This window comes from Nuphar pumila, chromosome 6, assembly GCF_984573655.1.
Source record: "Nuphar pumila chromosome 6, dmNupPumi1.hap1.1, whole genome shotgun sequence".
NCBI lineage: Eukaryota > Viridiplantae > Streptophyta > Magnoliopsida > Nymphaeales > Nymphaeaceae > Nuphar > Nuphar pumila.
In genome coordinates this window covers 30,565,534-30,694,794 of record NC_143254.1, presented here as the reverse complement: position 1 = coordinate 30,694,794, position 129,261 = coordinate 30,565,534, and the positions used below count along the sequence as shown (strand labels likewise).

At 37.3% G+C, this 129,261-nt stretch overlaps 1 protein-coding gene across 1 annotated transcript; it reads right to left on the bottom strand.

Annotated features, from left to right (window-relative positions):
• Positions 1-10,140: 10,140 nt before the first annotated feature.
• On the bottom strand, positions 10,141-111,363 carry LOC149834541 (putative gamma-aminobutyrate transaminase 3, mitochondrial). Its single transcript, XM_090011471.1, has 19 exons — positions 111,130-111,363; positions 109,485-109,612; positions 109,289-109,373; positions 108,896-108,968; positions 107,139-107,236; positions 98,833-98,925; positions 79,218-79,291; positions 79,053-79,091; positions 78,697-78,785; positions 78,509-78,585; positions 78,342-78,416; positions 53,077-53,124; positions 52,868-52,951; positions 52,702-52,789; positions 52,527-52,605; positions 52,258-52,348; positions 52,056-52,134; positions 10,426-10,541; positions 10,141-10,342 (listed from the first exon to the last, which is right to left on the bottom strand). The coding sequence occupies exons 1-19, from the start codon at positions 111,169-111,171 to the stop codon at positions 10,265-10,267; spliced, it is 1,536 nt and encodes a 511-aa protein (XP_089867597.1). The 5' UTR covers positions 111,172-111,363; the 3' UTR covers positions 10,141-10,264.
• Positions 111,364-129,261: the final 17,898 nt, after the last annotated feature.

Sequence of the window (129,261 nt, the reverse complement as noted above, 5' to 3'; positions counted from 1 at the left end):
TTATGTGTTTTGTGTTTGACACACAAAAACTCTGTTCACATAGCGATTTTCCTTGTTTTGTGTGGTCTGAGTACTTTATAAAGTGACCAGCCCGGCCACCTCATCTTTTCGGGTTATATCCTCCCCACACCCCCAAAAACACCAAAATCTATGGAATCGAGGATCTGCGGCACAAGATTCCGGAGTTCTGAGATCTGAGAGATTCAAATGCACCCTTATGGTGTGTTTGAATGTGCCTAGAGATCCATAGACGCGCCAATCAAGGTCAGATTTGGTATGGAGCTCTCGGACCAAAAACTAAGGATCTCGGACCAAAAAATGAGGATTTGAGATCCTAAGTTCTCAATATCCAGATTTTGCCTTTTTGATAAGGAAGATAGCCTGAAACACAAGTACATCAAATTAAAAACTTTAATGGCAATATGGAATCCAATAAAAGGTAATTAAGTAGCTGTGCCTTTTCTGTTTAATTTAAATTATGAGCTATATTATCTTCTTGTAGGTTGTGGTTACATTAACTTACGCTCTTTCAGTTATGAGATATTGTTAGATCAAAACAGCCATTGATTAACTCTTCCACTTGAGCTCATGAAGTTTTGTGCCATCAAAATAGGACTGTAGGTACGGCAGGCTAAGTCCAGTGCAACCAAGTTTTAAATCCTGGATACGGTTTCTCAATGTAGCAAACCAAAAAGAAAAAGAAAAAATCTTTCTCTTGAGAACTTTCATCATCAAATCCTCACTTCAATTAGTAGTTTGGCTCTTTTAATTTAATTAAAAGATCATGCCACTTATAGAAGCATGCATAACACAAAATTCTTATAAAATTATTTGTAGGGGTGTCAATGGGTCAGGTTTACTCGGACCCAACCCAAACCAAACCCTATAGGGTCAGGGTATGGTGATAAATAATAAGACCCGAGTATACCTGGGTCCGGACCCAAAGGTATACATGGACTTGGGTATAGTTTGTGAAATTTTATACCAGCCCAGACCCAACCTGAGTTCCGATTAAGACCCACAAATTTTCAATGTAAAAATGATAAACAAATATGGTTTACAGGGTATGGTCCAGGTCTGGTTTATGTAGTTCTTATCGGGTCCCGGGTATGGGTTTCTTATAGTTGATCCAATTAGGCTCAGATCCAGACCTAATACCATACCTGAAAACCGGGTCTAAGTTTGGTTCCACCTGGGTCCGAACCAAACCCGGCCCGTTGACACCCCCTACTTATTAGTCACCATTGTAAAATTTGATGAAAAGGGATGTTTATTGTTATGAGAATGAATACTTAATACCCAACACGGCAAGTTACAAGTTGAGGTCATAACCTTGCAACTTATGGTTTTTGTTCACATAGCTAAGCTTATCCATTGATTTTGGCAAAGTTAATTGTTTAAAGAAGTTCAAGGAACAGAGCAATAATAACACATGAATATCTTGAACAGTGCTACAGCGCCACCAATAAAAAGGGTTGACATTAACAAGCGATAGAATGAGATGAACCCCATTTGTCCACTTAAGACAATGACAAAAAGGAAGAAAACAGAGAGTATCTTAAGGAAATTCTTTTGAGATTACACCACAAATTAAGAAAGTGACTTTTTTTTTTATACTTATGCAGAGAAACCACTCACAGGATCAGAGGCCTAGTCGCGTTGGCCCTGCTTCTAATACTTACTATCACTGTCCTGTCCTGTCCTGTCCTGACAGTGTAAAACTCTGTAGGCTTACCCTTTACCCCAAGAAAATCACCATGCTTTGGCTTGCACAAGGAATGACACCCATGGGATTTGAACTTAGAGCGCCTGCCTAGCGGCCTAAGCTCCATCTCACTGCACCAAAACCCCTTTGGGGCAGCCCGTGATACTATTTGAAAAGTTTCAATTGCACATCATGTCAGGGTAGGGATGGGCATCGGGCTGGCCCGAGCCCGTTTAGAGCTTGGCCGACCGGACTTTAAGTGCGGTCCAGCCTGAAGATGGCTCGGCACGTTTACTAACGGCTCGGGCTTTGGCCCGGTTTTTAAGGGGCTGATCAGTTTTGAAGAGCAGCCCATGACCTGGGTCATTGGCTCAATAGGACAATGTGAAGCATGCTCGGCCTGCCCCAAACCCAACTAATTATTATAAATAATAAATAATTAACAGGTTCTCATGTACCTAACTAATTATCTTTCTAGTTTTCACAAAATTAATGTAATTAATTATATAAATAATGATAGTTACCAAGTTATTATGTAATTACTTAATTTTTTAATTTTATATTATTAATAATTAATAAATAACTCAGGCCCATCAGACCCTAACCCGGCCCATGTATATAAAGGGCCGGGTTTTGGTCAGGTAGCTAATGGGCCTGGGCTTAAAACCTTGACTCAAACCCGGCCCAGCCGGGCCCATTGCCCACCCCTATGTCTGTGAAATTGGGTAATTTATATAAAAGTCCCTAAGATATGAGAAATTTACATTTAGCTGCCTAAATTTTCATGTGGCTGCCTCAGTTTTTCAAATATTTAAGCTAAACACTTGTATTTTTAAGGGGATCTACAAAAGTAGCATTCAATAATTTAAAGCATTAAAAGGGGCATTTTAAAAAGTTAATCAAAGTTGGGTGATATAAAAAGTAACTAGGTAGTCATCTCAGCAATTTCTTCAAAAGCTAAGTGTTTACCTTAAACATTTAAATATTTGAAAACTAACGTGGCTAAACGTAAATTTAATATACATTAGGCTCTTATACATGGTACCCAACGATTTAAAAAGTTTCAAGTATACTTTTACTAGAAATATATATTCAATTATTGATACAGCTTTAACAAATTTTGATATGAGTTTCTTAAATATTTGATACTTCTATTTGTTACTTTCAAATTAAATGAGTTTCCAAACCAGACACATGCATAAAAAGATAAAAATGGGTCATTAATAAGTAGAAATTTTGGTTAATCTCGTATTATCAAACAACTATACCTTGGGCTAAATCAGATTTTTTTTTTTTTTTATTCTTTTAGATCTAAAGGTTTTTTTTTAAGGCAAGGGATTAGGCAGACCCCTACCAGTTATACAAGGATATGATTGGAATTTGAACTTGCAACGTCCCAACACTCCTACCAGAAAGTGGAACGCCGGTTGGTTTTTAGATCTCGGCTGGAAAGAGTGATTTGGTCAACACAAAAGATTTAAACTTACATCAACATCAGATGATTATCAAATTTAAATTAAGAGTTTAATACTCTCTCCATATATATATATATATATATATATATATATTTATATAAAATCATTTTTTAGTGGAAAACAAGTTTTGGATCATGTGATTATGACATACATGCAGGAATTTTATGATCTTCAAAATTCAATGGCTCACAATGTACCAAAATTTTATGACTTAAAAAAACTTATTTTTATGTGTAAAAATTATGATACAAAAAATGATTCCTATCAAATAAACTATGTTAAGTACCTCTACAAGGTTTGATTGAGAAGATACTAAGAATATACAAATACCTATGATTTTTAGGTGGGAATAGGAGCTCTCTAAGCACCGATACTGTGCTCTCTGAGCACCTACTCCCTTTTATTAGCAGTTGGATATATGTGTGGGTTACAGTTTAAATATGATAGCTGCATGCTTTTCAAATTTCTATTAAAAGGAAAAGCCAACATTTTAGATAGGGTTTACTTTTTTAAATGGCACTTTCACACACATACATGGATGCATACGTGGATCTCTCTCTCTCTCTCTCGTGAGATGGATGATAGCATGTGAGCACATGCATCAATGTCCAAGGACTTCTTTTGGTTTTCTAAAAAAGCTTTCTTTTATAAAGCCTCCCTCTTTCCAAAATAATTCCAGCTTGGCCAACGGCTACACCAATTTTTCTTTTGGTTAATGCCTACAACATTTAAAGCAGCTGCATGCATATTTAAAGTGCAACCCAACCATATTTTTGCATGCATCACATCCAACAGCTAATAAAAGAACTAATATATATATATATATATATATATATATATATATATATATATATATATATATATATATATATATATATATATATATATATATAGAAACCTACAAAATAAGCACGGCGTAAGATGAAACATGATATTGTATTTTCAATGTTATTTTGAAATTTCAACATTGCATGATTGATTTACTAGAAATTGACACTTAAATCATGCATGTTGGATGGAAAAAATGATAATTAGAGCCTCAAAAATTTATAAAAACTATAGGTCGTTGATTTTTGAAACCTTATAAAATTCTATCCATTTATCGGAATCAAATGCTCCATGTAATACCCGATAATTTTTTGGTAATTCTAATCAATATTGAATATCTAAAATGATGGGTATTTTGGTGAGTTATTTTATATGCACAGTTGCGTCTGCATCGAAATTTCAAAAAGAATGCAAGTGATTTCTTCGAAATCCAAGTTCGTAGGGTCCTCGAACATGTTCGATAGTTTTGAGGGCATAAAAGTAATTTCAGTAGTTGTCTGGGATCGCTACCTGAGGGTTGATTTCATCCATAACCCTATTGTCTAAGCTTGTCAACTTCATAAAATTATTTTTGGCAATATCTACTTTTGAAAAACATTAATTCTTAATTAAAAACTCTTATATGTATATGACAATTTTAGAAAAGAGTGTAGAGTTAGTTAGGATATAATTAGAACCTAACCAAACTAAATGACGGTAGACCATTTTTATTGAATCTGGATACCCTCCAGATCCATATCTACCTTTTCAAACACCCCCAGCCCCCATCCTCACGCCCTTGATTTCAGCCAATAGTTTTGAATAAATTCACAATTTAACACTTGTGATAAACTAGATGCCAAGTGTTTTAGGTGTCCTTAGGACACTTTTGCCCTTGTTTCACCCTATAAATAGGAACCCTCTCCCCTCTCTAAGCCATTTGACCCATCCATCTCTCCTTCCTCCCTCTTAGCTACCACTTGAACCATCAAAGGTGGTGGTCCTCCACCACTTTAGTCTAAACCTGTTCCGCCTCTCTATCGGCCCACTTCTGTCCTATAGCACCCGGTTCACACCTCTCCTTGACTCAGTTCTGTCCTATAGCATTTGGTTCACACCACTTGACCTGATTCTACCCTATAGTGGCTTGGTTCTGCCCTTTTGTAACTGGTTCCCTAGTTGACTTATTGATCCCACATTGGTTCGTGACTCCATCTCGTGCATTACTCTACGTATCGGTATAACAGCTTGTGGCTCGACTCCATTCGGCTATACTCATCAAAGTTTCATTTTGGAGGAAAATTTTCCTGGGTATATTTGGAAACTTTCTATATTATTTTTTTAACATGTTTTACGAGGTAGATCCCTATACGAAATACTTGTAATTTTTTATGTTAAAGATATATTATTGTTACACATAGGCTCGTGTACAATTAGTTATATTTCGATAATCTCACATGTGTTTTCATTATGCATAAATCAATATTATACTCAACCTGCATTATGGGCTTTCAACTGTATTATGAGGTATCAATATGTATTATGAGTTTTCAACTGTATTATAAGCTATCAACATGTATTATGAACTTTCAACCTATATTATGGTTTTTCAAACTGTATTACAAGCTTTCAACTCATATTATGAGCTTTTGACTTGTATTACATGCTCTTAATCTATATTACAAACTCTTATCATATATTACAAGCTTTCAACCTGTATTAAAGCTTTCAATGCAGATTATGATTTTTTGGCATATATTATTATCTCTCAACATATATTATAGGTTTTTAACCTATATTATGAGCTTTGAACCTGTATTATGTCCTCTTAATCTATATTACAAACTTTCAACTTATATTATGAGCTTTTAACATGTATTATGAGCTTTCAACATATAGTACAAGCTATTGACATGTATAATGAGCTTTCAATATACATTATGAGTTTTTTTACATGTATTACGAGCTTTTATTCGTGTGTACAAGTTTTTACGTATGCTTATGAGCTTTTTGATAATACATATATGAATTACTTCAAATGCATAGAAATTATGTATGCTCAAGGTTTAGATGCTTCACATTATGGAATACATATGTTTTGAATTGTGTGATAATTCTATTTTTTTGTTAAAAATATTGCATCATATAATTGATATATGCAATAAATGATTTTGGTCAATAGAGTGATGGGTCATGACACCCTATTGACTGAGTTAGCATGTTGAAATGCCATAACATGCATGCATGGAATGATATAGCTCATGTAGGAGCTTGAGGATTTAAGGAACCTCGATGGTGCCATTGGGCCCATTTGTGTGTATGACATAAGAATGTGATATTATACTGTAAGTCATCAAGACATATTATACAATGAGTGAGGGTTCAATGAAAACCCATGAGGTGTGAATGTACACCAAGCTATGAAAAGCACATCCACACATAATAAATGAGTGCTTGTCAACCTTTACATGCAAGTTGTTCAAATGGGCTAAAGGTATCAGAGCAATACCGAATGGGTTGGGTACATATGAGTAGAACAAAATGTAGTGTTACCCTGAACAGGTACTTAGGTTACTAAAGCCTAATATCTGCCTATTATTTTGAGGCATATGAAATGATTAATTCCATTAAAAATATAATCCTTATACCCATTCAAAGTGAGTCTACCTTATAGAGAGTAGGTGATACAAGCCTCGAGTGCTTTTGATATATTTTTTTTAGCAAGGCATCCTAATGGTCTCCACTCACTCTTAGGTTATGGAGGTTGAGGCTATCCATGTATCCTAGGTGATATATCTTCAACTAATGTAGTAGTCTGAGAAGTATGTATATTGAGTGAAAGTGACATTTGAAGAATTCTCACTTAGTTACAAATTGTCTCCTTAGGATCCATCCAGCTAGTCATTCGAGATAATTCAAAATGCATAGTATAATAAACCCCCGAATGGTCTCGATTGATACGACAATGAGTGGCTCTGCGAGTACCCGTAGAGAGAATAAATATCAAAACAAAGACCTTTTGAATCACACATTTTGAGATGAAAATGTGCTATGATAATACAATGCTTGAGTGGACATTTGCATTATATTAAATGCATAAGTGGTCATATGTATTATATGTTTAAGTGGACATTTGTATTATAAATACATGAGTGGTCATTAAATGTTCAAGTGGGCATTCGTATTATGCTGAATATATGAGTAGAAACTTGCAATAACAGTTGCACAACTCAATAGTATAGCTTAGGGTTGTGAAACACTGCAGGCGACAGTTAGCCAAAGAATAATGTTATATATAAGATGAAAATATGCTTGATAATGCAATTAGTTGAATATGTTCTTTTCTGTATTTATCAACATGATTATTGTGAAGCATGCACTTTTCTGTAGAATAAATCTTTGCAAAATTGTGAATAAACTGTGACATCTGAGTTGTACAGATAAACATAAATTGTGGCACTTAAATATATTTTTAACATCCTGAGTTACTTGAAATTGGTATATACCTACTAGATTGTTACAAGCCTGACTCTTTTATGAGCAAATTATTGCAAGTAAAGACTACAACGTTGAGCGGATGCGAGATATCGCAGCACTGTCAATAGATCCAATCATTTTCCGTTTTTGGATATTGAATTCAGACACATGACATTATATTGCTTTTGTAATATTTTAAATGATACACTATTCTTTTGAATAAAAGTATTTTGTTTGTATCATGTTATCCTCTTTTGGATTCAGTATAATCATTTTTGTGTACAACGCAACCTACTGAGGTTTTGAACTCCTATTTAAAAATGTTTTTGTTGATGATTTCATTAAAAAAAAAGTTTTAATTTTTCACATAAAATTCATAAGAGTTAAAAATCCTAGGGCATTACACTACAAAAAGTGATTCCTAAAACAAAGCATATAGATCACACATGTACGACAAGAATTTCAAAAGAAAACACTAGACATCCACTAGCAGTTTGATTTTAGCATTGTGCCAATTTTGTAGGTGTGTGTGTGTGTGTAACTGAATATATTAAGCCTCATTTCTCATTCTGCCTCATTTTGCCCCATAATTTTGAAGTGTATTATGATAGATCTGAACCGTTAGATGTGTTTATCATGCTCTATTTAGTGGGAATCAACTCTTGGATCATGTTTTTTAATGAAAAACATGTTTTTTATGAGTAAAAAAAAAAGATACCTTCATAGCCATTGATTTTGGATCACCAGAAAAACTTCTATACACGTCATATTCTGGCGATCCAAAAGTCGATTCCCACTAAACAAAACCTATAGATCACATCTATGGTATTGGATGTCAGAAAAACACCAAAAGACTACGATTTTGAGGTGATAGAAAGGGGCAAAATGAGAAAGTCGGCAAAACCAATGCATTACTCTCTCTCTCTCTCTCTCTCTCTCTCTCTCTCTCTATATATATATATATATATATATATATATATATATATAGAGAGAGAGAGAGAGAGAGAGAGAGAGTGGTAATTGCGCAACCCTTAGGTGTGCATCTACTTACGGGATGCTACTGAGTGTCCATCACGGGCATGATGGACACTCAACATTTAAAAGCGACAAAAACTAGCTTTAGCGACACTTTTTGAGCACCACTATAGGTCCCAATTCCACCAGAATCTTTAGTGATGCCCACAACGGCTACTAAAATTCTTTTTAAAAAGGGATGAGTGCATCCTTCATAGGCTTTAGGGGCGGTTTGCACTAGCCATCCATCATGCCCTACAATGGATGGCCAGCATGATCACATAGGTAGTTGCGCACCTAAGGGTGGCACAACTACCACTTTTTCTATATATAAGGGGGGCCATCCAACCAAAATAAGGTTGAAAATCTACAAACCGATGATCATCAACGATGTTCCTTCTCTTATGATCGAGTTTTTTATCAATTACACTTTACGTACCATATCGTCATCATTCATTTGACAATCAACAATTTTGGATTACAAAATTTTTATATTCAGATGCACTTTTGAAGGCACTAAAAATCAACGGCCCACAATGCTTTGTGCGAGCCATCAATTTTTCATGCTTCGAAAACATATCCAGAGGTCGTAAGCCTTCGTGCAAAGCATATTTCTCACTAAATAGATTATAAAGAATAAATATATGATGACAAATCGATGAAACACTCAAACATTGGAGAAGGGGAGCCATAGAGTTGTAGATTTTGGATCGTCCTTTGGTTGGACGGTCCCATTAATACATGTTTTCTTCTAAATAAAGTATATAGATCATTTTTATAGGTTTAGATTAAATAAAAAAACACATGCAAGTATGTTTTCTAAAAGGGTTTAGAATTATCTTAAAGATAAATAGTCTGGAAGATAAGTGTGTGTGAGTGGGAGTATTTGATACCCTTGTGGGTAAGGAACCCCTTAATAGTGGGAGGTTATTTTGACAAAAACTTTACCCGGCAAATGTATTAAATATTATAAATCAACTCTTGAATCATATTTTTTCAATGTAAAAATACAAATTTATGAGGTTGAAACTTTGGTATATTATAGGTGGTTGATTTTTCAATCCCTGCAAAATCGTTCGTATACGTTATAACATGATCCAAGTATTGACTTCTAACCCAAACAAGTAGATCACATATGGTGGGTATGTGCAAAAAAACATTAAAAAACTAAAAACATAGCAGTTTTTTTTTTTACAAAGGAGTACCCACAACGACAACCATTGCCCACAAACGCCACTTCTCTTTTCTTTTCTTTTTTCATTTTCAATGAACCTGATAGATGTGAACTACAGGTCTCACTTGGTGTGGGAATCGGCTCTTGAATCCTCCGATTATGACACATAGGCAGGATTTTATAAGGCTTAAAAAATTGATGGCCTACAGTGTGTGATACTTTCACAGGTCACAAAATCGTGCTTTTTCATAAAAAAAAACATGATCCAAAATCCAGTTCCCACTATTTTGAACATGCTGAATTCATCCATGAGTTCAAATTGGATCAAAATAGCCTGTGTATGGGAGGTCTAGAGGCATTTGTAGATAAGGTCTAATTCACGAAAAATGCATCGGAAATACCTAGTTCACACTCCACTGAACCTACTCTCTCTCTCTCTCTCTATATATATATATATATATAGCATTGTAGAACAGTACAGACAAATGTATACCAATAAACGCTTATTGCGCAAGATTTTGTTAAAGTTTTTACAATGAGATGAAACAGAAACCGGCATTATTAACACAGCAATGGAAACATGGGAATCATAGGAGAATTCCTTCAATGACTTCAGGTTTTTTTTTGAGATCTGAGTTCTTTAACCCTCTCCTCTGTACATTTAAGTGCTTCTCCATATATGCTGAATAACTGACAAAGCAACAGAACAAAACATTAAGCAACTAAAACTTCAAGAAAATACTTGGTCCCAAAAGATAACGACCATAGCTTACTTCATCCAGTTCCGCAGGAGTTATAATAAATGGTGGAGACATCATTATGTTATCCCCAGAAACACGGACCAGCATGCCTCGTTTTTCACATTCTGCCCCAAAATATGCTCCAACTCCTAAAATCAACATGAAACAATCACAAAAAAATTATTATCATATCCTTTATTATGTCATCAAGCAAGCCAATTAACCAATCCGTTGAAGAAGTTACATGAAAAGGGCACTTAAACTGAGTAACAGTATATGAAGATGCAAGTTCTTATGCACAATGACTAAGATGCAATCAATCAGCATTTCCATGTGCAGTAATAGACAGATGAAGTGTTCAGTACAAAATGAAATGGCAGAAGATGTGTTGATAACTTTGTGTTGGGTAAAGAATTGAATAAATCAATGTTGTAAATATCGAACTCATAACTATGGCCTAGCTCGATACGATACACACTTGTATCATGATACAAGTATGTATCGTAACCGTATCGATTGTATTGTATGATACAATCTTGTATCGTACCATATCGGATGATATAGGGTGTATCATACAATACGTGTGGGACGCACTTTAAAATGGCCGAAACTCACCTTTTTTAATTTTGGGTTTTAAAGACTTCCCTATGGTCAATTCTCTCAATTGTGTAGAGGCCTTTAGAGGAGAACTCATGCACCCTAAGAGGCGTGAGAGCGATTTAGGGACCGATTCGTGTGAAAGGGAGAGGGCTTTTGTGGATTTCTCATGTAAGTGCATTTTTATCTTTTTTCACTCAAGGGAGTGGGCTAAGATAACAAATCTGTATTTTTTGCTTTCCATTGATTTTTTTTGGGGGAAGATGGCATCAAATTATCTGACATGGCCATGGGACACTCAAGTAGTGAGTGAAATTGATTAAAAATCGATTGCACCTATTGTCATCGTATTGTTTTGTGTGGTATCACTCGATTGAAACATCATTTAGCCTAATCACATCACAATGTTGCCTCCTGCATGTCAATGGATTTGTCAGATGCCTTTAAATGACAATGTCAATAATTACTCACAGGTTTGAGAGAAAAAAGACGAGAAAAAGAGATGAGTGATGCAAAAATAAGATATGCACAACCCTAGGAGGATGTGTATCACGAAGATGAGCTCACTACCTCTGATCCTACAACCCTAGCATAACATCAGGAGAAGAAGAAAATAATGATGATGCCATGATGATTGAAATTATATTTTCAAAAAACTTGGTTATTTAACACTTTAAGTGTTCATAAAATTGGTTATTTTGTTTTTGTTTTTGTAATAAGAAAGTATGATATGTTCTTAATTGCAAGATATTTAATATTTTGCATTGTTCTTGTGAGATATGCATATAATATTATCTATATTAGTTGATGTTTGATGATGTCTTATGCAGCTGGTAGAGACATAAATGCTTCATATGTGATTTTATGGTTGTATTTTGTGTAATTCATCATTGTGTCATGTTTTTTTCGATTTTTTTCTGATTTTTTTTGAAATTTTTGAAAACAAATATTAAAAATTTATTTAAAAAATTGGGATTTTTTTACGATAAGTATCTAATTTTAAGCCCGACCGATACAGGTGATGATACGCTACTTAGTACTTACAACCTTGGAATAAATGATAAGGAAAGTTATGCAATATAAATGGACATAAGTTTCTGCGCTACACAGAAAATTGAATGATAATTTCTACCCGGAGGGTGTACCACGCTTCTCACTTGGCCCTTCCATAATCTTCTTCACCTCTTTAACTATCTATGACCACATAAGGTGCTGTACAATCCTAACACACACGTAAGACTGTATCTACACCAACCACCAATACCTTGCATTCATGGCTGCCACCCTTCTTTGATGTAGTAAAAATCCACCCAATACCCCCAATCCAGTGCATAGGCCATATCTGAGCTTAGAACTCACTTTCTAGGGCTAGAACATACCTCCAACAAAGAGACAGCACCCAACTAGCTGGAGTCAGACCAAGCCTTCATTTGATAGAGATGAGGGAGGGCAGCAGAAACAATATTGGAAAATCTGAAACCTTTGGAAAATAGCTTCTAAAATTTCTCAAAAAGCACCATAATGTTTCTAAAATCACACTCTGCAAACCCCCATGGCACCTGACCTGAACCATGCCCAGGCTGGTCAGGCGTGATGTCAGCACGGTGGCAGATTGGGAACGTGATAACAATTTAGTTATGGCATCGTTGCTCCATAAAACCCTCAGTTGGAAGAACTTTCATGAACTAGGAGACCAGAAAGGAAATATGGATGGAGTGTCTGAGGCTTACTCAAAGAAGACCAATGTAGCACAAAAATGCGATGTCATGAAGAGAATTCAAAGATGCAAAACAAAGGCTGATCTCTCAGTTAATATTATAATGAGCTTGCTAGTTGTGAGAAGAGTTGAGCCTCTATTCCAAGTCAACATGCCCCAACTGTAGTAAGTGTACTAGTTGCTCTAAGGGCAGACTATAAGAATTGAATGAAAGGAAACTATTCAGTTTCTTTGTAGGTGCTCATTATGAATTGTGAAGAGTTTCCTCTGGGTACAATGTATGTGATGTAATGAAATATGCGGAAAAGAAATGTATGTCCCACAATGGACATTCACACATAGAAATCAAAGAACAAGTCCAAAAGAGGACATACACAAAAGCCAATAATGGCTAGAAAGCATAAAATCTTATAAATGCACTAAAGGGCTTGAAGAAGCCACACCTTACAAAGGGGGAGACCCCACTTATTTATAGGCAAGAGAGGAGTGAGGGAGAGTTAGAGAAAAGCAAGAGAGAGGGACCATTGGGAGTCCCAACAAGGAGTCGTTGGGCTCCCAGCGGGCGGTCACAATTGTGACCGTTGGGGAACCAACGACTCTTTGTTGGGGCCCCCCAATGGTTGTGCATTAAATGCACAAAAGAAACAAAAAGACAAAAAAAAGAAATAGGAAAAAATAGAAAAAGAAAAAGGAAAAAGGAAGAAAATGAAAAAGTCTAAAATGCCCCTATTGGGCGAGATTACAAAACTACCCCTTATCGGGTAGTGACTGTTAAATATATATATATATATATATATATATATATATATATATATATATGTATTACATATATTTTAACACCCTCCCTCAAGCTTTACAGGGATACAACGGAAAGCTTGTTGAGAAGAAACATGAAACGAGGAGCAGCAAGAGCTTTGGTGAAGAAGTCCACCAACTGGTATTCGGATGTGACGTAGGGCAGTGCAATGGTTCCTTTTAGGTATTCATCTCGAACATAGTGGCAATCCATCTCAATGTGTTTAGTACGCTTATGGAAGGTGTGGTTGCTTGCAATATAGATAGCACTCTTGTTATCGCAACACATCTTCGAAGGAATTGAGATGACGATGCCCATATCACAGAGGAGACTTCTAAGCCACACAAGCTCCATGGTTGTAGTGGCCATTGCACGATATTCCGCTTCAGTTGAGGACAATGATACTTTATGCTGCTTCTTGCATCTCCAAGAAATCATAGAGTCACCTAAGAAAACACAAAAACCAGTGGTTGAGACTCTATCATTGGGATTTCCTCCCCAATCAGCATCTGTATAAGCAATTAAATCAAGGGATGATGAGGAGGAAAGAAAAACTCCCTTAGTTATGGTGTTTTTAATGTATCTGACAATCCTTAAGACTGCACTCATGTGCACAGTTGTAGGTGCATGTTGAAACTGACTGACGGAGTGAACTGCATGAGCTATGTCTGGCCGAGTGATGAATAAGTATGTCAAAGACCCAACGAGTTGACGGTAGGGAGTAGGATTCTCAAGAAGTGTCCCATCTTCCAGTCTTAGCTTTGCATTGATAACCTCAGGGGTTTCTGTCTTCTTATCATCCGAAATTCCAGACTTGGAACAAATGTCAGCAGCAAGTTTCATCTGAGAGAGAATATACCCTCGGGGTGAATATGCAACTTCAATACCTAAAAAATATCTTAAGAAACCAAGGTCAGACATGTCAAAATTTTCTTAATATCATGGATTCCTTACTCATCACTTCTAGTGATGATCATATCATCAACATATAATAGTAGAATAACTACAGAGGACCCTGCACTTTTCACAAATAACGCAGTGTCAGTATAACATGAACGAAAATTTAGGCTAGTCATTACATTGCTAAATCTATCATGCCAAGCCTTTGGAGCTTGTTTTAACCCATAAAGTGCCTTTTTTAGTTTAAGAAATTTGTTTTCACCAATAGATACTCCTGGTGGAGGATCCATATAGACCTCCTCACTTAGTTCACCATTAAGAAATGCGTTCTTAACATCCAATTGATAGATAGGCCATTTTTTAATGGATGCAACCACAATAAGAGTCCTAACACTAGTCATTCTAGCTACGGGAGCGAAGGTTTCTTCATAGTCTATTCCGTACTCTTGAGCATATCCTTTGGCTACCAAGCTAGCTTTATAACGTTCTAATGACCCATCACTTTTAGTTTTAATTTTGAAGACCCATCTACATCCAGTAGACTTCTTTCCCGTGGGTAATGAAGTTATTTCCCAAGTTTTAGCCTTTTCAAGGGCACTAAGTTCTAGTTTCATGGCTTCAACCCATTGAGGAATGTTTTTGGCTTCATTATAGTGTGATGGTTCATGATAAGAGTGTAATGCAATTAGGCATGCCCTATATTTAGGTGTTAGGGACTCATAGGAAACAAACCTATTAGGAGGATTGGAGATTCGGCTAGATCTCCTTAAAGAGGTTTCTTCTATGTTGGAACTTTGAGAATATTTTTCTAAAGCGCTTATGGGAGTTTCTTGACCACGCCTAGCATAGGTTTGAATTGACCTATTTTCAAAATCATTACTTCCATTTTCAACATTACTAAGAGGAGTATCCTCTAAATCATTAGGAACATCTTCTACGTGAGGAGTCAAATCTTCTTGAGAAAGAAGATCAAATAAGAAAGCATATTCGCTTTCATCAATATCTTTATTTTTCTCAAAGCCGTTCTCATTTTCTAAAAAGGTAACATCTTTCGATACATATAGTTTGTTACTTTTGGAATCGAAGCACCTAAAACCTTTTTTATTTTCTCCATATCCTAAAAACACACATTCGATAGCTTTGGGAGATAACTTATCTCTTTTATGTGTAAGGACAAAACACTTACACCCAAAAATTCTTAATCTATTAAAATCGGGTGTTCTTTCAAAAAGTTTTTCATATGGAGATATACTTTGTCGGGATGAGGATATCATTATATTTATCAAATAAGTGGAGGTTAAGGCGGCTTCGGCCCAATAACATTTTGGAATTTCTTTGGAAATGAGAAGAGTCCTAGTGGTTTCCAAGATGTGTCTATGCTTTCTCTCGGCTAGACCGTTTTGTTGGGGAGTCCTAGGACATGACCTTTGATGACAAATTCCATTGGTTTTCAAATATTCTTGAAATTCATTTGACATATATTCTCCACCGGAATCGGATCGAAGAATGGAGATATTAGTTGAAAATTGATTTTTGACAATCATATGAAATTTTTTAAAGAAATTAAAAACTTCGGATTTTAGATTGAGAAAATAGATCCACACATATCGAGTGAAATCATCAATGAAAGTAACATAATATGAGTATCCTCCTTTTGATATGACCGAAGAAGGACCCCAAACATCCGAATGAACTAATTCAAAGGGTCTTTTGGACACAAATGTTCTCTTTGGAAAGGGGGTGGATTTCATTTTTCCAAAAATACAACTCTTGCAAACAAAATGTTTCTCATTACAAAATTTCTTTCCAAAAGGAAAGGAGTACATTTTTGAGAAGCTTGGATGTCCAAGTCTTTGATGCCAAGTTTCTATATTTTTATCTTGGACATGATTACAAAATGATTTAGTGAGAAGTTTCAAATTGTTCATGTAGTATAGATCTCCCCTCCTATGGCCTTGCCCAATCCGCTTCCCGGACTGGAGATCCTGTATAGAGCAATCCTTGGTTGAGAAGGAGATTTCACATCCATGATCACATATTTGAGAGACAGATAAAAAATTTAAATTAAGTTGAGGTACTACTCTTACATTTGGCACAAAAAAATATTTTGAAAAGTCTAAGGTTCCAAAACTTTTAACTTGTAAAGAGGTACCATCGGCGGTGGAAACAAAAGAATTTTTGGAGTTGCTACATACATTGGATACTCCATTTTCAATAGGGGTCATATGAAAAGATGCTCCAGAATCAAGAATCCAAGAAGGCGTACCTGGAGGAGAAGAAGAGGCAATGGCGGCTCCCGAAGTTGACGGCGATTTGAGTAGAATTTGAAGAGCTTCGGATAATTGAGCAAGGGAAAATGACTCTTTCCCTTTCATTGGCTCCTCCTTTTGTGGGATTTCTTCAATAATAGCAACTTTACCTTTTGGAGGTTCATTTATCTTTGGACAATTAGGTCTTATATGACCCGGTTCTTGACAATGATGGCAAATGGCTTTCCTATAATTGCCATTATAGTTATTTTGCCTCCCAAAGTGTGGAGGCTTATATGCTTTCATATGATTGCTAGGTTTAGACACAGCAAGAACTTCATCTCCTCCTTTAATCATGCCAAGACGCGTTTCTTCTTGGCATATTTCGGCTATGACATCTTTCAATGGAAGCGATTTTGATCTATGAAGAAGGGAGGACCTAACTTGTTCATATTCGGGCCTAAGCCCATGTAAAAATTGGAAAAAGTGTTCTTTCTCCATTTGTTCTCTTCTCATTTCCACATCTTCGCTTGATACCCATTTGGGTTCAAGAAGGGATAGCTCATCCCATAAAGGTCCAAGAGTGCTATAGCAATCTCTTACAATCATTTCACCTTGCTTAATGGTACGGATTTTTTCTTGGATAAAAAATTGACGAGCAAGGTCTTTTTGGTATACATACCTTTCATAAAGAACCATGTTTCATTTGCTAGGCGGAATTTAGCAATGTTGGCGCAAATCTTTAGCTCCACGTTGTTCATAAACCATGCAAGAATTTTTGCATGCTTACTTTCCCAATCTTCTACCTTGGATTGGTGATCTTCAATAGCCTTCATACGAGCATTTCCTTCTAGAGCTTTTTCTTGATCACCATCAATTTTTGTAAGTTGAAGTTGAGGTTCCCTAATGGTGCCCATAACATATCCCCAAAGTTTTTTACCTTTGAGGTTGTTCTCCATGGCGGCGGCCCACGTCATGTAGTTAGTACCATTAAGCTTGAATGAGAGATCAATCTTTTATTTTCCTTCCATTATATAATCAAGAATGGAGGACAAACAAAGAGAGATAAAACAAGACAACTAGATATATGAATCAAGAGCACAACCAAGGTTCTGATACCATGTAATGAAATATGCGGAAAAGAAATGTATGTCCTACAATGGACATTCACACATAGAAATCAAAGAACAAGTCCAAAAGAGGACATACACAAAAGCCAATAATGGCTAGAAAAGCATAAAATATTATAAATGCACTATAGGGCTTGAAGAAGCCACACCTTACAAAGGGGGAGACCCTGTTAGAAAGTGACTTGGAATACATTGGGTTCAATAATGAACCCATACTTATGCACGTGAAGTGCAAATATACCCATTAAAGGGAAACAACATAAGCACATAATGTGCTAACACATAAAACCCATAAAAAGGGAAAAATATGACATAAAGTCATAAGTTGCATATCATTGAAGAATAATGGAGAAGGGGTAAAAACCCCATTACAATGGAGCATAAGCTCCCTCAAGAATACCAAAATACAAAGGGGAAATCCCCTATTTATAAGCATGAAAAGGGACCACCTTGGGGGCTCCCAAAGGGGACGTTGGAGAGCCCCCAACAGTCACATTTGTGACCGTTAGGGGCTCCCAACGTCACTTTTGGGAGGCCCCCAATGTGGTACGAAATCCAAAAATATAAAAAACAAAAAATAAAAATAAAAATAAAACAAAAATTACAATGCATATTCCAATTGGAATATGCGTAAAATGCTAATTTACAAGAATACCCTTGAGGGTATTTTAGGAAGATAATATATATATATTTATACGTATCTTTATATATATATATATAAATATATATATGTACATTTAAGGATCAACATATTTTAACACCCCCCCTCAATCTTTGCGGGGAAACAAAAAGATTGAACAAAGGGCAAGACTCCAAGAGGCTCCGGCAAGGATGCAATGGAACTTGAAAAGGCCTTTCTCTTATTGTCTTCAAATTTCCCGAACTATCCAGGGTACTTCTCTTTGTCCTATCTCCAAGATCCTGTGAAATAACAACAAAGAAACAAGTAAAACAAATCTTTGTACTTTTATTCAAATGGAACATTTCTAACTAGCACAGGTTAGAAGAGATGCAAATTATGCAAAAATGACACCAGAGTTTCAAAATCATATATCATGTTTAAAACAAAATGAGCGAAAGCAAATTATGCAGAAATAAATTGCAAGAATGCATAATGCATTCATAAGGTCCAACGTTGGACAAATATAACCCCATAATGGGGAATAACAAGATGGTCCACTAAGGGACACCACAATAAGCCTACGAAGAGGCTTGATATACATAAACATTATTGAATGAGGGCCCAAAAAGGCCATAAAGAGCATATGCATATACTTATCATTAAATGAATTAATACTCAAAGAACTCATTAATAAACATGCTTCAAACATGTAATGAAGTGTCAAACAAGAGAAACAAAGTCTCTAAGCATACTTTAGGCAAAATAAACCCAAGAGTTCACAAGGTTTTAAAATCATTTATGAAAGACATACTTAATACACATTTTGCATATAAGGGTGGCAAAAACCATAAGCACTTAATATATAGATTAAATGCTAAGAAATCAACTTGATATGCATATCAAAAATATGATTTGCTTAAAAAACACAAGTCATGAATGAAATTTTGCAAATTTCAACAATAGTTTATCCATTACAAACATCTTTCTCATTAGTCCTCAAAAACCCATAAATCAAGTGTATAAGCTACTAGATCAAGAACATAAAGCCATTAAAGGCCAAAGACACACACAAAGGTGTGTAAAAGAACCTCTTGTCTACATATAATAATACTTGAAATAAGTGCATCTACGACAAGAACAAGAGAATACATGCCAACATGGACTAAAAAGTATCTCTTGTCTACGTAAAAAATACACTTAAAACCAAGTATGTTCAGCTACTAGAACAAGAGTAATAAGCCAACCATGAGCTAAAACATAATACATCTCTTGTCTACATATGATAGTACTTGAAATGAGTGAAATAAGCCAACCATGGGCATACATCTTAAGCGACTAGAACAAGGACACAAACGCCAACATAGGCTCAAAATCACACACCATGGTGTGAATCAATGTGCCTTTTCTACATATAAAAACACTCAAGACAAGTGTGTTCAGCTACTAGACCAAGAGAGCAAAAGCCAACAAAGGGCTAAAAACACACGAAGGTGTAATAAAAATCTTGTCTACATATGATGACACTTAGATAATGGGCATAAAAGAAAAAAACTTTTGAGGCAATAAACTTGTAATGAAAATAAACCTTGAATAAAACAATACTCCTTTTAAAATGAATTCTCATAACAATAGCATGCATGTAAAAAATATCTTCAACAAGATACTATAATCGATAAAATAAAATTCTTGAGAACAAATGTGTGAACATACACACACCAAGAACACTTAGAATACTTGTGCAAAATCACAAGAACACAAAATCATAAATGTGCAAATGCACTCATAAGATTCATAAACAAGAAAAGGTTGGGCAATAATCCCAAAACCCTTGATTTTTAATATACCTTAAAACATTTAAGGTTTTAAAACACCATATGTCCATCACATTTACATAGAAGCATCCATAATATCAATGGCCACAAGAGAAAAAATGAGTGACACACTCATAATTAGAGATCATACAACAAATCATTTTAGAGTCCCAAGGTGCCGATAACTCACCTCAACAACCATCTATAATATGGAAGGTGGACAAACTAAAATGATATAACACGAGGTGCCCATAACTCACCTCAACAAACATCTCTAATATAACAATAATAAGGCCAAATAAAAGATGCATTAAATAACATGTGATGGACAAATATAAATGCCACAAAAAGGCAATAAACACTTAAGGAATCATTTTTCAAAGAAAAGAGGACCGATTAAAAAATTGAATCAAAAGGTCCAATAATCAATAATGTGCTTTATAACAACAATTTTGCATAAACACAAATTATGCTTAATCTTCAAACAAGTCATTTATACCAAAAAGGACTTATTAAGCAATAAACACAACATCATAAAGAATTCATCAAGACAATCAAGCTTTTAATCAAAAAAATCATAAGAATCGTAATGGTTCACAAAGAAGGCTTTAACACAATACTCAAGGAATGAATATTTAAAACACTTGAAAATATATAAATTTGGGATTAAATCCCATACAACAATTTTAAAAAAACCTTTGATTGTGATGAGATATGCGGAAACATTCAAAGTGCTAAAAGCACTTACAATGATTTAAAAAGGACTCAATATCTAAATTCATTATATTTTTCACAAAAATAAATGTGCATAAAGGCTCCATAATGCAAAAATGTCTACGAAGAGACAATACACATGTGAGCACAAAAGGCTTTATAAAAGATGTGCACGAAGGCACTCATACAATACTTGAACAAATACATACCAAGGTGTAAACAAACATGCACTAAGACATGTATTTCATAAAAAAGATGGAATGCATACAAGCGCAAATATTTGAGAAACAAATGTGCACAAAACACAAAAATACACAAAAGTGAGCAAGTATGCACTTTATAAAAAGAGCAATGCTTGAAATTCTCAAACTTTAACAATTGCAATAAAGGACAAAGAAAACCATATTATGGTCAATGTAGGCATTTAAAAGATATTACTAAGAGGTTTCAAAACCTTATGAAAAATACAAACCAACAAGTTTATAAAGATGAAAAATGAAATCATTTATACCAAAAGGATGCAAAAGATGAACTATGCACTCTATGTAGTGTGAGAAATTCCTTTTAAAAAATCTTTCCTAATGGTTTATCATAAACACTTTTTCAAAAAAGAAACATTGAAAAACTTTTAGGAGTTCTTATAAGTTATCACTAACAAGAACTACTTTAGGATTCAACAAAGATTTTTAGATGTGAGAGATTTTCATATAAGGATTATATCAAATTTTTCAAAAAATGCACTAAAATTCATAATCAAAAGAGGAACTCAAATCAAATTTGGGTTCATTATGAGAGTTAAGAAATTTTAAGCAAAGATCATTATTTTAGCAAGAAATCATATATATAATTTTAAAAATTAACTTATAGGTCAATCATGAGATAGTTATGTAAGAATTATAAATCTCACATAATTGAAGGTAATTTTAAAAACAAAACATAAATTGCTATTATATGCGATGAGTAGTTCGATAAACACAAATTATATATTTGAACAACAAACGAGTTTACCAAATTTGAGGGAGATAATTTTAAAATATACGAGCACACGAAATGTGAAAAGACATAATTCAACTATCATAACCATTAAACGAACAAACTATATGCAAGAAACATATTTTCAAATGCATAATATTTTAAGAAAAGGGATACATACCGAATAACTTCAAAGCAAAAAGGAAGAGCAATGAATACTTCACCATTTCTTGAGCGACACGCTTTCCGTTGCACCAAAGGACAACCCCATCGTAACCTTGCTCTGATACCATGTTAGAAAGTGATTTGGAATACATTGGGTTCAATAATGAACCCATACTTATGCACGTGAAGTGCAAATATACCCATTAAAGAGAAACAACATAAGCACATAATATGCTAACACATAAAACCCATAAAAAGGGAAAAATATGACATAAAGTCATAAGTTGCATATCATTGAAGAATAATGGAGAAGGGGTAAAAACCCCATTACAATGGAGCATAAGCTCCCTCAAGAATACCAAAATACAAAGGGGAAATCCCCTATTTATAAGCATGAAAAGGGACCACCTTGGGGGCTCCCAAAGGGGACATTGGAGAGCCCCCAACGGTCACATTTGTGACCGTTGGGGGCTCCCAACGTCACTTTTGGGAGGCCCCCAATGTGGTACGAAATCCAAAAATATAAAAAACAAAAAATAAAAATAAAACAAAAATTATAATGCATATTCCAATTGGAATATGCGTAAAATGCTAATTTACAAGAATACCCTTGAGGGTATTTTAGGAAGATAAAATATATATATTTATATATATATATAAATAGAGATATGTATACATATATATATATATATATGTATACGTATCTTTATATATATATATATATATAAATATATATATGTACATTTAAGGATCAACATATTTTAACAGACCCCACTTATTTATAGGCAAGAGAGGAGTGAGGGAGAGCTAGAGAAAAGCAAGAGAGAGGGACCATTGGGAGTCCCAACAAGGAGTCGTTGGGCTCCCAACGGTCACAATTGTGACCGTTGGGGGCCCAACGACTCTTTGTTGGGGGGCCCCAATGGTTGTGCATTAAATGCACAAAAGAAACAAAAAGACAAAAAAAGAAATAGGAAAAAATAGAAAAAGAAAAAGGAAAAAGGAAGAAAATGGAAAAGTCTAAAATGCCCCTGTTGGGCGAGATTACAAAACTACCCCTTATCGGGTAGTGACTGTTATATATATATATATATATATATATATATATATATATATTTTAACATGTGATCCTTCAAAGAGAGGAAGATGGGAGACGATTGACCACCTCTCAATAGTCAAATATTGAGATGTCGGACCTTATGAGCAAAGGGCACATATCAAAAGAGTGGTGAAAGAAGCAAAGCTAGAAAGGAAGCTTCTATGCGTGTCCGAGGTAGGGATTCCCACGTCATTCATGAGAAAGATAAACTTAAATGTAGCTATTGTGGTAAACCAAGGCATACATGGAACCAGTATTGGACTTGATTGTAAACCCAACTCTCAGAGCAACCGTGCATACAATGCAACACTAGAAAAAAATGAAGAGTCTCATGTAGAGGGGGACTTGAGGCTTTGAAGAAGAAAATGGAAGATTTAGAATTGCGGTTGAAAGGTCGGGATATGGTGCTTCCTTCTTCGTCCTATCATACACACCAAGGTACTGAGGTTTTTGCTCATCGTGCTTCCAGTGGATGGGTCATAGACTACCACTGATCACATGACTGCTACTCTATTCACAAATTATTATGCTTCTTATCCAAATATAGCCGATGGATCTCCATCTCTAGTTCTTGGAAAAGGAGCTTATTTATACTTTTGATTTTCCTCTAGAGTCAATTTTGCATACTTCTAAGTTTCATATGAACTTACTTTCAAATAGCTCAATTGCTAAAGATCTTGATTGCTCAGTGGCATTTTTTATTTTTATTGTTATCTTTTAGGACCTAAAACGGGGGAGGATCTTTGGTCATAGGTACTAAAACAAAGGACTAAACATATTGGAAGCCTTTAGAAAGTTAAACATGAGTAGTCATCATGTGTCACATAGGATAGAGTCTATTTTGTTGTGGCACTTGAGATTAGGCATGTCAAAGGGTTGGGTTTGGTTCAGACCCAGGTGGAACCAGACTTGAACCCGATTTTTGGGTAATGTAAAACCGGATCTTTGCTTGGAAGAAGAAAATGATGGAGAGGAAAAGAAGCTGCTGCAATACCCCAAAACGTCAACAACAGGGACATCTAGGCCCTTTTCCTTATATTAAAGAAACATTCTAGTTTACATGAACATTTACAGTATTGCCCTATATTAACAACAATCTAATATACAAGGGGCAAAACTGAAAAATACAATACAACACTCATAATAAAACATGATAAACAGAAAACAACTTCAACATAGACCAAATTTGGATACAGATCTGGAAAAAGTATGAATCTGGATCCAGATCGTGAATCCAGGCAAGGATGTCACATCTCAATAGCCTCCGTCAAGTTGTGCATGGTGAGAACCATGGACAACTTATTCTTAAAAAAGGAGAACCATTGTTTACTCAAGCCTTTTGTAAACAAATCAGCCACTTGCTCTTACGTTCCAATGAACTTGGCCTCAATCACTACATTCTCATTTTTGCTTCGAATGAAATGCTGATCTATTTCAATATGCTTAGTTCTTTCATGCTGAATGGGATTAAGAGATATCTTAATAGCACTCTGATTATCACAGAATAATATGGAACATAGCATGTTTTGACCTGATTCCCCAAGCAAGTACCTAACTCACGTTATCTCTGAAGCTGCTGCAGCCATTGCCACGTACTCAACCTCTGTACTATCGTGCAACTGCCTTCTGTTTCTTACTGCTCCATGAAACAAGATTAGTTCCAAGAAATACGCTATATCCTGAAACTGATTTTCGTTCATCTGGATCACCTGCCCATTCTGCATCTGAATAAGCCATTATGGTCACAACATTATTAGTTCCACTTCCTCTCTTATAACACAAACCGTCACCCAAAGTACCTTTGAGGTACCGAAGTATCCTCTTGACATCTTTCACATGGCTGGTTTTTAGAGCATGCATGTATTATGACACTTGGTTCACAGAATAAACAATATCAGGCCTTGTGAATGTAAGGTATTGTAGCATACCCATGATACTCATGTACTTGGTAGGATCATCATATAAATCTCCTTCATCACGACTAAGTTTGTTATTCAATGGACAGGGAGTTAAGAGAGGCTTACAGTCTTTCATGCAGACTTTGTTCAGTAAATCAATAGTATATTTATGTTGCGTTAACACCAATTTGTCCTCTTCTCCATCAACTTCAACTCCCAAGAAATATTTTAGTTTACTTAGATCCTTCATCTTAAACCTACGACTCAAGATTTCTTTGATTTCCGCTATATGCTCCTCAAAATTTCCTGCAAGTATTATATCATCTATGTAGATGAGTAGAACTTATAGTCAGCCTTTAGCTTTGTAGAGTGATCAAGTTGTGATCTGACAAATTCATGCCTTTGAATCTCAAGGGAGAAGCTCTCAAACTAGGATTTGGATGCTTACTTAAGACCATATATAGCCCTATTTAATTTGCATACATATAGATAGGAATCTTTTTCACTATATCCTTGAGGTTGCTCCATATAGACTTCCTCCTTCAAGTCCTCATGTAAAAATGCATTCTTAACATAAAGTTGGCTTAACGTCCAGTTATATACAACAACAAGAGATAAAATAATGTGTATGGTCCCCATTTTCACCACTGGACAACCTGTATTACTATGTGAAGCCTTTTGCCACCAACCTGACTTTGTACCTTTCTATACTTCTATCAGGTTTATATTTAATCTTATAAACCCACTTTGATCCCACAACATTTTTATCAACAGGTCTTGGAACGATGTCCCATGTTTGGCACTCATATAGCGCCCTTACCTCCTCATTCATAGCTTCTATCCACCTATTAGATTTTAATGCAATTAGATATGTTCTGGGCTCTTCATGCTTTGAGACAGTAGTCAAGAATAATTTATGATCTATACTGAAATTTTCATAATTGATTCATCTCTCTAATGGATGTCTGGTTGGGTTGGATCTCCTCACATCTGATTGCATATGGCTGCCTTCAATGCTGGTTATATTATGCTGCAATGGATGTATTTCTGATTCAACCTCTACTTGCACAGGTTCAGAGGTATCATTGCACAAATTTCAGCGGCTGTACACTTTTCCTTTGAATCTTCCCTTCAGCTGGTTGTTTTGATCATCATTCTGTTGAATGTCAGCTTGCTGCTCATATAACACAGTTCCACATAAATTACTATCAATGCTTTCTTAGGCTAATTCATCACTTTCTGCTAGAAAGAGTTCAGCACTCAGCCAAGGCCAATAATATTCCGCTGCTTGCACTTTTCCGTAATCATCCTCTTTGCTTTCATAAAAAACTACATGCCCCGATATGCAATCGGTTGGGTTCCAACCGAGTCTGGCTCAATTCTGGCCTGCTCGGCTGGGTAAGCCCGATCGAGTTGAGCTTGGTCAATATCGAGCCCAACTCGGTCCCTGCCTTCAGACCGAGCCCGGCTCAGTCTGGTTAGCTCAAACTGGGTTTGGGTTCGACCTCTGTGATACAAACGTCACTTATTCTGTTAAATTAAGTTTGTTGCATCATTCTTTTTGCAGCACAATAAAATATCTTTTAACGCACTACATCGACGCAACGGATGTGCCACGCTTACCAAGGCATGAGCCCTTAAAAACCTACGCTCGAAATCGTCAACGAGTTCGACCATCTCCGAGGTAGGAAAAAGTTGCATAAGAGAACAAATGACAGAATACTTCTAACCTATGTCACATGGGTGCGGGTGCGACACGGGTGCGGCGCAATTTTAAAAATTTTGGACACGGGGACTCGGCTATATATATATATATATTTAAAAAAAAAATATATATATATATATATATATATATATATATATATATCCAGTGTGTGCATATACAACAACAACAAACAACAACAACAACTACGCCTTCATCCCAAAACAATTGGGGTCAGCGATATGAACCAAAAAAGAAATTCATTTTGGGTCTTCCACATGAATCCTTTTCCTCCAATCATTTCTATCCAACGCCATGTCTGTGCATATGTCTATATAAATTTTGGACTCGGCTCGTGACTCTTCCAAGTTGTCTCAGATCCTGAACTAACTGAGTTAAAATAGTAGTATAACTGGGTTAGAACCAAACTAGGCTGAGTTTATCATTGACTCAGCCGAGTCTTAGCTACCATGGGAATAAAACATCATCAAGGTATTAATTAAAAGCATTAACTAAAAGCATGTTCTGGTAAATGCATTAAATATCTTTTGCTAAAATTCATAACATTAATTAAAAGCATTAAAAGCTTTTAATTTTTCAAAGCTAGATTTGAAAAAGAGAGAGAGAGAGAGAGAGATCTCGGTGGATGAGAAAGTGTTGCTACTCGTGGATGAGAATTTATTAGCTTTTATAAGAGAGAGAACTTGGTGGATGAAAAGTGTTGGTACTCGTGGATGAGAATTTATTAGCTTTTAAGATTGAGAGAGAGAATTAAATGATAATATTTAAGAATAATTTTTTTTTCTGGGCCTAATGTTTAAGACTCATGCTATATATATATATTTTTAAAAAATATATAAAAAGATTTTTTTTTTGTACTAAAAATGGACATTTTTGGACTCGGTCAACGTTGACCGAGTCCAAAATTAAGATGGACTCGGCCTGGACTCGTTGACCGAGTCCGACTCGGCGTTGACCGAGTCCAGGCCATGTCCGAGGCCGCACCCGTGTCCGCACCCGTGTCGGGGCGTGTCGACTCGGGTGCGGCACCTCCCTAGCCGAGTCCGTGTGACATAGCTTCTAACTTATATATATATATATATTTATATATATATATATGCTTTTAACTTAAGGACGCAGTTTTGCGTATTCTTGTCCATTTAAATTATGTCATTTACTTTGCCACCACGTTGTAACGTGTGCAGACTACTTCTTACACAATTTATTTAGTCGATGTACAATTTCATACATCGTGGTTTCGCACATCGGGTCTTGCTTTATGTCATTTACTTTGCCGACATGCTGTAATGTGCACAGGCTTATGCTTTAATATGTATTCTATATACATATATAGCTTTATAAAGTATACAGTTTTGCATACTCCTGCCTACTTTATATTATGCCAGCATGTATTTAAAGACAGATTTGTGCATCCTCGCCAAGTCTTTCTTTTAAACAAAAGGATTTCACATGCGAGATTTCAAGCTCGTATTATTCGTTATCTCGAAAAGCAAAACAAGTATTTAGCGTTTGCGTTTTCGCAATTGAGTTTGTCCCTCAAACCCGCATAACGAAAAGGCTCCGACAACGTAGCCCTAGGTGGTACGTACGTCCAGTCCTTCTCTTTGGTATCTAAAATGACTCGAATATTTTCCGGTCTAAAGCACAGAACATTGAAATTTCTAAATAAATGTTTGGGTTTCTGTCTGAGAAATTGATATCCCTGTCATCATAGTGGTATTATCAGACATGCAAGGCATGCTAGTATTACGATGATTAGATGAGAGGTTTATAGCAACCTCGTAGCATGAAAATACACTATGATTAAAAGAAAATCACAAATTGTGAGGATTTGCCTTCACAAGCAAGATGCTCGATTTGGTTTGAAAGACCAAAGCGTGTAGAATGAGTCGTTAGTTAAAAATAGAACCTGACATACTCATTCGTCTCTTTGGTTTCGTCAAGAGAGAGGATGGGATGGTACAAAAACTCTGATGGACAGGTTGTTAACAAGTACGTTCATCGAGTAGCAATTGACTGTGTCCCCGGTCATCGAAGTTAGGAGACGAGGCTACCAAAATTATCCTAGGTGGTAGATCTCATGGGCTTCTACAGAAGTTTGGATGCATCCCTTGCCATGTATGCCTTTGAGAAATTCTTTCTCAATCACTGGTCGACCCCTTAGGAGGGGACTCAACTAGTTGTCCGGGGTATCAAAATGCATAGAATAACAAACCCCCGGGCAGTCTTAATTGTTTCTACGTTTCTCTTGTGCGTACCCTCAGGACAGTTAATATCGAAACAAGATTATCATGCTCATTTTACTTATTTTGAACTGCACATCACGAAAGAAACAACGCATATGTTAGTCTTGTTCTGAATTTTGATATCTATGTACCTACCTGATTTTTATAAGTTTGACCCATTTTATGGGTACTGGTGATGACTAGGTCGGTACGACAGGCGATGGCGTGATGACGTGATGATATCAAGATCCCACTCTTTCTCTAATGTTTCGTTCTTGAGCATATTTTGTAATTTTGCATAAGGATTTCTTTTGAAATTCCCCTTTTGTATATAAACTTTAATTATCAAAAACCTTGTTTTGAATCTATGTGGTTTCAATGCTTATATGCAGATACAAATCTATTGTGTAAAGGAAAGTGCACCCAAGGTCCGTTGACTTGTTATTTCAAACACTATTTTTCAATTGAACTGCCATTTTAAAACTCTGAAAAAGGATTGACTGCAAGCTATTTATATTTTTCCTAAAAACATTACAAGTTTTGGATTTTTGGGCATTACAAATGGTATCAGAGCGACAAAAAATACAGTGATTCTTGATAATCTGGCATCTGCATCATACTTTAAGTATTTATTGATTAAATTATTTTTGTATCTATCCTAATTAAAGAAATATGTTTTGATTTAGATGTCATATAATGAGTTGGTCGAGGCAATAGATTCCTTGACCAGAGCAATTGAACAACTACAATCAATAGTCCAGAACTTGAATCATAGGGTTAATAGGTTGACTTACGAAAGCACCATCCTAGGACGACGTAATAACTGGATAGAATGCCATCGAGCTCACCCGGGTCAAATGTGCCCTCGGGATCCTCTTAATTGTATCTTCTGTGGTAAGGTGGGTCATTCTGTGGAAGAATGCCACCTTAAACAAAAACACGACAAGAGGCAGTTGACCGCTCAAGGCCTTAAGGAATATGAGCGAGTTAAGGGTATACAAGACAAAAAGTCTGTTGGAAATAGTGAAGGCAATAAATGACAACCTGCTAATGACAAAATGCAGAGACCCCCATTCAAGAAGCAAAATAAAGATAGAGGAATCAAGCCACAACAATAACCAAATCAATCATGCTCGAAGTGCAACTATGCTCATCTTGGACAACTATGCCCTCGAGACATTAAAGGCTGTCTATATTGCGAAAAGATGGGGCATTACGCCCGAGAATGTTGCAAGAAGGCAACAGATTGGCATAGACGAACCGCAGTTGAAGGTCAGCAGCAACGATAACAACAACCTCAGCAGCAACCACAAAAAGTAGTATATGGTCGTGTTTATGCCACCGTAACTGAACAAGTAGAAAATAGTGAATAGGCACTCTGATAGTCGCAGGTTAAGGCTTTTTGTGATTCGGTAAATTTGCAAATTTTGCCAGACAAAAGTTAATCAATGAAATCACATATAAATCTTGTTCAACCGAATGATTATCCCAAAACTTTTCCCAGAAACTCATTGTGAGTTGTCTTGATCATTTTAAGAGCTTATATGTTTGGATATACACACACGGGTTGTGCATCCTCATTAATCCCAATTAATTTAAACTATGATCATTGCAGATAACCTTTGAAGAAAATTTCAATGACGAAATTCTTTTAAGAGGGGTAGATTGTAAGACTCGTGCAAAAAAAAAAAGGTTTTGGATCGAGGTAGGATCCAACCCGAATCCGGGTCTCAGACCCCCACCCCCCAAGGGGGAGGTTTCTTTTTACGAAACGAGAACCCACTCCCAGCTCTTCCCTGAGCACCCTGAAGGCCGACCCCAAGCCCCACCCTCCTGTTCTTTCTCTCCAGTCGCACCGGCACATCAGACCAGTGCTACTTCTCCCCCCCCCCCTCAGGTACGCCTGCTCTCTCTCTCTCTCTCTCTCTCTCTCTCTCTCTCTCTCTCTCTCTCTCTCTCAGGCTCTACCCTTCTTGTTGATCTCCTTCACGGCAGCACCAGTCGGGTGCTCCACTGTCACCATCGCCCCTCTCTTCTTTTGGTAACCTCGTCAGAATACCCCCACCACTGCCACCACCATACCCAGCCATCATCACCCCACCACCAGCGTGCCTCACCACTGCCTGAGGCTTGCCGAAAAGCCTTACTGCCTCCCTATACCGAAGCCCTTTGGTGCTGTTAGATGCCTGTGACAGAGCCACCGACCTCCTCTCTGTTCCAGTGAGCAGACCCACAACCGTGGGCCCCCATTTCTGTCGAACTGGATCAACTCACCAGCCCAGTCGGAGGCCACCCAGTCTCTCCTCCTCGGCGTCCCCATCCTCTGCATCCGACCTCCCTCAAATCCTCTTGTATCTCCTCTCTGCTCCAGTGAGCAGACCCACAACCGCGGGCCCCCATTTTTGTCGAACTAGATCAGCTCACCAGCCCAGCCGAAGGCCACCCTACCTCTCCTCCTCGACGTCCCCTTCATGTGCAACCGACTCCCTTCGCTTCCTCTCTTGTACAAGAACCGAGCTTGGCTCAACTATGGCTTGCTCAGTTGTGGGTTGGCCAGACACGCTGGATAGGCCCGACCGAGTTGAGCTTGGTCAATATCGAGCCCAGCTCGGTCCCCGCCTTCATACTGAGCTTGGCTCGGTCCGGTCAGCTCGAACTGGGTTCGGCTTCAACCCCTGCGACACAAACGTCACTTATTCTGTTAAATTAAGTTTGTTGCATCATTTTTTTGTAGCACAATAAAATATCTTTTAGCACACCATATCGACGCAACAGATGCGACATGCTTAGCAAGGCACGAGCCCTTAAAAACCTATGCTTGGAATCGTCAGCGAGTTCGTCCATCTCCGAGGTAGGAGAAAGTTGCATAAGAGAACAAATAAAAGAATACTTCTAACTTATACGTAATATATATATATATATATGTATATATATATATATGCTTTTAACTCAAGAGGCAGTTTTGCGTATTCTTGTTCATTTAAATTATGTCATTTACTTTGCAACCACGTTGTAATATGTACAGGCGTGGTTTCACAATTTATTTAGCCAAAGTATAGTTTCATATATTGTGCACTGCTTATGCAATTTATTTAGCCGATGTATGGTTTTATACATCGTACATTGCTTACACAATTTATTTAGCCGATGTACAATTTCGTACATCGTGCATCACTTACGCAGTTTATTTAGCTCGATGTGTGGTTTCGCACATCGGGTCTTGCTTTATGTCATTTACTTTGCCACCGCGCTGTAATGTGCCTAGGCTTATGCTTTAATATGTATTCTATATACATATATAACTTTATAAAGCATGCAATTTTGCGTACTCCTACCTACTTTATATTACTGGACGATGATTAAAAGAAAATCACATAAATGGTGATGATTCGCCTTCACAGGCAAGATGCTTGATTTGGTTTAAAAGACCAGAGCGTGTAGAATGGGTCATCAGTTAAAAATAGAATCTAACATATCCATTCATCTCTTTGGTTTTGTCAAGGGAGATGATGGGATGGTACAAAAACTCCGATGGACAAGTTGTTAACAACTACGCTCCTCGAGTAGCAATTAACTCGGTGTCCCTAGTCCTCGAAGTTACGGGACGGGGCTACAAAAAATTATCCTACGTGGTAGATCTCATGGGCTTCTGCAGAAGTTTGGATGCATCCCTTGCCATGTATGCCATTGGGGAATTCTCTCTCGGTCACTGGTTGTCCCCTTATGAGCGGACTCAGCTAGTTGTTCGAGGTATCAAAATACATAGAATAACAAAACCTCGGACAATCATAGTTATTTCTACGTTTCTCCTATGCGTACCCTCAGGATAGTTAATATCAAAACAAGATTATTATGCTCATTTTACTTATTCTGAACTGCATATCACGAAAGAAACAACGCAAATGTTAGTCTTGCTCTGAATTTTGATATCTATGCACCTACTAGATTTTTATAAGTCTTACTCATTTTATAGGGTACACGTGATGATTAGGTCGGTACGGCAGACGATGGCGCGATGACGTGATGATATCAAGATCCCACAATTTCTCTGATGTTTCATTCCTGAGCACATTTTGTAATTTTGCATAAGGATTTCTTTTGAAATTTCTCTTTTGTATAAACTTTAATTATCAAAAACCTTGTTTTGAATATGTGGTTTCAATGCTTATATGAAGATATAAATCTATTGTGTAAAGAAAGGTTCGCCTGTAATGCGCCCAAGGTCCGTTGACTTGTTATTTCAAACACTATTTTTTCGTTGAACTGCCATTTTAAAATTCTGAAAAAGGATTGACTATAAGCGATTTAAATTTTTCCTAAAAACATTACAAGTTCTAGATTTTGGGGCGTTACACCTTGTGCATGGTTTGATAGGTTTAGCAGGGCTATTATAGAGTTCGACTACAAGAAAAAACATTGTTCATGATGATATAATAGTTTCAAGAGACAATGAGGAGGAAATTTCCAAACTCAAACAATGTCTAAAGCAAATCTAATATTAAGGACCTAGGGTTGTTGAGGTATTTCCTTGAAATTGAGATGTTGAGATCTTCCAAGGGGCTGGTTCTTTCTCCAAGGAAGTATGTGATGGATCTTTTAAAGGAAACCGGAATGCTAGGATGCAAGCCTACTGATACTCTTATGGAAGTAAACCATAAACTATGCAAGAGTAAAGAAGAGCCCTACGACGACAAAGTTTGATATCAAAAGCTAGTGGGAAACTAATTTGCTGCACCATAACAAGGTCAGATATGTTAAAATATATATACCATATATATATATATATATATATAATTTCCCTGTTATCTTTTGTAATGCCCAATAGGGGCAATTTAGTCTTTTTCTTGTTATGTAAATAGACATGTCCACTAGGGACATCTTTTGCCTTTTTTTATTTTTCTTTCTTTTGTACTTTTTCATTTGTGAAGGGGCAAGAGGGTCCAACCCATAGAGTCGTTGAGACCTTCCCCAACAGTCACGGAGCCCCCCTTGGTCCTATAAAGTGTATAAAAGGGGCTTTTGCCCCTACCTCTCTCTAATGCTTTTCATAGCATTTCAATATATTGTTTTTTATATTTCAAGCTCTCTCTCTCTCTCTCATACATTGCGTGTGTTTGGCGCCCAGCCCTTTGTGGCTTCTTGTTTATGTGCTTGTGCATTCATTGTAGTCACTCTGTGACATTGTTATTTGCACTAGTGTTTTATAACATGGTACCAGAGCACCTAGGTGAATGAGCACTCTTGGGACTCTTTTATTTTATTTTTTGTGTGCTATTTTGCACACTTGTTATCTTCTTTTCTTCTTTTTTTCCATAATGGCCGACAAGTATGCAAAGATTGATCTCTCATTCAAGTTGAATGGGACTATCTATAGAATGTGGGTGGCTGCTATGAAAAACAACCTCAAAGGTAAGAAACTTTGGGATTTGTATGTGGTACGATTCAGGAACCTCAACTAAAGCTCACCAAAAAGGAAGGAAATGAGGAAAAAACCTTGAATGAAGAAGAAAAAGCAAAGGTCATTGAAGAATATAAATCCAAAGTTGAAAATTGGGAAAGTAACCATGCCAAAAATATTGGCATGGCTCATGAACAATATGGAGCTCAAAATTTGTGCTAATCTAGCCAAATTCAAGAAGGCAAATGAAGCATGATTCTTTATGAAAGATATGTCCACTCAAAGAGATCTTGATAGACATTTCTTTTTGCAAGAAAAAGTAAGAGCAACCAAGCAAAAAGATATGAGTATTAGAGATTACTATAGCACTTTATTTCCTCTATGGGATGAACTTGCTCTCCTTGAACCCTAATGGGAAGGAAGTGTTATTGCTATGAGGCAAGAACAAATAGAGAGAGAGATTCTTTCAATTTATTCATGGACTAAGGCCCGAATTTGAACTACGAGGATCTCTACTTCATAGGGCTTCAACTCCTCTTAGTGAAATTCTTGTTGATCTATACCAAGAAGAAACACGCTTGGCTCTAAAAAGGGATATTGATGAAGTACATGTGGTATCTAACCGGGTAATAATATGAGAACATATAAGCCTTCTCATTTTTGAAAAAATAACTATAACAACAATGGTGGTGGTGGAAGAAAAATTATGTGTCATCATTGTAATGAATCGAGGCATCTTAGACTCGATTGTCTTAAGAGAAAAGTGACTTCCGTTGGAGAGAACTCAAGCAACTCAAATGGCGATAAAAAAAGTGATGGAGATATCAAAGACTCCATTGCCCAACTTATGGAAATATTTCAACAATTTGTGAGGAGCAACTCTTCCACACCTACTTCCGGTGTCGCGCTTTCATCAACTCCCGGTATGTCTTTTTGGATCCTTGATTCGAATGCTTCATTTCATATGACTATAAATGCATTGCCTTTATTTGAACCAAGCAGTAATTCTTTCAAATATTTTGTTTTTACAGCCGATGGTACATCTTTGAATATTAAGAAAATAGGAACTCTTGAAACTACTTTAAGTAGTGACAAAAAATTCTTTGTTTCAAAAATTAGAATTACTTTAAAACTTAAACTTTTTTCGGTTTCTCAAATATCCGATCTTTATTGTAGTCTCTTTTTCATCTTCAAATTGCTATGTGCAGGATCTCCGATCCGGGAAGCGGATTGGGCAAGGCCATAGAAAAAGAGACCTATACTATATGGATTTTTTGTCATTACCATCTAAGTCTTTTCGTAATTATGTTCAAACAAAAGATGTTGCCACTTGGCACAAAAGACTTGGCCATCCTAGTCTCTCTAAGATGTAATTTTTCTCTCTTTTGAGAAATTTTGTAATGAAAAAGAATTTACATGCAATGATTGTATCCTTGGAAAAATGCATTCTCTTCCTTTTCAACATAGCAACTTCATTTCGAAAAGACCTTTTGAGTTAGTGTATTTGGATGTATGGGGACCAACACCCATCATGTCTAAAAGGAGATATTCACATTAAGTTGTCTTTATTGATGATTTCACTAGATATATTTGGGTTTACTTTCACAAAAACAAATCTGGTGTTTTTTTTTACTTTCAATTTTTTTTTTATCCTTATTCAAAATCAATTTCAACATAATATAGCTATCTTTAGATCCGACTCCAGAGGGAAATACATGTCAAAAGAATTTCAAAATTATCTTAAACAAAATGTCATTATTCATCAAAGATTTTGTCCCAAAACTCCACAACAAAATGGTCTTGCCGAAAGAAAGCATAGACATCTTATTGAAACCACAAGAACTCTTTTCATCTCTAAAAATGTTTCAAAAAAATTTTGGGCTGAAGTCGCTCTTTCCGCAACATATCTTATAAATAAAATGCCATCCTCATCTTTAAAAAATGTTTCTCCCTTTGAAAAATTGTTTAAAATATCTCTGGATTTCAAAAGATTAAGAATCTTTGGTTGCAAATGTTTTGTTTTTTTTTAAGGACAAGACAAACTCTCACCAAAGGCTCTTGAATGTGCTTTGATTTGTTATGGTGAAAATAAAAAAGGATATAGGCATTATGATGTTAAAAACAACAAACTTTATGTTTCAAGAAATGTAACTTTTCTTGAAGATCAAAATGGATTTGAACATAAAAAACCCAAGGAAGATGTTGATTGTTATTTTTTATTTGATTTATACTCAACGTGAGGGAAATGAGCATCAAAATACTTTTAAAATATATTCACAAAATCTCCCTTTACATGATCAAGTTGAGGAATCCTTCCATCGACGATCCTCTAGGAGCATTAGACCTCCTCAAAAATTTGTATCATATGACTCATTTTCCCCAAATTATAGATTTTGTTTAATGATGATCTATTCCTATCATGAGCCTTCTAACTTTAAATAAGCTAAACAATACTCTCATTGGATAAATGCCATGCACCAAGAATTAGAAGCACTCAACAATGCCAACACTTGAAAAATTGTAACTATTCCTTTAGGTAAAAAGGTTATTGGTTGTAGGTGGGTCTATAAAGTAATGACTAAAAGTGATGGGTCATTAGAAATATATAAAGCTAGGTTAGTTGCTAAGGGATATGCACAAGAATATGAAATTGATTATGAAGAAATGTTTGCTCCAGTTGCAAGGATGATAAGTGTTAGAACTCTAATAGCCTTAGCATCGATCAAACAATGGCCTATCTGTTAAAATATATATATATATATATATATATATATATATATATATATATATATATATATATATTATGTGCATTTATACCAAAATACCTGATAGGGGTATTTTGGTCATTTCACCATGTACTTTTTTTTTAGGTTTTATGTTTTCTTATTTTTTACTTTTATTCTTTTTATTTTTTTCCTTTTTATTGTTCATATAAGAGACCATTGGGTGTAAGACCCATGTTTTTACAAAAAAAAAAGATATTGGATCCTGGTTGGATCCAGATCCAACCCGAAACCGAGTTATCGCCCCCCACCCCCCACCCCCGTGCCTATTTAAAGCACGAAGAGGGGAGGGTTTCTCTTACAAAGAGAAACCCCTCCCCCCCTTTTGTGTCGTTTCTCCCTCGCTCTCCCCTCTTTTCCCCTACCGCCGGCAGGAACGACGCCAGTGACATCTGTCCGGCGATCCTTGCCTGATGCCCCTTCCCTCTGTTATCAGGCCAATAGGGAAGGGCACAAACCCGACCCCCTCCCTCTTCTGACAGATCTGCGGGCAAGGGCCGCAACCTTGCCCCTTCTTTCTATGTTGATCAGCAGGCAGGGGTTGTGCTCCTACCCCTTTCTCGCTTCCTCTGTTAATCGACGGGCAAGGGCGCAGCCCTGCCCTATTTGGGGTCTCGACCCCCTTTTTATTTCCAAGCATTTTTATATGGGGTTAAGTTCTCACATTTTACTTTTCGCAGCTCACGCAACGGATCTCACTCGCGTCCCGAAGCCCGAGTCTTTTGTCACTTACACTCGAAGACGTCAGCAACGCCGAAACTCTCCAAGGTAGGGGAAAGTTGCACAAAGGTCAATGGGCAAACTAAATTAAGCAACTAACACTAAAATGGAAAAAATGACAAAAATATATATGTATACGTGTGTGTGTGTATATATATATATATATATATATATATATATATATATATATATATATATATATATATATACATGTATGCTTTTAACTCAAGGACGCAGTTTCGTGATCCTTGTCCTTTCTGTCATTTACTGCTTTATGTCTTTACTTTGCCGTTGCGTTTTAGTGCACAAGCTTTTGTTTTCGCATTTACTGTCATTACTTTGTCGTTGCGCTTTAGTGCACAGGCTTCTGCTTTCGCATTTACTGCTTTTGTTTTTACTTTGCCGTCGCGCTTTAGTGCACAGGCTTTTGCTTCCGCATTTACTGCTTCTGTCTTTACTTTGTCGTCACGCTTTAGTGCACAGGCTTTTGCTTTCACATTTACTGCTTTTGTCTTTACTTTGCCGTCGTGCTTTAGTGCACAGGCTTTTGCTTTCGCATTTACTGTTTTTGTCTTTACTTTGTCGCTGCGCTTTAGTGCAGAGCCTTTTGCTTTCGCATTTAGTGCTTTTATCTTTACTTTGCCGCTGCGCTTTAGTGCACAGGCTTTTGCTTTCGCATTTACTGCTTTCTGTCTTTACCTTGTCGCCGCGCTAAGTGCACATGTTTGCATTTTGATACATGTGATTACATAAATGCAACATCGAAGGGCGTGCAAGAGAGTATGCCATTTTTGCTCTTTTTAAAAAGACGTGAATTTGCGTATGCACGTGTAAACACCCCAAATTTTCCTCCTCATTCAGTGTACATCCATTTCATGTGTCATTGCATATCATTGCATGAATTCGACATACCATTTCATTGCATTGCATAGCATTGCATATCATTACATCTCATTTTCGAGATCCAACACTCCTGTTTTCAAAACATTCAATCTAGATTTGAGTTTCATAGCTTTTCTTTCAAAAATCATTTTCAAAACTTGGGTTTTTATTCAACATTTTGTCATTTGCAAACCCCAGGATCTTATACTTCGAAATATTTTCTCAGAAAACAATCTGGATTCATTTTAAATTCAAATTTCAACTGTTTTCAATTCTCAGATAAGACTCATTTAGGTGGTGTCGCTTCTGGATTCCTCTATTCATCAAATTTTTTCAAAATTCTGAAAGTTTCAGTCCGATCAGGACTCTGTCCCAGAGTCCTAGTCCAATCAGGAGTCTGTTCTAAAGTCTGTTTTACTTCCATTTTCAATCTTTTCGGTTTGTTTTCGAAATTTAGGTCATTTTACAGAGTCCAGTTAGTTTAGGACTCTATTTTAGAGTTCGGTCGAGTTAGGAGTCTAACCCTGACAGTATTTTCTGACTTATTTCATCATTTTTTATAAAGTCTTTACAAAAATTCCTTCATTTGGCTTTTAAAAACCAAAATCACAGAGTCCTAAAAATCCAGGACTCTAACCCGGAGTTCCAGTTCGCTTGAGACTCTACTTTCAAAACTTTGAATTTCAACTATTGATTTTAACCCCTTTTCAAAGCCATTTTCAATATTTATTTCAAATTTTCAAAACTCTGATGTGGGGTCCACTCAGTTGGAGCCATATCCAGAGGAGTTCTGACCCAGTTGGAACTCTATGTCATTTCAAAAACTTTTAATTCCATGTCTACTTTTGAATCTCTTCTGAAAAACCTCTCATTCTCAAGTTTTAAAATCGTTTTTGAAAATTCAAGTGGAGCCCACTCAGGGTGGCGCCACATTTGAAGAAGTCAAGGTTAGACTAGGGTTAGTCAATGTCCTAGTTAGGTTAGGGGTTTAGAGGAGTCAAAAACAATTTTGAAAATCCATTTTATTTAAGTTTTAAACCATTGGTTTTTAAAGGTTTTAAATACGGGTTTTAAAAACCAAATATGGGTCCATACTAGGTGGTGCCACATTTGGACTTTTTAGGGTTTAATTAGGTGTTAATCAAGGTTTAGTTAGAGTTCATTTAGGGTTAGGAAACCACAAAAAAACGTCCTCCCTTGGTGGTTTTAGATAGAGTTTGAAAAAGTCAAAGTTAGGTATTAATTAGTCCTAATTACATGGGTTTTGAAAAACTATAAAAAGGGGTCTTTAGAGGGGCAAAAGGGGCTCTTTTTCTCTCAAATTTTCGTGGCCTCTCTCTCCTCTCCAGCACCTCCACCTTCCTCCATTGCAGCTGCAGCCCCAAGGTGACTTATTTAATATTATTTTTTTATTAGTTTTTTATGATTTTTCAATAGATTTCACCATGGAAACTCTTGTGTTCATAGATTTAACCATGGATTTCATCCAAGAACCCCAAAATCAATTCAAGAAGATGATCTAACTCTATTCCATGCTGTTTTTCATGATTCTAATCCATTAGAATCGTTTATTGCATTATTTTTTATATTATTAACCGATAAAACATGTGATTTACCCTTTTAATGGGTTAAATCCATGCTTTTAAAGGTAACATCAAATTCCAGCCATTGATTCCCTGTATTTTATTTATTTATTTGTTTATCCATGTTTATTACACGTTTTCCAGCATAGAAATAATTTTATTTTACTGTTTTAGTGTTTGTTTTATTTTTTTTCATTAGTTAATGCATGTTTTCTCAAGTTTATTAGATTTCTGTGTGTTTTTAGTTTAGAACAGAAAAGAGCATGTTGTTTCGAATTGAAATATTCACTGTTAATTGCTGATTTTTTTATATGTGATACATGCATATGTAAATGAACTACTTTAAAAAAATCAGAGTTTTTGGGATTCGGGAACCCTGTCAGAAAAATCAGACAGCAAATCGGGTTTTTAAAGCTTTAAAATCGTTGTTAAAATCAGGAAGGTAACTTGCTGTGATGATATTTTTCTCAACTTATATCCGATTTGAGATCTGTAAAGTGTCATGGATTCATATTGATTAGATCTATTTACTGTGAAATTTTGAGATTTTTTAATATCTGTTTAGTATTTTTCCTCTGACAGAAAGTGTGATTTTAAATTTAAAACAAGGGTTTACCAAAACCCTAATCAGACTTGTGTTGTTCATAAATCCCAAACCACAGATATGATTCATGATCTGTAAAAAGTGAGTATTATTATTTTTCTGTCTACTGTTTACTGTTAAAATTTAAGAAATTTTTGATTAAGTTTGCTATTTATGTCTGTATTTTCAATCTGAAGTGTCTGTTTTAATCCCTGTTAGGTTTGTTAGATTTTAGTTCAGATTGCTGGAAGAGTTTCTCCCTAACCGAAGATGCTTTTTCCGATCTGTAAATTGGAAAATCTCTGTTTTTCTTCCTAGTTTTACTTTGTAAAAATTCAGAAGTTTTCATGGAGAATTGACCCCTGATTCGGGTCTAACTCTGAAACTGGTTTGTGACCTAGGTTAAAAATAGATTATTTTAGGTTGTTAATGCAATTTTTGGATTAAAATAATGTCAAAAAATTATTTTTGCAATTCCAATATGATTTAGGGTTATAATAAGCGTCTGTGCCAATTTTTATGAAATTTAGAATTCATTTGATGTCTGAATTAATCAAATTGCAAAACAGGGTCCTTGAAAGATCCAAAAACACTGCCAAAATCACAATTTTTGTGATATTTCTTGATTTTCGTGCATAAGTGTATGTTTTTAGGGTTTGTTCATGTTTATAATCATATTAGGGTGTTTCATGTTTGATTTTGTGTTTATTTCAATCATAAATCCCAAGTTTTTACCAAAATCTATTTTAAAAAACCCTGATTTCAAGGCCATAGTCTTGCTATCGGGGGCAATTTGGTCATTTGACCTCAATTTCGAAATTCTAAACCCTAATTTCCATATTTTTAATCATGTCACATCATATTTAGTTTGATTTATCTTCATTTGAATTTCAAGGCCATAGTCTTGCTATCAGAGGTATTTTGGTCATTTTGACCCCAATTTCGAAATTTCAAATTCTATTTCCTTATTTATTCAATTTTATTTCATATTTCATCATTTTGATTTAAGGGAATCATGGCAAAAAGGCTTATATCTAGTAAAATCCAGTAATTTCTAGATATTACTGGATAAACCTAAAAAAGCCAAGATATCATCACTAACAAAGTTTCTAGTTTTGCAGAGACATTGAAGACTTTACTTTCCTTTAATTTCTTGTATTTAAATTCAATAGTGATGTAAATTAAATTAAATTTGGAATAAGAATTTAAATTTCAGCTTAGAATAGGATGCATTGCATATAGTTTTAAGCTTTGATATATAACTGCTATGTATGCCAATTCATGCATATTTTTACCAATTCACTGTGGTCTACACGAATGACACATGCACTAGCTCTTATAGAGTTGACAAACTTTGTGGAATTCGTATTTATGGCCATAGTCAGAATACGAAAGATACCCAGATTTGTAATCTTCGTATTAGCCACATTCAGCCTACACTCTTAGGCTAACTTCAAAATGCACTGCATTTCTCAAAAATAAAAAATTCTCAATTCCTCAAAATCAAGTGTTTCAAATCCATATTCATTCAATTCATGCATTTACAAATTTTAATTTCAATTCAGAGAAATCAATTTTCTCAAAAATTTCCTAAGTCTTATTCAAAAATCGATTTTCTCAAAATATGGATTTGCCAATGATATTTCAAGTATTTCCCAAGTTCCAAATTCGATTTTTCTAAGTTATATTTTCAATTTCAAAGTTCTAATTCAAAGAAATCAAGTTTTCCAAAGTTATTTCACATTTCTCAAAATCGATTTTCACAAAACCTCTAGATTCTTCAGAAATTGATTTTCACTTTCTCAAATACAGTATCTCAATCATGATGCACGATTTTCAAAGAGTTTATTTTCCAAGAATTTTCCAATTATTTCAAATCTCAAATCAAACATCATGTTTTCAAATATGCATTTTCAGAAATTCATAGCACATGCCTGATTCTTTGTGCATTTAGGAAATAGAATATGATTTAGACAAGTTGAGCAAAGTTAAGCATACAATTGATCCTTGGTTCAATTACCCCTGGTAAAGGCGCCAGGAACGGTTGAACCTCGTACCGACAGGCGAGTCCCATTCCTCGGAATTTTTCCGCATTTTAAAATGGAGGCGAGTTATTTTCAAAAACTTTTTCAAAGGTCAATTTGACTCACAAAAGTAAATTTTTTGCGATGATAACAGGACGCTAAAGGCCTTGAGAAGAGGATTCCTTGCACAGATTCCAGCTTCTCGAATACACAGTCTTGCAAAGCAAAGCTTGAAAGTATTGTGAGTTGCGAAATTTGCAACTAGATTTTCCCAAGTCGAAGTGTTTCAGATCCATGGTGATCTTATATCATGCAAGTGTATTTTTGTTTCAAAAGACTAAACATGTCAAAATGAGTTATTTACATCATGTTTTTATGAAATTTTGTGTTGTTTTTTTTTTTAGAAACTCAAACCCCTCTCAGCGTAACTGTACTTTTAGACAAATACGATATGTTTGTACTACGATAAGTAGGATGAGAGGTTCGTGTAACCTCGAAGCGTACGAATGGCACTTTGTGAAAATCAGTTACATAGTGATATTTCGCCTTCACAGACAAGATGCTCGTGTTGGTTTAAAGGACCAGAGCATGTCAAATGTAAACTAAAATGATTACATTGTTTCTTTCACAACACATTAAAGTTGGGATTTCTTTCTGAGAAACATGTACCCCTCTCATCGTAGCCGTACTTTTAGACAAGCACGACATATTAACACTACGATGATTGGATGAGAGGATTATGGTAACCTCGCAACGTGCAAAGGCACAATGATCATATAAATGATGATGATTCGCCTTCACATGCAAGATGCTCGAGTGGGTTTAAAAGACCAGAGCATGCAGAATGGGTATTCAGTCAAGACGCACCCATTCGCCCCGTTGTTTTCCGTCAAGGGAGAGGATGGGATGGTACAAAAACTCTGATGGACGGGTTGTTAACAACCACCCCTCGGGTAAATGACTCGATGTCCCCAGTCATCGAAGTTAGGGAACGGGACTATCGAAAATTATCCTAAGTTGTAGATCTTATAGACTTCTGCAGAACGAGGTCCCCAGTCTCCATCCCCTTGCGAACGCCGACGACCTCGTCGACGCCCGCGCCGTTCACCCCCTCTGTCACCCTCTTCCTCTTTGTGTCCGGCAGACGTCGCTGGCGACCCCACCCCGTGTCTGGCCACCTTTCCCCCTGCGAGCGACCCCCGACTCCTCTCTTCTCCGGTTGCTCCCCCCCCATCGGTGACCCGTAGCCAAGCACCACCGTCGCCCGACGTCCCCCTCTCCGACAACATTGTCGGGGCACTCATCGGAGCCTCCACCACGGCCACCCCAATCTCCTCTCCCCCCCCCTCTCGTCGTCGTTCCTGACCCTCTGCCACCGTCCCTCGACCCTCTGTCACCCTTTTTCCTTGCTTGTCGTCTGCACCCGACGTCGACAGCCCTGACACCTCCGCTCTCTCTCGCTCATCGTGTCCCAGCAGGCGACGCCTCCGGCCCTCTCAGGTGATCTCTTCCCCCTTCTCTGTTGTCTTCTTCTTCTACGTCTTCTCCTTTTTCGTAAGGGAGGGGTCAAGCCCCCTCCCTGTTATCTTGGGTTACGAGGGAGGGGTTCGGCCCCTCCCCCGTTCCTTCTTTCGTCAAGGAGGGGCGGAGCCCCCTCCCTGCCTCTTTGTTCCCTTTGTACGCAGAGGAGGGGCCGGGCCCCCTCCCTGCATCCTCTGTTTGCAGGGTAGGGGTTGAGCCCCTCCCTGCCTCCGTTTGTCCGGCAGGGGCTTCACCCCTCTCAAAATGTATGAGTTCTCTCACTTTTTCTCTCTTGAATAATTTTTTTTGTCTTTTGGCATTCACCCCATAGTGGGTTTGTGTAAATTGCACATTAAGCGCTTGTGTTATTTGGTTCATTGTTGAACCTTTTGTATTTCCAACACACAGGCAGGGCCGGGCTCAGCCTGGCAGCAGGATCCCCCATGCCTCCCTGTTGCATGCGGACAGGGCCGGCCTCGCTCTGATAGCCGACCCTCGTATCACCCCTGCCTTTGTTACTCTTTCGGCAAGTAGGGGGGGGTGTTAAAATATGTGTATTATCGTCATTTGTAATCTCGTATATATTTATATTCATATATATATAGATGTATATATATCTATACATCTTTTAACCCCCCCCCCCCTACTTGCCGAAAGATTACAAATGTATATATATCTATATATATATGAATATAAATATATATTCTTTATTCACCCAAAAGGGTATTTCTGTAAATTCCTGTTTTGCGCATATTCCACTTTGGAATATTGCTTGTAATTTACCATTTTTATTTTTTATTTTTCTTATTTTTCCCTTTTTTATTTTCGGCTTTAGTGCCACATGGGGAGGCTCCCCAAAGAGTCGTTGGGGGCTCCCAACGACTCTCTTGGGAGCCCCCTTTGTGGCTCCTTTTCTTGCTTATAAATAGGGGCTCTCCCCTTTGTATTTTCTCACTTCTAGAGGGAACTTATGCTCCATTGTAATGGGGTTTTTACCCCTTGTCCATTATTTCTTCAATGATATGCAACTTATGACTTTATGACATATTTTTCCTTTTTATGGGTTTTATGGGTTAGCACATTATGTGCTTGTGTTGTTTCCCTTTAATGGGTATATTTGCACTTCACGTGCATAAGTATGGGTTCATTATTGAACCCAATGTATTCCAACTCACTTTCTAACGGGGGGGGGGGCTGCTACCTTTAAGTTTCTGGCAGGTCGTTGTGCTCCTGCCCCGTCTTTCTCTTGTCTTTTTAATATCATATTAACTCGTTGTATTTTTGCAGTTTGCGCAACGGAGCCCACTCATGCCCCGTGGCCCGAGACCGTCACCAACTATGCTCGTAGGAGCGAGCAGTCTCACAACCTCCAAAGGTAGGATCAAGTTGCGCGAAAAGACTATAAACAAACAAAATGAATAAATATTGAAAAGCAAAGGATAACTACTTCCCTGCATTTACTTTCCTAGGCGTACTTCTGTATTTACTTTCCAACACTTATTTTTCTGTTTTTACATTCCACATTTAGTTTCCTCGTTATGTTTCTGCATGTCCTGTTTATCTTTACTTTTCTTCAGCATATACTTTATGCCTTTACTTTCCGTACTTATTGTTGCATCTCTGTTTTTCCTTGTTTCTTTTTGAGTTGCCGCGCCCTGTGCGAGGCCTTGCCCCTGGAGACTCTGCTTAGGCAAGCCTCGTAGGGTATGCGATTGCGCGTACCAATTTTTGCTCTTTTAAAAAAGATGCGAAATCGTGTATCGGCGCTTCAATCTCGAGGAGTTTTTCCTTTGTACGGATTTCCAGTCTTCTCGAGTGCACAATTGCATAGCTAAGCTAGTCTTTTCCCTGTATTCTGTTGGACGCAGCTAGCTTCACCCTAGTCGAGTTGCTTGGAAAAAATGTATGGATTCGTAGCGATCCTAAGTTTGTACGTTAGCTTTTTTGTAAAGACTGAGCATGGATTTACTTATGCAGATTATGTGTTGGGTTATCTTTTGGAAAACCCATGCTTACCATCGTAGCCGTGCCCATTTGACAGGGATATTATTTTGTACTACGATGAGTAGCTCTTGAGGTCGTTGAAACCTCGAAGCCTGCACTGAGCACATTTGTTGAAACACACAAAAAGTTGATGTTGCGCCTTCACAAGCAAGATGCTCGAGTGGGTCTAATAGACCAGAGCAAGTAGAATGGGGCGGCGGTTAAGAAACCCCTGTCGTGCCCATTCGCCTCCTATGGTTCATCAAGAGAGAGGATGGATGGTACAAAAACTCTGATGGACACGTCGTTAACGACCACCCCACGGGCAAATAACTCGGTTTCCTCAGTCATCAGAGTTAGGGGAAATAGACTACCGTAATTATCCTAGGTGGTAGCTCCCAGGCACTTCTGCAGAAGTTGGATGCATCTATGGCCACGAATGCCTTTGGGGAATTCTCTCTTGGCCACCGACCGTTCCCTTAGGAGCAGACTCAATCAGCTATCCGGGGTATAATAAAACACATAGCATAATAAAGCCCCAGACCGGTCTTAGTTGTTTCTACGCTTCACGTCTGTGCGTACCCATAGGCCAGATAATATTGAAACTAAGAATATCTTGTTCACACTATTGTTTGGTTATACACTTTGAAATGCATAAACTGCTTACTGTGCTTGATATCATCTGTGATAGTTACTCTGCTTTGCTTAGTTACTCTTTGCTTGTAGAATTAATTATTCACAGACCATTACATGAGTAGCTAAACTGCCATTAATTTCTACACTTGCTTATCCTGTGAGCATGCTTTGCTTTAGCTTTTGTTCTTTATTGTCTTACTTTGCGCACCTACCAGTTTTTCGTGAAATTGACCCATTTTATGGGCAGGTGATGAATAGATGCTTCTAACGGCAGATGACGCGATGCAGCATGGCTCAAGATCTCACACACTTTCTACCTGCATCCTAGCTACCTGCTCCCTTTTGGGTTTTTTTGCACTTTTGCTCAATGGGGTAAACCCCCAAATTTGTACAAACTGGGAATTTTAACAAATACATATATATACACATACTTTAGTTTTGGCCCACCATCTGTTTTGCTAATGTGCTTTTGCTGGGTTTTTTCGCTAACGTGCCCAGAATTTGTCAACTTGTTCTTCTATCAAAAGAAAATTTGCTTCCGCTGACTTTTAAAATCGAAAACTCTGAGTTTTGAAAGATTTCCTCTAAATATTTTCATAGGTTTACAAGTTGAAAATTTTGGGGCGTTACAGTAATTATAGTTAACTTCGCCTATGTATAACTATTTACACTGCCGATCTCAAGTCCGGATAAAGGAGGAGGGTTGCAGTAGGCAAGTGACAGCCAGCATAAAAACTTAGTCACACCCTATGAATATGAACCAATATGAGAATTTCGTTGGGGCGTTCCCTACTGAGCGACGTGTTGTACTCTATTGGCCCGGAGGCAGTGATAAATGGGCAAGGGTTGTTAGGTCGTCGCCCAAAAGCGACGCGTCACACCGGCGCCCGGGTGTGGTGTCAAATAGGCAAGGGTTCCCTCACTTTGTTGGATGGGTGGGGGTAAAGAAGATAGTTCAAGACCATAAAATTAGGTTAGCCACTTGGAACATAGGGTCTTTAACTGGTAAGTTGGTAGAGTTAGTAGATGTTATGTGTAAGAGAAAAATGAATATTTTATGTCTACAAGAGACCAAATGGGTAGGTGAGAAAGCCAAAGTGATAGAACCTTGGGGATATAAGATTTGGTATACAGGAATAAATAGGAATAGGAATGGAGTAGGGATTGTTATTAGTCGTGAGTTTATAGATAATGTAGTTGAGGTCCGTAGGAAGGGTGATAGGATTTTACTTATTAAATTAGTATTAAGTACGGATATTATTAATATTATTAGTGTTTATGCACCTCAAGTAGGTTTAGATGATTCCATTAAGCGTCAATTTTGAGAAGATTTAGATAGAGTAGTACAAGGGATATCTTATGGAGAAAAGTTTTTAATCGACAGTGACCTTAATGGACATGTAGGCATTAGTAGGGATGGATTTGAGAGTATCCATGGAGGCTATGGTATAGGAGAAAGAAACGAAAGTGGAGAAAGGATTTTAGATTTTGGTTTGTCCCATGATATGATCTTAGCAAACACTTGGTTTAGGAAGAGGGAGTCTCACCTAGTAACATTTAAAAGTGGGGTTAATACGAGTCAGATAGATTTTGTCCTTAGAAAGAGAGATAGGGGTTGTTGCATCGATTGTAAGGTTATACCGGGAGAAAGTGTAGCTACACAACATAGAGTCTTAATTTTAGATCTTAGAATTAGAAAATGCCGTAAAAGGGATAGACATAGGATAGATCCTAAAATTAAGTGGTGGGCACTGAAAAGAGCTAAACAAGAAATGTTTGTATAGCAGGTAGTTGAGGAAGTTGATTGGTGTCTCGAGGAGGATTCAGAATCAATGTGGAATAAGATAGCGGGTGGCATGAGAAAGGTAGCTAAGGAGGCATTGGGTGAGTCTAAAGTCGGTGCACCGCTAGGTAAGGATACATCATGGTGGAACGAGGATGTCAAATTAGCTACTAAGGTTAAAAGAGAGTGTTATAGAAATCTAAGTAAGAGTCGTGATAATGAGAATTTGGAGAAGTATATGATAACAAAGAAGGAAGCTAAAAAGTAGTTCAAAACACGAGGGATAAGGTATATAAGGAGGTTTATGACAAGTTGGATACCAAAGAGGGCGAGAAGGATATTTATAGGCTTGCAAAGATGAGAGATAGGAAATCGAGGGATGTGGGTATGGTTAGATGTATCAAAGATGAAACGCAAAGGGTTTTAGTCAAAGATGAGGAGATTAAGGAGAGATGGAAAGATTATTTTGATAAGCTATTTAATGGAAGTCATGCTCAGGATCTTGGAGACTTCTCCATTATTTTGACAACCAATCATGACTTCGTGCACAAGATTCAAAAGAAAGAAATTGCAGAGGCTTTGAAGAAAATAAAATCAAGAAGAGCAGTTGGCCCAGATGGTATACCTATCGAGGCTTGGAAATGCTTGGGTGAGAAAGGTTTAGAATGGTTGACAAATCTTTTTAACAAGATTTGGTGGACAAATAAGATGCCTAATGAGAGGAGAAAAAGTACTTTGGCGCCTCTATATAAGAATAAGGGTGATATACAAGATTGCACAAACTATCGTGGTATAAAACTCATGAGTCATACTATGAAACTTTGGGAGAGGGTGATTGAGTACAGGTTGAGAAAGGTTGTCATGATATCGGAGAATCAATTTAGTTTTATGCCTGGAAGATCAACTATGGAAGCTATACATCTTCTTAGACAACTTATTGAGAGATATAGAGAGAGGAACAAATATTTGCATATGGTTTTTATTGATTTGGAGAAGGCATACGATAGAGTACCTAGGGATGTTCTCTGGTGGACAATGATGAAGAAAGGTGTTTCTCTTAAGTACATTAGTATAATTAAAGATATGTACGAAGGAGTAGTAACCAATGTTCGCACTTGTGGAGGGGTGACAACCAATTTTCCTATAACGATTGGGTTACATCAAGGATCTGTATTAAGCCCTTTCCTATTTGCTATAGTGATGGATGAGCTTACGAGATCAATTCAAGAAAATGTGTTGTGGTGTATGTTGTTTGCTGATGATATTGTTTTGATTGATGAGTCTAGAGCTGGGGTTAATGCTAAGTTAGAATTATGGAGACGGACATTGGAAGCAAGAGGTTTTAAGTTGAGTAAGAGTAAGACAGAATATATGAAATGTCGGTTTAGTAAGCAACGAAGTAGTGATGGGAGTGTAGTGAAGCTTGGTGAGCAAGAAATACCGGTGGATGACTGTTTCAAATATTTGGGATCTATCATTCAAAAGTATGGAGAAATTGATGGAGATGTAAATCATAGGATAAAGGTTGGGTGGATGAAATGAAAAAGTGCAACTGGACTGTTGTGCAATCGTAGAATGCCATTGCGGTTGAAGGGAAAGTTTTATAGGACGACTATTAGGCCCGCTTTACTATATGGTACGGAATGTTGGGCTGCCAAGAGACATCATATTCAAAAAATGAGTGTAGCTGAGATGCGTATGCTTAGATGGATGTGTGGAAATACAATAAAATATAAGATTCGAAACGAGGAGATACGTAAGAAGGTAGGCGTTGCATCCATTGAAAATAAGATGAGAGAGAATCGTTTACGGTGGTTTGAACATATTCGACGAAGGCCTAATGATGCTCCAGTTAGAAGAATAGAGAAATGGGAAAATATATGAGTTAAAAGAGGTCGGGGTAGGCCTAAGAAGACTTGGATGGAGATGATAGGAAAGGATATGATTGCTTTGAACCTCACTAAGGACATGACATTGGATAGAAATGATTGGAGGAGAAGGATTCATGTGGAAGACCCAGAATGATTTTCTTTTTTGGTTCATATCGCCGTTTGGGATGAAGGCATAGTTGTTGTTGTTGTTGTACAATAATTATAGTTGTTTTCTATAAACAACTATATTCTAGCTTTTTCCACTTTTTTCCTAGTTTTTTTTATTTCTTTTTTATGTTGCCATTAGGGGCCTCACTCATAGAGTCGTTGGGGCCCCAACGATCATAAATATGACCGTTGGGAGCTCCCCATCGACTCTATGAGGGGAGCTACCAATGGTCTCCCCTTTCTTTTGATGTATATAAATAGGGGTGTGTTCCCCTTATTTGTCTCATTGTTCTCCCCGCACCTCTTCAATAATATTTGTATTTTTTTACTTATTGGTGTTGCCCTTTGAAGGCTTTTTGTATTGTCCCATCATGGACTTCTTGCTTATGCACTTTTGTGCCTATTGTGCCTTTGTAATTGTCCTTTATTGGACTCGTTTAGTGCTTTTTCACCTTATCCTTGTAATTCTGCATACTTCATTACAGTTATATCGGGTTAAAGTGCAAAATTGTGCAAAATTGGAGTATCGAGCCATAGCCCTTAGAGCTTGCAAAGGAATGTGGATTAGCTGGTTGATAAAAGAGAAATGCATAAGCATTGAGCACCCAATGAAAATACATTGTGATAAAAATCTGCCATCCATATAGCCACCAACCCAGTCCATCATGAGAGGTCAAAACATGTAAATGTGGATTGTCATTTCATTTGAGAAAAATTTGAAGACAATATTTGAAGTGACCCACATGAAAACTCCGAGCCAATTGGCTGATGTACTACTTCATAAGGCGGTTTGCAAAGCCAAACATGTTGAAATGACCAGCAAGTTAGAAATGATAGATATATTCACCCCCAACGTTAGGGAGAGTGTTGAAGAGGAGGTCAATATTGTCTATGATAGTTGACTGGATCAAGTTACTTCTTTTTTGGCCGTGTATTTTTGTAAAGGGCATTCATGTTGTACCCCTTTATTAGAATATATAATAAAAAGGAGTTAGAGGGGTTGAGCAAAGAAACAAATAAACATTAGTATAAAAGTAATAGTCAATCAGCAGGCAAAATGTTCTCAGACTGCATGCAAGTGACAGCTGCCTTTCAGAATGAAGGGCTTACCCCATTCGGATGGGAAAGGATCATTAGGTGACTTGTTGTCAACAAACTCAGTCCCAAGAACTAACCCAGTTCCTCTGATCTGCATGACCATCAACATATTATCAGCAAAATCATAGAGAACTATATATAACTGCAAAGCAACTCAGTCTGACCTTATTGGTATGGTACTTCAAGATGTCAAAAACTGGCAATTTTCACATACCTCCCCAATAATTGGGCTGTCAGCAAAGGCTCGTATACCATCTTGGAACCTTGGAGATATGCTTTTGACATAATCAATGATATTCCTTTCCCTAGACATCAATCACAAATGACGCAAAATGGATGAATATGGAAGTAGCTATATTAACATGTGTCTGTACTATGTGAAGTTACAAGTCCAATTGTCATCATCAAGAAAATATTGGTAGATAATTATAATATTCGAAATGACCAAAAGATTGTCATAAAAATTGGGCATCTTAGACATACTTGTAAATCTTGAGTGCTTCTAAAGCAACTGCACAAGCAACTGGATGGCCAGAATAAGTAAATCCATGACTAAATGTACCTGAAATTCAATTCACAAGAGAAAGATGGTGAGAATATATCGTTTCAGGAAATTAGTTTAAGGCATTACCAATTACTCATAGGAAGAGAACATTACCAAGTTTGTTGCTTTGAGAATATATGACCTCTGAAATTTCTGGACTCACAAGAACAGCACCAATGGGCATGTAGGCAGATGAAAGAGCCTGCATGTACATCACAAGTTAAAAATAAATGCTTCAGGTGCTATAAGGATGGCATTTGACAGTTCCTTGAAAGCATACCTTGGCTATGGATACAAGGTCTGGCTTAATATTGTATTTGTCACATCCAAACATTGTTCCCAACCTTCCAAAGGCACAGATAACCTGACAAAAGTTTACAGAAAGGTAAAACAGCATTACCAAGACATGCAAAAGAAGAACACTTCATGCAATTGAAGTAATAATTTTGAGGTGAAAAAAGTTTCAGAAAAAAGGAAACATCACAGTACCTCATCAGCAATGAAAAGAATATCATATTTCTTCACAACAACTTGAATCTAGAAAATCAACAAACATGAAGCCTCATTATCCACCAAGTGTAAAAAAAGCAAGACAGAACCCAATCATTAATTAACTGGAAATAAGCTAAAAAAGCTAAGAAAGATATTATGAAATAAACAATATTATGTCCAGAAATGTGAAATGCAGAAGCCTTCATGTGTGGAATCACACATGCACATGGGTTTCCTTGAACCTTCAGAGAATTAGATCAAGATGCATGGATAGAAATTATGCATCATATTCCAACCCTTACCTTGTGAATGATGTTTCATGATGAAACTTATCTACAGCCTCTAAAGCTATGTCACATGGATATGGCTGTGAATATAGGGATATGGACATTTTTATGAAGTTTCCAATGTGACTAATAATGGGATATAGAATGGGCGACAAAATGGAGTATCCGTGTGACATAGCTCTAAAGCCAGGTAGACCCATGAGGCATGAAAGTTGTAAGCCTCTAAAGTCTCAACTATGGCCGCTTAATGTAATATTGTGTATTTTCACACAGTTAAATTTGAGATTTTCGAAAATTTGGCTAAGTATAGAAGAAAAATCGGTAGGTTCCCGATTTGAGGCCGATGCTTTGGAGTCTGGGCTTGGCCCACGTCTCATTGTCAAGGCCTAAACAGGCCACTCAAAATGTGAGGAAAAGTTTTATTTTCGGCCTTCAAATTCAAGCGAAATTCAGGTTATTTTCAGGCGAATTTTGGAAGCGAAATTCAGGTTATTTTCAGGCGAATTTTGGAAGCGAAATTCGAGTTATATATCGTTGAATGCGTCTCGAAATTTTGAGCATAACGATATTTTATTTTCCTTGATTCGGGCTATAGTTGGTCCGAAAAACATATTTTTTTAAAAAATGAGCAGTTTGTCGGTTCGGATTCGGGTTCAGATCGGACCGGATCTGATGGATTTTATCCAAATTAATATGGATCTGGACTCTATCTAAGACCCATATTAATCTAGTATTGATCCAGCTCAAGACCCATTTGGATTTTTGGAGATGGATTTGGATCTTGAATCCAGATCCATATCTATGCCCAATGATTTTTTTCAACTTTAAATTCATTAGAAACCTTTAAATTGGAGTTAATTAATGTTAAGAAGCCTCCCAAGTTAATTTGGTAATTTTTGGAAGCTTCTGAAAATTTATTTACTATTTAATATTAAATAAATAAATAAAATTTATTTAATGTAATTCCAAAAATTTAATTTGACATTTGTTTAGGACTCTTAGTAGAGCCCTTAAACATACCTAGAAGCATCTAACAAGGTTTGAGAAACATAGAGTCCAAATGAATTAAAACTTTGAAAAGTCAACTTGGATAGTTTCAAAATCTCCGAAAACTCCAAGAGAGAAGAGAGTCATAATGGGTTGCACTCACTTCTCCAGCCCATCTAGAAGGGACTGGAGAAAGGGGGTGTCCCCCCTCTGGGCTTACTTATAGATCAAAAAAATAATAAGAAAAAGAGAGAGAGAAGGAAAAAGGGAGAAAGAAAGAGAAAAAAGAGAGGAAGAGGAAGGAGGCTCCTTCGATCGTCTGGCGTTTTTCACCATCGTTCTTGTTTTCTTTTCGATTCACGGTCAAGGTACGAGTCTTTCTCTTGAATCGAATGAGAAAAAGAGCATGAATTTGTTTTCCATGCAATATTTTAGTGAAACCCATGAGAAAAGAGTAAATCTGAAAATCTACTCTAAGTTTCATGGTGGAAATCAATGTATTTCCTTCTTTTCGAAATTTATTTTGGAACAACAATATACGTGGAAACATACACACACACACACACACACACATATATATATATATATATATATATATATATATATATATATATATATATATATATATATATATATATATATATATATATATATAATGTGACACAGATCTAGGGTGTTGATGTTTTGAAAAGCAAAGTGTATTGCCCTTTGCATGAAGATGTATTCATTTTATGCATATTTATTGTTTATGATTGTTCTTATATTAAGACAGAGTTTTTAACATAATAGGCTGGTAGGTTTAATGGCATATTTCATGAAAAAGGGGATATGTCATGGGGTTTTGTAGAAGTGGATTTTAAAATCAATATGCACATGCATATTTGTAAGTTTACTAGTTTATACTTGATTGCCAAAATGAAAAGCGATATATGTAGGACTGTGTGGCTATTCATAAGTTCATATGAATACAAAAATCTGATGTACATGAATACTGGCCATATTAATGTATTATGCATGCATATCTGAAGCTGAACATGACTGTTTTTCTGTACATTGGAAGCTTTATATTCTTATGCCATTACGGGGCTGACTAGCATACCTGCACAAGTTCAGCCTGTGCAAGGTATTGGCAGGGTTTCGAAAAAAAAAAAAACCCAGCCGACTGCCAGTCAGCTGGGTACTTGTTCGCTACCTTGGGGCCGGCTGGCAGCCCAGCCGAACTGAGTTCGGCTGGCCTGTCGGGCCTTGACCGCTTGTGTTAGCTCAGCCATGTGTTGGCTGGGCATAAGACAAAAAAGAAGAGAAAACAGGAAACCAAAGGAAAAAAAATTGTTTTTCTTGGTTTGGGCTGGCTGGCAGCCAGCCGAGTGGCACTCGACTGACTGCCAGGCCTTGGCGAGTGGTGCACAGGCCCAGCTTGGGCTGTGTGGTACCCTGCCAGGCCGACTGGGCTGGAGCCGAGCCCAATCGGCAGGGTGCTGATGGTTTTAAAAAAAAAACTTTTAAAATGTCCAAATTTGTTTATGATAAAAGATATAGTTCATGCTTTGAGTCCTGTTGTTGTGTCCAGATTATATACAGTTGATGTTCACGTGTGAGCATGACAAATGTTCAACATTTTGCACATTAAATGCATTGCTTAAAGAAAATCCAGTCTGATTCACTAGATTTCCAGATTTGCCTATTATAAATGTTTATGCTATATGCATACACAAATGGAATGGAATCATGTTTACTCAAGGGATGAACGTTGTTTAAACATGCAGCCTGAATTTGTATATGCACATGCATGCATCATCGAACCTAAATATAGGTGTCTGCACGTAAAAGAACGAAATCTCCGTATTGCTTGCACGATAGTATATCATGCTTAATCGAAGTATTAATGCATCATTGTTCTTATGTGCACGTGCATGCAATGAAATCAATATGTTTTGCATGTAAGTGATTGCATGAATGCTCACATGTTTAATTGAAAGCATGCATTTGACATGAGCATATGAATTAAATGAAAGCATGCAATTAACATGATTATGTGAACTCATGCGCATGCATATGAATATTATTGTTTCATGCAATCTTTGAAATTTGCATATATGAATATGCATTGAGAAGCATTTGAAAGTAATGCATAGTGGCATGTTATTTATGATTTTTGCATAAAATGCATCGATGATAAAAAATGGATAGTCAGGGGCTGTGTGAGCCATGAGCATGTGTTGCTCTTTATTTTAGTTGTTTATGCATTACAAAGATCAAATGTGATATTATTGTTCTTATTGAACTGTTTTATGTTTCCACGGGCTATGGTCCAGTGAAAAGCTTCGCATGTTGACTTGCGAGCTTGTGTTATTATTTCTGCATGTTGAATTGCAAATTAAAGAAGATGAATTAATGACAAGATAAAAGAAATTAAAGAACAGTGTAATCTACGTTTCCTTGATGTCCTTTCTATACTATGAAAATCTTAGACATTGCGTTTTTGAGAAACCGTGAGGATACTAAAACTCCGTATACGTTGTTGTTGCCCCTGAACCCGATATTGAGGTTCTTCTCCTGACCAAGATTTTAGGAAGAGTTTACCACTTTGCCTAGGTGTGGTGTGTAGACACAGTTGTTGTTTTGGTATACCAAGAAAGTAGCACTTATGGATTTGGATGTCCCTGGTGTCCCGACATTAAATATGGATGTCTAATGTTTGAGAGCTAAGTTTATAACCCAGTAATAAAACACAAATTGTGTGTTAAGCTACAACTGAGAACCTAACTTGACCTCAGAAACTTTTACCCATTTGGAGTATCCGCGAGCAACGGTAATAAAAAAGAGAAACTTAAATTGTGTGCATTTGATAGGGACATGCATATGAAAACAAAACTCTAATAAAAGATAATAATGTATTCATGCATTGCACTGAAATCATGCATATTTCTGCTATGCATTAGATCATGCATATTTACTTGCTCCCTTAATTGTGATATATTGTTTATTAAATTGTTCTCTCATGCTTAATAATTGTTTCCTATTGCATGAATAGTTAATTGAGTTATGAATTTGTCTTAATTGCATTCCTCTAAAATATTGTATGAATCTTATTTTTGTTCTTTTTACTTATTTGTTTTATTAGAGGGATTCGTACACAGAATTTTTTGGATTCTGTCACCCCTACTTTTGTGTTTTTCGCAACCTTAGATACCCAGTGAAGCGACTTGCTTTTGATAGGAGCTACGATAGGACTACAGAACTACTTGGCAGATACCTTTGGACAATGTGGCTCTTCTTTTTACTTTATTTATATTTTATTTTATTATGTTTCAAATTCTATGCATTTTAATAAATAAAGTTTGGGTTTGGTATGATTAGAAAGATGAGTATAAGATCCGTTGTGATGGTAGTTGTGTGTAACTGTAAGGGCCCCGGGTTTCCGAGAATGTTTCCGCACTTGTTTAAAAAAAAATGTCACTTTTTGATGAGTACGAGTTGGGGTCATTACAGGTTTGGTATCAGAGCACACCACAAAATCTTATATTATATCAACTTTCTGTAGCAAAATTTTTATTTTTAGTAATTAAGCCCTGTCCAAGAATGTCAGCAAGTCGTGCCTCGTGCTCCATAGTAATCTCCTTCTGTAACGCCCCGAAATCTTAACCCAAATTTTTGAGGAATTTTTTTTTATACAGCGAAAACCAATCATACCATAGGGCTAAGCATTCCAGAACATTACAGGTGGAGCAAGATCAAAACATTTTTTTCATTTCAATATCAATGAAAATTAAAATCAGAGTTCTCACACTATCCTTGGAACAGTAAATCCAAAATCTCGATCGAAGCCTCATCCCGCAACCGCTCCTAACTCAAATTCTTTAGCTGAAATTTATAGGAATTAGACTACAATTGTCTAAGTACGAAATCTGTAACTTTTAATGTGGTACATCATGAATCCAGTATTGAATCCAGTATGTTATATGATTTTCAGCACATACAAGAATAAGTAAAGGTCTATGCTACGACAGTCAACAATTTACCATAAGCTAACTGGCAGGTAACCTTAATAGCAGCATTTATATATCTCACAACCACAATACGAATCCACACAATTATTCAGAGAAATGCAATTATGACAATTCATAATTCAAGTACAACAGGGCATTTAACATGCATTAGAAGTTAAACATGTATCCATCAAACATATAACAATTAAAGGAACAGATACATATGCAAGTTCTAATGCATAGCATGAATATGCATGATTTATGAGCAATGCATGATTCCTTTATTATCTTTCTTTAAGGTTTTTCTTTTCCATATGCATGCCCTATTAAATGCATACAATTTAAGTTCCTCTTTTTTATTACCGTTGCCCGCGGATACACCAAATGGGTACAATCTCGAAGGTCAAGTAAGTTCCCAGGGTAGCTTAACACAATTTGTATTTTATTACTGGGTTCCAACTTAGCCCTCGACCGAATCACCGTCGGAACATTAGACCTTCACATCTAATGTCGGGGACACAAGGGACACCACACGCCCACAAGTGTCACTTCCTTAGTACCAAACAAACTCACAGTTGTGACCAACACACCACTCCCGGGTAAAGTAGCGGATTCTCCCTAAAACCGTGGCGAGGAGAAAGAACCTCAATATCGGGTTCAGGAGACCAAATTTATGCACACGGAGTTTTTGTATCCTCACAGTCTCCCCAAGACCGGAACTCTAAGATCTCCATTCTTCAGATGGATGATCTCAAAATGTATATTACACTGTTCTTATTCATCATCTTTTTATTAAGAACCAATTATTGAGTTTTGCAATTCCACATGCAAAAACAAGGCAAAAGATCGCATCTACCCCTGCGAGAACCATCACGAGACTCCAGCCCGTGGAAACACATCGAACAGTGCAATATAGAGCAATAAAATCACGTTTACAAATCAACATGCAAAGTTAATCATAGGCTTGCAAATCAACATGCAACCTTAAGCTCGCAAATCAGCATGTGCAGCTATTCACGGTCGTGGCAACAATAGAACAACACAATTAAAACCATCAATGTAAATATGATTATTGTGATGCATTTAAACAATTAAAGAAAGAGCAAACCAAAGTTCAAGGCTCTCCAGGCCTGTGATGATTCGTTTAGACCATCGATACATCATATGCAAAAATCATAACTTGCAATTTATGCAATGAGGTCAACATGCCTCCAAATGCACATCCATCCAAACCAATTTAACAATGTGCATAAGCTACCACAAATCATATGCATGTGTTCATCATCCATGTGAAATTGTTTTCATGTAATCACTTAACACACATGCATTCATTCATGATTCATAAGTACATGAGAACATTTATGCATGATTGTACATGCCAAATACCCATCGATTTCATGTATGTACATGCACTGGAAACCAATCCATAAATGCACGATAAATAAACATGTCCCATCAATGCAGGCACATGAAACTTTTCATGTGTTAACAACCACACACATGAACATAACCCGAATCTAGAAATTGAAATTTCAGGGTTGCACACATTCATATCATGCATACACCTGTACCAAAACAACTTTGCAATAACATATTAATAGGCCTCAAATACCTCACATGTTACCGACTATAAAGCATGCTAACACGTGCCATTAAATATTCAAAAACTCAACTCTATGTATATAATAACAGATAGAGTTATCAACATATATTTGTTAACATTGAATTAACCTATGTATGTGACCTATGCCAAAAACCCAAAGTTTCTCAATAGCTTTATTTCCATTGCACCCAAGTTAACAGTCTGAGTACTCGCATCGAGTAATCCATTCATATTGCCCATTAGGCAAAGCACATATCCATATGTCGCTAAGTGCACCATCATATGTTAAGAACCAATATAACTGTCTCATTCCTCAACACAGATAACATGCTGCATACAAGTAATTCCAATCACACGGTTTCTGACAAAAAGCAATTAAAACACTTGATAAAAGGGAATATCCAACAACCACTACAATCTTGCCAGATCTAGACCAGATCTGTCATGTTTAAAAAAAAAAATAGTTACCATTTGCTAGCCGGAATTAACCTATCCTGTTTATATTCAATATGAGTAAACACCAGCCTCGGTTAACAGGATTTAATATAAATGAACTATACTTTTCAGAATGAAACATACACATTCGGCTAATCGGGAATTCATATCATGATGTTCGGTTTGTCCAAATGAACACATTCAGCTAATCAATAATTAACATAAGGATGCTCGGTTTGTCAGAATGAAACAGAAACATTCAGATGTCAAGAACTAACATAAGAATGCTATTATTTTTTTTCCCACAAGTGTACCACCAAGTGTTCAGGTTTATATAGCACCTAATAGGTTTTAATCTAGTGATGGAAATTCTATTTCGTATAATCAGATTATATAAGTATTCATACTATAACTCATTCCACCTCAATTCATCAAATTACACATTTGTAGGCCAGAACTCACGTCAAATGTTAAATTTCAAAACACGGACTGATATAGTCGACGTATATGCAACAAGTCATTGCCCAGTTACACAGTGATAACCTTGGACCATTGTTTGATAGCCAACCCCTGAATGTAACGGCTATTACATCCGATGACACAACACTCAGATAACAAAATAAATATACACCCTAAATGATCCAAATCTGAAATAACCCTCCCTTGGTGACCGAACTAGACCTTCACCGCTTTTCAACAACAATTGAAATCAAGATTTAAAGAAAAATATTTACAAAAGCTGAAAAGAACATGCTCAACGATTGTTCAACCAAAAGAATCGGAATCCAAATATGAACTTACCCGATACTCCCATCAGAAACCCACAATTTCTGGGGTCAAGAATCGAAAATCCCCAAATCGGAGATTATCAGACACCAAGAATCGGAAACCTCCAATTTTCTTGGATGACTCTATACTCAGAATCGAAAGTCCCAAAACCTGGGGTCATCCGATACGTCAAACAGAAACCCCCACCCCAAGATTGGGTTTCTTGTTTTTTTTTTCTTTTCAGAAAATAAAATAAGACATGAATCAAAATTTACGTTTGACAAAGCCATAGGGGTTTTCCCCAAATCTTGAATTACCCAATACTAAGATCGTAAACCCCCAATCTAGGGTCATCCAACACTACCATCCGAAAACCCCAAATTATGGGGTTATCCGTTACCACAATCGTAACATTTCCCCAGATTCTGTTTATATTGGATTTTTTTTCTGCAGTCGGTTCCACAGGGTTTCAAAGAAACCGAAACCCCCATTCAATTAAAATGGGATTTCCGATAGCCGATGACCCTGCCGGTCTATAACAGGGCAGTCGAAATGCTCGATTACTCACATGAATCTTTCAGCAACCATGAACCCCATCTGGAAAACCCCGATCGTGTGATAACAGGGTTTTCTCACTACCCTGTCCCAATCACAACCAGATGCAATCAATACCAACAGAAAAGGAAATACAAAAACCTACCTTTTTCCGGCAACTGGAGGAGCACAGGAGGTGGCCGGCGTTGTTGCTCATGATCTCAGTAGCGTCGTGCGTCCCTGGTCGTGCGATGACTGTGATGGAGCCGGTTTCGGTGGCCTTGCAGTCACGCACGAAAACGAGAGAGAGAAAGAGGGCGAGAGGAAGATGAGAGCAGGGGGAAAAAAGTGTGAAAATGTCTATGAAGAGACAATATGCATACAAGCATAAATACTTTATAAAAGAAGTGCACGAAGACACTCTCACAACACTTAAACAAAATACGCAAAAAGCGTAAAAATAGCAAACATAAAATAGTGCATGTATTTCATAAAAAGAGCAAATGCTTGAGACTCTCAAGCTTAGGAAAAACAAGGGGGAACACCCCTATTTATACAAGAATAAAGAGGTGCAAAGAGGGGCTCCCAAAGGAGTCGTTGGGGAGCCCCCAACGGTCACATTTGTGATCGTTGGGGGGTCCCAACGACTCTATTGGGGGACCCCCAATGCACCTTTTATGAAAAGAAAGAAAAAAATAAAAAAAGAATTACAAAAAAAACAAAGATGAAAATTACAACATATTCCAAACGGAATATGCGCAAGATAGGAAATTACAATAATACCCTTTTCGGGTAAGAAAAGAAAAGAAAATAAAATATGTATATATATATAGAGAGAGAGATACATATACATATAATATATTATATGTATATTTATCTCTATGTGTAACAACCCCAACTCCTACCTTTGAAAAATGCGGAATAAATTTTTTTTTTAAAAGAGTCGCAGAAAACTTCTCAGAGACCTGGGGTCCCTACAGTTCCAATTTCAGTTGGATAACCACACACCACAAAACAACTTACATTTATCAATCATAACCAATCCACTGAATTCTTTTATTAATGAATTAATAAGAGTAATATGTTCCATGTCAAAAATGAAATATCAAACTGCAGGAAATCAGAAGAACTAAAAGAAAATAAAAGTAGAGCCACTCTGTCCGTAAGTGAAGTCGTCTGAAACAAATGTGACCCTCGTATCTCTCAGAAGCTAGTCGACTTCACTGATCACCTGTGCCTGGGAAAAACCAATAAAATAAGAGGGTCAGAAATCCGAAGAATTCTGCGTACAAGTTTCCCTAATGAATCAAATAAGAAAAAGAGCACAAATAAGATCCATGTAATATTTTGAGTAATACAATTATACTCAATTCTTAAGTCAATTAACCATTCATGCATAATTAAACAGTTAACAGGAGGGAACACGAAATATGCAACATTGATCATAACTTAATCAATAAGGCAATTAAATGTAAAATAGATCAACATCATACAATGATCAACATAAACAACTAAGTGAACAGGTAAATATGCATGAACTGATGCATAGCAGGAATATGCATGATTTGTGTGCAATGCATGAACCATTTATTATCTTCCATTTAAGTTTTCCTCTTTCCATATGCATGTCCTATTAAATGCACACATCCTTAAGTTCCTCTTTTTAATTACAGTGGCCCGCGGATACACCAAACGGGTACAATCCCCGAGGTTAAGTAGGGTTCCCGGGGTAGCTTCACACACAATTTGTATTTTGTTACCGGGTTCCAAACTTAGCCCTCGACCGATATCAAGAAACAGCACCATCCATCGGAACCTTGGAAAACAGCATCCAAAGTCGGGGACACTAGGGAAAACAGCATCCACTGGCGCCACTTTCTTGGTATACCAAAACAAACTCACAGCTGTGACTAACACACCACTCCCGGGTAAAGTGGCGGATTCTCCCTAAAACCGTGGCCAGGAGAAGAACCTCAATATCGGGTTCAGGGGCAACAAAACGCACACGGAGTTTTTGTATCCTCACGGTTTCTCCTAAACCGCAATATCCAAGATTCCCACGCTAAAGCAGGGACATCAAGGAGAAAGTGAATTATACTGTTCTTTACTTTCTTTTATCTGGTTATTAATTCATTTCTTTTACATTTGCAAATTTACATGCAGAATTAATAACATAAGCTTGCACATCAACATGCTAAGCTTTTCACGAGACCACCGCCCATGACAACATAGAACAGTGTGGTAAAACAACAAATCTCACATTTAATTTGTTGCAATGCATCAAAATAACTAAATCAGAGAACAACTAGTTCTCGAGGCTCACCCAGCCCCTGATGATCCAATTGACCATCAATGCATTCATAAGCAAAAATCATCAATTACATGCCTCTGCATAATTTTACACATGTTTTCGATGCATATTTATGACAAATTTTAAAGATGTGCATGAAACAATAATATATTTATGCATGTGCATGAGTTCACTATTCATGTGCATGTGCTTTTATGAAATCATTTCATACACATGCATTCATTTATGATTCATAAGTACATGTGGACAATCAAGCAGTATTGTACATGTTACACACACATCGATTTCATGTATGTATATGCACTTAAACAAATTTTTCGATAGCATAATACTTAGGCATGTCAAATCAAATCAAAGCAAATGAACAATCTCATTCATAACATGTATTAAAATTTCCATACATGCATAACTAAATCTGGAAATTTAACTTGCAAATTTAAAGATCTAGCTCTAGAATCAAAATAACACTAAGTGTTAAAGTATACACTTAATATATATATATATATATATATTTTTTGTAACATTTTACTCATGCACCCATACCAATCCCTTAATGACATGTCATGCAAAGACTCTCAAATACCTGTAGAAGAATTTGTGCTTGGCTTGTAGTGGATAATACCTATAAGTGAGGTTTTCCTTTGTAAATATGACGTATGGGCATAGAAAATCATTGGTAAATATACATGAACACCTTTATTTTTCTAGTAATATTCCCTATAATGAGTGAAGCACTGAAACTCCTCATGAAAACCACTTCAATCAAAGCATTCATTAGGCATTTGGAAAATTGAATGTGTCAGAGGCAGCTGCTGTTAGCCATTAGAGACAGACTTCAACAGTTTATGAAAAGAAAATCTGTTAATAGGGCAAACAAGCCCATGAAAAAAAAAATTTACAAGACACTTCTTTTAAGGTCTTCTGGTCTGGTCTTACTAGAAGAGGTGTTACATGATGTATTTGTTGTGCATCTCAAATGGATAGTTAAGGGGATTTTCCACTGACTCATGAAGAAAAAGTGTCACGGACTGCTTTGTTCTCCAACACCTAGTGAATATTACAGATCATGCTGCATCATCTTATGTCTGGGAACACCAAGACTAATTCAATCATGCTGATATGTGGCCAGATGATGGCACGCAATATGCACAAACATAAACTGATTATTGGGTCAATGCTCATTATCTTTTTGAGTGTTATCATAGATATATATTTATATTTTTTTTTTCAACATCTCAAATACATAGTGGAGTCATGAACTTTTAGTTACTATTCGACTGAGGTATATGTTCTCTGTACTTATCAAGGTATTATTGTGTACAATGGACTAAAGCACTCCAGATAGCAACCTACGATGCTGAGGGCAAGTTACCAATTCTCATAAGCAAACGATAGACACCTCAACTCCTCTGCCCCAGCAAAAACCAAAATCTGGGAAGGTTTCTCCATCACACATCATGAAAGGCCTCCCAACATAATAGAAAACATATAACAAATTATGCACACAACAGAGAACCTTTTTGTAGAACAGGTATAAACAGTCGATATCAAGAAGCATACATGAAACGAAAGATGCCTCAACCAAGTGTTGCACATAGATACAAAACACAGTAATAGCACCACTTATGCTAAACAATGCCAAAACCAGTCACACAATCTCAACATATGCAACTCGATAGCACAAAAAAACTGAAAATCAGATTACTAGACTATCGGTCCTGGAGAAAACCTTTGCTAGACAAGCCTATCAGCCACAAAACTGATTTCAATAGCATCCTCAACCCACCCAATAAGGTACCAATAAAACCCATAGCATCAAATTTCACAAATCTGACGATTTGGGGTTCCGGCGCCTCAAACCCCCAAATCTGCCCCTCTAACGATTTTCCTAAAATATTCCATGGAAAACAAATTTGCACCCTCTTTCCCACTCGAAATCAAGAGGAAAGACCCGTACCTTTACAATCCGATGTTTTGGGGGTTGCGGCTGACGTGAGGAGACGAGCTATTCCACCGGCCTCAACTGCTCCGGTGTCGTGATGGTCGCACGCAAGGGAAGAGACAACAAAAGGGGCTGCCGTGGCCTGCGGTGGCTGCAGCCTTCCGGCGATCTTCCACCTCCCCAATGCTCGCCCACACGAGAGAGAGAGAGAGAGAGAGACGAGGGAGACGAGAGAAGAGGGTGAGACCCCCCTCTTCCACTTCCCATTTATCGCCGAACCCCCCCCCCCCTCTTTTCTTGCCGAGATGGGTGGGGGTTTCGGTTACGCCTGCGTAACCCCCCCCCCCCCCTCTTTCCCCTTTTCTGCTCTGCTACAACCCTATCGGGCAACCCTATCGGGTTGCCCCTTTCTTTAAAAGGGTTACACAGGGGGTGCGGCTCGGGTCCGGACCCGAGGCCCGTAACCCGACCCCCAACCATATGGATCCATCAGTTGGATCCGAATGGATCCAACTGTGGATCCTCGGATAAATAAAAAAAAAATAAAAATTTAAATTTTATTTATATATTATATTATTAGTTTTATTATGAATATGGATATAAAGGCCATTTCATGGATCTTAGATCCATATGTTGGATCCATTTGGATCCAAACACGGATCCAACCTTAAATACTCGGTTTTTCTTTTCTTTTATACTATTAATTAATTATTTAACTATTATAAGTATAGTTTTAATACCCCATTGTGGGTTATTTACACGTTCTATTATGGATCCGGTAACGGATCCGAGGCCCAAATTTAGAAAAATACTCGTTGTTTTCAAATAAATTTAAATAAATAAATTACAAAATTTGAGGTTATTACACTATGTATATAAGTATATATATTTATACTTACAACAAAGGATTTTAGAGATACATTTTAACACCCCCCCTCAAACTTACGGTGCGATAACCGCAAGTTTGTCAAGAAGGAAATGAAATTTGGGCGAACATAGTGCTTTTGTGAAGAAGTCTGCAAGTTGATACTCAGACGTCACGTATGGTAGATTAATGACCTTCTTCAAGTATTCTTCTCTGACATAATGGCAGTCCATCTCTATATGCTTTGTTCGCTTGTGAAAGGTGTGGTTCTTGGCAATATAAATTGCACTTTTATTGTCATAGCACAGCTTTATTGGTTCTCTGATAAACACTCTCATATCTTCCAAAAGGCGTCGAATCCATACAATTTTCATGGTGGTAAATGCCATAGCTCTATATTCGGCTTCAGTGGATGACAGAGAGACCTTATGTTGCTTCTTACATCGCCATGAGATCAAAGACTCACCTAAGAAAACACAAAAGTCAGTGGTGGAGTGACGATTACTAGGGTCACCTTCCCAATCAGAGTCAGTATAAGCAAGTAATTTTAATTCAAAAGAAGAGGATAGGAATACTCCCTTATTCATTATTCCCTTCAAATATCTGATGATGCGAAGGACAACACTCACATGAACGGTTGTAGAAGCGTGCTGAAACTGACTGGCGATGTGTATAGCATGTGACAAATCAGGTTGAGTAATGCTAAGGTACATTAAAGAACCTACCAACTGCCTGTAAGGAGTAGGATCGGTTAGAGGAACATCGTCGTCAATCTTCATTTTTTATCCCACGACTTCAGGAGTTTCGCATACTTTGCCATCAGAAATTCTTGATCTGTTAATAATCTCACAAGCAAGTTTAGACTGAGATAGGAAATAACCACGTTGCGAATAAGCAACCTCAATTCCAAGAAAATATGTCAGAAAACCCAAGTCTGACATCTCAAATTTTGAAGTCAAGACGGACTTAATACCCTTGACTCCTTGAACATCATCACTTGTAATTAGCATGTCATCAACATAGAGTAAAAGTATCACAATCCCTGCATTAGATTTTCTAGTAAATAAAGCAGTGTCAGTATAACATGAGGAAAAACCATTTTTCAGCATTACACTGGTAAACCTGTCATACCAGGCTTTGGGGCCTGTTTCAAACCATAGAGGGCCTTTCGAAGACGAAGAACTTTATCTTTAGGAATCTTCATGCCTGGTGGGGCATCCATATACACTTCTTCGTTAAGATCACCATTTAAAAAAGTATTTTTCACATCCATTTGAAAAATATTCCATTTTTTAATAAATGCAATGGTAATAAGACATCTAACTGTAACCATTCGGGCTACAGGAGTAAAGGTTTCTTCATAATCAATTTCATACTCTTGCCCATACCCTTTTGCAACTAAGCGAGCTTTATACCTCTCCAGAGATCCGTCGCTCTTAGTTTTAACCTTAAAAACCCATCGACAACCTATAGTTTTCTTTCCTATGGGTAGATTTTGGAAATCCCAAGTTTCATCTGTTTTAAGGGCATTAAGTTCATTTTGCATTAGCTTCTTGCCATTCTATACATTTTTTAGCTTCTTCAAAATTCCTTGGCTCAAAATAAGAGTGGATGGCACTGAGACAAGCTCTATATCAGGGTGAGAAAGAATCAAAAGAAACAAAACGAGTTGGAGGTCTCCTATTCCTTTCAGATCTTCGGTGATCGAGAGTAGAAACAAGCTCACTATATTGGTCAATTTCTTCCTTTGCTTTTCCCTCTCTTTGTCATCCTTCTTTTTCTTCTTCTTCTTCATCTTTAGTGCGTCCTTATCCTTATTCCTTTGTGTTTCATCTTCACTATCTGATGGATCAGGCTTCGCATTATAAAATTCCAACGCTTTGTTTCTGTCTTTATCATTCTCAATCTTTATTATATTTTGGTACGTTTCATAACGCTCATATATATCGGACTGGCGGATCACTTCTCCAGTAGTCATCCCCTCGAACGACGGGGCCTTTCTTGTCTTACGAATTTTAGTCATTGTTAAGCTGCACAATACATAAATTTAATCAGATCATTATATGTTACAACCGCCTCCCCAAGTATATATTATTACAAATTATCACATTCGTTACACAATCACCAACATTACAAATTGTCATAATATTTGACTTCATAAGTAAACATCATTGTAAGATTTAGTGAACTTAAGTACAAATTGAGGTAACTTCATAAATACACATTGTTACTGCATCAAACGTATAAATCGTTGTTGCTTCAAACGTGCAAATTGCTACTGATTTAAATGTATAAATCATTCATGCTTCAAACATGCAAATCATTGTAGAAATCACACCCTTCATAAGTACATATCGTTGTAACATTTAAGCTTCATAAGTAAACATCATTATACGATTTAGCAAACTTAAGTACAAATCGTGGTAATTTTATAAATCATAAATCATAAATCATAAATATACATTGCTACTGCTTCAAATGTATAAATCATTACTGCATTCAAACGTACAAATAATTGTAAAAATTTAGCCTTCATAAGAACAATTTGTGCTAACTGTTTTTCAATGCCCAGAAGGTGGATAAATACAAATCAATTTGTTTCAGTATGAAAATAGGTGTTATTTAGCATGAATAGTATAACTAATTGTAAGATTTAGCATTTAGATTTACAAATCGATTTGTTTATATAACAAAACCTTACACGAAACTTACCGAAACGACAAGAGTTTTGGTAATCCAATAGTGAAGGAGAAACACCCAGGAGGTAGTTGTAGCCAATGGTGGCAACGGTGCTCCCACTGTGCAAATGACGGCAAAGGGTGCTCCGCCGACGACAGCAGACGGCGACAAAGGTTGTTCTGGCGGCAACAGACGACGATAAAGGGTGCTTTGGAGACAACAGATGATGACAAAGGGTGCATCGTCATCAAGAGAAAGGATGGATGGTACAAAACTCCGATGGACAGTCATATATGGCAATCTCAGGCAAAGATCCGACTTTCCCCAGCCATCGGAGGTTAGGGGAAATCCTTTGGGCCACTTCTGCAGAAGTACGGATGCGCATCCATTGGGCCTTTGTTTGTCTTTGGGGATTTACTCTCTTGGTCACAGACCGTCCCCTTAGGAAGCGGACTCAGTCAGTCATTCGGGGTATAATAAAATACATATAATGGACCCCCGAATCGATCTCGGTTGTTTCTACGTTTTGCCTTGTGCGTATCCACAACGGCCTGCTCAGTAATGAGACAAGATATAACTTATACACATGATCGTGAGATACGCATGTTGTGACGTGCTTTGTTTGCTTGCTTGTTAGCTCGGTAGTTCGGTATGCTATTCGTTGAGCTAGGTACGCCTGTCGACGCGTTACCCTTGTTGGTTAAACTGCTTACGCAGTTCTTTGCTTAGTAATAACTAGTTTCTCATACTAGTTGATTGTTTATTCTGTGTAGCTTATGAATTGCTTGTGATACAATAGCTTGTGCCTCACGATTAATGTAACTACTTGTCGATGGACTGAGCCATCCTATGGTACTTGTATATGTATTACGAGTGTTGTTATGAATACCTGTCTTATGAAATTGCTTTGCTTGACTGATGGATAGAGTTAGTTACTCTTCACCTATTATATCTGTGGGATTGTTATAATTGTTTGTTTAGCACTTTAATCCTCCTTGCTCTTGTACGTAACTGTTTGCCTTACTAGAGCTTTGCTTACTTCACAACACTTTTGGTTAGATCTGCTAGTCTTGCTTGTTCCTGCTTGAGCTAGCGTTTATCTTGCTTATTGCAGCCTTTGCTCTTTCTTGTCTTTTACACCTCTACTAGTTTGTTGTGAGACTGACCCATTTCATGGGCAGGTGGTGAACAGGTTGAGACAGCTTGCGATGGCACGATGACGCGATGCATTCAAGACAATGCCCTTTCCTGACGTTGCGCTCCTGGGGACTCTTTTGATAGATCTGGTACAAGGTTTCTTTGAAAGCATCTCTTTTGATTAGAACTCTGAATTTCTAAAACTGTATTACCAAAATGTGGTTCTTCTTTTCATTTCAATAAATTTGAACTGCAAATCGGTTTGTAAGGGGGAATTTGCTTTTGGTTGTAATGTGCCCAAGGTCTAGGGACTTGTTGTTTTGAACTTGATCTTCCGCTGAACTTCTGTTTTAAACTCTGATAAATGATTGATTTCAAAGCTTTTCAACCTTTTTCATAAAAGGTTTCAAGTCCACGATTTTGGGGCGTTACACCAATACCCCCTCAGCATTTATGGACCTCATAAATCGGATCTTTAGTTTGTGGTTGGATTCTTTTGTCATCGTGTTCATCGATGATATCCTTATCTACTCGAAGAGCGTGGAGGAGCACTGAGAGCATCTTCGGATCGTATTGCAGACACTGAGAGAACATCAGCTTTATGTTAAGTTCTCAAAGTGCAAGTTCTGGCTCGATAGAGTGATGTTTCTCGGTCATGTGATCTCTCCGAAGGGGCGTTGAGGTCAATCCAGCAAAGGTGGAGGCCATTTTGTCAGGGGAGCAGCCGAAGGCGGTGTCTGACATCAAGAGTTTCTTGGGATTGGCGGGCTACTACCGTCGATTCATCCAGGACTTCTCGCGTATAGCTGCCCCGATGACTTGACTATTGCAGAAGGCGATGAAGTTCGATTGGTCACCTAGGTGTGAGGAAAGCTTTCAAAAGCTGAAGAGGAGGTTGACTACGGCTCCAGTTTTGACATTGCCTTCTGGGACGGGTGGATTCGTAGTGTACAACGATGCTTCAGGGACCGGACTGGGTTGTGTTCCTATGCAGCATGAAAAGGTCATCGCGTACGCTTCTCGTCAGTTAAAGGTGCACAAGAAGAATTACCCCACGCATGACTTGGAGTTAGCGGCAGTGGTCTTCGAGTTGAAGATTTGGCGCCACTACCTTTATGGGGAGCAGTTTCAGGTCCTGTCCGATCACAAGAGCCTCAAGTACATATTCACTCAGCGTGACTTGAATTTGAGGCAACATAAGTGGTTGGAGTTCCTGAAGGACTACGACTTCTCCATCACTTACCATCCTGGTAAGGCGAATATGGTGACGGATGTGCTTAGCAGGAAGGCATCGGTCACGGCGGCCAGTTTGATAGGGCGTAGTTGGGATCTGGTCGAGGAGTTCGTCAGATGGCAGCTTTTGCTAATGACTTAGGGCGCATCCTTTGTGCTAGGCTACAGGCACGGCCAGAGATTTTAGATCGGATCAAGGAGCTTCAGTCAGTCGATCCAAATTTCAAGAGGTTGTGCGTGAGTGCCCAAAAGCCAGAGGCACAGTTTCACTGAGTGGAGGACGGGACCATCATGTTCGGAGACAGATGGTGGGTCCTGAGGGCATTGCAAGAGAAGCTGATAAGTGAAGCCCACAGGTCTAGATATTTCGTTCACCCTGATTACACCAAGATGTTCAAAGATCTTCAGAGGACTTATTGGTGGAATGGGATGAAGCGGGACATCGCAGAGTTTGTGTCTCGGTGCCTCACCTGCCAGTAGGTGAAGATTGAGCACCAGAGACCTGGTAGACTTCTGCAGTTGCTTGATATTTCAGAGTGGAAGTAGGACGATATATCGATGGATTTCATCGTAGGGTTGCCGAGGACCCAACGACAGTACGATGCTATATGGGTGATAGTGGACAGACTGACGAAGAGTGCCCACTTTCTTCCTATCAGGATCAGTCAGAGCTTGGAGAGTTTGGTCGATCTCTACGTGGATGAGATCGTTAGGCTTCATGGGGTGCCACGTTCGATAGTGCCAGATTGAGATCCTTGTTTCATGTCTCGATTCTGGCGCCAGCTTCAGAAGGCCCTTGGCACTAGGGTGGCAATTTCTGACATGACCCGCCAACCCGCTTCTTAGGCGAGTTCGGGTTCGGCTTAAACGGGTTCGTGTCGTAAACGAGTCGACCCGCCTAACCCGTTTATTAAATGGGTCGGGTTCGTGTTAGGGGTATGCCAACCCGTCTAACCCGTTTAATAAACGGGTTAGGCGGGCGGGTCAATCCGTTTACCCGAACCCGACCCACCAACCCATTTACCTTTGGGTCCTTTTTTCTTTTGAATACTTGATTAGGGATTTAGGGTTTCTCTCAGAGAACGTAGGCTAATCCAGCGACGATCTTGCCTTCCTTGTGGGCACTCTTCAGCTTGATCGTCGACGGCGTCCACTCCGTCACCACCACCCTCATCTGACCACCACCACCCGTGGTGTCCTTTCCTTGACCGAGATTGTCGCTAAAGCGCAACTCGAACTCGTCGAAAAATCTGGTGGTAGAGAGGCCGAAGGGTTTCACGGCGATGGTGGTGGTGACCTTCTTCTCCTCTTCGCCATGGCTCGGCTTCGTCCGCTCGTAGGGGGGAGAGCCATTTGGCGCGCATGTACTCGGGCTTCCGCCAGGGTGGGAAGTGGAGCCCCTTCCTCTTCAGCAGCTGCTTTGCGACCTCGGAGACGATGGTGACGATCTGATGGAGTCGGTCGACTTTCCCGACGAAGATGGACGGCAGGGACTGGAGCACTGCCCGGTAGTGGGTCGTCGACCCGTGTACCCATTTACCCGAACCCGACCTGACAACCCACCTGCCAACCCGTTTACCCGACCCCGACCCACCCGCCAACCTGTTTACCCGCTTACCCGAAACCGACCTGACAACCCGCCAACCTGTTTACCCGACCCGTTTATTAACGGGTTAACCGTGTCGTGTCGGGTTAACCGTGTCGTGTCGGGTTACCCGTTTAATAAATGGGGCAGGTTCGTGTTTGCCACAGCCGACCCGTTTAATAAACGGGTCGGGTTCGTGTTGAGGTATGCTGACCCGCCAACCCGTCGTGTCGACCCGCCAACCCGACCCGATTGCCACCCCTACTTGGCACTACCTTGAAGTTCAACACAGCTTTCCATCCACAAATGGACGAACAGTCAGAGTGTACAATCCAGACGCTCAACGACATGTTGAGAGCGTGTGCTTTGGATTGGGCAGGTAATTGGGACAAGCATGTGAAGCTTGCAGAGTTCTCATACAACAACTTTCATGTCAGTATTGGTATGGCTCCGTACGAAACTCTGTATGGCCGACCATGTAGATCCCCCGTGTGCTGGGATGAGGTTGAAGTGAGAGCAGTAGATCGAAAAGAAACGTAGATTTGACGGTAGAAACGACGAATGATCGGAGAATAAACTTTCTTCCTCTCTTTTCCTCTCATTTTCTCTTTTTCTTCTTTTCTTTCTCTCTCTCTCTTTTTCCTTCTCTTTCTCTTTCATTTTTTTTTGATCTATTTATAGAGCTCTAGATGGGCTGAAGAAGAGAGTGTGGCCCCAGCTGGAACTCTCTTCTCTCTTAGAGTTCCAAAAATTTTGAAACTCTCAAAGTGTTGACTTTTCAAATTTAAGTATTTTTTTTATCTTTTTTAAAGCTTATAAGGCATGAACAAGGGCTCTATAAAGAGTCCTAAACTCCCTAAAAATAAATTTCAGAATTAATTAAAATTATTTATTTATTTATTATTTATTAATAAATAAATACCTAGAAGCTTCCAAAAATCATATTATTGAACTAGAACACTTCTAAAGTGATTTTATATGGGTTTAAGGGCTCTACTGATAGTCTAAAACAATTATCAAATTAAATTCTTGGAATTACATTAAATTAATTAATTATTTAATATTAAATAATGAATACATTTTCAGAAGCTTCCAAAAATTATCAAATTAACTTGGGAGGCTTCTTAACATTAATTAACTTAAATTTAAAAGTTTCTAATGAATTTAAAGTTGGAAAAATCGTTGGGCATGGATTTGGATCTAGATCTGGATCCAAGATCCAAATGGATCTTGAGCTGGATCAAATCTAGATTAATATGGGTCTTGGATAGAGTCCAAATCCATATTAATTTGGATCAAATCCATCAGATCCGGTCCGATCCAAGTCCGGATCCGAACCGACAAACTGCTCAATTTTTGAAAAAATGCAATTTTTGGGCCGACCGTAGCCCGAATCAAGAAAAATAAAATATAGTTACGCTCAAAATTTCGAGACGCATCCAACAATATATAACTCGAATTTCGCTTCTGAAATTCGTCCGAAAATAACCTGAATTTTGCTCAAATTTCGCTTGAATTTAAAGGTCAAAATAAAACTTTTTCTCACGTTTCGATTTTCTCATTTACGCCTTGACAATAAGACCTGAGCCCAGCCCAGATTTTAAAGCATTGGCCTAAAATCGAGAATCAAACGAATTTTCTTCTATACTTAGCCAAATCTTTCAAAAAAATTCAAAATGACTGTGAAAATACGTGATATTACATGTGAACTTCCATATTACCGGCTCAAACATGATAGTTTGACCCATTAAGTTTGAAGCCAAGAGAAAAGTGGGAATCGTTTTCCGCCATATGAGAAGCTTATATGAGAGACTTCAAGAGTAGAAGCACTTACCACAACTAGTCTTTAATGCTTACTTAATGTGGTGTGCTTCACTAGGAATGAGTTGCAGAAGCTCTCCATGCCAAAATGTAAGAGTGAAGAACGAGCATGTTATTCGAGGTGGCCACCGAGATGAGGCAACATACATAAGAACTATGCTTTTAGAGACCTTGCGCTGATACCATGTGAAAATGTCTTCAAAGAGACAACATACATAAGAACACTAAGTTCTCAATGAGAAACACATGCACAAAGGCACAATAAGAACACTTGGAACAAATGTGCACAAAGGCACAATACATTCAAGAGATCACAAATGCACGTAGGCATAAAAAATATGAATCTTTATTGTAGTAGTAAGAGAGCTTTTACTAAAAAGCTTAGGAAATAAAAGGAGGTGTACCCCTATTTATAATACAAGAAGGAGACCTTGGAGGGGCTCCATATAGACGTTGAAGCCCCTCCAACGGTCACAATTGTGACCGTTGGAGGGGCCCAACGTCTATATGGTGGGGGCCCCAATGGTTCAAAAAAGAAAAAAAGAAAAAAAAAGAATAAGAAAAAGAAAAAAAGGAAAAAAATACAAGAACAAAAATTACATACATATTCCAAGGGGAATATGCGTAAAATGGAAAATGACAGATTTACCTTTATAGGGTATTACAAGAAATATATATATATATAGGATACATTTTAATACAAATTTCTTGACCCTAGTTCACAAACTTGGTTTGCACCAGAGTTACCAGTCGAGGAAGCGGAAGCGGAAGCGGAAAGCGATACGGGAAGCGGGAGCGGGAAGCGAGGCACTTTCAAAAATTTAGGAAGCGGGGAAACGTGAGACCACTTAGAAGAAAATTCTGAACCGTCTCGAAAGCGACCTAGGAAGCGAACCGGAAGCGAGGGGGAAGCGAAAAAAATGAAAAAATGGGGAAGCGAGGGGGAAGCGTGGGGGAAGCGCGCTTCCCATTTATGGGAAGCGCGTTTCCCATAAAAGGGAAGCGTGCTTCCCAAAAAAGGGGGACGCTTCCCCTCACGCTTCAGAAGCGCGACATTTCGCGCTTCCCCTTTTGCCTAGGCGCTTCCGGTAACTCTGGTTTGCACATTCCAGTTCACAAATTGGCCATGGGTTAGGTCACTATTTTTTGAAACCTAATGTCAGTCACAAAGCCTTTTTTAATATCACAGGAAAAGATTCATATAGGCAACCTTATGCTGAAGGGCTCCTTCTCACCTTTCTCATGATGTGCACATTTGACAATTTTTTTCCTGGCCAAGGAGTTGGTCAAAAAGTTGTTAAGCATTTTAATTTATTAAGACTAATAAAAGCATCTCCATCCACTCTTGAAGACCATGTACTAGTTAAGTCTCATTCACATGAAAGGCATGAACAGCCCCTCACTTTATATAAGAAGGGGTTGTATTTATCTTCTTTGCATCTGAAACTAAACTCACCATGCACAACCTTGTTCATATAATAAACCATTAATTAAGCTATCCAAGTATAGATTTAATACCATAACTGTGGATAATGGAAAAAAAAGTTATACAATACATACATATATGTGTCTGTGCACGTGTGTGTGTGTGTGTGTGTGTGTGAATGTAAGGAAACTGAACCATGCAAACCAAAAACATGGGAGATTTTGTGTGGATGGAGCATTTTCATTTTTTTTATTTTTTTGTATATCTGACCCTGCAGATTTGTTCCATGTGGCCCATTTGTTAGAAAACAATAATTGGATCATGTTTCTTCAATGAAAAAAAAGAACATTTTTTTATGCTTGAATATTTATAGAAGTTCTAAACTATTGGTTCTCAAGCCCTAAAAAAACTTGCTTATATATTGTAACCGGTTCCTACAAAACCAAGCATGTAGATCACATCCATGTAATTAGATTCTTCAAAAAAACAAAAAAAAAACACCAAAAGCCTCGGTGCGCACAAAAGTTCACATATTTCTGGTCCACACAGTTGACTTTATATATATGTATATACTATATATACACACACACACACTAGAATATGAGAACTAGAGTTTGAACTAGGCATTTTTGATGTTTTTTTTTCAAATCTGACCTTGCAGATACGTTCGGCATGGTCCATTTGCTAGGGATCAACTGTTGGATCATGCTTTCTCGGAAAAAAAAACATGATTTTTAGAAGCATGAATATTTACAAAAATTCTGAGCCATCAATTTCATGCCTTAAAAAATCTTGCTAATGCATTGCAATCAGATGATTCAAGAGCCGGTCCCTTCAAAACCAAGCATGTAGATCACATCCGTACGGTCAGATTTAAGGAAAAAAACCATGAAAAGCCCCATTCACACTCTAGTGTGTGTGTGTATGTATGTGTGTATGTATCAGTGTCACCAATATTGCCGATATTTTAAAAATCTCGTGATATTATCTGCAAATCTAGGTTAGCCGATGATATCAACAAAATATCGCTAGGAACAAAAATATCATGATGATATTGCAACATTATGGTGGTATTTTTGAAAAAAAAAAATATTTTATATATTTTAAGCCTAATTTTTTTATTTTTTTGGTTTTTTTTTAAAAGCTTTCAAAGTTATTTCCTTATATTTTTTCAAGAATACCTATTATTTTCTAATATTTCTTATTATTTTTTATATATTTTGTATTATTAAAACTCCAAAGGTTTTTCAACTTTTGAAAATCTGTCCGAGAAATACACTCGCCGAGAAAGTACCTTGAACAATATAGGTGATATATATATATATATATATAAAATATGTGAGTGAGAACAATGTTATACATTATTACTAGTCACCACCATCACATTTATAATATGAATTATTATAGAAATACCATAATGATATCCAAAAAAGATAAAGAAGTTTACATGGACTGGTCTGAGACTAGGTAACCGACTAATGAAACTCGAATCAAAATCTCAAATTGAACTGGGGCAAGGTCACTAAATATTTCTACCCAGGTATACATAACAACTTGGAGAAAGAGACAATCACGTCAAAAGCTTGAAATAAATTGAACAACTCTACCAACCTCTAGCCTTTTACTTGATTACCTTCCAAGAAAGAAAAATGCAGCATACCTTATCAAAATATGTAGCAGGGGGGGGAATGACACCCCCAGCACCCATCACTGGCTCTGCAATGAATGCTGCAATCTGGGTAATGATGAAGCAAATTAGCAAGAGATCAAACTTTGAGGATCTTGGCCAATGTCTCTATTTAAAAAAAAGGGATGAAATGCAATTACTGTCTCTGGTCCCTCCTTCAAGATAAGATTCTCCAAGTTATTTGCTAATCTGGTAGAGAACTCCTCCTCGGATTCACCTATAATATTCAGCTAATCTTATGACATGTTTACACACATAGACAAGTGTCATTGGAAAAATAGTGAAACAAAAAGAGGACAACAATTGTAAAAATGAATACGTCAAGAACCTGGTAAATGGTAGCGCCAGTAATGTGGACAGTCAGTGTGCAAGACAAATGGTGCTGGCAGATCAAACTTTTGATGCAATGCTGGAAGACTATATAAACATTCATAAGTTCATGAATTAGAGCCAGAAGAAAAGGTTGAAAATTAAAGGAAAAGGAGCTACTAATGAAAAGTAGAATTAGTCTACTGTAAATTGCTGATGAAAGAGACAGCACTATGCATAGCTGGAGACTTCCACTGTCTTGTTTGTAGAAGTGGCAGACTTAAAGAGAAAGGAAAGCTTGAGATTGATAAAACTGAAGCTCATTTACATTTTGTAAGATATCAGGAAGAAGAGGAGGTTAAATCAAAAGATTACCCTGAAAGGCTGGCTGATATTAAAGTTGATCCATGGTATCTGAAAGAATCACAAAAAAGCAAAGGAAAAAACCAAAAAATAATCAGATTTTACCTTCACAAATATGAAATTTTGAGAGATGAAAAATCTTAGAAAGTCATGAAATAAAGATTGGAAAGAAAATACGATTTTTGTCGTGCTATGAACTTCTTCTTCTTTGGCCTTCCCAATGCATTGTTGTAGTACCATACCAGCTTTACCTAGAAGTATGTAAAACAGGCTGGTTCAGGCCGAAGTATGAACTTAAAGGTTGAAAAGGAAATCAAACTATAAGCCAAAAGAGCAAAACTGTTTGAAATACTCTGTTAGTGAAAATAGAGGGAAACGCATGTCTGCAAGCAGAATAGTATATGCAAAAATATGCAAAAGAAAACAATCAGATCCTACTACATAATGAATTATAAAACTTAAGATAAATTTGTGTATCAATTGACATGCTTAATTTATGGCAACTAATGCAACTAGCTCTTAGTGGACTTATCCACGAATATTCAGCTTTTTGGACAGAGAAATGATGTTTGTTTAGGCTCTAAACAATGTTTGGTTATTCCCTATAATTGGACACATTTATATTTCATTTATACATACTTGAGTTTATGCTTAACAAAGCAAAGTTTCTTTGTATAAATGATTTATTCTTTCTCTTGAAGAAGGATAAATAACAAGTAAGCCCCAAAGTGGTTTGGCATAGTGGGATGTAATATCTCCTAAATTTTCCCGATATTTTCAAGTTCAAAAATACAAATTTTTAATTAAATAATTATATTTAATATGTCAAAAATTAAAAATAATAAATATGGGCTGACATCAATATGAATATGGACATGGTCCAGGGCCCATTGACGAGATCCATATATGAAATGTAACACCTACAAATTTTATTCATTTTAACTTTTAAAATGAAGTGAAACTCAAGTTAAATTCAAGTTAAAATCAGGTTAAATTCAGGCAAAATTTAAGAGTTAAGCAGAACTAGGACTCTAATTAGATCTGTTATGAGCCGTAGATCTCGTAGGAGATCCGATTTAGCAATTTTGGATATGAGTTGGTTTAGAAAAGGCATTTTTCAAATTAGACCGAGCTATATTTTGGGTCGTTTTTCATTTGGATTGGAGTCGATATATAGATGTTGACATCAATATGGATCTGGACCTGGTCCATGATCCATATTGACTAGTAACCATGTATGGGCTGAAATCCAAATGGATTTGAATTTGAGTCGTGGTTCCAACCCAGACCCATAATCTGTCCATAACTTTTTAAAATAAAATGAATTTAAAACTTCAAGAAACATATATATATATATATATAAGTAGTTATGATGGGGTAGAGTTCTACCTTTGGTAGAACTCCACCTCATATTTATCTAGGGGGGGCATCACCTCCTAAGAGGGAAATCTCTCTCATTATAAAGAGAGAGGTTAAACCGTAATGAAAAGGGGCGGAAGCACCAATAGAGCAAAAAGCACTCCTTAAGAGTGACCACTAGAGCCAAGAGCACAAACACTAAAAGTGCACACACAAAACTCTCAAAAGTAGAAAATGACTTAAAGTCATAAGTTGGATATTATTGAAGAAAGGAAGAGAAGGGTGAAAACCCAATACATTTACAAGGGGGAGCCTCCTCTATATATAGACGAAAGCTAAAGGAGGACCATAAAGGGGGCTCCCTTCTAGTCGTTGGGAGCCCCAACGGTCATAAATATGACTGTTGGGGCCCCAACGACTAGATAGGTGGGGCCCCTTATGGTCCTTAAAAGTAAAACTGAAAAAGTAAAAAAGAAAAAAGAAAAAGGGAAAAAGAAAGAAAAAAGAAAAAAGGCAAAAAAAAAAAGTACAAGTGGATTTACCAAAACACCCCTATCGGGTTTTTGGTTTGTACAGAAAAAGAAAAAGAGATATATTATGTATATATACATATATATATATATACTTATATATATACGAATGTATATATATAAATATATGTATATATATAAATATATGTATATATATATTTATATATACATAATTTAACATGCCCCCTCAAACTTTATGGGGAGAAGACCAAAAGTTTGCCAAGAAGAAACATGAATCGTGGAGTTGGGAGCGCCTTGGTGAAGAAGTCAGCTAGTTGATATTTTAAAGTGACATATGGTAATGTGATGGTACCTTTGAGATATTTGTCTCGAACATAATGGCAATCAATTTCTATATGCTTGGTCCGCTCATGAAAGGTGTGATTGCTGGCAATGTATATCGCACTTTTGTTATCACAACAGAGCTTGGTGGGAGTGGAAATGGGAACGCCCATGTCACCAAGGAGACTTCTGAGCCATACGATTTCCATAGTTGTCATTGTCATAGCCCGATATTCAGCTTCAGTAGATGATAGTGAGACCTTCTGTTGTTTCTTGCATCTCCACGAAATGAGAGATTCACCTAAAAAAATACAAAGACCCGTAATTGAGATACGATCATTGGGATTTCCTCCCCAGTCAGCATCAGTAAAAGCAGTCAATTCAAGAGATGAGGAAGAGGATAAGAAGAGTCCCTTGGAGATGGTATTTTTGATATATCGCACAATTCTCATTACGGCCGCCATATGAACCGAAGTAGGTGCATGCTGAAACTGGCTTGTTGCATGAACCGCATGAGCTATATCTGGACGTGTGATGGATAGATAGGTGAGGGATCCGATTAATTGATGGTAGGGGGTTGGTTGGATCCTCAAGAAGAACATCATCTTCAAGTCTCAGCTTTGCATTGATAAATTCGGGAGTCTCAACTTTCTTTTCATCAGATATTCCTGATTTGGTACAAATTTCTGCAGCTAATTTCATTTGAGATAAGATGTATCCTCGCGCGGAATAAGCCACTTCAATTCCTAAAAAATATCTCAAATAACCAAGATCAGACATATCAAAAGTTTCTTTTAACATAGACTTAACATCATTTACTCCCTTTTTGTCATTCCCAGTGATGATCATATCATCAACATACAGCAGAAGCATAATAATAGAGTCACATGTCCTTTTAACAAAAAGAGCAGTGTCAGTATAGCAAGAAAAATCTAAATTGATTAATACATTACTAAACCTGTCATACCAAGCTTTAGGAGCTTGCTTAAGTCCATATAAGGCCTTTTTTAATTTCAAAACTTTTCCATTTAAATTCATACCTGGAGGTGGTTCCATATAAACTTCTTCATTCAAATTACCATTCAAAAAGGCATTTTTGACATCAAGTTGAAAGATTGGCCATTTTTTAACCGAGGTTATAGCAATAAGAGCTCGAACACTAGTCATTCGAGCAACTGGGGCAAAAGTTTCATCATAATCTACCCCATACTCTTGGGCATATCCTTTGGCTACCAACCTAGTCTTATATCTTTCTAATGAACCATCACTCTTAGTTTTTACTTTAAAAACCCATCTACATCCAATAGGTTTCTTGCCATTGGGAAGATCAATGATTTCCCAAGTTTACGCCCTTTTAAGAGCATTAAGTTCTAGTTCCATAGCTTCATTCCAATGAGCATATTGTTTAGCATCATTGTAATGAGATGGTTCATGAAAGGAGTGAAGAACAAGTAGGCATGCTCGGAAGTTAGGAGAAAAAGAATCATAAGAAACAAATCTATTTGGTATTTTGAAAATACGATTTGATTTTCTTTAAGAGGTCTCTTCGATCGACTCACTTTGAGAGAATTTTTCAAGGGCACAAGGAGGATTCCTTTCATTTCTTCTAGAGTAGACTTGTATTTGTCTTGAAACATTTTCTTCTAAGTTTTGATCAGCATTTGGATGTTCAAAATGATCTTCACTAAGAGGTTCACTAGGATCAATATGATCATCTATGATATTTTCTTGAGGCAACAAGTAAAATAGAAATGAATAATCAATATTTTCATTTGGTTGGTGCGAAAAACCATTCTCTTCTTCAAGGAATGTGACATCTTTTGAGATATAAAGTTTGTTCTTAAGCATGTCAAAACATCGATAACCTTTTTGTTTTTCGCCATATCCCAAGAAAATACATTCAATAGCCCTAGGAGAAAGTTTATCATTTTTGTGAGTTAGAACAAAGCATTTACATCCAAAAATTCTTAGTCTTTTATAATCGGGAGACATATTGTAAAGTTTTTCAAATGGAGAAAGATTTTTCAAAGAGAATGAAGGAGTTCTATTGATAAGATATGTTGAGGTTAGAACCGCTTCGGCCCAAAAGGATTTTGGGATATTTTTTGAAATTAATAATGTTCTCGTAGTTTCTATTATGTGTCTATGCTTTCTTTCCGCAAGACCATTTTGTTGCGGAGTGTTGAGACAAGAGCATTGGTGACAAATTCAATTTTCTTTTAAATAGCTTTGAAAATCATTGGACATATATTCGCCTCCCGAATCGGACCTAAGAATAGATAGATTTCCCAAAAATTGATTTTTAACCATTGTATGAAATTCTTTAAAAAAGGAGAAAACTTCGGATTTGCGACTTAGGAAGTAAATCCACGTAAATCGAGTGAAGTCATCAATAAAGACCACATAATATGAAAATCCTTCTTTAGACAAAACAGGGGAAGGTCCCCACACATCGGAATGAACAAGTGCAAATGGCCGAGTGGTAAAGTAACTTCTATGAGAAAATGGAGTAGCTTTAGATTTCCCAAAAATGCAATCTTTACAAGTCATGTGATTGTCTTTACAAGTATTGTTCAAAAACGAAAAAAGAGACATTTTTACAAAATTTGGATGGCCAAGTCTCTCATGCCAAATTTCAATACTTTTGTCTTTTACAAGATTGCAAGATGACTTAGATGGAAGAATCAAAAAGTCCATAAAATAGAGATCACCCCTTCTATGGCCTTGCCCAATCAGCTTCCCTGACTAGAGATCCTGCACGGTGCAATCTTTAGGTGAGAAAGAGACTTGGCATCCATGATCAGTGATTTGAGAAACGGAAAAAAGGTTTAAATTAATTTTTGGAACAATTCTTACTTTAGGAATGAAAAAGTTTTGAGAATTTTTAAAATCAAGTGTTCCAATACTTTCAGTTTTCAATGATGTTCCATCGGTCGTTGAAACATAAGAAGATATGGGTTCGGAAAAAACATTTGAAAGAGAAATTTTATGAGATGTCATATGAAAAGAAGCACCAGAGTCTAGTATCCACATACCTGGAGGTGATACGAATAGGCGATGGCGGCTCCGGAAGTTGAAGAAGAAGTCTTGAGAAGATGTTGGAGAACTTCGGAGATATGATTAAGAGTTTCTTTGATATCTCCCTATTGGTTGTTGTTGGGTGTACAAGGTGAAAACCAAGAGTGATGACACTCTTGAAAGATTCAAGGCCCGGTTGATAGTAAAAGGTTATTCCCAAGATTATGGAATAGACTATGAAGAGACCTTTGCTCTAGTAGCTAGAATGACCACTGTTAGAATCTAATAGCTCTTGCATCAATAAAGGGATGACATATCTTTCAAATGGATGTTAAAAATGCTTTTCTAAATGGAACTTTAGCTGAAGAAGTATACATCGACCCACCACCAGGAATGAATGTGCCTCAGGGGAAAACACTTTACCTAAACAAGGCTTTGTATGGTCTCAAGAAAGCTCCAAAAGCTTGGTATGACAGGTTTAGTAAGGTTATGCTTGATTTTGGTTTTCGTTTTTGTCTTACTGACACAACTTGATGTCATCCACATATACCACCATAACAACTATGCCACAGTTAGTTTTCTTTATAAATAGTGTATGATCTGTTGCTGATCTATTAAAGTCAAAGCTTGACATGACTTCAAACAACTTTTGAAACCATGCACGAGGACTTTGTTTCAAGCCATAAATCGCCTTTCTCAATCTACACACTTTCTGACACTCCCCCTCAACCTCAAATCCTGGAGGTTGTTGGACGTAAACGGTCCCAGATAGATCACCATATAGAAATGCATTTTTCACATCTAATTGGCACAGGCTCCAACCATGCTGAACAACAACTAAGAGAACAAGACGGATGGTACCCATCCGTGCAACCGGAGAAAAAGTTTCAAAGAAGTCAATACCATATGTCTGAGTATATCCTTTCGCTACTAATCTGGCCTTGTACCTTTCAATAGAACCATCAGATTTGTACTTTATTGTATACACCCATTTATATCCAACAATGCCAGCATCTGCTGGGGAATCAACTAGATCCCATGTATGCTGAGATACTAAAGCATTCATTTCTTCTTGCATAGCCAGCTTCCAGTGATTATCAAGTTCTGCCTGTTGATAGTTCAGAGGAATGGTTTCAGCAGATAAGGCTGAAATAAAAGACTTCATCTGATTTTCAATTCTGGCATCGGAGACAAAATGAGATATGGGATATACGGTACATTGTCGTGTCCCCTTTCGTAGAGCAATAGGCATGTTATCATCATCCTGAAGATCACTATTGTCAGTAGAACTTACCTCAGGAGAAGAAGAAGATGAAGGCTCTTGCGGAAGTGGAGCTCTACGCACATATACCAATGGAGGATTATTAAATCTGGAAGAGGATGAAGTTTGGTTCGGAAATGAGGGCACAGATTCCAAAGGAAAAGGAGGTATAGGTAATGGAAAAGAATCAGTTGGATCAACCTGCAGCGGGGAATCGGAAATAGAGTAATATGGAGAGGATTCCAAGAAAGATATATCCGCACTGACTTACTCTCAGCGAGAAATAGAATCATAACATCGATAGCCCTTTTGATTTTTTGGATAACCTATAAATATGCATTTTGTAGCTTGAGCGGCTAATTTATCACGGTCAGGGCCAAGTTTGTGTACAAAACAAACACATCCAAATATTTTTGGTGAGAAAGAAAAAAGTGGGGCATTAGGTTTTAGGATATGTAATGGAATTTGATCACCCACAGAAGACGAAGGCATGCGGTTGATCAGATAGCAAGCAGTGGTAATCGCATCACCCCAGTATAACGCAGGAACATTGGATTGAATCATAATGGTCCTGGCAACATCAAGCAGGTGCCGATGTTTTCGCTCAGCCACCCCATTTTGTTGAGATGAATAGGCACAGGAAGTTTGGGGTTGGATGCCATGATCTTGGTAAAATTGTAAGAGACCTTTTGATTTAAACTCGAGAGCATTATCAGTGCGAACAATCTTGACAATAGATTCAAACTGAGTTTTTATTTCAAGAATTAGGAATTTGATAATACTTGGAACTTCATATCGTTCCTTTATTAAAAATACCCATGACAACTTAGAGAAATCATCAACAATAACAAGATAATAACGACATTGAGTCCTAGCAGGAATCTTACTAGGATCCCATACATCTGTATGAAGAAGTTCAAAAACTTTATTACTAAACTGACTCTGACTCGAAGGGAACGAACTTCGAAGATGCTTGCCCAACTGACGTGCTTCACACTGAAATGATGTGGTGGAAGGAATCTGAGAAAAGACCGACCGAAGCTTTGACAATGAAGGATGACCAAGACGACGATGCCACTGAACAGGACTGAATGAATGTTCCACTGCAGCATAAACAGTACCCATTGGATAATGTAGGTACTAAATTCCATTTTCTTCATAGCCTCCACCAATCTTTTTCCCCGTCAACAAATCCTGAAAATGACAACCCATTGGATCAAATATTACTCTACAGTTTTGTTCTTTTATAAGGCAACTAACAGAGAGTAAACTTTGAGGAAGGTTTGGAGCATGAAGAGCATTTTTCAACTGTAATGAGGAGGATATAGAAATATTTCCCTAACCAACAACCGAGGAGGAACTCCCATCGGCTAATGAGACTCCAAGCTGAGCCTTAATATCCTTTAGATCTGAAAAAACACGTGAATTTCCACACAAATGTCTGGATGCACCAGAGTCAATAACCCACTTACTATCAGTCGGATGAAGATGATTTCCGGTTGAATAGGCAACACCAGCTACAGGAGGGGTGGAACTCAAAGGTCGAAGAGCTATCAGCTCATCATATTCCGCACGACTAAGGGTGATACTACTTTTATTTGCAGAGATATTCTCTTGTACATTTGTTGCCTCGATAGTAGTAACATTTGCTTTAGGAGTATATGACTTTGATGAAGAAGAGGTTGGCCGACCATGCTTATCCCATTAACGATCTTTTAAATGTCCAGATTTTCCACATAATATACATTGAAGTTTTCCTCTGCCTCCCATACCACGTCCACGTCCCCGTCCTCTGATATTCTGAATATTTCCACGCCCATAACCAGATGAGACAACAAGAGCAGATGACTGAGTCACAGGCTGAGATTGTGGCAGAGAGATCGCAAGTCTACTCAGACGATTGTATGCATCAGCAAGAGTGGGAACATCTGATCCAGTCAACATTTGAACTTTTACAACAGAAATTTCTGAAGAAAGACCTGTAAGAAAACGAGCAACCATGGTTTGTTCTTGATGATCCTTTTGCTTCGAGCAACAAAGAGGCCTGTGAGCAATAAGTCTTTCAAACGCAGCTTTGACAGAGGCATAGTATTGGGCCAATGTCTGATCTCCCTGCTGCAAATTATATATCTCCTGTTCTACTTGCAGGATACGACTCACATTAGTTTCTTGTGAGTATGTATCACGAAGATTGTCCCACATCAGTTTGGCCGTATTATAGTAGATCAATCCATCTGCAATATGGGGTTTGACATTATTCATGATCTATGACATAACTATGTCATTATCTTCATCCCAAGTAACATATTTTCCCAATTTTTTAGAGGGTTCGTCTTCCAACAGAATATGTTTTCGACGATGTCCAGATACCGACATCATAAAAGTTCTGGACCACCTGGCATAGTTGGTTTCATTCAACCTTACGGAAGAGCCGTACGAGAATGAGTTGGCAAAAGCCTTATACTCCCCAATATGTTCCATTTTAGAATCACATTTCGAATTTTCAGCCATACTGTTCATTTGAAGAGCAAGTATTCAAGTGGAATTTTCCAACACTGCAAGAAATCAGTCCTGCTGTTAAAAAAAAGCCCACAACCAACAGGGAATCACTCCTGCTGCTTTCACAACAGAGGGATAGCTTGAACTAACATAGCACGAAACAAAACTCGACACAGCATGGAGTCACGACCAGTGTTGTACCCAAACACACCACGATAATATTCAGTTGCAACACAGATGATCACGCCAACTGTTGTTTCCAAAACATATAAGGCATAACAGCCAATAAGACTTCAGAGGACAATTAAAGAGATCAAACATATCTCGATCACACGCAACAAGTATAGGAAATAAATTTCAGAATCACGGCAGGCACTCAATCAACACAGAAAAACATGAAAATCACGGCTGGCACGCAGCAGCACATAGACTTGCTGCGTGACCCAAACAGCCAACAGTACAGCAGGATTAACCAACAGCATAAACAGCACAGCAGTCACGGCAGGCACGCAACAGCAGGAACGCAACTCGTCAATGTCCAGGAAATCACGACAGGAGATCACGAAGAAAAAAAAACTCCAGATTCCAAAATAAAAAGGGGTTACGGCTCCAGGAAATCCTCGTTGGGAGCTCCATCCTTAGATCTGACGACAAATCTGGGTAACATCCCAGATCTGTTATCAGATCTTCCACAATCGCTGAACAGCAAACCTGATTTCACGCAGTCGGGGTTTTTCTTTCTTCGTTGGTGATGATGAGCCTCTCGTGATCACGCTCCCGAGATCGAGTGCTCTGATACCATATAGAAGGAAGCAGCCACCTGTGTAGAGAGAGAGAGAGAGAAAGAAAGAGAGTCGGTTGCACAGAAACTTATTTTCGTTACCTTTGGAGTAGGGCTTCTCTCTATATTAAATAGAGAGAGGCTAAAAGGAAAAATTACAAATAAGTCCTTATGAAAACAAAAATTCAAAACACCTCTAATATAAAAAGAACTTTAACATAAAAACCACCTATTCTCAACAATAATTGTGGCTTTGCATACGTGAAATTGATTTTATGTATGGGGTTTGCTTCCTTAAATATGAGTAAACTATTTTATTAAATGGATTAGAAATCGGATTTGAAAGGGTGTTTGAAAATTTGAAATTTTACCTATGTTATGCCTAAAATCTAATTCCTTTTGGAATCATGAAATTTGAATGGTCATGGATATTTTATTGAATATGATCCTAATGAGGGCCGAAATTGTCGGTGTAATACCTGTGAATTTTATCAAACAAATAAACTTGAGATTTAAATCGTTAAGCTGTTTAGAGGTTATATTTTTTTATTGATTATCCGTGATTGGATCTTGGATAACCTATTTGGATCTTCAATGTTGGATCCCTAATATCCTATATAGAACTCCGCTATTCCATTCGGATCTTAGATATCAGACCACGAACCTTAAATCGAATAGTTAATGATAGACGTTGGTCAAATGGATTGGATCCTCGAAGTTTAAATCAAATTTTTAATGATAAAATTTCTATATTGGGTCTACAACACTTTAGTGGGATTGGTATAGCCTAGGCGATGTTCGGATCCATAACATTGCATTTGGATCTTCGACATCGGAACTTCAATATTAATCTGGATCCTTGTATGGAAACCGTAAGGATCAATGTATATTTAGTTGGATCCATACGAATTCAATTTGATCCATAGTTCCAAATCATATAATTAAAACTTCAGATATCTGGATCCAAATTTATTAAAAGGATTTACGAAGCACAATGGATCCTGGATCCATATTAAGTTATGTCAATTTTTGGTTAACGTAAACGGATCCATATTAACCTATGAAAGACCCACAAGATCGTATTGAAGAATAAACCAAATGTATTAAGAATATAATACTTTACCGCCTAAGAAAGAGATCCAGATCCACGAACGGATCCGGATAAGTCGAATAAGGATCCATAAAGGAACCATATATATATATATATATATATATATATATATATATATATATATATATATATATATATAAATAAATATATATATATATATATATATAAATATATATATATATATAACCATATAAATATATATGTATATATAATAAAATAAACATATCACGTGGATCTGTAATTGGATCTATTTGGGTCCGATATTCGGATCCACTCCGCAGAGCTGTCGTGGATCCATACTGCGTCTGGATCCAGGGTCTCAGACTCGGACCCGGGGCCATGCCCCGTGTAAAGAGGTAAGTGAAAAAAAAAAACAACAATAAATCGTGTTAGGGTTCATTTTGAACCCTAACACGTTAAGTGAAGGCTTCTGGGTGCGCAGCCGCCGAGCGAAGGGAGGAAGGTAACCGCTTCCTTCTGTTTCGGGGCCACCCTCCTTAATTACTCCCCTCCCACACCTCTCTTCCTCCCACTCGCCTCTTCTTTCTCCTCCCGCACTCACTGTCTCACTGCCCCTCTCGACCCGAGCTCGCCAGCAGGAGCAACCGATGCCGGCGATCTCCCTGACTCCGACAGCCACCTCCTCGTCGTCGGAACAGGTAGGTTTTCCTGTTTTCTTTTTCTTTTGGGTATTATGTGGGTCGAGTATGGGGTGCGGGGGCAGTGAATAGGGATTTACGAGTGCAGTGAATCCCAAATCCGACAAGAAATTTTGAGGATTTAGGGTTTAAGCTACCGAAATTCCAGAATCTCCGATTTGGGGATTTTGGAGTTTCAATAGTAAAGAGATAGAGTCTCTGGCATGGATTTAAATCTGGGGGAATCGAGTTGCTATTCGGGATTTCATGGTGAACCCCAAACTGAAACCCCAAATCGTTGATTTGGGGGTTTTGTAAGTCTGTCAAAGAAGTATAAAAAGGGGTTTTCTATTCCTGCTGTAGGATTTCTGAAATTTTTCTTTTGGGTATTGACTGTGTTCGGTCATGTTGGGGTGGGTCGGATGTCTATAAAAAAAAAAAGGTGTTTGAATTGTCTGATAGGGGTATATGCACTGGGCTTGTGCTTACATGGAATTCCCTGCCTTGATTCTTCCTGAAAAGCTCATTCTTCTCAGACAAAATGGGGGTTAGCCGATTTGCTCTGTTAGATTTTTGTTAAGTTGCATCTATTCTTCAGATTGCTAGACATGCACGGTCATACGTTAGGCCATTTAGATGATTTCCTGAAGGTTCAGTTTTTAATTTCTTATTGAGTTGAAATCATTACAAGAAACCTGATTTTTTTTAGTTACGCGTTGTAGCTCCAGTAATTTCCCCGATTTAGTGGCTCCGAAATCCATCTGTTTATCAAGGGGTTAATGGTTATAATTGTGATTTCTTTTGTTGATTGTCGTGTATGGGTAAATATGTTATTAAATGCTGTAAAATTCCCTCCTTTTTGTGTTGTGCATATCATGGGTACGGGTTACACATGGGATTTCCCTGCCTGGTCGTTTCTCAGGGATCTTGCCTCGTAGACTTGATAGATTAATTTCTTCTAAACTGGTCATGAGTGAGTAGATCTGTACCGTGATTTGTCTTCGCTATGCACACTATGCCTGTTTATGTTGATCCTCCATGCCTGTAATTAAAATTTGTCAAGGTTAAGCTTCAGATAACTGCTATCTTCTCTAGTTGACATCAGAATTGCTTTACATATTGAACTGAACATCGTAATCATCTGAATTTGTTTCCTCTAAGTGATTGAATTTAATTCACAGTATGTAAATAAGTTAGTTTATCGATCAATGGAAAATCTACTTGGAAATCAAATGTTATCACTGGTTCCGCTAATGGGACTAAACAGAAAATTTGTTCGTTCTTGTCATCAATATTAATCTATGTTGTTGTTTTATCACATGATTCTGGAAATTTAGTTTGATTAGCCCTGTATATGATATATGTGATCTCTGATCAATGAAATCTATAGGTTCATAACAACATGTGTAGGGATTAGGAATCACCATGCTTATTTGTGGGATCGTTAAATTTATTTGAAACATATGATGTCTCAGAATATACATACCTGGTTGAGACTTCCTGATCCGTGTGCGGGCATAGGGAATATTCTCATGTATTTGAAATTTCTGTTATGCGTAATCTGTTGCAGGAAAAATCCCGAAAACATGTATAAATGAGAATCTAGTTGGATTTATATTAAGTTGAAATTCAAGTTAACATTTACCTGCATTTTCAGTTGATATGCAAATCCCTAATTAGATGCCAATAGGTTGATGTTTGGTTCCATATAAAGCTGCATATTAGTTAGATGCTCAATGCTTATGTAACTGTATAGTAAGTGTATGTTCAACTTCGTACAAAGCTGCATATCAAGCTGATATTCAATGCAAACTTAACTGCATATTAGGTTGTCATTCACTGGTACCTGAAGTCATATATTAAACTAATGCTCAAGTGCATATTTAGCTGCGTAGTAAAATGATATTCGATTTTTATACTAAGCTGCATAATTTAGTATGTTCAATTGCATATTTTCTAAAATATGCAAATTGCCATTAAGTGTATATCCTCTAGAAGGTTCAAATGGCCATGAAGATGTTTATTCTCCAATGTTTATATGCATGATAAACTGTATATTTTTCTGAAGTACTATTGCCTAACACTACATATTTGTTGTAAGTATCAAATGCCAACTAAGCTGTATATCTTGTGGAATGTTCAAATGAGAAGGTGTTTGGAAAAATGTATATAGTTGTATTACCAAATCTCTAAGATTACCTTGCATGCTCAATAAGAGACACCAATGGTGTTTTTGCTTGTTGGCAGAGCTTTTAATGCATGCCACCCTTTTTATATATAGAGGCGTTATGGCAATTTGCTATTAAAGAATAAATAAATAATAATAATAATGATGAATGATGATTGGATAACCGAACCTATGGGTCGGTTGTTATGGACATATGAATGTCAAGCGAATGTATTGAGGGTCATGCATAGACCATCGAAGTTATGATGTGAATCCACAGGGAAAAGAAAATATAATTTTGTTGCCCGACTGGTTTAAAGGCACTGGGGCATTCGTGCTTGACTGGTTTAAAGGCACCGGAACACTTTGGGTGGGTTATGCAATCAATATGACAAATGATTGGGATTGGTTTATACACCTTGGTAAAATGATTATGGTTGAGAATTCTACTGCTATGATAGTAGAAGGAAGTTGGGGAAATGCCCCATACTTCGGGAAAATAATTAAATGAAAAGATTAACCCACTCAGATTCGGTCTTACCTTGGAGAGGGTAAGTGGTACAAAACTCCGGGGACATGTGTTTAACTGTTTCGAGCTAAAGTGACTCGATGGTCCCCAGTCCTCGGAGTTGGGGAGACCCGGACTACCAATGTGTCCTAGGTGGTAGTTCTTTGTTCTTCTGCAGAAGTTAGGGATGCATCCTGTTTTGGTTTTGGCCTTTGGGAGGTTCTCTCGGTCACTGGCCGCTCCCTTGGGATTTCAGTCTCAGTTAGAATGTTCGGGTTAACAAAACAACTTTGAATAATATACCCCCGAACGTTCTCTTCTGTGATGGTTGTCTTGGCCCGTGTGTGCCCACGGGATAAGAAAAGATAAACAAGTAGAACAACTAGGTATCACAGTGAGTGGAGTTACTAAAGAGACAATTTCATATTATTTCTAGCATGCTTTATGTTCTGAGCGTGTGATGAAATGAAAATCCTGAAATGTGTGGATATGAAGTAATTGTGATGAATGCAAATCCTGAAATGTGTGGATATGAAGTAATTGAATTCATATTGTGACCATTACCTGAAAGTGGTGCATGTTACTGTTATTATTGTTGCATAAAAGCTTTACTTGCTTAATTATAGTTGTTGTATAACCTCTTACTTAGATGTATGTCTGTTATTGCTATTGCATAGTCTGCTTTCCGTGCTTTGGTATATGCTAAAGATTAACACTTGACACTCACATCACCTACTTGACACATGATATACCTACAAGAAAAATTACAGTAATTCCTACTTAGACGTGGTAGTCTAATTCCAATCAATTTACTGTTTTTCAGGTAAAGAATAGGGCTTATGAGCGGCTACAGGATGAGGCATCGGATCGAGATTTTTGAATTTATTGTTCCAGGGATCGCTTGGTTTTATTTTAATTTTAACTGTTCATATCATTTAAAACTCTAATGTTAATTTTCATTGATATTGAAATAAAACGAATGTTTTGGGTTTTATCTTCACGGTAATGTTCCAGAATGTTTAACCCCATATCATTACTTGTTTCCGTTGTTATAGAAAAAAAATTCCTCTTAATTTTGGGTTAAAATTTTGGGGCGTTACAGTCAGTCTCAAAAAGTTTGGATTCTAAGCCAATACGATAAATCTGATTGTGCTTTATAAAGTTTGCATTCGCTCACTAGCCATGAATATGCTTTGGTATCATGTCTTATAATCTGTGAATATTAAATTGTTCTCGTCTATGGATGATTGTTGTTATTGTGAGATATGCAATGTTATTTAATTTATATAGTGGTTACGTGTGAACCACATATGGGCCTTTGGGAGGCCAAGAGTATGTGTTACTCATGCAGTAGTAAATTGTAAAATGCATTGCAAAACTCTGTTTGTATTATTTTGAATTAATTACATTGTTGAATTGATAAGACAAGGGCCCGAATTTGTTATTGCATGTTGCTTTGCATAACTGTTCTTGTGTAAATAACTTTTAATTGATTAAGATGGTAAAAGAAACCAAACAATGCAATAATTTTCTTCCTTGGTGTCCCTATGAAAGGATGATAACCTTGAATGGCGGCCATGGGGACCATGAGGATACTAAACACCGTGTGTTTTTGTTGTCTCCAAGAACCTGATATGTGGTTCGTGTTCCCAGTCACAGTTGTAGAGAACTTTCAGCCACTTTTCCTGAGGGTGGTATTATTGACTCAGTTGTGTTTATTGGTATACTAAGAAAGTGGTGTTAATGGATGTTGATTTTCTTTATGTTCCGGCATTAAGTGATGATTCCTAATGTTTCGATTGATAGTGATGATTCCTGATATCGGTCGGGGAACAAGTGTAAAACCCAGTAATTAAAATACAATTTGTGTGTTAAGCTACGACTATGAACTGCCTTGAACCTCGGGAACTTTGCCCGTTTTGAGTATTTGCAGGTTTGTAAGAAAGTAAAAATTAAATTTGTGTGCATTAAATAAGGACATGCATGCAAAAGTAATTCTGATAAATTAACTTAAAAAGTTATTCATGCATGTTACATTGATTCATGCATTCCTAAAAGTTTAGCATTAATTTCATGCATCCCTCAATGTTTAATTTAGCATGAAATTATTGATTGTTTGCTTGAACTGCTCAGATGGTAAGTTTGTTCTGATGATATGTTACTTGTGATCTCTCTTAAGCTTGTGTTTGATTTGATCTATGTTAAATTCTTTATTATTGGATTTTAAGAGGGTCTCGTACGAGATCTTTGGTTCTTACCCATTTTCTAAAAATGATTTTAAGGTAATGAGGCTCTATGATGATAAGACTAGCTGGCTGGAGAACTCGAGGGTTATGGATCTGGTGAGTCGGCTTCTGACGGATATGGATGTTGTCTTTTTATTTTTTGAATAGTGTGAAACTTCATTGAGACTATTCAATTAAGTTCAATTCAATTGCAGTTCATGGTTATGAATATTAAATCTTTAATGTGCCCCTGGTCCTTGGGAGGTTTTCCGCAATTGTTTTAAAAAAAATAAATTTTTCGTATTTTTCGAGGGTCAGTTTGGGGTTGTTACATGGGATGGGGCCTAGGCTGCCAAATGACCGGTCTAGGTTCAAATCCTGCAAAGAAGCAACCATAGGTCTGCCAGGCATACTCCAGAAGGGCCAGGCCTCTTACTCCTGGGGTGGCTTCTCCGTTCCTCATGGGAAAAGAACAAGTAAACACTATATAGTATCCTCTACCCTTCTGTCCATTACTATAAGCAAGGATATATGTGAATTTCCGTATTTGTGCTGCTTTACTAGACAATTTCCAACATACAAAAACAAACTCATTTAGGCCTCACATAACAAAGGCATGACTTAGATTGGATAACATATAGACTCAAGCAACCAATCTTCAAAACCAACCCACAGTGCTTCGTTGGTTGAAACAGCCACCATATTTGATCAAAGATCAATCATAAGAAGGCTATTGTAAATGCAGTCTTAACCATCATTAACACACCTGGAAGTAAACAGTTTTGAGAAGATCAACCCAAATTCCACATATGTTCAGTTTGAAACATTCTGAATCCAAATCAGAACAAACATGAACCCACCTAGTTTAAACTTGGATCCACATTAACAAACACCCAACTCAAAACAACCAATGCATGCTCATTTAGATGTAGTCCAACCACCTATGATTTAACCCACGTGCAACAAATGTAAATCAGATGGTATTTTGTGTGTCATAGTTGATAGAATCATAAATGATCCACATAAAGTCATATATTGGATGCAACTCATTTCTTAACAGATCCATCTAGTCATGCCACATCAAATCCACATGGATTCAGCCAAACTAATTTCAGATCGTTTGGGAATTGCACATTCAGGTCATGCAAGGGTCTAAACAAAAGTAAAAAATGGACTTATCCAAGCCATAGTTACCAAAGCCAAATTGGGCACAAGAATATGTCAAGCAAAAATGAGGAAGTGAGTGGTCAATGGAAATGTTAAGCGTGAAGCATGAAATATTTATTACATGTTTTGTGAGTATGGGAAGAGAGGAAACACAATATGGAAGTGGGAGTAAAAACAAACAAGAAATGACATGTGGAAGTGAATATAAAGCTTGTTATAATTAGAAATAACATATAATATTATACAAAAATTAGGAAGTGAGCTAGAAGCAAATAGGAAGTGAGTGGGAAGCAATTGAAAAGTGAAATAAAAGCAACAACAAAGAAACTGGGAAGCAAAATGTAACCTTGCTTCCCCTTATTTAGGAAGCACACTTTAGAACGATGAGAAGCATGTCCACAGGCACTTCCCAATCTTTGGGGAAAGTGTGGTGCTTCTGACTTCATAAGGGAACTTCTTAGGTCCCCTAGGTGCTTCCAGTATCTATGGTCTAAAGTATATTTAAACCATGTCGAGCTCTAACTTGGATTTCAGCAGGGAAGAGGTCACTTGGATGAGGGAAAGAGGGTATGAGAGAGAAGAGGGTTTAGAGCTGTGGCACAAATAGAAGATAAGGAGCAGAGGAGAAATCAAGACTATAACATTGTAGATAGATATATATATATAGAGAGAGAGAGAGAGAGAGATTTTACTCGTGTTTGATCTCTAACATAGCCAGCTTACCCTACCCAATCGGTCACCAAGAGTGTCACACTTGGATGACCAAAAACCCAATCTAGAAACTTGAAGGATTGAGCATTGTTGAGACAGCTTGATGCCCACCTAAGCCGGACAGATCTATCAAGTTTGGGTCCACTCAAGCCAGCTTGATGCCCACCCTAGATTAAAATGTGTACAAATTGTTTGTATAGAGAAAGAATTAGAAGATGCAATTATGACTCATGAGATTGTAATTTGCAAAACATATTTATTCTAACGAAGGCATTTGCACAAAAAAAAAAGTACGCACACATGTACATGTATGTGTACATAAATGTAACACACGCATACACAGAAAAATATTGGCAAACCTTGGTCGTACTGAACTCTAATAGAAGCTCATGCGTTCAAGCATTAAATGATCAATCTAACCTCACAGATGTGATTGGCAGTGCTGAAATGCTCATTTGTTAGGAAGTTGCACTTTGAATCGAATCGAGTACAGATTTGACTGTGCCCATGTTTTGGCGTGTCAGGTGTTATGTCCTGATGACATGGCACATGCACACCTATGTCACAGGGATTCGGCTAGCAGGGTGCCGCACCCGCGTCGACGCGACTCGACGCGGGTGCATGTGCGGGTGCGGCACCGGGTGCGGTCAACCCTATCCTGGGTGCGTTGACCGCATCCAGGATCATTTAAGTCCATTCTTGTTTTGGATTTTTTTTTTTTAAAAAAAATTGCCCAAATGGGCTGCGAATTTTTTTTTAAAAAAAGTAATGCTGACAGCTGACAGCAGCTGTCTGTCAGCTGCTGTCAGCAGCTGACCCCTTTTTATATAAATATATATATATATACATTTTTTCCCCTGCCGCACCCCCGCACCCGGGTTTTTTGGAAGTGCCGAATCCCCGCACCCGCACCCATGTGACATAGATGCACACTGAAATATCTGTGTCACATTGACAAAAAGCCTCTGTTGGGATCAACATCGAAGGAATACTATAACCATCTAGACCAAACCCATTTGGATTCCAGGATTTTGCTTCAAGGATACTTGCACCTCTACAAATCTATAAGAGATAAATAATACAACACATGAAATTGTTGTAGCCCAGTCATTTACATGATGAGCAGGCACTTGGCAATGCCACAGTAACATACAAAAGGAATCCATAAGCTGACAAATGAAGTGTTCCTATGCTGTATATCGTACAGCCCAGAAACAGTATTGTGTAATGACTTTGAAAATGGAGTCTGAGTGATGCTCTAAAGGTTAGGCTAAAATATCAAACAACCAGAAAGTGTGACATAGATTTACGCTGCTGCTGCATCAGAAGACATTCACAATTAGAGATGACAACAAATGAAATATGAAAATTCTCTTCCAGATAAATTAACAATGAATTCTAATAAACATCAAACCCTTAATTTATGATAGAACAATCTAGAAATTTTAAACTTTTTTAGGCCTCCATGTAAGGCATACTAAAAGCTGCTTGAACATCTGCTTATGCTAATTATGCATCATAGAAGTCCTACAAACCTGAGAATCATTGGCTTCTGAACCACTGTTTGTGAAGAAGACTTTACCCATCTGAGTTGCAGTAAAGGTTTCAAGAAGTTCACTTGCAAGATCCTGAAATTATGATAAAAGTTCATTTATCAATGTGTCAAATACCCATGCTGGAAAATGACAGTATTCACTATCAGAAATAACAAATGAACAAGCAAGGTAATTATCTCAAAAGCAAGCATATGAAACTCTCAATAAACTATAGTTGAGACTGTGGTACTATGTCACCTGGGTACGGGTACAGGTACAGAGGGTACAACATGGCAATTTTAAAAAATAAGGGTATGGGGACACGTATATATATATATATATATATATATGGATCCAATGCAAGATCCATATATATGTAGGTCCAATCCAATGCAGGAATTGTGAGTTGTCATTTTCAATAAAGGAGGGGATATAATTAAAAAATGAATAATGGGGGGGTGTTCCGTAAAAAATGAATAAAAGGGGGGTGTTTGGTAAAAAATGAATAAAAGGGGGGTTGTTCAGAAATTTTAAAAGAATAAAAAGAGGAACGCCTGCTCTCCCCCCCCCCCCCCCTCACTCTCTGTATGTGACTAAATGGCAGTATTCACTATCAGAAATAACAAATGAACAAGCAAGGTAATTATCTCAAAAGCAAGCATATGAAACTCTCAATAAACTATAGTTGAGACTGTGGTACTATGTCACCTGGGTACGGGTACGGAGGGTACAACATGGCAATTTTAAAAAATAAGGGTATGGGGACACGTACATATATATACATATATATATATATATGGATCCAATGCAAGATCCATATATATGTAGGTCCAATCCAATGCAGGAATTGTGAGTTGTCATTTTGAATAAAGGAGGGGGGTATAATTAAAAAATGAATAATGGAGGGTGTTCGGTAAAAAATGAATAAACGGGGGGTGTTCGGTAAAAAATGAATAAAAGGGGGGTTGTTCAGAAATTCTCTGTGAGGGTGTGTATGACTAAATCACGTAATACGCTAGAGCGGTAAGTCCTTGTGAGGAAGTGCATTGTCTAAGAGCGGGTAGCCTGCGAAGACGGTATATTCATGTGAGGAAGTGCATTGTCCAAAACCAGACAGGATATCCGTCTAGGGTAGTAACTCCTTGTGAGGTCGTACATTTCCCAAACCAGGTGATCCGGCATGGATCTTATAAATCTTTATTATGAATAAATGAAATGTTGTGATACATGTTTTGATCTTCTGAGCTGATTGAGATAGCTAGTTATGAATCTATAGATTTGACTTTTCTATTGTAGCATAATTATATGTTGAACTCAGATGTCATAATCAGATCTTTATTGATTTTAGATCTTGATATGAGGTTATGATTGTGATGTTTATGTTAACGTATAGGTGAACAACACATCATGCTTACAAATGACTAGGTTGGCTTATTAGGTGAATGACGCATCGCACCTATATAGTTTTGTTGCAAATGATTGCATTATGATTGTCTGATTCGAGTATATCACACCTATGTATCATGATTAATATGTATCTTAAATATCTAACTGATTTACTTAAAAAGTATGTGCATGCGTTTCACGCTTGAATGACAAATATGATTTGACCTATTGTTTATAAGAATTATGAAGGAATATAAAACTGATGCAATGATTTGAATGCATAAGAGCAAAAGTGAGTGATTATAATCATCGTTGCGACGCTGGTGTCACTCCCCCGAGTAGAGTTCCCTCGAAGCGATCGTTTTCTCTCATGGTTTTGGGCTCCATTCTTGGAGGATGCAACTCAGGGGGGCTATTCGAGCATAATAAAATACATGGCATAATAAACACCCGAGCTAGTCAACATGTTTCGGGTTAGTCTACGTCATACCCAGGTAGACCAGAAAATCAAGATAAAACATAAATTACATGCTCACATTACTTTATTTTATATTGCTACAAATTATAGTTGTTCCTAAAAGTTGGTAAATTCATGCTCAATGATATATGTCTTGTTCTCATTTGGAGTTTGATGTTAGAATATTTAAGATTGTTATTTCATACTTGCTTATAAATTTTGAATTAATGAATAGCTTGTAGAAACTTTATATTTGCCTTGTTGATAGTTGATGCAAATTCTGAGATACTTATAGCGTGCAAGCTTTATGTGTTCTACATTGCATTGTCGGTGTGAATTTTACTGAGACTTTTCAAAGACTCATTCTTTCAAAATAAAATGTTTTTCAGGAAACGTGATGGACAGAGCGAGTGCAGGAAGCTGGAGGGGGTTGTGCACACTGATGTTTTCGATAATCCCAAGGGCTTCTTGTTACATTTAAATTTTAATACTTTCTGAATTGCTAAAGAACTATTTAATTGGACATTTGATTATTAGTTAAATTCTGAATTTCAGTTACTTTGTGCATAGTCAATGTTTATTCGGATATGTGATGGTAGCAGTATCTTAATATAATGTGTCTAGAGATTTAACCAAGAAACCAATTTATAAAATTGATTTAAAAAATTAATATTTTTTCGTTGTATTTACTCACCTAATAATAACATAAGAATTTTATCAGTTGGATGCTTTAACTTCGAACCTTATTCTATAGAGCTATTAAACGCTAATGCATGCGCAGGCTGACTCTCTAGAACTTGATTCGATTAAGGCGAAGCCAATGATGAAAAACTTGATATATTAATAATTTCTTTTATATAATGGTTTAATCGGATTCGTTAATGGATGGTTCCATAGTGAATTTGGTACTAGGAAGCTAAGGCACGCTCGCGCTTGCGCTTAGGCAGGTCGTCTAGTACTTTATACGATTGGAACGAGTCCGTTGATGAGATCGTTGCATTATTACATTTTAGAAAAAAAAAATCTGGTATTTTTTGTTTGAAATCGTTCAGGCCGTTATAGTTGGTATCAGAGCTTGGGATCAAAAAATCATCAGTTCACAACCGTCCAGCAATCCGGCATCTCGTTGTAAGTATATTTCATTAAGACCCAGTGTTTGTATAAACAAATATTTCAATCTATAGTTATGAGAATAAAATAAAATGAAAAATGATTAAATTATTAACTTTTGATGGTTGCATTATATATGACTCCAACCGATTCAATCGGCTGCGGCTGGATTGAATCTGGAATAGTCCAGTCCTAGTTGACTGGTCGGCTGGGGCTGGCATACTGTAAAAAAAAAGTCACATATTATCTGCATGCTGTTAGAACAATTTTTGTGTATGCTTACTTCCATGTTAAACAGAAATTGTGTTCTTTATCTTGGGTCACGTTAAAATAGTGTGTTAAGTTGCATGCTCATTCTCTTTTAACATCCATATAAAAATCTGAATGTAAAGACCTGTACGCTTACCTGATCATTAACCTATGCATACCTTAATGCAGGTTGTGAATGCAGGTTGCCTATACATGCATGTTTGAGATATAAAGTTGTAAATGCATGCATACCTGATTTTAGACTTTCATATGTATACATAATTAACAGGTAAATCTGTAATTTTGGGCAGGTGCAGGCTTGGCAGCTTCGGATAGGCCCTGGCAGCGTGTACACAGGTCCAGTCTGGGTATGTGTAGGGGTTGTCCGACCAGCCGACTGAGTTCGGCTGGGCTGGAGCCGAGCCCCAGCCGACCGAGTCGGCTGGGTGCAGTTAAAATACAAAGATTTTGTATGTGGCAAATCAGACTGTACTTGGACAAAGGCCACAACAGTACATTAAGAATTTCAATTTTATACATTCTTGTGTTTGATTTAATCTGGAACAAAAGAGTAATTTGGCATAATAAATTCCAAAATTTTCTATTGATATTAGACTTAACTTTATGCACACAAAAGAATGAAATTTTCACATGTTTGCACTTAGTATATCATGCTTAATCAAAGTATTATTGCATAGTTGCTTTTATGTGCACGTACACACTTGAGTTAACGTGTTCTTGCATGTAAACAATGGCATGAGCGTCCACATGTTTAATTAAGATGTTTCATGAATGAAAGCATGCATTTGACATGAATATGTGAATTGAATGAAAGCATGCATCTGACATCAATATGTGAATTGAATGAAAGCATGTACTTGGGCATGATTATGTGAACATATGCATATGAATATTGTTGTTATTGCACATCTCTAATTGGCATGTATGAATGTGCATCGAAAAAGCATGTGAAATGAATGCATAAGTTACATGTTCTTTATAATTTTTGCATATAGATGCATCGATGATCAAAATGGATCATCATGGGTCGTGTAAGCCTTGAGCATGTGTTGCTCTTTGTTTTAGTTGTTCTATGCATTGCAAAAATCAAATGTGATATTATTGTTCTAATTGAATTATTCTATGTTGCCATGGGTTGTGGTCTCGTGAAGAGTTTCGCATGTGGATTTGCGAACCAATGTTATTAATTTTGCATGTTGAATTGCAAATTAACAAAGATGAATTAATAAGATAAAAGAAATTAAAGAACAGTGTAATATACGTTTCCTTGATGTCTCTTCTATAGTATGGGAATCTTGGACATTACGGTTTGGGGAAACCATGAGGATACTAAAACTTTGTGTGCATTGTTGTGTCCTTGAACCCGATATTGAGGATTTTCTCTTAGCCAAGGTTTTAGAGAGAATCTACCACTTTGCCTGGGGGTGATGTGTAGACACAAATGTTGTTTTTGTACACCAAGAAAGTGACATGATGGTTGTTGATTTTTATAGTGTCCCGGCATTAGATGTTGATTTTTAATATTTCAATGGCTGTTTCGGTCGAGAGCTAAGTTTGGAACCAAGTAATAAAATACAAATTTTGTGTTAAGCTACAACCGAGAACCTAACTTGACCTCAAAAAACATTTACCCATTTGGAGTATTCGCGGGTAACGATAATAAAAAGAAGAACTTAAATTATGTGTATTTAATAGAGACATACATATGAAAAGAAAACTTTAATAAAAGATAATAATTTATTCATGCATGTACACTGAAAATATGCAAATTCTTGTTATGCATTAGATCATGCATATTTACTTGTTCCCTTATTTGTGGTATATTGGTGATTGCATGATAAATATTTTTATTGCATCATCGATATTCCATATTGATAATAATTATTTTCTTTTGTTTAACAATTGATCCTTATTGCTTAAATGATTATTTGAATTGTGAATTTGTCATAACTTTTTTGAGGACGGCGTGACTCTTCTTTTTGCTTTATTATTATTTTATTTGCTTATGTCTCAAACTTTGTGCGCTTTAATAAATAAAGTTGGTTTGTGTTAGAAGATGGGTATAAGATCCCTGATAGTGGTGGTTGTGTTTAAACTGTAAAGGCCCCGAGTTTCTGAGAATGTTTTCGCACTTGAAAAAAAAATTATATATATTGCCACTTTTTCATGGGTATGAGTTAGGGTCATTACAGGTTTGGTATCAGACCTTGGGATCAAAAAATTATCAGTTCACAACCGTCCAGCAATCTGGCATCTCGTTGTAAGTATATTTTGTTAAGACCCAGTGTTTGTATAAAGAAATATTTTAATCTATAGTTATTATAAAAATAAAATAAAATAAAATAAAAAATGATTAAATTATTTGCTTTCGATGGTTGTAATGAAAAAAAGCAATTGAATTATGTTATGAGAATTGAGAACCTAAAAATAAATAGCTAGGTACATCACACAAGAGCCTTGACTATAGGGCCTAAGAACTCATAGGAATTTGATTTTTGAAGTTAAATTATTTAATTAGAGTTAGCAGTGGAAGCATGATGAACTATATTTGGGTAGTTCTTTTGTTTTGTTTTTATATCGAATTTCGAGGACAAAAATTTTTTTGAGGGTAGGATGTAAATGTAAAACCTACGCTTTTCGAAAAAAAAAGAGTTTAGTGTAGGGATCCACAGTTGGATCCACATTGCTAGTGAGGCGCAGATCCAACACTCGGTTGGATCCTGGGTCTCGAACCCTGGCCTCACCCCATGTAACGAACAGTAAAAAAAAAAGGTCTTTTTCGAACCCGGGTCGGATCTGACCCAGACCCGCCAACCCGTTAGGGTTAAAAACCGCAGGGGCGAGGGTTTCTTTTAAACCCTCTCCCCTGCGTCACTGCTCTCCCGTTTCCCTGTTCGACGCCCCCGTTCCCTTTAAGAAGCACAGAGGGGAGGGAGGTTACTCACGACCTGCACCTCCCTCCTCCTCCCTCTCGACTCTGCCTCCCTCTCCTTCCCCCTGTGTACATCGAGGGACAGCCCCGACCGACGTCTGTTGCTCCCTCAACCTCACCGGAGCTCGCCCAGCGTTGGCGACCTCGCTCTCCTATGGTAAATCCCGACACCTCCTTTCTCATTCTCCTGTATCTTCGTCTTCTTCTTTTTCTGTTTCTACTTCTTTCTCTGGGTTCGCTGGGAGGCCGACGACCCCCTGTCGTGCCCTCTCTCTCTCTTTGGATGCCGAAGAGCCGGCAGGAGGCCGACAGCCCCCTGTTGCGCCTTCCCCCTCTCTTTCGGTTCTCTCTTTGGGTAGAGAAGGGGCCGAGCCTCTCCCTGCGCTCTCTATGTGCAAGGGAGGGGTCGAGCCCCCTCCCTGTGCTCCCTCTTTGTGCAGGGGAGGGGTCGAGCCCATCCCTGCACCCTCTTTGTGCAGGGGAAGGGGTCGAGCCCCCTCCCTACACTCTTTGTTGGCAGGGGAGGGGCCGAGCGCCCTCCCTACGCCCCTCTCTGTACAGGGGAGGGGCCGAGCCCCCTCCCTGCACTCTCTGTTGGCAGGGGAGGGGTTGAGCCCTCTCCTTGCTCCCTCTTTTGGCAGGAGAGGGGTTGAGCCCTCTCCTTCCGTTTTCGGAAGGGGTGATGCCCCTGCCTGTTTGTCCTTCGATAGGCAGGTAGGGGTGAAGCCCCTGCCTTCGTCTCTTTCTGTAACTGAAGGGTGCTCCGCATGTCTGGTTGGAGCAGCAAGCGCACGCCACCTTGTGTTGGGACGCTACAAGTTCAAATCCCAATGGTATGGTTGTTTCTCTGGTTAGGTTCAACCTAACCCAACCTGCCGTTGTGACCTACCGTAAGGTAGGGGGCAGGCCCTTCTTGCGCCTGTTTTCGGCAGGTAGGGGTGCAATCCTTCCCCTTCCCTCCTTGTGGATTGGCGAGCAAGGGCGGTGCCCTGCCTTTTCTTTTTCGTTTGATAGCATACTAAGTGTTTCTCGTTTACGTAGTTCACACGACGGATCCCGCTCGTGCCCCGCATCCAACGATATATAACTTGAATTTCTCCTCTGAAATTCGTTCAAAAATAACCTAAATTTCGCTTAAATTTAAAGGTTGAAAATAAAACTTTCTCACGTTTGAAGTGGCTCATTTAGGCCTTGACAATGAGACCTGGGCCAACCCCAGACTCAAAAGCATCGGCCTAAAATCGAGAATCTACTGATATTTCTTCTAAAATAAAACTTTCTCAATAAGAGATTATTTATTTTTCTAGAGCTCTCTCTCTCTCTAATATTGTGTGTTTTGCCACTTTGTGGCCTATTGTATTTTTTCCCATTAGTGGCCCATTGCTTGTATGCTTATGCATCTCTTAGTCACTTAGTGACATTGCCTCTTTTCATTAGTGTCTCATTACAATACCTACAAGCATAATGACAAGAAAAACCTTCCACTTGATTTTACTCTAGGACTACAGTCAATTTCAGCTAAGAGTGTTATACAAATTCATTATCCGACGACCCCCCCCCCCTGCAAGTACACCAAAAATTGAGAAACTTGAGTGGAATTATAGTAAAATAATAACAGTAATCAGGTCAGAAGGAGCTTCAAGAAGAGGCAGTCATTCCCATGAAAGGTGACATCAAGTGGCAGCTTGGATTTCGCCCGACTCTGTTTGATTTTACAATGCTCTTGTACCATGTTGAATCATGAGATATCACATGTCATAAGAACAAAGCTAGAAAATGGGGAGAAAGAAAATAAAGAAGACAGAAAAATAAGAAAACGAGAGTTAAATTTGTATTAATGAAAATATTTGCATTACTACTCCACAGGAAAGAGTTTATACAAATTAACCAGAACACTGTTAATGGAAGAAAGATAATGACATGTTCAATTAAAATAAAAAAGGAACAATAGGAACAAAGCTATTGTTCGAAATACCAACTTATCAATTTTGATATATATAGTGACATCCACACCCATCAACTTCCATATGCATGTATGAAGAAATCATCCATAATTAGAAAAGGAAAAAAACTGAATATTAGTTGGTTTTATATCTTAAATAAGATATACCATGATGGACATGTTAACAAGATCAAGGCATTCATTAGTACCAAGGAAGGTTTTGTAGTTCTGTTCCAAAAAGAATGGTAAAATGGTAATGTGTTTAATTGTGCAGTACCAGCTTCCACAAGACGAGGTTCATTTCCACCTGCAAGCACATATAGATCAAAATAAAATGAAAGATCTTCTGAAAAGGTTAAAGGCAGCAACAAAACCAATTAAATGACAATAGCACAGTTGTTTTCCTAGCTTCATCCATCTCAGAGAATACAGGTGCTAAGTATGGATGCCAATGTAAGCACATTGAGTGTCATCCATCTCTGCAAGTCTTTGAGATAAATGAACTGGTTGAAAAACAGTATCACCTTGCTAGTTCCTATACTATAGCACATGTTTGCTACCCTCATGAGTAAGGAACCCCCTAGTTAAAAAATGTAATATTTTCATTTTTTTTAGTTTTTTTACACATCTGACCCTCAAGATGTGAACTACATATTAAGTTTAATAGAAACTGTCCTTTGGATCATGCTTTTCCGACATACATGTTAGATTTTATGAGGGTTGAAAAATCAATGGTGTACAATGTACCTTTCTTCAAACCACAAAACAAAACATATTTTTATGTTGAAAAACTATGATCCAAGGGTCAGTTCCTACTATTTTTACCATGTTTAACACATCCATGAGGTCAGTATTTGTTCAAAACAACCTCCCTCTATGAGTTCCAACTAGGAGGTTCCTTACCCACGAGGATAGCAGATAATATCCCATATATATATATATGTGTGTGTGTGTGTGTGTGTGTGTGTGTGTACCCAAGGAATCCAAGAAACAAATTTTTAGCGCTACACATTCAAATATCATAAGGAAAGACCACAATCAGAGCTACTGTATCAAATTATTGTTTCATAGGAAAAAATGAAAGACTTGGCTGAGGAGATACTCAGCTTGGTGCTAATGATAGAAACATTTCTCTTTAGGCCAACTAAAGAGAAATACAATAAATCAAGAAATAAAATAGAGTTGATTGTGAAGGTTTGCTACAAAGCTCAGGCAAAATGACTAAGAAACTAATAGCTAATTCAAGTAAGCAAATGATGCACAATTACAGAGTACAGGTGCCAATTTTGCAGGACCAAATCCAATCAGCATAGATATTTGGCCATAACATGATTGTACATGAATGAATCTCTTATTGAGCGCAAAAATGGATCCACAACCAACTTGACTCATTGTTTCTAAGGTATCTTATCTGCCTTCTTACAATAAATACCACAAAGTAGGTTTCAGCCACCAAATTCTGAAATTTCAACCATTTTTCCCCTTTATTATACAGAAGAAGATTATAGCAGGGCAGTGGGCATCCAAGATCAATTCAAGGATTTGGCATCTGGTTAACAAAAATTGGTCAAATGAAAGCACATATCAACTTGCAAAATAATGACCCCTTTTGAAGATGGTATCAGCCACACTCTTCAAGGTCATGCAAGATTTAAGGACACAAATACCAAATGAACTTGAAACATAGGGCATTTTGATAAGTAAACAGGGTCCTATTTATAAAGGGTCAATCTTTCCTTCGCCTATGGATATATTATGAAGTTCCCAACCATCATAACAACAAAATCATCTGGCTGCAATTAAACAAGTAAAAAAAATATCCAAGGATATAAAAAAAAATGATGCAGATTAATACCAAATCTATGCAATACACTAAATGTCATAAGAAGTCATATGTCCCAATATGAAGTCTGAATGGTGTAATTTTCGCTATGAGTATAAAATAAACAATACAACTTGGACATACCTAGGGCTGTACACCATAATCCTGCAAGACTATCAAGATATTTTTTCCCATTGATATCATAAACGTAAATTCCCTGCAGCATTCACATGAAAATATTAAAAAAGCTATGATGTTCAGAAGTTCCTCAACTTGATAAACTAAATATAATGCCAAATGATAATTCAACTGAAAAATCCACTAAACTTGCTATTTTAGATATTGAATAAAAAATCTTTAATAAAGCGATTAGATCATTTGGCAACTATTGGATTTAAATCCATTAAAATCGCTATCTTTGATATTGAATAAGAAATCTTGAAGAAAGCAATAAAATTGTTAAAAAATGCCATTGGATAAAAAATGATACATAGAACAACATTAACCTGTAATCCATCGTATCTCTTATGTGCATACCTCAGATTTTGAGATAACTATTGGATTTAAATCAGTACTCTGCCATCCTGCAGTGAATGGTGCCAACATGCCATGACCTTTAAATCTGCATTATGTCATTAGCAAAACTAAGAGAATGACTCGCATTGCAAACGAGTGTGTGAAGTCATGTGCATGATATACAATGTGTGTGTGAAGTCGTGTGCATGATATATACTCTTTCTTGTTGTTTGCATCATTCTTCGAAGATGTTTCTGAACTGCTCCATCTTGAATTTGTTGGGCCCTGAAGGACATGCTGTTGGCAGCTTGCAGTAGCAGCAACATATCTTGCAAGAGCACTAACCTAGAAAAGAAAGAAGATAAAAAATAAATGAAGTTATAAAAGAAATGGAACTACAAAATTCACAGCACGACTGGAAATCAGAAATGGTAAGGTTAAATCTAGATTTAAAATATCATTAATTATTACAAACTCACAAACAAGCACAGACTTACATGGACATATAACAAACAGATGCAGATATTCACTGGATATGCACATGCATAGACAATGGTACATGCATGCAATGATGCACATGCATATACAACTAGCACACACACCTATACATGCATGCACGCACATATGCACACATTTCTATAGCCTGCATACACATATAGGCATATACATGTAAACAATCTCACTAAAAGAGAATTAAAAAAGAAAAAAAGACCCCTACTTACTGAATTAGCACAGCCTTAATGAGGTTTAACAAGCAGCCTTAAGATAAGCCATAGTGCAAGACTTCATGTCATTCATCCTAATCATTGCACACGAAACACAAAAACCTTTGAGGTCAGCACACTAAAGAGTCAATCAGGTCCGTTCACACTGTCAACAGATAGATCTTGCCTTATGCCTATCAAATGTGTGCTCATAGATGCCAAAAGCTTCTAGAAACCTCAGAGGCACAAAGCCACATGCTTCTTTCATGCTTCCAAAACTTTACGAGAAGCATGCTTGTTCAACATAAAATCGAACTCAAGACACTTTTCATGTTGGAAGCAATTGATTCTTTTTTCATTAGAAAACCCAGTTGTGATGGGTATTTTGAGGCAGAAGACTTGAAACGCACTCGAGTAAAAACATGAGTTTTGATCTTTTTTTATCTCTTATGTTACTTCTTACATGCTTCCATTACGGCATCTTACTTGTTTCCCCTTATGATTCATCGATCACACATTAACGACATTTCCTGAACATTCGCATCTCGCTTCACGCTTCATGCATCGCTTCTCGCATCCACTTCTTAATCTAGTAACTATTTATTGGCTTTTCAAAAATTTCACGTTCAATACTTAGAATGGCATTTACAATGAAAATAAAAATCGTGTTTACAATGAAAACACAGTAAAAGAGTGGAAACAAGAGGCAAAGGTATAAAAAAAAAGGAACAAAAGAAAAGAAGCATAGCCGACATAATTGCAACTCAAAACATCGAAATTTTCCCACGACAAAAATCCCCTGACCCCCAAAATTCCACCTAAAAACTTATCACCCACCCAACAAACTATTTCCTACAGGAAAAACAGTAGAGATCATCTCTCCCATTAAAAAAAAAAACCTCTAAAAATCCACAAAGATCATCATCTTCAACAAACCACCAACAACTCAAAATCTTCAAATAGTTCAACTAATCGCCCTGGAAAACTAAAACATGTCATCCTCGAATTAAAATTATTACAAGTGCAGTTCCAGCACAAAAAACCAAGATATTGTTCATGGTTTTCTTAATCAAACTAAAAATTTCTCCAAAATGTTGAGTACCAACATTGACAAGCACAATCACTAACAGATCAATCACAAGAGAGAGAGAGAGAGACCTTGGAATTGAGATTGGACCGGAAAAGCTGATTCAGAGTCATCTCTCTCTCTTATCCCTTTTCAAGTCTCAAAGAACCAACAGTCTTTCTTCCTTGGCCTCCAGATACTTCGGGTTATACGCATAGAAGAAGAAGCAAGAAGAGTCGAGGTAGCCACCGGCTCTTCCTCTGAGGAGTAGTCAAACACGGAAATGTTACCACTTACCATTTAATGGGAATACCCAAGCGTGCGAATCTTTGCCAAGCGACAAGAGTTTTATTTTATTTAACCTAAATTTATAAATACCCGCTTAACTTTTGACCTATTTACAGATACATGTTAACCTTTGGAATTTTACAGGTACCACCCTAGTCAGTAAAATAATTTTTATGTCACTGCCTCCCTTAACTCAGTTAAGTTTACCATGGACTTCATGGATATGATTCATTTTCTTCTCCTTTTGTTTTTGCTACGTTACTTCAACTATTGTCTGTTCTGAATTGACATGGGTTTGAACCAATGTTATGAGTATCGGTGTGTATCGGCATGTATCGGTGGAAAATTGATATGCTGCAAGCTTGAATCGGCTATTTTTTAATCAATATAAAAAAACAAAAATAAAATTTTAATATTATTTTAGTAGTTTTAACAAGTGTCACTATGATTGACACATAATAATATTTTTTTTTTACTGATACAAAACGATTCATATCGGTGGCCAAACGATTCAGGTATCATACTGATACTGATAACATAGAGGCCCTGGTGTTTGACCATGTAATTTTAGTGATGGCAGTGGATCAGGGAAACCAAAGGATCCATTTGAATTCGCTCCGTTTGGGGCGGGAATGGAGGGGACATGAAACAAAGAATGGACCAGAAATGAACCTCATCTCAAGGCTCTATGTGCCGCTCTGCGTGACAACTCGATCCTCTCGGTAGCTCAACCTCTCATTCTCCTCCTTCTAACAAACATAATCATAGAAAACAGAGAAGATACGAGGACACTAAATTTGAGACAGGGCGGGAGTGAAGGTCCAAAGTCTTCAATCACAAGGATAGATCCGGGATGGAGGTCACTATTTTGAAACAAAGCGGGGATGAAGACCATGTCCCCCACATTCGCTCCGGTCCACAGCCAAACTAAGGATAAAGATGAGAAAAAGGGTAATTAAATTTACTAAACTAGCAAGGTTTAACCACAATAACCCTAAGAAGCAGGCGTTTGGGACTTATGTTGCTAACTCAAGCGGCAATTCGTAAAATCTGAAAAGTTAATCGTGAATTTGCAAATATGTCAAAGATATGCGGGTATTTATAATTTTTTTTATTTTTTATTTTATTTTAATGCCATTAGCCAAGAAAAGTAACCTCTAACTCCTCGTTTCCTTTTTTTAGTACAACTTGGTTGGGTACGGATTGGAGTTTGGAGCATAGTGTCATCGGTGCTAAAGATACACCAGGCAAGTCGTGTATAAGAATCAGATGCGATTAGGGGTGGCAAAACCTGACACGACCCGCCAACCCGCCTCTTAGGCGGGTTCGGGTTTTGAAAAAACAAACCCGTTTAATAAATGGGTTGACCCGCCTAACCCGTTTATTAAACGGGTCGGGTTCGTGTTAGGGGTACGCCAACCCGCCTGACCCGTTTAATAAACGGGTTAGGCGGGTGAGTCAACCAGCCAACCCGTCTGCCAACCCGCCAACCTGACCCGCGAACTTGAGAAGCCGTTTACCCGACCCAACCCATTTATTAAATGGGTTGGTGGGTCGTGTCGGGTTACCTGTTTATTAAACGGGTTGGGTTCGTGTTTGCCACAGCTGACCCGTTTAATAAACGGGTCGGGTTCGGATTGAGGTATGCCGACCCGCCAACCTGTCGGGTCGACCCGCCCAGTGTTGTGAGAAGCATACGCCTCAGTACCTGAAACGTACGCTTCAGAGGCGAAACTCACGCTGAAGGTACTGAGGCATTGCAGTGATGCGCCTAAGGTAAATATAAAAAAAGAAATCTGAGATGGGGTTTCAACTTTCCAAATCTGATCATTAAACAAAGATCGTTATGATGGAGCCGAATACGCATTAAATTCAATCCATTAACATCCTTACCAAAATGCCACATATTTTTATGATATTTTAGATATACCACGGATACTTGAGAGTCTTATGTTGTGAGAGGCAAGCCCAGGCTCAACGCCTCGCTTTGCCTCATCGCATTTAACAACCTTGGACACGCCAACCCGACACGATTGCCACCCCTAGATGGGATCAGGAAACCTGTACCATGAGATGGCCATCACTTGGATGAGCCCACACTTTTTCCCCGACGTGGTCCGTATTTCGGATGGTCCACATCTGAATGGTTAAAAAATGGAGGGCTCACAATGAGCCTTATCGGACGGTGTTACCATCAAAGGTGCCTCTGACCTGATCCGGTCTTGATACCAAACTGGTTTTGAGAAATTGTAAATAAAAGGAGTTAATATTTGGTGCTTATGAGGGCAAGAAACCATTGAGTAGAATCTTTCCATATTTTTCAAATTTGTTATTTTGTAGGTTGGATCTTATGAATGTGACCTACATGATTTGTTTAATATAAAATGAGTTGTCAGTCATGTGATAGCAGTGTGACAAATATCGTGAGACTTTTGAAAATCTCGCGATAATATCACAAGAAATTGCCAGAAAGTTTAAAAGGGCAACTTCTTGCGAGATTTTCAATTTCTCGCGAGATTTATGAAAAAACAAAATATCGCAATTTAAATGCGATATTTATGTTTTAAACAGCTATTTATCACCAAAAAATGTGCTTTTTATTTTTAAATAATTTTTATTAATATTTTCTTATAAATAATAAATTTTATTTTTTAATTGCCAAGATTTTGCCAAAAAAAAACGAGATTTATGAAAAAATTTCAATTTCTCACAAGTTTTTGAAAAACGAGAAATTGCCGTTTAAAATGTTTGTCACTATGTGTGATAGTGACCAATGTAGTCTGTGGGTGCCATATCCATATCGGCTACGTATCGTATCCGCAGAAAATTGATACGCTGTTACCCTTGAATAGGTTATTTTTTAATAAATATAAAAAATACTTAAAATTATTTGTTAATATTATTTTAATAGACGTCATGTTCTGATTGACACTGTTTTTTGCTGAATCAGAACGATTCACTTGTACATAGGCCGATTCACTCATTGGCCAAATGATACAGGTCCAATACCGATACCGACAACATTGATAGTGACATGTAATGGTGTGTTTTGAGGTATTCAAAAATCAACGACCCATAATATACTAAATTTTTATGACTAAAGGATCATAGTTTTATATTGAAATAATTTGATCCAAGATTTGATCCTCAGCGAACACGTCATTGTGGTCCATTAGAGCCGGCCGGGCCGGGCCGATGCACACCCTTAGTAGGGGTCAGCCTAACCCCCAGCTCGCCTTTTAAAAAAAAAAAATGGATCGCCTAAATATCATGTAAGCACTTTGGATTCTGGCTATCCATAAGTTGATCCATTCTAAACAGATCATGTAAATTGCATATGATGTTAGATTTGCAAAAGGAATACATATATAAATAAATAGTATTTTTTTTTAAAGGCAAGATGGGGTTAGGCAGACCCCTACCAGTTATACAACGATACCTTGTCATTTGAACTTGCAACGTCCCAACAACAGATCCTACCAAACAAACGGAGACCCCTTGGTAAATAAGTAGTATTTTTTGTTGTGATAGGCAAGCTGGGGTTTGGCGGACCCCTACCAGAACAACAGCCGCCCCATGCGGCAAAGGGATTCGATCCTGGGCCTTCAACACGACACAGGACCCGGCTTACCACATGGGATACCACCTCGGTGGCTATGCCGATTGTCGGTACAATCAATTGTAGCAAAATATATATATATATATATATGAGTATTAAATTTGTTTTTATTAACATTGTCACAGGCAATTGTTATGATTTAGAACGAAATTATAGTAAATAATGATTGATTAAGCTATTTTCAATCTTAAGTATATAGTGTGATGTTCGGATGCTAAAAAGATAAGACCATCCCTTAAAACACACAATCTGATATAGAGTAGTCAGTAGGTGCTTGATGAGCATGATTGATGGGGTTTTCGGCTTCTTGCTTTTTATGCGGTTTTGGCCCTATAAATGTGTTGGGCATGGTAAATTTAATAAGAATCCATACGATTATATGTTTTCAATGAAAAAAATGATGTTTAGACCATTAATTTACAAAGATTTTGGACCGTTAACTTTTTGAACCTTATAAAAACTCACTCTTGTGTCGAATGCGAATGCTTCAAGAGCTTATTGCTATAAAATCAAGTACATAGATCACATATGTACGGTCGAAATTTAAAAATAAGATGAAAAGGCTTAAAAATCCATCAAGCAGCTACTTGCTACTATATATATATATATATATCGAGAGAGAAAGAGAAATGGGTCCGTGCTAAACCCATTTGATGCTAAATCTGAGCTAAAGCATGTTGATTGTCTATTGCACGCATTGATGGACGGTCAACACGCAAAAAAAATCATGTCTAAAACCCTTTAGCGATGCACTCAAAGCACAATTGATGTAAAGCCCCGAAACTTAATCCAAAATTTTTAAGATTTTAAAAAAAAAACAAAAATATTCAATTTAAGCAGGCTAAATATTTCAGTTACGTCACAAGAATCATCAAAGCAATTATCATTCATTTCATTTCTAATAAAGGTTAAGCATGAGTTAAGAGTTCTGAATATCTGAATAACATAATTGACAATAACCAAACTAGATCTAAACATCCCGAAAATACAATAAATCATGTTTCATGATCCGCACACTATCCCGCAACCACTCTTGATCTTTTACTCTTTTCTTGAAAAATGGTAAAATAATTTGAATCAGACTGCAACCTGTCTGCGTAGGAGAATACTATGATTTTGCAGATATACTATGTAAGAAGTATGCAAGATAATTGAATAGCTATGAACAGTAAACCATGAAACTAAGCATGACATAATTACACAGGTAACATGGAACTAATCAATTGCTTATCACAGTTCTAACTCATGAACTAGCATAAAATGAATAATTACATGTTCAAGTAAATAATCATATATTTAAGTATATAATCACATGTTTAAGTAATTAATCGCATGTTCAAGAACAAAATGTCACAATTTTTTGTCTAAGTAATACACACAAAAAGCTTAATTTAAGTTTCTATTGAATTATCCCGCGGGTACTTGCAGACCAAGGTAACTGTAAGAGAAAAGAACATTCGAGGGTTTATTATGCTTGGTGTTTTATTAACTCGAATGTCTAACTGAAAGTGAAATCCTAAGGGAGCGGTTAAATAACCAAGAGAACCTGTCAAAGGCCTAAACAACAGGATACATCCCTAACTTCTGCAGAAGAACATGAAGCTACCGCATAAAACAAATTTGGTAGTCTGGGTCCCCTAACTCTGAGGATTTGAGACCAATGAGTCATTGCTGATCTGAATCTAGTAGCTCAAAGACACTAGAGTTCCCCAAAATTTTGAATCATATCATTATAGTAGTAGATCTCCAACCCTTCATACATTAAATAAGTAGGTTATCCATATAATTCATTTACTTGAGCAGTCCCACCCAGAGTGCGCCAGTACCTTTAGACCAATCAGAAAAAAGTATATATATTCCAATTTTCATGTGAATCTTGCAGAATTTAAACCAGTCAAGCCTAACCTACATATCCAAAGCATTTTTATAGCATATCTTGTAGAATTTTTTCGAAACCCAAACACAGAAACTGGGATTAAACATAAAGGACAATTTCTAAAATATAAACATGCAGACATTTGTATTGGTTCTTGTACACCAATCGCAAGAACACAATATTAATATAAAATGCAGAATTCTCTCCTTTTATTTTTCTATTGAAGACAACATGCAATTTAATTGGCCATTTTATTCACAACCAAGAAATATAATCTCGTACGACTACTTAGGGTTTTAAATTATTATTATTTTTCTTCGTTTCAGAAAGAACGTAGATCATATATTCAGGTAATGCAAGGGTAACCAGATTATTCCCAAAAACAAAACTCTCATTCCTTTCATTTGATAAATAGAACTCATAAACAAAAAACCCGCAATGAATTTCCCTTTTTTTTTAAACCAGTAAAAGCTTCAGATGGGTCCGCTTGCATATTTGACCCAAAGAACTACTGAAAAATCATGGGAACTTCTACTTGTATAATCGTTCCTCCTCCTTACTGCCTTCTTTGGTGAAGTTGGGTGCCTTTCCTCCAGATTGTGCAAGAGAGAGTGTGAGGGAGATAACGAAAGAGAGAGCGGAGGAGATCACAAAATGGAGAGTGGGGAGGGGTTTTAAAGAGGAGCGTGAGAGGGAGGGAAGATGGATGAAGAAACATAAGGAAGATGGAGATCGTGGGAGAGGTGGGTCGGTTACCCCCTCTTCCACCTCCAGCTGCGTGAATATGGTATTCACGCAACCCCTTTTTCCATCTTTAAGAGTAAACTCTTTTTTGGGTTTACGCCTCTTTTTTTTGTAATAGTCTGGACCACTCCCACACGTGGCACGTGGCCCATCTATGCTAACTTAAGTTGTCCTCATTCAAGGGTTTGAATCTCTTTAATTTGGACCTTGTCCTCCTAAGTGTTAGTGCAATATGGATCCACTCGATTCGTTCTGGATCCAATATCAAATTTGACCATGATATTGAGGATCCCATACCAGAGATTCGACCCTTTTAACCAAAATTTCTTGTTAGATATCCAATTTAATGTTTGTGATCCGATATCTAAGATCCGAATAGAATATCGAAGATCCAAACAGGATATTATAGATCTGACATTGAAGATCCAAACAGGATATCCAAGATCTAAATAAAAATAAAAGTAAAACAATGAGAACAACCTCGTACGAGCTTATGAATATGAAATTCAAGTTTATTTATCTGATAAAATTCATGGGTATTACATCATTTCCCCCTAAAAGAATTTTGTCATCGAAATTCTCATTCAAGGACTACTCGAAAAGACTGGGGTACTTTTCTCTCATAGTGGCCTTAGATTCTCATGTGCTTTCGTCGATACCATGATGTTACCATCTAACCATGACAAGAGGGTGGTCTTGGATCTCTGCACTCGTTCACTTCACTCTAAAATTTTTATCATCCTTTCTTCAACAGTCAGATCTTCTCGTATATCCACATCCTCGTACTGAATTACATGGGACAGATTGTGAATATACTTTATCAGCATAGACATATGAAATAAATTATGATTATGTGCATATTGGGAAGGTAGATCTTCCCAATAGGTTGTTTCACAAACGCGCTCCAAAATCTCGAATGGACTCACATATCTGGGATTCAATTTTCCCTTCTTGCCAAATTAAAAAATACTTTTGGTTGGTGACACCTTCACAAAGACCTGATCTCCCACTTCAAAAGTGAGTTTCCTATGTCTTTGGCCCACATATCTCTTCTGTCGGCTTTGAGTTGTCCGCAATATATCTCTTATCATCTGGACCTGTTGGGTATAGTGTTGTAGCACGATTGATGATTCTATTGATCGTTTACCAACTTTGTCCTAATACACGGGTGATCTGTAGGGTCGTTCGTAGAGAGCCACGAAAAGAGCCATGTCAATGCTCGCATGATAACTGTTATTGTAAGCAAATTTGGCCAAAACCACATGTTTGTCCCATTCGCCTTTTCAATCTAGCATACAGGCTTGCAACATATCCTCCAGAGTCTGTATGGTCCTCTCGAATTTTCCATCAGTTTGCGGATGAAAAGCGGTACACAACTTTAGCTTTGTACCTAAAGCCTGTTGTAACTGCCCCTAAAACTGAGAAGTAAACAGTGGATCCCGATCAAATATGATCGAGATTGGTACTCTATACAAACGAACAATCTCTTTGATGTACAAATCCGCTAAGCTTTCTAGAGATTGACTAATCTGTATAGGTAAAAAGTGAGCTGATTTGGTAAGTCTGTCCACTATGACCCATATAATGCCATGTTGTCTTCGAGTTTTAGGCAAACCCACTACGAAATCCATGGTGATTTTCTTCCATTTTCATTATGGAATCTGCATTTGTTGCAACATTTCACCAGGTTTCTGATGTTCGATCGTGACTTGGTTACAAGTCAAGCACTTCGAGACATGACTGGTAAATTTAAGCCAATAACTAAAATTTTATTGAGCCATGGTAAAAATGAACTCATCAAAATAAGCAATTAAAGTCTAATCTATTGGTCTCACCTTGCGACCTCGCGCTTCATTCCGTTCTACCAATACCCCCATTATAAGTCTTTACATCTTCGTGCTTCTCAGATGCACGACATACTTGGACTTATGTGCCTCACCCAATAGTTATTCCTTTAACTTAGGGTCGTTAGGAACCCAAGGTCGCTTTTGCATCTAGATACTACCATCTTCCTTCATTATGAACGAGGAATCTTCTAGTGGAGCAAGCGACTTAAGCTTCTCATATTGGGGATCCTTCTTCTGACCCTTAATAATTCTTGTGAGAATTTCATGGCGAGCTTATAAACTGGATAGTTTGATGGTTCCAAGTTCATCTTCAAACGGCTTCTAGTCCGTAAATTCTTTCACTAAATTCTATTTTTTTGTCACTAAACTGGACAAAGTGTCGCCCGCCTTGCGACTAAAAGAATCTGCCACGATATTTGCTTTTCCCGGGTGATAGAAAATAGTAAAGTTGTAGTTCTTTATGAATTCCAATCAATGTCGTTGTCGCATATTCAACTCCTTCTAAGAGAACAAATATTTAAGACTTTTATGATCTGTAAATACCTCAAAATGTTCTCTGTACAGGTAATATCGCCATATCTTCAAAGCAAACACTACGGCTACCAATTTCAGATCATGCATCAGATAATTTCATTCGTAGATCTTTAGTTGGCAAGATGCATATGCTATCACTTTGTCATTTTGCATTAAAACACATCTCAACCCTATACCTGATGGATATGAATACACCATAAAACCACCCTGACCAAATGGTAAGGTTAGGACAAGAGCGATTGTAAGCCTCTTCTTTAGGGTTTTGAAGCTATCCTCGCACTTATTTGTCTATTCAAACTTGATCCCCTTTGTAAGGAGTTTGGTCATAGACAGGGCGATCCGCGAAAAGTCCTGAATGAACCTTCGCTAATAGCATGCCAAACCAAAAAAACTTATGATGTTGCTAATATATTTCGGTTGTTCCTACTTCAATACAACTTCAACCTTAGTTGGGTTTACTGATACTCCATCTCTTGATATGACGTGGCCTAAGAACATGACTTTCTCAAGCCAGAATTCACACTTGAAGAATTTAATGAACAATTGATGTTCCTTAAGAGTCTCCATCACAATTCTCAAATGGCCTTGATGTTGCTCCAAGCTTTCTGAATATATCAGAATATCGTCAATGAAGATGATCACAAAAGTATCCAAGTATGGTTTGAATACCCGATTCATCAAATCCATAAATGCAGTGGGAGCCTTTGTGAGTCTGAACAACATCACTGCAAACTCGTAATATTCCTACCTTGTTCGAAAGGTTGTCTTTGGAATATCATCGTCTTTAATTCTGAGTTGGTGATACCTAGATCTGAGGTCGATCTTCGAGAATACCTTAGCCTTTTGCAACTGATCGAACAAGTCTTTAATCTGGGATAATGGATACCTGTTTTTAATAGTTGTCCGATTCAGCATCTGGTAGTCTATGCATAGTCTCCTAGACCCATCCTTCTACCTCATAAAGATGATTGGTGCTTCTCATGGCAATACACTTGGTCGGATGAAGCCTCACTCTATTAACTCATACGGTTGTTTCTTTAGCTCCTCTAATTCTACTAGGGTCATACAATAAGGTGCCTTGAAAATTGGCATTGTCCATGCACCGACTTGATATGAAAGTCCACCTCACTCTGTGGAGGGAGTCTAGGCAATTCTTTTGGAAACACCTCTGAAAAATCATAAACTACTTTGAGTTCATCAAGTGGTGTGACCTTCGGTTCAATTAAGGATACATTAACTAGAAAGGCCCTGTATCCCTGTCACATATATTTATGAGCCTTCAATATCGATATTACCCGGTCCTTCACAACAAGTTTGGAGAGTCTGAACTCTATTTTCGACAATCCAGGTCTGGATAACACTACTTTCCCTTGATGGCATAGAACATTGGCATGATATTCATATAACGAGTCCATCCTCAATATGACATCATGCTTAGTCATATCGAGTAGGATCAGGTCAGCAAGTAAGTTATGCCCGTCCAACATAATTTCTATGTCTGGTATATAGTCCACACATATCGGGTTATATCCAACAGGGTTATACACATCTAATACATGTTTTAATGGTTGAATGTTTGCACTTAATTGTTTAGCAAAGTCTACGGATATGAACGAATATGTGACACTATAATAAAAAAGAACAAGCGCAGCATGACCATCAACAAACATTGTACCTTACACCAAGTTTTTTTTTCTCCAGATTATCAGCAGTGGTTGCATAAACATGTCCCGACATTCTCATCTGGATGTTTTGTTGTTGTTGATGTTGCTGCTATTGAGGTGGTTGTTGCTATGGCTGTCCTCCGTCGACGTTCCACCTCTACTTGTCCACGGTCTTCTTGTGACACATACGGGCATAATGGCCCATTTTGCCACACTACAAACACGCGACAATATCTCTAGGATAGGGCTGCCCGTTGTGAAACTGATTACATTTCTGGCATACTCGATTTTGATTTTGGTTCCGTTGGGGACGATCTCCCCTATTCTGCTTCTGCTTCTTTGGGTGCGGTTGATGCTTCTTACCATCGTGGTATGGCTGCTTGCTGGCTCCACTTTTACCAATAGATCTGGTTTGATCCTTCCTGGATCTTTCTCATTCTTTGCTTAGGGTAGTGGCTGCTTCTATGACCCGGTAGAAGGTGGACGGTAGACTGATTATCACCTGATATCACAGTCTATTCTTGAGTCCACAAACATACTTGGCCGCTCTTACTTTGTTATTGGCGAACAAGTTAGGGCAATACCTCTCCAAGTTTCAGAATTTGGTGGTATAGTCTACCAGGCTCATGCTTCCCTGGGTCAATTCCAGAAACTCTTGTTGTTTCTGGTCACAAGCATGCTGAGGGAAGTAAGTCTTCAGGAATGCCTCTTAGAAGACTCTCCACAAAATAGGATCCATCCCCACGAAATTGACTACCCGGGCTGTATTCCGCCATTTCCTTGCATCAACCTTTAGACGATAGGTGTCGAAGTCTGTTTGTCGATCCTATGGTACTGGCAGAACACGGAAGGCTCGCTCGATTTCTTCGACCCAACTTTCAGCTATCTCTGAGTCAGCCTTTTCAGAAAAGGTTGGCAGGTCCAGCTTGAGAAATTTCTCATATGTGATCGTATTGTCATTATGACTTCCGCTGGCGATCGCAGCTAGCTTCGTTTGGTTGCGCATTTGAGTATTTATTGTTTGAGCCAGACTATTGAGGGCTTCCATAACGAAACCCCGCTGCTCCTGCGAGTCATTGACCGCGCTCGTACTAGTGTTTGCTCGATGATACATCTAGTAATCATTTCATTACAATGCATATTTTTACTATATATGAATTGTAGTACTCCTACAATTATTACATGTATATATCTATACTTATATATACTTTAAAAGAACATACAAGTAACATAAACAATAAAAATGAAATATACTCACAAAGCGCTTATCGGGTTGTTGTACGATCATGATTTATGATTTATTGTTCTCAGGCTCTGATACCATAACTATAACACCCCAAAATTTAACCTAAATTTTTGAGATTTTTTTTTAAACAATGAAAATATTCAATTTAACCAGGTTAAGCATTTCATGCACGTCACTGTAATCATCAAAGCAATTATCATTTATTCTATTTCTAACAAAGGTTAAACAAGAGTTAAGAGTTCTGAATATTTGAATAACATAATTAACAATAACCAAACTAGATCTAAACATCCCGGAAACACAATAAACCATGTTTCATAATACGCACACCATCGCGCAACGACTCTTGATCTTTTACTCTTTTCCTGAAAAATGGTAAAATAATTTGAATCAGACTACAACCGGTCTACGTAGGAGAATATTATGATTTTACAGATATATTATGTAACAAGTATGCAAGGTAATTGAATAGCTATGAACAGTAAAACATGAAACTAAGCATAACATAATTTCATAAGTAACATGAAACTAATCAATTGTTTATCACAGTTCTAACTCACGAACTAGCATAAAATGAATAATTACATGTTCAAGTAAATAATCACATATTCAAGTATATAATCACATATTTAATTAATTAATCAAATGTTCAAGAACTGAATCTCACAATATTTTGTCTGAGTAATACAAAAAAAAGAGTTTATTTTACATTTCTCTTGAATTATCATGCGGGTACTCGTAGGCCAAGGTAACCGTAACAGAAGAGAACATTCAAGAGTTTATTATGCTTGGTGTTTTATTAAACCGAATGTCTAACTTTAACTGAAATCCTAAGAGAGCAGTTAAATAACCAAGAGAACCTCTCAAAGACCCAAACAATATGATGCATTCCTAACTTCTGTAGAAGAACGTGAAGCTACCACTTAGGATAATTTTTGTAGTCTGGGTCCCCTAACTCTCAGGACTGGAGACCAACGAGCCATTGTTGCTCGAATCTAAAAACACATGTCCCTGAAGTGGTGTACCACCTACCCTCTCCAAGGTAAGTCCGAATCTGAGGGGTTGTTATCTTATTAATCTGTATTACCCAATTTTTCAGGGTTTGCTCCTGATCTGAATCCAGTAGCTCAAAGACACTAGAGTTTTCCAAAATTTTGAATCATATCATGATAGTAGTAGATCTCCAACCCCTCATACCTTAAATAGGAAGGTTATTCATATAATTCATTTACTTGAGCAGTCTCACCCAGAGTGCTTCGGTACCTTTAAATTATCAAGCACGAATGCCCCGATACCTTTAAACCAGTCAGGCAAAAATATTTATATATTTCAATTTTCATGTGAATTTACCTTATAATTTTGATGGCCAATGCGTGACCCTCAATACCCTGGCTTGACACTCATGTGTCCACAGCAAACCGACTCGCAGGCTCGGTTAAGTGCTCATTTTTTTTAAAGGCAAGCTGCCCCAACATACCATTAGGTTTCAAACTTGCAATGTTCGAACATATGGTGATGTGCACTAACAACTCCTACCAAACAAGCAGAGCCCCATTTAATTCACTTAGAGAACACGCAGTGCACAATCTAGATATGCAGCTTTAGAGATTTAGTATTACAACTATATGCACATTTCTCCAAACACATTAGCATTTGAACATTTCAGAAAATATGCAGCTTCACTTATATATAACACCTATATACTTCCATAAGCATGCCCTAATATGTGTAGTAAGAGTATGTCATCATTGAGCGTGCGAGTGCTGCAAGAGTGTAAAGACATTTTAAACATGAACGTGCATATTTATTTGTCTATATATGCACAAAGATGTGTGCAGAAAGATATATTTAAAGATGCAGAAAATGCAGACACATAGCTGGGTTTACAATATAGAATACGCAACCATATATTGTTGTGGTTTCAAATGCCAAAAATGAAGATCAATTTCTAGTATGTATGAAGATACAGAAAATGCAGACATATAGTTGGAACTAACATCTAAAGACACAGACACATGCTTATTATACTTTAATTGACCAACTATACATTCTATACATGCTTCTATGATATCAAAAATCGACATGTGCCAGCCCACAATCTGGAACACACGATAATTTGAGTATTGAAAATTTAGAACATGCAGTAATTCAAGCATGGGAAAATACTCATAACATGCAATAATTTGAACATTAAAATGTTAGCACCTCCAATAGTTTAAGCAAGGAAAATAATCAGAACCTGCGATTACCATTTCAAAACATGTGGTAATTTAAGCATGGAAAATAATCAGAACATGCCATAATCTAAGCATTAAATTTTCAGAAGACATGACTCAAAAATAAATACATCTATTAGAATGCAGCTAGATAATATTTTTAATAACTTTTCCCAATTGTTTTGAAACTGAATTTTAGACTATAGACTATAGTCTTACTTGTTTGCAATAACATATTTTGTTCTATAAGGATAGTGACAAATGAGCATTCAATAAAAAAATATAAGTGGCACGCAGATTGCACAATTTCTCATTGAATCACTTAGCCGAACATGCAGATCAAAAGTTTTAAGCATTTTACCACATAGTTGTCTAGGCCTAACCTGCATATCCGAAGTATTTTTATAGCACATCTTGCAGAATTTTTTCGAAACCCAAACACAGAAACTGGGATTAAACATAAAGGACAATTTCTGAAATATAAACATGCTGACATTTGTATCGGTTCTTATACACCAATCGCAGGAACACAATATTAATATAAAATGCAGAATCCCCTCCTTTGTTTTCTGTTGAAGATAGCATACAGTTTAATTGGCCATTGTATTCACAGCCAAGAAATATAATCTCGTACGACTACTCAGGGTTTTAAATTATTATTATTTTTCTTTGTTTCGGAAAGCACACAAATCATATATTTAGGTAATGCAAGGGTAACCAAATTATCCCCAAAAACAAAACTGTCATTCCTATCATTTGATAAATAGAACTCAGAAACAAAAAACCTGCAATGCAGGAATTTCCCCTTTTAAAAAAAAATAGTAAAAGCTTTAGATGGGTCCTCTTGCATATTTGACGCAAAGAACTATTGAAAAATCATGAGAACTCCTATTTGTATAATCGTTCTTCCTCCTTACTGTCTTTTTTGGTGAAGCTGGGTGCCCTCCCTTCAGATTGTGCAAGAGAGTGTGTGTGAGGGACATAACGAAAGAGAGAGTGGAGAAGATCACGAAATGGAGAGTGGGGAGGGGTTTTAAAGAGGAGCGTGAGAGGGAGGGAAGATGGAGGAAAAAACAGAAGGGAGATGGAGATCATGGGAGGGGTGGGTCGGTTACCCCCTCTTCCACTTCCAGTTGCGTGAATATGGTATTCATGCAACCCCTTTTTTCCATCTTTAAGAGTAAACTCTTTTTTGGGTTTACGCCTCTCTCTTTTTTTGTATGAGTCTGGACCACTCCCACACGTGGCCCGCCACCCATCTATACTAACTTAAGTTGTCCTGGTACAAGGGTCTGGATCTCTTTAATTTGGACCATGTCTTCCTGAGTGTCAGTGCGATATGGATCTACTCGATTCATCCTGGATCAAATATCAAATTTGATCATGATATTGAGGATCCAATACCAGAGATCTAATCCATTTGACCGAAATTTCATATTAGATATCCAATTTAATGTAAATGATCTGATATCTAAGATTTGAATAGAATATTGAAGATTCGAACGGGATATTAGGGATTCGACATTGAAGATCTAAATAGGATATTCGAGATCCATATAAAAATAAAAGTAAAATAATGAGAACATCCTCTTACCAGCTTATGAATATGAAATTCAAGTTTATTTATCTGATAAAATTCACGGGTATTACAACTAAAGGTCCTGGAACCTTTACTGGTGCATTTAGTCCGCCACTAAAAGCTAAACGGAGCATGTGTGGCATTTTTAAAAAAGATTTTTAGCAGTGCACTCAATGCGTCATTAAAGGTCCCAGGACCTTTAGCAGCACTTTGAGTGCGTCGCTAAAGAGTTTTTTGCCCAAAAGTCATGCATTTTTTGCATGATGTCCATCCATCAATGTGCATGATGGATGTTCAGCGTGTTTTAGCTCCAATTTAGTACCAATGTGGTTTAGCACAGACCCATTACTCTCACTCTCCCTCTCCCCTATATATATATAGTAATGGGTCTGTGTTAAATAAAACATGCTAAACGAGTTTTTTGGGCTTTTTATTTTATTTTTAATTTTTGACCGTACAGATGTGATCTATGTACTTGATTTATAGGGATCAAATATTGAAGTGTTCGATTCTGACCCATGGGTGGACTTTTATACCGTTCAAAAAATCAACGGCCCAAAATCTTTATAAATTTTTGAGGTTCCAAATATCATTTTTTCCAACGAAAACACATGATCAAAGTATGGATTCCTTATAAATCGACCATGCCCAACACATTTATAGGGTCAAAACTGCAAAAAAAAAAACACTAGAAGAGCATAAAGCCCATTTAGCACATTTTATTTAGCACATACTCATCTCTCTCTCTCTCTCTCTCTCTCTCTCTCTCGCTCGCTCGCTCTCGCTCTTTACTAAAACATGTAAATGAGTTAAATATATATATTGGTTGAATAGTGTAACCCTAACCAGAACTGTCTTTTCTCTCTCTCTCTCACCCACACCAAAAGACCACCACCACAGCGGGGATGCCATTCGGAGATGTTGAGAGAGAGAGAGAGAGAGAAGAAAAGGGGCGGCAGGAAGGCTAGGGGCGGAGGAAGCATCAGTGGGTGGTGGAGGTGATGTTTGAAGCGGCGAGAAGGCATCCGACAAGGCAACAGGAGACCATCTAATGGGATGATGACTGGTGGCTAAAGATCGATGGGTGGTGGTGGGTGAGTGGTAAGGGTAGTGGGAGGAGGTGGTGGGAGGGAAAAGGAAAAAGAAGAGAAGGAGAAAGAAAGGAAAAGATGGGTGAGTTAAGGTTACACTGATCCAAAAGCTGGTTCACACTAAACAAAACCTATAGATCACATCTAACATCTATGGTGTTAGATGTGAGAAAAATACCAAAAAGTTACTAATTTTGAATAGGCCTAACGGGGTGGAGCGAGAAAATATGGCAGGCCGAGCACATTACTCACATATATATATATATATATATATATATATATATATATATATATATATATATATATATATATATATATATATATATATATATATCAACATTTTGAAAAACTTATACAAATACTTATAAAAATAGTATCAGTGTTTATTAGATATGCTTGTTTTTATAAGAGTCACTTCTTGGAACATTTCATTATGAAGCATGGATAAGTTTTTATAAGGTTTCAAAAATCAACAGCCTACAATTTTCATAAATTTTTGAGGTTCTAAATACCAATTTTTTCATCAAAATGAATGATCCAAGTATTGATTTTTAGTAAATCAATTGTGCTGAACACATCTATAGGGTCAAAATTTCAAAAAAAAAAATACCGAAAATCCACTGTCATGTTTTGTTTAGTTGGTTTTCAGTCCCCCTCCCCCCCCCCCCCCCCCCCCCCCCACACACACACCACCACCACACACACACACACATATATATACCAAATTTCTAAAAAAGTTGGATTTGCTTAATGATTATTTTAATCCCATATTTTCCCGAATGAGATTTGCGGTTATTGCTCCATACGATTTGTATGTGTATGTGATAATGCTTGGCACAGTCACTAGTGTCTGTCTTTATTGTACTATACAAGACGACAAAAGCGCATGTCATCTAAAGGTGGCGATGACTCAGTGATGTGCTACCTTCGAGTGGACTCATTCAGAATTTAATTAAGATGTTCTTTCCTTTTCTTTTAGGAGTTTACATTTCCTTCCTACCTCTTTGGCCTTTTCCTTGGCATATCATGAGTCAAGACTTTAGGCAACTTTTTGAGTTTGAGTTTACTAAAAGTAATGAATTTGAGTTTTGATGTTTACTAAAAGTACACCTTTTTGCACACATATTTCTGTATGTTTTTTACCGTGAATGTCAGCCTCTTCTTTTTTCACCTTGTTGGTCGTTATATATTAGGAAATTTCCAAAATGGTACCTAAGTTTGTAGTATAAGGCATCACATAATGCACATACATTATGAATTTTTTTAAAATGCACCTGACCTTTTGTTGGTTAATTCTCAAATTTATAGCAAAATCTTAGCATGACCCTTAAAAATTTAGTTATCACATTTTCTCTCTTTTCTATAAGTTTTACAAATTGTTTAGGCATGCAGATGATGATTACATATATTTTAAGGACAAATAAAAAGGATAAAACAAAAAAGTTAAAAGAGAAAGATATCAAGACAAACTCACCAAATTCACACGCCTCACAAACCCAAGTTGGCATACAAGATCAAGA

Excerpts from the sequence above, each read along its gene's own strand:
- LOC149834541 (XM_090011471.1), bottom strand. The coding sequence starts at position 111,171 with ATGACTCTGAATCAGCTTTTCCGGTCCAATCTCAATTCCAAG. Across the intron at positions 53,125-78,341 it reads CTGCTACATATTTTGATAAG|ATTCAAGTTGTTGTGAAGAA; the intron begins GTATGCTGCATT and ends TTGATTTTCTAG. Across the intron at positions 52,606-52,701 it reads TTCTCAAAGCAACAAACTTG|GTACATTTAGTCATGGATTT; the intron begins GTAATGTTCTCT and ends ATTGAATTTCAG.